Source organism: Lagopus muta, chromosome 13, assembly GCF_023343835.1.
Source record: "Lagopus muta isolate bLagMut1 chromosome 13, bLagMut1 primary, whole genome shotgun sequence".
Classification (NCBI taxonomy): domain Eukaryota; kingdom Metazoa; phylum Chordata; class Aves; order Galliformes; family Phasianidae; genus Lagopus; species Lagopus muta.
In genome coordinates this window covers 4,133,510-4,276,605 of record NC_064445.1, presented here as the reverse complement: position 1 = coordinate 4,276,605, position 143,096 = coordinate 4,133,510, and the positions used below count along the sequence as shown (strand labels likewise).

Below are 143,096 nucleotides of genomic sequence, written 5' to 3'. Positions count from 1 at the left end.
TCTACAGTCGCCTAAGCGTGGAGCCCCGCTGTGCCAGGAGCTACTGGTGTATCCAGTGTGAAACGAAACCCATCCAACAGCACGAACACACCAGGGCGACCAACAGCAAAAGAACAGGAACATAAGCATCTCTATTTTACTGTTCCTAACATCCAACGTGCTGTTTGTGTAGAGGGAATATTGCTGATTCTTGGCATGAAGTCTTACCTATATCCACAAAATATCCATTCGTGAAATGGAAAAAAATCAGGAAATCAGAAGTTGCTGAACAATTTGGTGCATGTCTCAAAGCATAAGGATTTGAATCCCAATTTCACCACAAGTCACAGGTCAAAGTAAAGCAATATTTACTCCTTCAGATCTCACTCCTGCCCCTTGTGAATCACATCAACGACTATTACTGAACATTCTGCTAGATTCTGAAAAGTTATTGCTGAGAAAGCATGAAGAAGTGTTACAAGAAAAAAGATCAGACTTACTCAAGGGCTAGGTATGTCACCAGTGTTATAGCCAAAAAAAGGGAAGAAGCACCACATCCTGTATAGCTTATCAGAGTTAATACACGATCGTTTGTAGCATCTATCTCTGCCCGGGACAAGTCCTAGGTACAAGGTAAAGAGTCACAGTTGTTTGCCAGATGAAGAAAATTGCTTTCCACGTTTACACATCGGTAAGAAAAAGAATTTCTATTTCTATGTGCTTTTTACTATACAACCCTGCAGAATATTCAGGCTAGCGCAGCCGGTTCAGACATTCAGCATTTCAGACATCCAGTACTTCCTTGTGAACCTGGCACTGCTGTACTATGGAAATTCAGCAAGGATCCCAGTATCACACCAAGATTATTCAACTTGCTTTGTAGGAGAAACTCCAGTTTTAATGTTTCAGCAGCAGTTGCCATGCTGGGAACTACTCAAATTTGCTGAATGTCTGGAGTGCACATCCAAAGAGCATCACCTTGAAATGCCATGTGGGAGGCCGGGCCCTGCTTCTCCCAGCTGCTACCAGGAGTGAGGCTGATGGATTTTGGTTGTTTCCTGCCATGTTTTCTCTGTCATTTGGTGAAACACTGAATGTCAAACTAGTCACCTACACCTCTGGCGCACAATGGACTTGGTGATGTCAGCTGCCTGTATCTATTCTTGTATCTAAGTGGAAGCGCAAAAGAGATCTGAAAACGAGACAGAATTCCAACTGCTTGAATAGAAACTTCAGCACAAGTTGTCTACAACCTCTAAGACCTTCCTTCCTTCCTGCCGGAGTCCCATTTTTGCTACCGGAGGGCGCTTTGGTGCCTCTCCTTGAGCAGGGCAATGCTGACCCCTAGGGGACGTTGGGCGAGACCTGGCCGGGGGGGGGGACAGCCCTATCCCTCACTGGTTGAGTTCTACAGGCAACAGACAATTCTGAGTTCAGTTCTTGCCCATCTCTGCGTTTGTTGCCGCCCTTTCTCAGGCAGTCATCTCTGCATTCTCTCTTTTTTTTTAATTTGACATTTGAATTTTCAGGCAGTTTTCTATGTATTAAAACACCGACTGCCTTCTCTGCCATTGATAGTCAATGAAAAAGCCCATATTTATACTCAACTTCCCTTCCTGTTGGAGGGTGGGCAAAGCTATCATATTACTAATTGCCAACTGGCAGGTGATAAATTAAACACTATTTTAGATAGCACATGAATATTGATTAAGTCACTTTGCAAAGAGGTTCAAACTACATCCATAAAATGAATCTATCTTGCGGCAAGGAACATTTAGAGGACTTTATGCCATGGTAATTATTATAATTGCTTTGTTTGTTGCTATTGATTTTGGCAAAATGGCGGATATCTAACAGCTGGGATGGATGTGAATCTTCCATCTTTCCCCAAAACCAAAAAGTGATGATGTTATCTGGTGCCATGGGACTCTTTTGGAGGTGATTCATGGAGTACTTACCAGCAAGACTCCAAAATGGGTAAGATGGCTACAAAAACAGATTGTGTAATTCATATCTGTATATTCCGTTTCACACCCTGTTGTATTCCAACCACCCAGTCCATCTGTGTAATATAGAAAAAGAGATTTTCAAGCAGAGTTAGTCATGCTCAGTCATTTATAGCTCTGCAGCATGCAGGATGTGTGAATGTGAGCTCAAGTTAGTACAGATTGCAGGGTCATTTAGCAGCATACAAATGATATTTCACACAGGAACACATCTCACACAGTTGCCTGAGAACCTCAAAACTTGGACGAAAGCCTTTGGTGGAAGGAAGAAATATTTAAAGTCATTTACATCCCTGCACACAGAGAAAGCAAGAAGGTAAGGAAGAGTCAGCTTGACGAGGTTGCACTGCAGGGCGTGGAAATACAGAAGGAAAGAAATATTACAGGGCAGAGGAAATGTTCAGGCAGCGTGTAGCACTGAACAAGCCAGATCTTCCCTGGTGAGGTTCTATTTATGACCCTATTTATGTGGCATGTATGGCATACTTGGAAGCTAAACTTCACATTTAAAAATAAATAAGTAGACAAACAAGCAAATAAATAAATGAAATCTGAGGTTAATATTAAAGAGGCAATCTCTCCCACGTGGGCTGAATTAAGATTAAGATAACTTGGTTATCTTTCTGTGTCCATTTACTCTCTGAGCCGCATTCAAAGCCTGACCACAGCAAAGTCTCCACTGCCTTCCCTGGGGTGACTTTGAGAAGTCATCTGATGTTCTGTTGTGTTTCTGTTATTTTTCTTTGACTGATTCTTCTTATCCATGTGGATGCACCATTGCACATTGCCAGACATGTATCCCTAGGAATAACGCCAGTCACTGAGATATCAGTGCCAGGGGAAAGCAGCAAAACAGAAGGGGCCAGATGCAAGGAGATGGACTCCAAATTTCAAACAGGAGCCAAAGGCTCTGGTGACAGAGTGAGCACAGCAGCTCTGTAATCACACTTACCGTTCTTCAGAAAGTCCCAAAAGACGCAGTGCACTGCTGCATTACCCTGAAAGCAGAGAAAGAAGAAGAGGCTGTGACATTTATTCAGTACATCTGTGCATTGGCTTGCATATAACTGGGATTCACAGCTATGGCACTTTGATTTAACTCCGCCCGTTCTGGAATGAGGAATGAGGGGAGCCTGGTCTCTGTGCGTGTTGGCATGTTGGTGGTCCCGGGGGTCTGTAGGCTCCTGAAGATGCTTCAGTTCGGCAGCAGCGGCACCGTTGGTCACAGGAAACCATTGGCATAGCGCTGCGCTCATCCATAGCGCCACAGCCAGCAGAGGGCTCCCACCCTGCCTTCTCCATCACCAACTGGTAAAGTCAGTGCTTTTCTCATTTTTCCCGATTTCTGCATCGTTCATTGTCTGTTTGGGCAGAAAAGCTGACAAGTTGTCCAGCTCAGGTTGACCCCTGTGTCTCATCTTGCTGGCTTGGCGTGATATCTGAGGTGTCACAGCGAATTACTGGTGAAATGCCCAAGTTCTGAATAAGACCTACCATAAAAACCCAGATTCCATGTGACATCAACAAAAAAATTAGCAAATCTCACAATAAGAAAACCTTTATTTCAGAATTTCAGTGTTTCTGTTCTCACTCTGAAACAAGGCAGAAAAGAAAGCTAAGAGAAAATAGAGCTTGTGTGTGTGCTGCAAGCAGCTTAAATGAGTATTTAATGCAATGTTTGCTCTTGGGGACACTCGAGTTTATTACTCATAATGCTGCAGCAAACTTTCCCAAGGCACAGATTCATTTTTTTTTATTATTAATAAAGTTTGATAAGGCACAGAGTTTACAGGAAGCACCCTAACAGATAAGCTGTTAAAGACTTGTGAACTGCAGGCTGTCAAATACAATTAGGCAGAGAGCCAAAGCTGTAGGTTAAGATGACAAATCATTTAGTATTTAATTAGGATATTTTCTAAAGGTCGAGGAAAAAATCCAAGAGGTGCCAGATGGCCTCATGGGGTGAAAATGACAGAAGAGAGAAGATATGTGGATGAAATTTCTGGTTATATGTTATTTGCTAGAACTGCATGTAAAGTCCATATTATTGTCAACTGGAACCTTCATCAAATTCAGCTTATTGAATATTTCAGTTCTGCCCTTATTTTGCAATGCGTTTGCGTGCAGAGGGGATCGTAAACTTCTGCAACACAAAGATGTAATGAATTAACCTGGTGAACAGGTCGGAGCCATGCCCACTCAGCAGATAGTTTAAGATTGATTTCAGCTTTGAAACATCGCTTTGAAAGAGGGTGGTGAGGCACTGGAACAGGTTGCCCAAGGAGGCTGTGGATGCCCCATCCCTGGAGGCATTCAAGGCAGGCTGGATGTGGCTCTGGGCAGCCTGGGCTGCTGGTTGGTTATGCTGCACATAGCAGGGGGTTGAAACTAGATGATCATTGTGGTCCTTTTCAACCCAGGCCATTCTATGATTCTATGGAAGAACACAAACCAAAGTGATTTTGAAAATATCTATGCAGTGTTTTTGCATTTCTTGAGATTTACCGCTGTCAGTGACCAAAGCAATTTGCAGAATTAGAAGCAATTACAGATCGATGCTGTCAAAGCCAAGCTGCCATATTTTTTTTAGCAAATAAATCATTTCTTGAGAGAAACTGACCAGATCAAAGCAAGGAAATGAGGGAAATGCACATTGCTTCTAAGCATGGTTTTACACTGAAGACCTGAGCTTTTCTAACCTGCAGGAGTGGACCGAACCACTGTCAGTCCTTTGGCTGATAGATGTTGGAGAGCTCAGTCAGCAAAACGTTCCATAATCATCTGTCCCCTTGTCAGCTTATTTGAAATGGAAGTGAAATCATCTTTATTTCAACACATATCCTACCGTATTTTTGTTGATGTGCTGAAGAGTTATATTCACAGGTTCGTTAAGGTTCTGAATCAGTGAATTTTCAATGCTGGCACTTACGACGTAAGTGTTCAGCCTCTCCTTCTGTAAGCTGTCATCCTGCAGTGGGAAAATGCACACACGCAAATAATTCCGAGTCATTTGAGTTACCAGCAATCCTGCCCCTCGCTACTTCCTCAAATTGTCTTTCTTGGAAGCTGCAATCAGCTAAACATCACGGGATGCCTGATGTAATTTAACTGCTTGCTACTTAATCAGAACATGCAGTTAGCAGCCAATTCAGGGACACTTTCTACATCAGCAGAAGCAGAATAGCCTCAGCTGCATCAGCTGGATTGAGAAATCTGCATAACCATTTCCGTATATGAAAACATCCAGTTGTGTATCATTTAGCTCATTAGACAGCAGACACACTTGTGGATGTTTGTTCTGCATGGAAAGCATTTGCTCAGCACACTGCATGCTCCACTGTACCAAAGGAAACGGCTCTTTGTAAACTACACTTGTGTTCCAGAGTGAAGAAAACACAGCAAATACCAGAACAGTTCCAAATGTGGTGTATTGGTGCTGCTGTTGTTTTAATGGAGAAAGAAATCTTGAAATTATTCTCATGACATCTGACATGTGCTATGGACACCGTTTAAGCAGGAGCTTACTGTCAGAGGAGGATGGGGCACATCCTTTAACTACAGAGCAAAAGCAGTGGATTAACATCAGCTACAGAAAAGGAAGAAAACATCTGCAGTCTCCAGACACCTTGTGGAGCATTATCACTGCTGAGAAGGTTTTGATGCTTGGATGCATTTTCTCTGCACGCGTCTTAATGCCCTGTCAGCCCAATGCTAAATGCACCCAGAGCAGATCACGCTGCTGGGATTTTGGTTTCATGCACATTAAGGACAACTGAAGCGACTGCTACCATGTTCACATTCGTTGGGAATGATAGTTACCACAAAGAGAGAAGTCGTGCCAAAAAAATTAAACTGGATTTTTGAATACATCTCTGGGTCAGCTTGGTTGTCCCCTAAAAACGTCTTCAGTGATTCTGGCAAACGCACCGAGGCCAAGGCATTTTCAAATGGGTTTTCTTGAACACTGATCTGTAGGAAAGAAACGATGTGCTCAGAGCCGCCTTCCCCAGCACACTCACACACAACAGCAGCAGGAATGGCCTGGATTTCTCACCTTGATATCTCTTCCTTGGTCATACGAGGTGACACCAAAGGCCACTCCTGCAAACACGCTGGGATCCGGACGCATCACCAGCAAGGCGAAGGATGTGGTTATGACTGACGTGTTTCTTTCTGTGTGAGCCAGCTTATAGCCTATCTCCTCTGTTGTCTTCAGGATCCTTTATGGATAGCAACAGCAAGAAAAAAAGACACAGCCCTTGAAATGTCCTCCTGGCTTCATAATGTGCAGTCAGGAGCTAATCACTGAATGCCCGTGTTCTGGTTATGATCACAGGGAGCATTCTCTGTAGTGCAATGTATGTAGTACTGTATTTGGGATAGACTATTTTGTTGGGTATAAAGTCAGAGTGGGTTAGCTTAGAGTCCCAGAATCACAGAATCTCCTGGTGTAGGGAACCTGCTTTGGCAGGGGGGTTGGACTCGATGCTCTCTGGAGGTCCCTTCCAACCCCTACAATTCTGTGATTCTGTGATTCTGTGAATCATTAGGCTCCAACCCCAAGCCACCCCCACCGTGCCCATAACCACGACCCTCAGTGCCACATCTCCACAGCTCTGGAACACCTCCAGGGATGGAGACCACCATCTCACTGGGCAGCTGGATGTGCTCCAGCACCTCGATGTCTTTCTCATAGTGAGGGGCTCAGCATCGAGCACAGCACTGAGGTGCGATCTCACCAGAGCTGAGTAAGGAGGGATGACCACATCCTGCTCCTCCTGGTCACACTATTGCTTATACCAGCCAGGATGCCACTGGCCTTCTTGGCCACCTATGCACCCAGCTGGCTCATGTTCAGCCAAAAATTGACCAGCACCCCCAGATCCTAGGCTAGAAAAGACCTTCAAGTCTGAGCACGTTTTGGTCAGCTGAAATTCTGGCAGGGGGACAATACCCTTCTGTGGCTGAGTCAGGCCACTGCCAGACAGAGTTAAATGGATTGGACTAAATCAGCCCTGGAGCATCTGAGGGACAACATGAGGTAGTTCTGGGATGACATCAGGCAAAATTAACTCCCAGACGAATACTACATTTCATCTGAAAGGCAGTAAGTTGAAAAGCAGACTAATCTGATTATTTGCAATTAATTATACTCTCTGGTAACGTATCAGAGACAGAATAATTCAGTCTGCAAGGGATTTCTGGAGCTCTGTAGTCCAGCTACTTCAGAAGTAAGGCTTGTGCAGTGAAGCTCTGACTGTCTCTGAGCGTGGAGATTTCACAGGCTGGCATCCCAGCCTCTTCTCTCAGTTGAGTTTTGTTTCTAAGTAGAGAGAAGAGGCTGGGATCCTTAAGAAACAGCAAATTAGGTTTGTTCAATGCATGTGGGTATTAAAAGAGTAAGACTTCTTGTTTGGCAGCCCATAAGGCTATTCAGCAGTATGCAAGTAAGGATAATAGTCTATTGGAAAAGTGTAAGACAGCTGGCCTTGACAGACTGAAAGAAAACCTTCCTGTGCCTTGGTTCCCAGACACAGCAGGACCCCAATAAGATCTTTTTGTCCCCAGAGCTGCAAAGTCTGAAGTTAAATCATCAAAGTATCCAAGGTCATGAATTGCTACTGAGACCTTACAGAAGCAAAGTCATAGCTCCTGTTGGGATATCATGTTTAGTGCATGCCAGGTATCATCACAGTACTCATTCATATGCCAATATGCTCCTGTAATAATATCTTCATTTTCCTTACAAACTTTACGTTCCAACTCCATCTCCATTGTGGATCAGGAATCCAGAGTATATATTAGCACTGGAATGTCATCCTTGTCCCTAAAAGCTTACATTGTATGGGAAGATAATTGTAAGCAATGGGTATTGCACATGGGAAAAAAACAGAGTGTATTTGCGAAGGCGAAGGCAGCCAGTGAGCAGCCATCACAGCCCCCACTCCACACACTGCAGCACAATAGGAACTGAAGAGAGGTAACACAGCCAAAAGGACTGTGATGCTGCCCAGAGCTTTCTCTCCATCAGGTTTCCTAATCTGCTTGTGGCTGCTGATCCTCTCGGACTTAGGAGTTTGAAAAGGCAATGAGCGCAGAGTTCTCCAGTACAAACAGCTGGGCTGCTGCACTCTGTGCCCCACCTGGAACCTCAGGGGAAATCCTCTCCTGTGCAGCTATGTCACTTACCTATTGGCCATTTTTCTGATGTTCTGATCCTCCATTTCTTGAAGTAAAATATAGTCCAGTATAGTCAATATATCCTCTGCAAGTGTCACACTTAAATCTACAAACTTCACAATATCAGAAATCTTATTTCCAATAACTTCTAGTTCTTCCATATCCAGTGTTGCATCCGGCAAGAGATATAAAATATGCTGTGCAACATCTTGTGCATTCTCTGGGGAAAGTTAAAAAAAAAAAGGGGGAGTCCAGATGATTTATGTGAAATATAGATGATTTACGTAAAACATGGCTTCACATCTAGATATACAGCTACAAGCATGTACATTAAAGCAAGGGATTAGACTGTGCCTCTTCTCTCTTTCTATGTGGGCATAATGCTCCTGATCTATTACGAAGTTATGGCCCCAAAAGAAGTCAATAAGCCCTCAACACGCCAAGAAATCTGGCAAAAACTTCAAAGCAAAATCTGGGTATTTCAGGTTGTATTTTAAAGGAGGAAAACAATGTGGTTTTCATAAGAATATAATCACCTGCTTTTGGCTTATAAAGATTATCTGTAAATACTGTTTAACTTTGATCATTTGTGAGTTCAAAATTAAACAAGCCTCTCCCTCTGCCCAAATGCTGCTTAATTGGCATAGCAGAAAAGCAAATTATGAATGATGTAGTTTGAAAATTTGGTATTTGCCATTCATCATCTCATCGTTCTGCTATAATTTTTTAACAGTAACAGAGCTTTACGACGTGCGAGTCAGAGAGACTGTATGTAACTATGAACATTGAACTATGATACAGTTCAATGAGATCTACAGAACATGAACTCCTTTTACTTGGTGACAGAGTACAGGCAGGCAAAATCTGCCACATTGTTCTCTGGCTACTTACTCAGTTCTACATCTAAGTGTTGGATTTGAGGCAATTCTTTTGAGCAGTAGCCAGAGAAATTGAAGCAATCACAAAATCCATCTACATTAAAAATCTTTTAAGATGACCAAGTGAGCAGGATGCACGTAATACAGTGCTACAGCTTCAGTTTTTCTGCTGTCCAACACAGGCATTACTTAAGTATAACCAATTTACTGCCGTTCGCTGTATCATGGAAGTATCTGGTGGCTTACCTTCTGTTACAGTGATGCTATGAAGGTCCACGATATTACTTGGAAGCTCTTCTAGTAATTTACATTCAGACATATTTGGTTTGCTCCAGAAAGATTGCTCAAGATCAATATTAATTTCACTGAGAAATGAAACAGTGTATTTCGAGTTACACGAAAAAAAAATACATTGATAGATGTTCCCCGCATTCCCATTTAAGTAACTAAAATCATAGAATCATTAAGGTTGAAACCAATAAGGCCACTTAGTCTAACCATTGGCTTACTAGGATAGCAGGTTATCAGGTTGGCTATTAGGAAGCATTTCTTGTGAGAAGGAGTGGTGATGCACTGGCACAGGCTGCCCAGGGAGTGGTGGGTCACTGCTTCTGGAGGTGTTTAAGGACAGGGTGGATGTAGTACTGAGGGACGTGGAATAGTGGGCAGTATTGGTGGTAGGAGGAAGGTGGTAGGTTGGACTGGATGATCTTAGAGGTCTTTTCCAACCTTAATGATTCTGTGATTTTATGATTCAATGCCTGTGAGCACTCTACCACCTCACTCAGAGTGCCATCTATCCTTTTATTGAACACCTCCAGGGATAGTGACTCCACCACCTCCCTGGGCAACCTGTGCCAATACTTCACCAATTAGCCCAATTTTGAAAATTGATTGCAAGTCAGACCTGACTTAGCATTCATTTAGCACAGTGGGAACAGAGTCCAAAAGCCAGAGAGACTTGAAATGCACCTGGAAGGAGTGATATTCTGCCAATGGTGGGCACAGTGCCATGAGTGGATGGCACAAATGCTACAGTGCATCTGTTTCCCCTCCCAGCTCAAGCAGACAGTCAGCTTCTTGCTAGGCTGCCTTGCACTTGCTGCAGATGATGGGAATTACACAGTGCTCCCTTTTCCTGTAGTCTATACTCAGCTAGCCATGTATGCCTCCTGTCCTTCCTGGCATGGCACTGCAGAATCCATTTGGGCTCCATCACACAAAGCCTTGCGCTCCCTCCTCCTCCTTTGCCATTCAAGAACCAAAATGAGATGTTCTGGTCACTCACCACTTCCTCCAAGCAGACTGCAGAGGATTTTTCCTGCAGCTGACCTCTGCTATGGCAGCCGGACTTGTTTGAGGCCAGGAGTAGCTGCCCTTGTATTTGGTCTGTGAAACATTTTCTGGGCAATCCAGTAATACTGAGGATGAAAGGCATAAAAGATCTTTACAAAGATTTGGTAGTCAAAAAGCAGACCTGCTCAGCACAGCTGTTCAGCCCTCAACTTCCATTTCTGCTGGCACTGAGCTGTTGTTTTTACATCTTTTGTGAGCTGTGTGAGAGTGTTTTACAAGATTACTGGCCACAAGAAAGCATTTTCTCCAAATATTTGACCTATTCTGAAACCTTTTTTCTCCTTTTGTTTGACAAGGTCATTCCTCAGGTAAAGTGTTAGCTTCACAGCATCACAAATCGTAATTTAACTGCAATACATCCTGCAGGCTTCCCTCATCTATCTGAAGCTGCTTTCACACTGCCCCTCATTATCCCATCCATGTCTTTTCCTCACAGCTTGAAGTTTTGTACTTGACCTTTTAAGTCATTGATACAAAACGTGTTTTTGAATTTCAGGTACAGTCTGTTACCTCTTATCCCTGGCTTACTTCTGTATTTTAAGGACTGATAAAGGCTGCTACCAAACCAAAACGATCACTTGCAATTTGAGGCTCAATCCAGTCAGCTCCAGCACTAACAGAATGTCTGTGGTAGGTTTGGTTTAATTGCAAGATGTCTTTGCATTGCTCTCTGTAACTTGTGCATCAGAGGGGATCCTGCAGGGATACTTGTAGGGATGCCTTCTAATCCTAACCTCTCCACAGAGCTTCAGTTTGATTAAAAACCTGCAGTTTGGGAACCTCCAGAATGAGGTTTTAATGAAGTATCACCTATTAGCCTGACGGCCACATCTTCGGGTTCCACATCTAATGACAGCAGTCCAACTTGGTAAGTGTCATTCAGCAGCTGTTTTATCTTGAGACTCAGCACTTCTTGTGTTTCATGTGATGTAACCTTCATAATGGCCTTACAAACATAGCTACAGAGACAACATACACAATCAATGCTATGATATTAATAACATTCCGTTATTATACCTGATAATGTTACTGGCTGCAAAAATAGAGAGTGACACACAAAATTACATTGAATTGAATAATTTATGTATGCATTTTATTCACTACAAGTGCGATCCTACAGCAAATGTCACCAAATACCACTTTTTATCTACACGAGCACCTTATCACTTGAAATGCATTATAAAGTACAAATTACTGGGAATGCAGGTACAAGAACCTATTTATAGTTTCATGGAATTGCCTCAAAAGGTTTCCTAATCGTGTTATCTTGGCAAAGGAAAATCTCTGTGAAAGTAAGCATTCTTGAACTGTGTTTTAAAGTCCAGAGTGAGCTGGTCATAAAACAATGAGGTCCTTCAGTACTCTGTGCCCAAACAGAGGCGGCAGACACCAAGGCTCCCTGTAAAGCACAGATTTAACCAACTGCTCTCCACTGGATTCCAGTGTTTTCTCTTCAAAACAACTGTTTGCTGACTCAAGGAGGTTTGGAAAGACCATCTCTTTCTTTTGAGTGGCTTCAGACACAGCAGAAAGAACAAAGGAATGGGATCTTTCAAGTGTTTCCAACCCGCTCCTGTTTCTACACAGTTGTTTCCCACTCAGCATGGCCCTTGGGGTAACCATTTACAACCCTTTGAAGCTGATGGGAACTCAGCTCCCTCTGCTCTCCTGGCCTGAAGTCAGAAGGCAATTAGGATTTCCTGCAGAAGAAGTGCAGGATTCATCCTGGCAGACTTCTTGGGCACGCTCCAGCAATGCCACTCTCTGTTCTGGTTTCGATGAGGGGCATTGCTCACAGCAAACAGCACAGCACAAACCTCCCAGCTTGCCGTGATGGCAAGACCCCCAGGATGTGGGCTATAAGAGGAAAACCTTGGATGCTGATACATTTCTCTGACTTAAGCATTACTGTGATTCTGAATCTACAAGTGTTTTCCTGGTTTATGGAAGTAAAGGTTCCCCACTCGACCCTGAAACTAAAATATCTGATGTGGAGTATTTATGATCAGGCTCATAGCAGGAAGCAGGATTTTCTTATTAAATCAGTAGGAACTAGGAAAATCCAGTTTACAACCACGAGTCTTACCTTTGTGACATCTGCTTTGTCTTCATCTTCTGTTTGGATAGGACACAAAAAGTTAAAAGCTGGTTAGAATCAGCTGGTGCAAGGGTGATTGGAACAGCAGAAACCCCCGGTGTTCATTAAAATAGAGCCTAAATGACTATCTAGAGTGGCCTTTGTTTCAGAGTGCTTCTGGGATGTGTGGAGACAAAGCAGAAGCTCACAGTGCATGGACACTGACTCATGTGGAGAGCAGAGTAGATCCATATCTAGCATTGCTCGGTCACTGTGCTCACCCAGAGGCTCTTCCAAAGCAGACTGATTGCAAGGAGTGCTGGGCATGTCCTGCCTTCATCTTACAGAGAACATTCCAATGTCTACTCAGACACAGTGACTCTGCAGTCCAGCAATTTACATGGAGTACATTATATTTAATGCTTTCTACAGAACACAGTAGGATTTGCATTTAGACGGTGTAACTACAATATCCTCAGTGCAAAGGTAGGAAAAGTTATGTTTTTAAACCAGAAAATAACAAGTTACATACACGGGTCTTCTTGTACACTCTGCTTTGTGGAGAGTTTACCCTGCAAGGGAATAGAATAATTATTTGATAGTAAGCATATAGATATTACTCGTCCCATTCTGCTACTGCCCAAAAAGATCTTGTGACCACAAGCCAGACCTTGCAGAAGAGAAATCATCTGGAAATCAGCATAGGTATGTCTGCATAAATCTCTAAGTGCTGTGGCAGGTATACATTAAGACAGGAAGCTCTGGAGGGATCTGGTTTAAGACCTTGTTTCCTATTCTTTAAGTGTTCTACTTTTCCTCCCATTTTAAAACCATTTTCTCTGTTAATTTCTTGGAGATATTTAAACAACCTCATTTCTATAGGGCAGTGAAGATTCACAGGTAGCTCCATCTTTAGTCTTTATTTCATTTTCTATTCCCCATCTCACAGTTTTCAGAATCAGATTCACCTCATGTAAATAATGCCATGTGTTACTGAATTGCTGCTGTTTGTCAGAGAAGAAAGTAGGAAAACAAAATATGTATAAAATGATAAAACGCAAAGTCTGTGCGAGTGGCACTTTTACGAATCCAGCAGTTGCTAAATCTCCCTCTTAGCTGCTCACAGTTTGGATATAAATACAGCTGGATTGGTTTCAAAGGTACAAAATAGGAGCCTTGGCAAAATAACTGGCTCTGCCCAAGGCGGGGGGTTGGAACTGGATGGTCTTTAAGGTCTCTTCCCACTCAAGCCATCCTGTGACTCTGTCATTCCATGATTCTAACACCACTGTTTATGAGCAGGGTCTTGGAACTGCAAGACCCTTTCATTAGATAGGATATGAACCAGTGTATGCCTGCATATACGATCTAGACAGCCCACACTGGTCTACAGCACAGGTTTCAATTAATGTGGCCAGAGATGCTTCCTCCATTTGTCAGCAGATACTTCCCTTGCATTAGGCAGGGTGTATACTTACGAGTGAAGCGAGCCCAGTAAACAAAACTTGGGTGCTCCAAATGATCAGTTATATGGATTGGGGGACTGGTATACACTGTTGTCACGGGACTGGTCATCAGTGAGATGGGTGCTTGGAATCTGACTGCAATTCCTCTCAAAGGACATAATGTCAAGGTGATACCAGTATACAGCTTACCTGATTTTAAAGTTCGTCACAACTAGTTCTTCACCTGCAAATATGACACTAAACTGGAAAGAAAACAGTAACATTTTTGTTAACTTCATTTATCGATGCTTGTTCTAGAACTGCTTGCAAGTTTAAAATTGTCACTGAAATTCTAAATCCCAATGAAAAGGGCTAAAAATATTTGGAAAGTGTCAACACTTTCTGAATTTAATTTTATCCCTTTAAAAATGCGTTGGATAACATGGTTATGAAACACTGTAATATTGTTACATGGAGACTTATTTCTGTGTTGTCCCCTAAGTTTGCATGCTGTACCAGCTGTCTTCATCATCTGATACCTTCTAGAAATAAATGAGAAGGAGAAAAGAGTGGCACTCACCCAGTTTTCTATAAGCTTCTTTGCATCATAGTAATCAGGAGCTCTCTCAGTTGTGTAGAAGAGTGAAAAGTTCATGTCGATGCTATAGAAGCTGACTGCAGTAAGAGAACAAAGGGAGATGCATCCTCTAGTTGGCACAGATGGGTACCTGCACTCTGTCCTCATCCCTCCCCTTAGCCTTGGGTCTGTTTCCCATTCCCAGTCACTTAGGCTCTATGGGAAATCCCACCTTCCAAATGTCTAAATCCAAATTACTGCACTGCACATCTAAGGGCCCAAAATCACGGCCAAGTAATCTCAGTTTAACGAGCAGAGCACAGTGGTGCACCAACTTTGCTTTTCCCATGTGCTAAGAATGCATAAGAAGAGATAGGATGATCTACTGACAGAAACCTCCTTGCCAAGCACAAACACGTGACCAGGTCTTAAACTGTCGTGTGTACAGTCGGTGACACTGATAATCAGGTCAGCATTTAAAACAGTCTCCTTAGGAAAGGCACTTACGTGCAGGGGGGACATTGGTACTGCTGCTTGCAGACCTCAGCGGCAGCGTGGGTGCTGCTGTTGATGATGCCTCACTTGAACCTGCTGAAAAGCAATTGAAAGGTCTGAGAATCAAACTGCACATTGTTCATAGGAGAGAGACAGTCCCTCAGCAGAGGCCACTGCCGCAAAGAGCTGTTGCTGCCCCACTCAGGACAGACCTCTGCAGAGTGAAGGGAAAATACAGCTCTGTGTGTTCGTTTGTTTTGTTTCTCCATTGCTTATGTTGAAGAGCAATTATCTCTCTGCTCCCTTCTTGTTTGCACAGTCTGTGCCACCCTTCAGGAAAAGCCACTTGTCGAGCACAGGATAGCCTACAGTAATGAATGGTAAACAAACAGGGATGTTCATTGACTTCGATTTAAGATAACCTGGCAGAAGGATTCCCATTATAAACACCATCCGTCCTGCCTGTCATCTGCAAAGCAAAACATTCTGGGAAATTGTTCTCAGCTAATTTTCCTTGAAGTGAATCACCTTGTCAAATCAGGTAGGGCTTTTGCATTTCACATGCAATCTGCCACCCCCTCGGGCAGACAGGGACAGAATGGCAGTGCTTGCTCACATGCACTACAGGAAATGGCAGTGAACCCAATCACTGTATAACATTACAGCTTCGGTGGTGAAAGAAAAGCATGATCACAACGTTTTGCTGTAGACATACAGATATCTTGCTATGCTGATGATCTGTGCTTTTTCTTCACTCACGTGACTATCAGACTTGACAATTCTAGCTGTGACAACAAGAAATAAACTTAACACATGAATATAAAGCTCAATATCTATGAATAAGGAGTGTGCTCAGAAACAGGTAGAATAAAGCCACACTTTGTCAACCACTGGTTTCTCTGCTGTAGTTCAATGTAAGAAGAATCACCCATGATTAAAATAATAACAAGCTCATCTCTGACCCATTTGAATCAATAGCAACACATCCATGGGCAGTAACAGGAACAAGGGCTGTTTAACACTTGAAGAAAGAGTCTCCTATTTTTTTATCCCAAATGGCTTCAGATTGTTTAGAGAGATTTGGATTGGATGTAAAGAAAAATTATTCTATGATAAGGGCGGTGAAGCACTGGCACAGGTTGCCCAGAGAGGTGGTGGTGTTCCATCCCTGCAAACACCCAAGGTTGGGGTGGACAAGCTCTGAGCACTGATGGAGCTGTGGGTGTTCCTGCTCAGTTTAGGGAGTGGGATCAGCTGGCCTTCAAGGGTCCCTTCCAACTCCAAAGATTCCGTGATTCTGTGATTCTATTTCTTGACGTTGAAAGGACACCTGAAGTCAAAGCAGCCCTTCTGAACAGCCACAAGGCACAAGCCAGCTTTTCCCATGATCCTTGATGAATCTTAGATTATAATTTGGACAGCTCTTCTCTTTACTCAGGCCTCTTCCTTCTGGGATGGCACTGCCTGTTGGAAATAGGAGGATTACTCTACCCTGCTTCATTCTTCCACTACAACTCAAGCCATTCCAGGAGCAAGCTGCCACATTGCCATTTCAGCAGCTTGCAGTCGGCCAAGCAGCCGATCTGACACCAGAAACATCTGCTGGTTCTTTGTTTGGAAAGATCCATGGGCTCAACTCATCAAGCTTCAGGACAGCCCGAGGTACTCAGCACACAGCCCTGCCAATGGCCACTAACACTGTTTGACACATGAATGTGCAGAAAGCAAGAAACCAGAAATATGTACTAAAGTAACAGCAAAACCCTGGAGATGAAGGAAAACCAAAATGAAGGAAAGCCCAAGGACATGAAGCTGGAAATATGTGCTTTGCCCTCCAGCCCTCAGAGCACTGCCCTCAGGATTCTCCTCCTGGGGCTGCACAGAGCCTGGTCCTGCAGCATCCCTCATGCCTTTAACCCTGCAGCACCCTCCCCTGCTGGTGGGAGCCTGTGTGCCTTCCTGTGATGTGAAGCTGCAGGCACAGGTTCTCTGGGCCTTGCTGTGACACCATACATAATTAGCGCCTGGTTTTGAGCTGTCAGAAACAGTGGAAGAAAGTGTGTGTTTTGTTACAAGCTTCTGTAAGAATTCCCATTAGAAAGTATGATGAGAATACAGAAGGGCCACTGCTGTGCAGACATGCTTTCCCACTGGAACAAATCACTTTTTCCTTTCCTAATAGGAATATAGACATGATATTAGACTGTGATTAGCCAAGCCATAAGTCAAGCAGTTTGTAAGCCTGGGGCTCAGCCTGTCCTCCCGGTGCTGCAGTGCTGCGGGTTCTTTGCAGATGGGAGTCTGCAGGCAGCCGTGATTACAGGCTCCATTCCCTTCTTGTTATTACAGTGCAATGTTTCAAAACCCGTCGCCTCAGGGGTGATGTATGATATCACCCGGAGTCAGCCAGGATGAATCAGAAAAATCTGCTAGGCAAAAACATAGAGAAATGGCTGAACAAAACCCAAATCCATTCTAATTGGGAGTGCAGTTTCCATCTCCTGGCAAAAAAAAAAAAAACCAAACATAATTACAACTTCACAGCTTCCAATTTCTTTCTTTCTCTCTTTCTCATTATCACCTGAAGAAAAAATCTGTTTATTCTCCCATGTCAGGGACCATTGCCAGCAGGCAAGTGTGGGACCATCCACCTGAATCCTGCAACCTCATTTGTGTTAATTAACGTGCGTGTAATTCCCGTCACAAAATGGGGGTTAAGGAGTGACAACGGAAAGAGATCTCAAGCCAGAAAAATACTGTACCATAACATTTTTAAAGTCCTGGGTCTCAATTTGAGAATTTAATAGATGGTTTATTTGGCATTCTGCAAACATGCTTAATTTCCATTAGAAGAAGCAGCAAAAATTAGATTAACTGCTAAGCAAGCTGTAATAAATGTACCGTTATATTACCAGCAGTCATTTTCATACATTGAATATTCATCTCTCTCCCAGATTATTTAAAATCAAGAAGAGAATTAGAAATCAGTGTGTGGGTGAGGCGGGGGGAGGAGGAGGTGAAGGCTGAGTCAGAGGATGAGAACACACAATTTTACTTCATTGCCTTTAGTGAAAGCCCAGCTGAGCTGGGAAAGCAAAGGATCGTCGTCAAGAACTCCAAGAAAAAAAAGCAAAGGCCAAACAATGACCTTACTCCTCTAACAAGCAAAGCAGCACAATTGCTGAGACAATTATAGAACTCGCACCATTCAGCAAACCATCGTAAGGCTGCTTCCTTCTGCATTCGTATGAGCAGTTCCACTGACTTTGCCTAAACAAGCCCAAAATTAATGTGGGATTTCCAAAAGCAAGCTGGCCACACAACTTCATAAACTATGAACTGCTGAGTTGAACCAAACCCTGCAGACTGAAGCAGTGCCCAGGTGCATAAACATGAGATGCAAACCTTGCAGCTAGCAATTGTCACAGGGCATCAGTAATGATTTGGGTTGTGTCAGTAGCACCAAAATGGCTATTCACCTGGACACCTCATTGCATGGCTACACCTTGGCACAGCTATTTCTTGTACACGTTTCAGATGTTCTGACAAAGATGGAATAGATACGACCCCATATGGACAACAAATAAGAACTGCTGCCCCTGTCTGACAGGACAGGGTCGTGGAATGTGTCTTATCACACTTAGGGACATGGCTCTTAAGGATGTGGTTTAGTGGGCAATGCAGGTGTTAGGTGGATGGTATTAGGTGGACTAGATGATCTTAGAAGACTTTCCAACCTCAATGATTTTACGATCACTCACTGCTGTCCGTACCACTCCCTGTTACTGCTATCTAGTTTATCACCAGTTTGTCCCTGTGCAACAGCCAGCTCATGAATTGCAGTTAAGTAAAGTAAGCAATAGATTTATAGTAGAAGCAAAGGTCTTGCTGAGATCTGACACAGACCAGATACTCACTCATACAAGATTGAATTGTAGGTACACAGGACATCACAATGGTCATCTCAGCAATTGCTGTTGGCAAAAATTCAGATTCCAACAGCCCTTGTCCAGGTGGAAGATCTCTCTGCAGTAGTTCATGGCACCAAGGCAGGACTACTGCAGTGCCTTGTAGCTTAGCTCATCCCTTGTGAGATATGCTGCTCCTCATCAGTGACACACACGAGGACATAGCTTAGAGAAAAGGCAGTGCAGAAACAAAACTGCTGGGATAAAGGCAATGGGGTGATGAGCCAAGAGGCAGATGGGAAGGTTGTGATTTACAGCTGTTATTTGTGCCTCTTTTCTCTGCTTCAGAGCAAAGGGCTGTGTAAGGAGATAGGTGGGAGAAATCCCTCTGAGCAAAGGTCTCAGAAGCAGTGGTTTGTTTCCTCTTAGAATTTCCTTTGCTCTCACTTTGATGAACCTGGAGCAGGAGAAGCAGAAGTGCATGGGGAGCTGAGGGCTGGTCCTCAGGTGCTGCACCTGACTGAGAAGCACTGCTGGATGGGAAGCTCCTTGGGTTCTCAAACTGGGCACCAACATTGAACAATTCCTTCCAACCGTGCCTCTGCCCTCCTGTGAAACCATCTCACAGAGGACAAGGAAACATGCATACAGTGCTATTGTGGAGCACCTATGTATCACCATTAAGTCAGTTATTCAATCATGGCATGCCGTTGACTCAATTAGTCAATCTCAGACTTCTGTTTTAATGCTGTGTATTTTAATACTGTGTAGTCCATGCAGACACTAGGACTGATAATACCAAACACTATGAGAGCTTTTCAGTGAAGCAACATCCATGTAGGATGCAGCCCAGGCTGCATCTTATGGAGAAGTGATTAAATCATCTCACTAATGGCTGATCTCACTCTGAGGACATCAAGCAACCCCACTTGTCCTGAGATGTGGAGGGTTTCCTACTCTGTGTGCATCATGCATCATTGCTTGTGCAGCAATGCACAAGCCCAAAGGAGAGAAAATACCAGAGAGACTCACCACAGCAGAGGTGATGGCCGGCAACAGGAGCAATGCTGCTGAAGTCCCAGTACTCTTCCCTCCAGCTGACAACATTGCCCATGGAGCAGCCCAGCAGCTCCTCCTGGCGCAGCGCACGGTCCCACATTTGGAAGTAGTACAAGCTGCCAATGAAGCTGTTGCTCACTCGTATAATAAAGCCATCCTTTCTTTTATGCAGGTGACCCAGCACCAGGCTTCCGTTGGGCTTCAGGCACTCCGTGCTGTTTATGTCTTTCTTATACACCAGATTACCATTACAGTAGACTTCCAGCAGTTGTTTCCTGGTGTCCCACAAGCAGCACACACTATACCATGTGAAAAGGGCTAAATCAACTTCAATGTTTTGGCTGGTGCCAAAAAGATACACTCTTAACTGCTTGTTTTCTCCAGAGAGTCCAAGCTCTAAGTCTTTTATTTCAGTGGAGTTGTTGTTAGTGTCATAGGAAAACGCTGCCCAAGAGCTAATATTGGTAGTTCGGTTCAGATCGATGCACACTGTGAACTGACACAGCTGAGGGATGCTGTGGTTGACCAGAGACACATACTTATCATTACTTCCCAGTAAATCCAGTATTTCTCCCTGCAGAGAACGTGTTTCTATGAAGAAAAAAATACATATATCAAGTAAAGAGGGAAAATGAAGTGTTTATTTCAAAGAAAAAAAAAAGCAATATGACCTCATCCAGTGACTTTCCTGGAAGACAATAAAAATATTTAAAGTTTATTCTATTTCTGGTTTCTGCTGCCTTTGAAATTAAATTCTGAGGCCACTTACACTACAAGCAAAGAGAAGATGAGTTTAATTCCACAAAGGAAATGCTGAAGTCCTCAAGACATTCCCAGTAGGAACAAATACAGAATTCAGGTTCGGAATCCACCAAGTCCAAGATCTGTGTGGGTGCTCAGGGCAAAGGTTTCAGTTCAGCTCTGCGAAAAGAGCTCTTTGCAGGTTTGGCTCCCAGTTGCAAATCTGACCCCTGATCTTTAGGTTTGGGTTTCTGCTAATAATCCAAGTAATAAGGGCTGTCCTTTGCCAGGATTTGGAGAGTTTGGCAGCTTTTTCCTTTCCACCAGCTCATCCCTATCCCAGCCATGTCCTGCTGTATGGGGTCTGTGTACATTGTCAGGGTGGGGAGAGTTGATCAGACTCCATTTGCAACTCAGACCACTCCTATGCAGGAAATCTGTGTCCTTAGCTTGTCTCTGTGCTCTCGTGTGTACAAATGCTTTACTACTGTAGGATGTACTTCCTCTAGGTAAGAACTGCCATTATAGGGAGACTTTTACAACCCTATCTGGGGATTGTTTTTACAGCATTTTCCTCAAATGAACTTAAGTCATTCCCAAACCTGCCTGCCATGCAAACCAGGTATTGTAAATCCCTCAAATCTAATCTGGTCAATAAATCCCTGTGACTGTTTGTACTTTTCATAAGGGTTAGGCACGTCCTAGGCTGCCAAAGTAGCTGACCCTTCTCCCCATCTATTTCACATGCTTCAAATGGAAAGCAAGTGGGAAATGACCCACACACGGTCTAATCATCTGTAGGTGGTTAGAAGCTGTGCATTGCTGGTGTACCCTTGTGCCCTCAGAGTATAAGGAGGATATTTCTCCTTACACATAATAACACTACTGTCTTTCACGTTTGTCTTACTTCTAAAATCAGCACTCAGCATTCAGATGGAGCACACACCACATCCTGGTCTCACTTCCACCACTGCAATGCTACTAAGCCCTCTTTGTTTGCAACCACGATAATTATTTTCACCTGGAGTGGAATTCTGTAGGATTCAGAAGAGCATTATGTGATATCAGTGTACATGAGCTGGGAATGCAGCTGCTCTTTGCCAGCACACCAGCCCCTGCTTCACTGGGAGAAAACCTTGGCACATGAACTCACAAAGCACATCACCAGTGCTGGGACCATAGGAGCACACCCATGGCAGTGCTTCTGAAGGTGCAGAGAGGTGAGGGAAGCTCCTCAGTTGTAGTTGAAGCACTGAGCGGGCACAAGAAAACACAGCAACAATCTTCAGCTGTACTTTCCAGCAACTGCAGAGCCCCAGACGTTGAGAAGCCAGATCCAATGGGTTTGCCAAAAGGAAGGGAATTGCTTTGTGATGTGAGATGGCAGAGCTGGCACCAACAACTGGCTAGAGGACCATTGCACCTCAGCTGACAAGTCAGCCTTTCAGAGATCAGCCCTGCTACTGTCTGATAGCAGACACAATAGGAGCCTCTACCCAAAGCAGAAAGTGGCAACGTTTGGCAAGCCCTACACATCAATCCAGCCTTTGTATTATGCAGGTTTTACTTGGAAAGCAGTCATTTGTTCTTCGACTGCACTGTGTGCTGGGAGTGACCCAGTGCAACATTTCAGGGCCATGAATTATCTCTGTGCCCTGTATTGCTCTTGAGGAAAAGTCAAAGAAAGAAATACAGAATCCAATATGGAGCTGATTACCATTTTTATCTACGGTGAAGTGAAAGGGCTGAGTGTGCTCACGAGGTACAGCTGACTGTGGTTGACTCAGCAGCTGGGGAAATAAAGCAAAAAAAAAGAAAGGAAAAAACAACCACAATAAAAAGGTATCTCATGTATGCATACTGTGTGTGCACCAGGGCTATGGGATGCGTTCTGCTTGCGCAGTGGTGAGTCCTATGGGAATTACCTGTGAGGAGGAACAGTCCCGCAGCAACCACCAAGATGCAGAGAGCCTTGTCTATGGGGGGCTCTGCAGGTGCACACATGGACCTCTTCATTCTTCAGGCATGTTCTGAAAGACAGATGTGGGCTCTCACTCATGTGCTTGGCTGAGGCATTCAGGCTGCTTTCTGCAAGCTGCTGAGATGGCACTTGCAGCACACGAATCCAGGAGGTCACACCTGCTGTGAGCGAGCTGAATCACCAGAGCACTGCTCTATGCAGACCCTTTCTGAAAGAGATGAGCTGGAAAAGACCCACACGGATCATCGAGTCCAACTCCTGGCTCTGCACAGCACCAACCAAAATCAGACCGTCCACTGGAGTCACCTGGCTTAGAACCAAGCACAGCCCTTGCCTGGGGCTTCCTGCTATGGGTTACACTATGTCTGACCACTGGCAAGATGGAGATTGTTCCTTTGTGTCCAGAGTTGTAAAATAACATCAGAAAAACAAAACCAACAAACCCAAACAAACCAAACCTGAGTTAATAACAACTTTCCGATTTTCCTTTTGAAAGTGCACTTTACAACATTAAAGTTAGGAAATTTCACCCAGCTTTCCACTTACTGCTGTCACAGCAACATTTACAATAACACAAATCACTGAGCTCCCAGCTGGCCGTAACCAAACTGAAGTTCCTACATATTTCTGGTGCTTCATACTTTCTCCTAAAAAACATCACATTCTTTAAAAGATGCTGCTGCAAAACTCACCTCCCCGCGTGGCACTGAAATCCAGGAAGCTTTTGCCAAGGGCTCCAAATGACTTCTTCTGCCAGATGCCAAAACACAGATGAGGAGGAAAATGAAGAGAAAACCAGGTGGGAGGTTGTGATGTTTTCTGCAGGTCAGGCAATGGAAAGTGAGAGATTTCTTTTCCAAAACTGCATTTCTCAGGTACTGGAAAACCTGCTGTGACAACAGATCTTCCCTCCCAACATTCTCCTTTATTACTCCAGCAATGATTTGTTGACTTTTGCAATAACATTTAAGAAACAAATCATTATGCTCCAGTCTGCTGTACGTCATGGGATGTATTAAGTTTTGTCCAGAGCAAAGTCCAGAACGTGTAGCACTATAAAACACAAGTCAGAATGAAGTAGCTGCAGGGCTGCCCTTGTTCCTCATTCTAAAGCAGCTGCAGTGAAGAGCATTAGCTTTTATTTTCCCACAGCAGCTTTCTGGTCCCTATTTGTAGAGGATAATGCTGTGATATAAAGTTAATCCATTCCCATTTTCCCTATTGCAACTGCATTAATCTGGGTTGGCTTAGTTCAACAAATGTGATAAAATACTTGCTGCTGAGGGAGATTGAGTGAGCTGGGACCAAGCAGGGAGAGGCACCAGGACCACTTCGGGTTCAGAAGTGACCTGGGATGCTTTAGAAGTGGACACTTAGGACTCAAAGCAGAAAAACACCCAGATTAAGAAAACAGGGACACAAACAAGCAGAAAGTGGCCACAAACACCAGTTCAGACTCTTTGGGGCTGTTTGGCTAAAAAGGAGTTTTACTTCACTTCGGGTGTGTGAAGATTTTGCCAGAAGGTTGCTATGGTGAATTCCAGTTCTTCCAAACCTCTGCTTACTGCAATTACATTGCAAAGCCTGGAAGCTGGGAATCTTTGATTCTCTGAATGAGGAATGTTGGTGGCTGACTCTTCAGGATGTGTTCAACCAGCCATGTTTACTAACAAGAAAACAAAGATATTCATATTTTTGTACCTTCAGCAGCTGCTTACAGTTGCTGTTAAACCTTCAGGCCACTTCAGCTGCTGTTCTCCTGAGACCTTCTCGAATAATCTTTACCTGAAATGCTGCTCTCCAGACCATCCCATTGTGCACCAGCTGAGGTTGCTTAGAGGATCACAGAATCACAGAATCTCAGGTTGGAAAAGACTTCCAAGATCATCAAAGCCAACGCACCCCACCGTGCCCATCACCACATCCCTCAGTGCCACATCCCCACAGTTCTGGAGCACCTCCAGGGACAGTGACCCCACCATTCCCTGGGCAGCTGTGCCAATGCAGCACCATTCTTTCTGAGAAGAAGTCTTTCCTAATGCCCAACCTGAACCTCCCCTGGAGCAACTTAAAGCCATTACCTCTTGTCCTCCCAACTGGACTGAGCTTTCTTTGCAACACTGGACATTTACATTTAGTCTGTAAACTATAATATGCATAATGACAAAGTATTTTTGTATTTCCTCAGCTTTTGTTGTTTACTTCAGCTGTCATTGGCTGAATGCTGAAAGCACAGAGGCTGTGCAGAAATGTTGAATATTTTTACCATCAACAGACCTCCCCAGTTATCATAGAACCACAGAATCATAGAACCATAGAAACATAGAAGTAGAAAATCATAGAACTATAGAACTAAAGAACCATACAGTCATACAACCATAGAGTCATGGAGTCATAGAACCAAAGAACCATAGAGTCATAGAACCATAGAACCAAAGAACCATGCAGTCACAGAACCATAGAACCAAAGAACCAAAGAACCATAGAACCATAGAACCAAAGAACCAAAGAACCATAGAATCATAGAGTCATAGAACCAAAGAACCATAGAGTCATAGAATCAAAGAACCATGGAGTCATAGAACCATAGAGTCATGGAGTCATAGAGTCGTAGAACCAAAGAACCAAAGAACCATGGAACCATAGAACCAAAGAACCAAAGAACCAAAGAACCATAGAACCAAAGAACCATGGAGTCATAGAACCATAGAGTCATGGAGTCATAGAATCATAGAGTCAAAGAGTCGTAGAACCAAAGAACCAAAGAACCAAAGAACCATAGAGTCATAGAGTCATAGAACCATAGAGTCATAGAACCAAAGAACCATAGAGTCATAGAGTCATAGAACCATAGAACCAAAGAACCAAAGAATCATGGAGTCATAGAGTCATAGAACCAAAGAACCACAGAGTCATAGAGTCATAGAACCATAGAAGCAAAGAACCAAAGAACCATAGAGTCATAGAGTCACAGAGTCATAGAACCACAGAACCAAAGAACTATAGAGACATAGAGTCATAGAACCAAAGAACCATAGAGTCAGAGAGTCATGGAGTCATAGAGTTGTAGAACCATAGAATGAAAGAACTGAAGGACAACAGAATCATAGAACTATAGGACCAGAGAGTCTCAGAACCAGTATCTGGCCTTTGGGCATTGCCCTGTGTGGCACCAGCAGGAACATGGGCTGTACATAACACACTCTTCATAAACCATAATCCTTCACATTTTATTGCAGGAGATTAGATTAGTTCACTAACTGAGGGCAGGAAGGAAAAGATTAGCAACGTGAAAAGATTAGCAATGTGTTTATCTTCTCTTTCAAAACTGTTGAGGGATGTAAATATTGGTTTTAACACAAAAATGATTTTTTTTTCATTTCTTTCTCATTTCAAAGCTCTAAAAAAAAGCTTGTTGACTGTGATTAATGAATCTTGTAGGAGGCATGGCAGAAATCAGGGTAAGATCTCCATGAATTTGTAGGCACTTAAGATGTATGACTGTAGGAACACAACCAAACTTTGGGAGTTATTTGGGCTGATTTTAGAACTGCATACCGTTATGATTCTGTCAAAATACCCCAAGCAGTTATTTTTAAAAAGAAAAATTCAAGTTTTCTAAGTTTGTTCTTAAATTTTTAAAAAACATACGTTCAAAATTCAAACTGGAACAAATATTTTCTGACACAAATAATGTGTTCTGAAGGATGTTTTCCTTTCTCTGCCTCGATTATGTTTCCACCCAAGAAGGAGGAGGATTTTAGCAAAGTGAAAACCCTGCTCCTTCTGGAGCAGCAGCACTTACAGAACCCAGATGTCAGCCAGCATTTTGCACCTCGCTTATTGCATGCTGTGCCATCACCTCACATTGCCTTTCTGCACAGCAGAAGCACGGGACGAGCTTGCAGGACATGACATCCAATAGGACCACTGCCACTTCCAGTCACTGCTGCTGTGACAGCACTGCTGCTTGGGCAGAGTTCCCTGGCTCTTGTCAGTGTGCCTCTGTGCATCCTGCAGTGGGCAACATACACCCCAGGTGATTACCTGCTTGCACACTGCTCATGGCATGCAGTCACTATCATGCTACAAGCACTTACTGACCAGGTGTTACAGCTGAGCACTGGGTGCAGCTGCCCGCGTGGACTTTCCTGTCACCACACGTGAGGATCATTTGTTTGCATGCTTTCAGAGTATTTTGTCTGTCTGACTACAAAAAACACAGCTGTAGGAAGGGTGTCTGGGCATCATTTTGCAGCTCTAAATCCAACACGCTGGGTCTTGCTCCACCTCTGATATGCTCACAGGAGGAGAGGATGGCCGCCACTGTCAGACAGTACTCAGGGCTGCCCCTTTCCCTCCTGCAAGCCTGTTTACAGATATTTGTCCCTGGAGGGTTTCAAGAAAAGGACAGATGTGACATTGAAGGACACAATGTAGTGGGCATGGTGGTGATGGGTTGATGGTTGAACTAGACAATCTTGGTGGCCTTTTCCACCCTTAATGATTCTATGAAGCTCTCAGCAGCACCTAACAGATGTTCCTTGATCCACCCCCTACTGTTAGAACCACAACACATAATCTCTTAATGCTGGGATGGAAAATGTCATGCCCACCTCTGCTCCACTCCCCAACTTAATAGCACTGAAGTGACTGCAGTGTGGAGGCTTACATAAATTACAATGCTAATCTCAGAACTGATTTTATTAGTAGTACCATCCCTTAGTTCTCTGCAGTTATGGATTACAAAAATTGACTTGAAAGTAATTTGACATGACTAGACTTTGGAACAGGACCATTATGGCTTGAGTAGCTCATGCTTTAGATTCACCTTGGGGGATATCTGTGTAATGAAAGGGGAGGAAAGCTGCGGTAGATATGAGAGACTGTGGTGGGAGTGCAAAAGAGAAGGGACCTGTAGCACGAAACGTCACCTGAAATGAAATAAAGATAGTCTAGAAATAACCTGTTTAAACCCATCCTGTCTCCACACTTGGTCTGCTCAGAAAGCAGTAACTCAGATGCCTGGCTCTGCACAAGCTGATTATCCACTTAAAAATCCCCAAACCCAAACTGAATTCAAATCATCCCAAGGCGCTGCAGAACTCTGTGACTTTCTGCTTTGGTTTAAGGAACACAAAGAGTGGGTCCTGAGACGGAGCTCCTGCAGCTCCCAGTCAGTGAGCACAGCAGACAGACAACAAACAGCACTCCAGTCACACACTGTAATGGTATTCAGGAGAGCTACCAACGCACCTTTCCTTTTCGTGCAGGAAATCTTTGGATGAAATTTCACATCTATTTTATTCTGAACAACTTCTTGTCCTTCCTTTGTCACAGCCGCTCTCATGTCACAGCCACGACAAGGCACAAAGATCCGAGTGGCATTGGGCTGTGCTGGCTCTACAAAACCAGCGTCAAACCCCCCATTGGGTCAAAGAGAATCCTGTTCATCACCGCACGGCTGAACGATGCACGCCGTGAGCCGACACGGGGCCGCTGGATGTCACTGTTGCCCCACACAAACTCTGCTGCTCCCGGACGCACAGCAGGTGGCTCCCGCAAGGAAAACGCTGCCATCGAGGTAAGGCGAAAAGCAGCAGAACAAGGAGAAGAAAGCTGCTTAGCTTTCCAAAGCAGCATTCAAAAGGAAAAGTGGGATTGCAAGAAACAGGGAGGGCGTTTTGCCCTCGGTTCATTGCTCCCTGAGAGCGGTGTAAGCTCAGTTCTTCACTTCTGCTGTGCCTGCAGATGGGAACACACCATGCTGCATCCAGACCCCAGGCACATGGACAGCAACAAAACCAATCACCACGAGTAACATCCAAAGGTTAATCATTTCTGCTGCCATTCTTCTTAAGCCAGAAAGTAATGACCTGGCATCACTAGGCTTCAGAAATCTCTTGACATTACCTTTAGAATCATTTGTGTCAGTAGCACGAGACCAGCAAAATGACAAGCCAGAGATCTGGCCCTGTGCCTTTAATATAGCTCAGCTTACTTTGAACCTCCTCTTCCTCAGCTAAGTCTTAGTGCTCTTCATGGACATCTCATGAATCAATGGTTTTCATCTGATCCAAACAGCTCCAGACAGACGGAGCCCAAAAGCAGAGAGACCTCCATGGTTGAGGAGCAAAGGGAACTTCCTTCAAATGACCAAGACCATTATTTTGACTCTTTCATGCCTGGTGCCTATGGTTTCAGTAGAAAGGTCCCCTGCTCTTAATTTTGCATTGGACCATTTCCATTACAAACACATCCTGGACCCACTCACTGGCTGCTCCTTCCCATCTGCAACCAAAATCAGCAGTGATAACAGCCAAAAGCAGTCAGTGGGGGCTGAGAGCAGACACATGGAACAGCAGGAGGAAACCTTGCTCCAGAATGGTCCAGAGGATGGGTGGCTGCAGATGTGAAGGAGAGGAGAGCACATTTCGTGTACTGCTGCACCCAGCGGGAGCGGGGCAGCCAAGCTATGCCAGCTATTCTGTGAGGAAAGAGCAGATGACACAGAAACTCAAATAGATTAGTGCCATAGCCAAGATTTTTTCCACAGCCCAAATTCAATGTGTCACATCACTGCTGCTTTTCTCATTCCCGTGGCTGGGGAATTTCTTAAAGTGATCCTAACACACTCACTAGACGTGAACCCAAACCCTGCAAAAGCTTAGGGATGAAACATACAAGGGTGAGATTCACTCCTGTGATATCAGTCCTCCCTCTGCTTGCACATGGCCAGGATTTAGCCCTGGCTGTGCATTAAGTGCCCAGTAAGAGGACGTGCTACCAGCTGGCAGCACCACGTTGTCCCAGCAGCACTTGATTTTGCCTGGACAGACTGACATGGAAAGGAGCAATGGCCCATAACACTCCTCACAAGCCATGACTTATTACTAGTTTTATGGCCTTTTTTCTTCTATTACTGAGCAGTGCCAGGAGTCTTTTTACTTTGTCTCTTCCTAAAGAGAAATGTGTTTTACCCATTAATTTTGCACACTAAGTATGAGTGGGAGGAGGAGCAATTCTTTTCACTCCATTCTAGCTAGTTATCTGCTTGCAGCTGGTGAGAAGGCAAAACCCTGAGGAGGTAGAACCTGGTGGATGGAAACACAGCTCTGGGGCTGCCTTGAAGGAGCAGCCCTGCTCCCTATGGGCACAGCTGCACTCACATCAGTGCTTGCTGAGGGTAAAGCTGGGTTTGCCCCATGGCTCTGCCTCTGTGTCTGCAGTGACTGTTTTATCACTGCCAGGCAGGCAAACCTCAGGGAGTTTGGCAGTTTTATCCAGACCCATTTATTCTGAGTGCATCCTCGTGCAGAAAACTTTGATTGGGAATTTTGTAAGGCTCCCTTTAACTCTTTTAATTCCTCTGTAAATAAGCAACAGCCTCACTTAGCAACCGCCTGACTCATTTCCTTTCCGAGCAATCCCCCAGGGTTCATTCTGCTTTACTTCCTCTTCACATTTTCTGCATCTTCTGATATTTTTTTCCTTTTTTAGCTGAGGCAGGCAGTTAAAAATAGTGACAGGATTGCAGTGTGTGTTTGCAAAATCAATACCACCCGCCTAGAGATCTTCCCAAGCCCTTTCTTTGATTAATTCCATGTTCTGTTGCGTAATTGCTGTTAAGACTTGGGAAAGGACACATTTTACTAGCCCTAAACATTTTCTTTATGAGCATATTAACTGCTTCGGTACAATTCAGACCTTTGTTCTGAAATGTTTCTGAAATAACATTGCCATTAATGGCCTTTCCAGATAGAAACAGCACACTTGAGAGACGAAAGCTTTTTGCTTTTCTGGTCCTTTCAGCAGATGCCTGAGGGATATATGGATTTTTTGTGCACTCCCTGTGCTATCTAAACCCATCCTAATACTCCTAACACAGAGTTATCTTTTTGCTGTGCAGGGATACTGAATTTCTAACACACAGAACCCCAGACCCCACACAGAAATGAGCCGTGGCCCAAAGCAGTCTCCAGTTCCTGGGCGTATCTCAGCCCAGGTTTGAGTCCTGTAGGATGGATTTATTGTCGCAGAAGCCAAGCCTCCACCCCAGAACATTATGTCTGAGCTGCTCAGGGAGTTTGGGAGCTGCAGAGAGCTTTTAATTGTGCTATCCCAGCTCACTGCTAATTGAACATCGCTTTGGTGTTTGTCCATGAGGAGGAGAATGGAAGGTGAGGGGAAACTGCCTGAATCAGAAGTGTGTGTGTTGAGCTGATGTACAACAGCTGGGAACCAGGGTCTCGCTGTGTTGTTGCCAGCAGGATAAAAAACTCCGTTAGATATTACAGTATCTATTGTAATATACAGTTCTATTTACAATATTGCACAGTCTCATTTCCTTGAGTGCAGCAGAAAAAAACCAAGCACAGTTTCCCCTGTTGGGTGTTTTCAAATCATGGCCATTCACATGGCCTTGTCCCACAGCAGTCTGTCCTGCTGGATTTCATGAGCCCATCGGAGGACTCTGATTCCCACCAACACACAAACCACCTGGCTTCCCTCAAATCCTCCAGCCTTTACATTTGCAGGTACAAGCTTTGGCATGCAAACCACTGCTTTGGCTGGAAAACCAAAGAGAAATACTGTCTCTTAGCTGTCATTACAGAAATAGGTGGTAACTGCTCTTTCTATTCAGCTTCAAAGAGCACAGAGGTAAGTGAACCACCAGTTTTACCACACTTGCAATGGAAGCACCCTCCACCACAAGCAGCATTCCTAATTCCTCATTTATTCTGTTCTGCTACTGCTTGCTGGATATAAATTCCAGATCAGATGCTACAGAGCATCCTTCTGAGCTACATCTGTACTTAGATAACCACATTGTTTCATTTTTTAGCATTAAACCACACAGTGCATTCAAGATGATAGCAGCTTCCCAACATCTATTGCACCAGAGGCTTTGAAAGAAAGTTGTCCCATGAAAGCAGGATGAAATCTGAATGCGGATTACAGCTCTGTGCTTGTACCACTTTTCTCTGGAAATGGGCTGTCAGAAAACCGGTGAGCAGGCATGAGTAATTCTCTCTTTATTTCTGCAGGTGGCACCAAGCATTTAGTTCTGAGACATTTCCTCTTCTAAAGATATTCCGAGTATCTAAAAACTGATCCCTATGCTATTCTCATAACCCTTTCCTGAATACCAGAACCTGAATACTAGAACAATTCATAGCAAAGGCAATAGAGTTTGGTTTGATCCTCATCCTTCATTGCTACTGCCATCAGATGCAACTCACTGAGCAGATGCAATATTTCTTCCACCAGCACCTGAGAGCAATCATAGCATTTCCAGGAATTTCCCCTCCATCCTGACCACAGCTCAAACCCAGGTCCCCCTGGGCTCTATTTCTTCCAGCCAAACTCCCCTCCTCTTTTCCCAGCATGAATCCTCCACTGCTGTATTACTGGAAGCAATAGGAATTTGTGTTTGAAGCTAATGGAAGGAAGACTGAGTTGGATCTCTCTGTTCTGCAGCAAACCCAATGCCTACCTGGAGGAGACTTTTACAACTTCATATTCCTCACTAAATTTCTCAAATTCTTATCTTTTTCTTAGTTTCAAAAGCTCTTCCTAGCCCTTGTTCCTCTTCTCGCTGCTCTCTGGGAGGAGATGTCACCAACCAGTCCACTGTTCCCAGTTCTGTGTCCTACCCATTCCTTGCACCATTCATCCACCTTGCTGGAGCACCCTTCCACCCTTTGCAGGGTCAGATCCTGCTTACTGAGTGCACCTTGCCACCAGGACTGAGTCACCCAAGTGATGGCAGGACAGAAGCAAGCACCTGGCCAAGCAGCTGCTCCTTTCAGCACTACATCCTGCTCCACAGCAGCTCTGTTCAACCTACATGGATCTGGTGAACCACTGAAAGAGCCAGCACTAAAAGAAGGCCCTGCTGAAGAGATGTAAACTAAGCATCTTCATTCCTAACCACTCACAGTCACTGCAAAACCTCCACGCCATGAGAGTCACAACTCTCAAATGTGCAAATTGTCAACTCCTACAGGGTTAGCCTGGGTGCTTTGAGTCTTCAGGGCTCAGCTGAGGATTAGCACCAGTGCCAGTTCCCTTTTGGGTGCTCCTTCACACAGATGGCCTGACTCACTGCATCATGTCAAAGCCAGATTGCATTTCACTGCAGCCTCTTGGAGCCGTTACTCTATCTTCAGCCAAACATATCTGCCATATTCATGTGCAAAGGAGAGAAAGACAGCTCAGGGGCCTGAGCCCCCAAATGTCATGACTTAGTAATGCAACACGTTTAATTCACCACTTTAGCAACACATTTAATTCACCACTGGTTCATGAGCAAAATAAGGAAGTCAGCTTCATCCTTGATTCCTGCATTTCCAAATAAACAAGCCCATACAGTACTGCACTGTCATGCTCAGAGAAACCATGAGCTCCAGGGCTGGAAATAATGGGAAACAAATGATGCTATACCTGTCCTATCCTCTTCCCCACCCTGCTCCACAAAGCACACAAAGCACAAAGACTGGCTGGCAGACTACACCCACCACTGTTCCATTTGGCAGCTAGCTGTGTTATGTGCGATTCTTCATTCAGCTCTCCATGTACCCATGGTACATGGCACACAACCAATTTAGAACTAATGAAGATTATCCCTTATTTCTGTGCATTCTGGGGGACACAACATTATGGATTCTTTCATTCATTCTGGCCTACAGCAGAGCTTGCTGCTTGTCAATACACTTTAGAAACATTATACTCAAAAGACAGATAGTGTCTTACAGTCTGAAACCATGAACTAATTGAAGGTTCATGGCATCACTTTCAAGCAGATAAGGAACTACTACTGAAAAGTATGTAGAAGCCAACACTTATCACACTGAGTAATAATAGAAGTAGTTATTTTTCCAATTATGGGATGGCAAGAGTTTTCTCAGATGTCACTTTGTAGTAATAATGAGTAAATGTCAGTATTCAGATGGAAATTTCAAACTGAAACCTCCCACCCCCACACGTTGTTCCACCCATGTGCCACTGGAACAAAAGTTGCACAGCTCCAGTGCTGTTCATGCAGGGCTTGTCACAGTTTCTTTTCACACAAGCTATGCAGCCTGCAGGAGTCAGGGGGTGCAGGCTGCCTGAAATCCCTGGGATTCCCCTAACAGCAAATGAGGCTGCAGACCTGTAGGGCTGAGTGTGCTGCTGTCATAGCAAGAATAACCCATATTGCAGGTGGATGGAAGCACCACACAGGCACATGCAGAAGCACAAGGCACCTCTTTCATTTCCTGCAGCACAGCAAGCTTCAAAGGACCTCTGTGTGAGCCACCTGCCCTCAACCAGTGCTAAAAAGTATTGAAATTGCATATTTTATGTACCAAGGCAGGTGCTGCATCATGACGCCTTAGAGCAGACTCTTCAGGCCTTTTCTCTCCCTTTTCCGCCTTCACTGGACAAACCATTCAACCTCAACCACAGGCTTGCAGCAGAGTTCATACACATATGGGTATTATCATGCTGTGTTCACAGTAATTTACACCAGACCACTTACCACAGAATTTCAAACCACTTGGGGCTCACTCTTGTTGACTTGAGCCAAACGTAAGCATGTGAAAGCAGAAGTCTTGGCCAACAAGCCAGGAGAAACATTACGAGTGATGCTGTGACCTGTGTTAATCACAATCGTATCAAAAGCCATTCACACCCAAAAAACAGGAGCCACAGAGTTTCAAGTTGTCAGGGAGAGAGTGCTGGAGAGTGCCGGAGCTAGTTTGCTCCAGCTCACTACAGCATGTGTTGGACTGCTATAGGGAAGCTGGCTTTTTTGGATGCTGGGCATCCAGATGGTTGGTGGCTGCTGGGCAAGGGTATGGAAGAGTGATGGTAAATTGGAGTGTGCTGTTTGGATTCATACCATTTGTATGGGCATCTAGCATTGCCATAATACGAACCTAAAGGATTCTCACTCGCTATTCCTATGCCTCATTTATTTCAGAAACATATAAATGCACTGCTGGTTTGGCATTTTCTAGAAGAAAGAAATCTAACTGTTCTTGATAAAGTTGTAAATAAATGCAAAGCTGGACAGAGTGGATTTCTGGGGAGGCTACAATCCTGCATGTTGCTAAATCCATAGCCCACAGCGCCTAGTCCCTGATCATTATGCTCTTACCCAATTCTCCACGCTCACAGAACTGAGCCAGTGTTCATTACACAGCCACACTGGAGGCCTAATTGCAGAGTACATCACTGATTGCATTGAAGGGGGATGTAATAACTGCTTGGCCGTGCATGCAAAATGTAACCAGCATGCTTTCAGTATGTGCATGATTTGTAGCACTTATTTAAAAAAATGAGTTATTGTAAACAGACCTCACACAGGCCACCTTCATACAGTCAAGTCAGGGACATCTTCCTGCCTACCTGTTGAGAACTTATCATTTTATAGCTTCAATTTCTATTTCTATATATACTTTAAGCGCAGCATACTCTTCCTCTGTGTGGAAAGCCTACTTCCATTGCAGCTCACAGCTGTATTTTGAAAATGAATTCTGCTAGGAAAACTCTGCAAGCACAATTCTCAACAACTTCCTGAGGAAGGGATGTGGAGAGGGAAGTGCTGAGTTCTTCTCCCTGCATGGCAACAGCACAGAGCTGCACCATGGTAGGTTCAAACTGGGCACCGGAAAAAATTTCTTCAGCATGAGGTTGGTCAGATCCTGGAATGGGCTTCCTAAAGAGGCAATTGATGTCCCAGGACTGCCAGTGTTCAAGAGGTATCCAGATAATGCCCTCAGTAATACACTTTAATTTCTGGTCAGCACTGAAGAAGTCAGGGAGTTGGACTTCATGATATTTGAAGGTCTCTTCCAAGTATTCTATTCTATACTACTCTGTTCTGCTCTGTTCCAGTCTACTCTACTTTATTTTATTCTATTCCATTACCCTGTGATGTTATTACTGCAAAGCCAAAATGCTTTCTTTAGATTTTATTGTCAAAGACTTCCAAAGTTGAAGTTAAAAAACAGATGTGAGGTCAAAGAGATCATGGAAGGGTTAGATTTTGAATGATGGATGATTAGAAAATCCTCGAGGAGAAGCATAAGAGGCCTTTCTCTTCCTACTCCATGCCACCATTCAAAGCTTTAAATGAAGAGCATTCCAAATGGGAAAGCACGAAGCCTGCTTATGACAGATGATAATGAAATGGCTCCTGTGCAATGCAGTCTGCAGATTCAAGAGTAAATGCCACTGTAGCAGTGAATTGACAAAACAGCCCTACTCTACAAGGAAACCAGCCCCAGACACATTGATGCTTGGGTTTTACAGCTCTCCCCTCCAAATGCAGCCATTTATCACTCCTTGCTGAACGTGAAGTCCTGACTTTCTCAGTAGCACAGAACTTACTGGGTGTCTGTTTACCAAGTGCCATCTGATGGGTCCGAAACTGACTTTCAGGTTACATTCAGGGGAAAAGAAATGTGCAAAAAGAGCATTTTGTTTGTGTCAAATGAGCACAAATCTAACCAGAATCTGATCCTGCATCTCTCGTTATGTGTGCATGGATGTGTGGGTGCGGGGAGGCAGAGGAAATATGTGATACAAGTCATAAAAGCTCCTAGATAATGCCTCTAAAGTATTTCTAAGCCAGTGCACAAGTAACAATATACAGAGACTTAAATTCAGACACAAGGAATCCATTTTACGTGGACAGAAGAATACTCATGTGGAATACGCACACAAAGAAGCTTCTTAGGCAAAACAAACAAACAAACACTGGAGTCATTTATCTCCTTGCCCTCTTTTTGTGCTGGAATACAGGAGCTCCACAGTGTTACAGTGGAAGAGGCCTCCCTCTGTGCCTGCTGGGTTCGGCTGCAGAATCCCACTCCAGCCCATTCAGCTGGGTCAGGGCTGTAGGGCCATTTCATGTGAGGACAAGGTAGGGTCTATGGAAAAGCAGCCCGTGAGACCAGGGTCTTTCAAATCCATGTAAGAAGCCAGTGGGAATTGCCAAAGCAGCAATCTCCAAGCCAAAACAGGAAAGAAAACCATAGATGTCAGTAACAGCTATGCTGCTGCAGTCTCTTCTCTAAATATTTTCCTTACAAAAAGGAACTACCCTCTGTTTCCCAAGTGATATTTCAGAATGAAATTGGCCTTTGAAAGCTGAGGAAAGTAAACAAAGAACTGAAATCTTTCTCAATGCAGTTGAATAGGACCCATAGCTTTTAATCCACACTTAAGTTGGTACGTTTGCATTAATTGAATGGGGAGAGGCTGATTCAGCAGCAGAGTTAACAGATTGCAACTCCCATAAAATAGATGGAACTACAGCTTCTCAACACTGCAAATGCAGCCAGTATCTGCCTGTGCCAGGCACACAGTCTTTAGCCTCTGATAGAGAGGAAAGCAAGTTGCATACAGGCATCCTAAAATATAAATTACTAGGGAGTTGTGGAGGGGTCCCCTTACAACCTGCTTAGAACTGCAGCTAGATGGCACTGGGACAACGGAGGCCATTTCAATGAGGTAAATCCCAAAAAACCCGGGGAAGCTGAATTTTGTTCTCCCTTTTTTCACCAGTTTGAAAGCTGATCTTTCAAAAGAACCCAGTTTTGCAGTAACATAAAAACATCTTGGCAGCACTGAGTTACTGAGAGATACTTTCATAACTGAAAAATTACTTTGCCATCTCAAATTCCCTTTAGTATTTACTTCGAGGTGGGGAACCATCAGGAAGATCTTCAGATCATTGCATAGATTTGAAGAGTCATGTAAAGAGTCTTCAGAAATTGTCCTCTCAGTCACAGTGCACAAATGCATGGTGCACAGCACTATTAGCAATTCTCCACAGTGGTGTTTTATCTCAGCACCCCTTGGAATAACACAATGCTCATAAAAAAAGTCACTGCTGGAATATATTATCTCATCAGCACATGGTGATAAGATTGAATTGTTTGGTATTAGAAGCGATAAGGATTACCATATCAGCGTTCAGCTTGTTGGACTTGTATTACTTAGTGCAATTGACAGTAATCACATAAAAATTCTGGATAATTTAGCAGTGATTCAGTAATAATTGCCAGATTGGGCTGCAAGGCAAATGAAATCAGTGCAGCATTTGTACAACAACTCAGAGCGATGGGATTTCTACCTTAAGAAAACTGATTTCGTGCATTTGTCTTTGGGGGGGGATGGATGACTTCAAATGAGAGCAGGACACAACAGAAGCAAATATAAGAAAACTTCTACCTGAACAGCTTGGCAACCCTACAAATCCTACAACAAATTCTGGCCAAGATTTTGGCTCTGTGAAGCAGCAGCTCACTGAAGGCTCCTGGGCAGGGTAACACACACAGCTGGTGATGACAGCATTAGGTGCTTCCACGTGCAGTGAGCACACGAATGCATCTCAGTTTAGATCAACAGATGCAGCTTTTACTGTGCTTTTTATGCAGTCACTTTAGCAAGTTTAGCCCAAGAATTTGACTTCTGTTATTTACTATCTTGACTACTTTATTTACTATCTTCAGTGCACTCAACCCACCAAACACGCACTCAGTAGCAACCTCGAGAGCTCTGCTTGAAGGAAAGGCAGAGAACAAATAAATCAATGTGTGAATGCCAAAAAGACAAGATGGAAGAATGAGCTTTCATATCCCTATTTTGATTCCAGCAATAACAAAAGGTGGATGTCACGGGGAATACGTATGCTAAGGCAACAGCTGGGTGTTGCCCTGTTAAATGAGACCCGGTGGGCACGCACAGCATCACAAACAGGAAAGGAGTGGTCCTGTTTCCACACGTGTTATAATGCACATATCAGACGCCTGGTGCTTGTTCATTCTCACTTTATTCCTGTTTGTATACATTGGTCTCCTGTCCTTACAGAACCATCATATAGCAAAGAATGATCTAAGATACAGAACTGAAGCATCAGACCATTTCTCCTCGTTACCCAAGGCATCACACTGCCTTCCCTTGAACTCATTTAGCTTTTGCTGAGCTAAGTGGAAGTGATACTGGGTGTCCAAGAGGCTGTGCTTCTGTCCATGCTTGCAGGGAGGACGCTTCCCTTTTCACAACACTGTGACACTGTTGGTTCATGCTTAGCTTGTGACACTCCAGATTGTTTTGGTTTCTTTTGTTCTATTTGCTACTGAGCAAGCTGTCCTCTGTCTCATTCTCCTGCTGCTAATTATTCCTGTCCAAATGTTTCCCTTTGTACTGCTCCCTGTTTTCATTTTTTTTCAGGTATTACATTAATAACTTGCCAGGATCATTCTGAATTCTAAGCTTGCCCTCTAGCATATCAGCAGTGCTTACAAATGTAATAGGAACGCTTCCCATTCTATTGTTCAGATAATTAATAAACACGCTAGGCCAAGAGCAAACTAAGGGCTTGATTCTTGATTATCTCTTATATTAAGGAATATTGTCTGCTAACTTTACACCCAAGGAATAATTTACACACATAAACACAAGTCAATTTGAAGTCAATTTGAGCCCAGGCTGAAAAATGAGGTCCTTAGAGGGCAGATGTATTGGTAACAGAGATGGTTGCAGGTACTTGTCCCAGCAGGACAGCAATAAACAAGAACATGCAGTTAAAGTCCATTTGGAGAGAACGCCCTATAGCTACAGCAGTTTTCATGCCACCAATTTTCTTTCTATCAGCCACAGCAGTTACATTCACCACAGGAAACCTACTATCATCTGTAACAATATATGCCTTACACTTTTGGATTGAGAACATTCTGAAATACTTTTTCCTATTTTTTATATCCCCGTGCACAGACATATGGAAGTATCTAACTTCCCTGCTTTCTTGTTTTAGTCCTTACGCAGTGAGACTCCTACACAAATGAAGCTGAATAACAAGAACATTTTACTATTAGAAACCTCAATGATCAAAGCAGTTGGCATCTGTAGGCTTACAGCAAATGTGGGGGCTGCTTTGAACCAGAACACAAAACCTGTTATACCATCTCTCAAACTGAGATCCAGTCAAGCACAGCACCTAACTGTAACTCCACATACTTGGGGAAAAAGGGGAAGAAGTTGGTAATGGGTGGCTGCTCCTTCTGACACCTTTCCCAGATTTAACAGTGACAAGATTATTTTCTAAGTTGGCATTTTTTAGCACCTGTGTCTGTGCAAGCTGCCACTCCAATAATTTCAGCTGTTATTACTTTGACTAATTTCAGTATTCATCTCTTGAAATGGAGAGTATTAAACCCCTAGAATCCCAAACTGCATAGAGTGCCACAGCTCTATTGATTTTCATCTCATAATGCCAATATGCACCAACCAACAATTTGACCTGAAACATTTTGGAAAGAATCATTATATTAAATTGTTCACTTTTCCACATGGACAGAGGAAAAAAGGACGAGAATAAATCAGCTACCGCAATCAAATCTGCAAATGCTGCAAAACTGAAAGATGAATGCCAGTGCTGCTGAAGCCAATACAAGGTCAAAATATTAATGAAGTTCTCCTAAAAATGCATAAGCAGTAATTGCAAGATTGAACTGAAAACCTGAGAAACGAGGTCAAACAGGAAATTAAGATGGAAGGTATTGTTCTGATTGCTGAAACATTAGCTCAAACGTTTATAAGCTGCTCATCAGAGAAAAAGATATTATAATACGTTTTCCACATTGGGGCAGATTTTCTCAGATGGGTTCCTGTGTGTCTGAAGATGAAAGACATGCATATCATCAGCATGTGTATGAATGGAGATCAGGAAGGAATAATGTCTCACTTCTACCTCAAGAGCTCTTTTATCACTCATGAATTTGAATGTGTTTGGCCTTTTAAACTCACAGCTTCTGTTGTCCCACCACAAACACACTGCAAATCATATAAACTATTGCATCAGGTAGTCTGCCCACTCTTCATGCCGTGTCTGTTGTAGTTTATGCTGTACAGAATCAATCCAAGCTCTTCTGGTGATATTTTAAAATAGCTATTGATGAACAGAATCGAGAAAAAGACGAGGATAAAGAACCAACTTTTATTTGCTGCACTGCTTTGTCCATAACAGGAGACATTCATTTCTGAGACTCAGTTTTCTTACCTGTAAAATGGGGATAACACATCTATGTGTCTCTGAGTAATGGTGAAATTCCATTCAGCATGTGCATAATGCTCATTTTGATTGCCAAATGGCAAGTGCTACATAAATGCAAGGTATTATTGCTATACATTGTAAACACAAACCTGTGAAAATTGACACACTGTGGTTTTTTTTTCCCCCTCTTGAGCTGCCCTTTTGTTTTAAATACAATAATCACTGCCATTCTAAAACACTGAGAGGAAACAACAGACACAGGATTCTCTGTACACACATGCTGAAGTGGGGGAAGCCAATGCAACAAAGGACAGGGCCAGGCTGTAGTCTGAACCTTCACGTTCCCACAGAGCCCTGCAATACATTTTTGTAAGGTTCCTTTTTACTCTCTTCTAACTCCATATACATGATGATCTTACAGCTGCTTTTTCCATGTTCTCCCTGTTTATGGGATAATTCTACAGCGCTCTGGCAGGACAACCTTCCATTTATGATTTCAAAGGGAGCACAAGGCTCAAGGAACTCTTTATAGAGCCACTGATTCATTTATCCTCACCCATAGCAGAGCATAAACACAGAGGCAAAACAAGAAGAAACTGTTCTGAAATTCACTGATAACCAAGTAAGGTAGCAAAATAACAAGAGAAAAATTATCATCAAATGATAATAACTGGGATTCAACAGCTTTTGAGCTTTTTCCTCTGCAGCTTGGGCCCTCATGCCATTGGGTACACGTGGAGCACAGGGCTCCATCCCCAGCCCCGCCGCCAGCCGTGGGTGTAACCCAGCTCATACATTTGTGGCTCCGTACTTCTTTTGAGCTCAGTGAACCTGAATTTCCACAGGACCGATGGATCCCAAGACGTGCTTCTCTGCAGCACGGGACGATCGAGTCTGTGGCATTCAGCCACGACAGCCCCTGCGAGCTCGTCCAGTTGTGTGAGTCTGTGCCGCTCTGAGCCACCTCCAGTTACAGCCAGGTGACTTCGCTCAGCCACCTGCCTGCCATCCATCCACCCAAGCCGATACCACGGCTCGGAGGGCACAGCCTGAAAACCCACTGGTTTCCCTCCGTGGGACAAGCGAGTTCACAGACAAAGCATTTTAACATCTCCTTATCGCGGACATCTGGCCGGACTTCCCTCTTTCAGAACTCGCTCTTCGAGGGCAATCCATCACAGTTAATAGCAGGACCGCGCGGCGCGGCGTCCCCGCTCCCAGCCATCCCGCGGCGGAGGCGAACGGCCATTTCTACCCGCGGCGTTGGGCTCCACCGTCCATTTCCGCGCGCGCTCCCCCATCACTCGAGGCTGCGGGGAAAAGCCCCGCCCGCCGCCACGGTGCCCCGGTGAGCGCGGTCCGCGAGGGGACGGCGCCGAGCAGCCGCCACGGCCCGGCCCACCCCGCCCAGCCCCTCCCCGCCCGGCGCTGCCCACCCCCGCGGCGGCGCTGCCGGGCGGTGCGGAGCGTGCGCACTGCGCTCCCGCGTCCCCCTTCAGCCCGGCCGGCGGAGTTGCGCGTCCCGGCGGCGCTGAAGATGGCGGAGGGTGGCGGAGGCGCGCCCCCCCCCTCCTGCTCTTCCTCCTCTTCCTCCTCCTCCTTGAAGGGGCTGCGGGAGCAGATGGGTGAGAGGGAAAGGAGGGGGTTCGGGGTGGGCTCGGGCGGCCTGAGGGCACGGAGCGGGGCCGCAGCGTGGGCTTTGTGCGGGGCAGAGGCCGGGGAGCCGCTCCCGCCCTACCGGGCCGCGCCGCCCCGGGGCTCCGGCCGTGCGGTGCGTGCACCGCCCGTTGCTCGGACGTCCCTCGGTTTGCAGCTCCTTCAGCGCCTTGGTCCTGGCGGTGCGCCTTGGGACCCCTCCGAAGTGCAGGAGGAGGGGACAGGATGTGGCATTGCTAATCAGAGATGCGATAATACTTTCTGTTGCTTCTTTCTTTCCCCTCCTTTCTTTCCCCTCCTTTGTGTGCTGGCTGAAGGTACCCTGCTCTGCTCTGGTTCTGTCCTCCCGTTTTCACGTGCTTATTTATTTTTAAGACCCCAAATAACTGTACTTTGCAACGTGCTCGATGCATGTGCCAAGCACGGTTCTGTAGCACTGCTGCACGCACAGCTTCGTGTGTGAGCAATTATAAAAGGTGAATAATCCCTCACAGCGATTTTTTAAAAAGGGTATCGTGCATTTTGATGTCTTGGTTTGATCTAAACTAACATGGGCTCTGTGCAAGGACTACTGTGACAGCCTCCCATAGTGTTGGTGCTGTGTCTGTGCAATGACATAAAGAAGAGTGCTGGCAAAAGGTCCCAGGTGCTCTATTCTTCTTCCCCATGTTCTTTGTCAGGAATGTTGCCTAGTTACTCTTTTTATTTCTCTGTTGAAATTAAGACAAGGTAAGCCTGGTGCTTGAGCGAGGTAACAGCCAGACAGAAATGGTGCCCCTCATTGCACAGGCTGTGTCTGCTTCACCTGTATCCTCCCTGCTGGGACTGCAGCATTGTGCTCTCGTGCTGCATTTCTGCACAAGTCCTCAGGAAGAGGACACTCGTTTCTGCTGACAGCTGTCATGGCCAGGTTTAGTCCCAAAGCCAGAGGTGAGATGTTCTTTAACCAGGTTCTTTAGATACACGTGCACACGTTATAATGTGCCCATCATGTTTAAAAAATAAAAAACCCTCACTACATCCTAGAAAGAATAGACTTCGATTTATTTATTTTCTCCCCTGAGGGGAATATAGGAGTCATTGAACCAGAGCCTAAACCTCAGCTTACACAGAATGCATTTGTACCACTTAGTGCTGGAAGATGAAGTCAGTGCTAATGTGAGCCAAAGCAGTGCTGCTGTGAGCATATGCTGCTGCAGTGCTGCCCCTGATTTCTCCCTTGCTATCTAGGGAGAGCAGAATGTTTAGAAATAGTCCTCACAATCCAGTGGCTGGCAATGGAATTTGCAAGATAATTGCCGTTGTGTTTGCTACTCTTTTGCAGGGTTGTGAGCAGCTTACCATAACACTTCCAGCCAGCCTCTGCTGTTCTGTGGGAAGTTGTGTACTTGGCTGTGTCGTCTGGAGAACAATTGTCTGTACAAACAGATGTACCCTCAGACCTTTGCCTGTGAACTTCTGGTTGGGCATTTCATGTCTAAGACCAATAAAGACAAATAGGCAGTGCCTTGCTCAGAATCCGTGGCTCCCAGAGAGGACAAAAAGGATGTATGCTTTGTATGAGTTATCTCTTGAAATTCATGCTAGTATTCACTTAAGGGAAAGGTGTTTCTTCCTGTTAGGGTCTCAGCTGTAATTAAGGTTCTGCAGGCCAAGTCACTCTTGCAGTATCAGTGCTGCAATTCCCCTGCAACAGTTTTCTTCCTCTTTACATCTGTCCAGTCTTACTTCATTTTGGTAGATGACAAAAAACAGAGTTTGCTTCTACAGCTAGAAGCTAGGTAGCATTGCAGCCAGTGATGCATGAGCAGGCAGCTTCCATTAGTATATATAGAATAGTGATTGCATACGATGAAAAAGCAGCCCATAAATGGCACTTTGTTACCCCGTTCTTATGATGCAAGCTATTGTTATCCATCAGGGACAAAGAGGAAGTTTGCTCAGATTCTAACAGCATAAGCACTGAGCTTGTAAAGATTGGAAAAAGGGAGATGGTCAGTTACCTGTGGCTTACCAGGTAGGTGAGGTTTTTGTGAGTGGTGCAGGTCATCATTTAAGCTGATGTAGCCTAGATGTATTTTATTGTTTTATCTTCATTTTCAGTGGAATCCTGAGATCTCTCAGCTTGTCATTTGCAGTATCTGTGATGGGGAAGAAGTGTTTGCTTTCGCCAGAGCTTGGCAGCTCAGCTGCTAGGATGTCACTTGTGTGCTGAGTCACCATAATGCAGGTGGTTCAAAACATACATATTTAGTATATTAAAATGCTCTTTCACTTCCTAGACCTACTCAGTCTCTTGGGAATCCTGTCTCGGGACTTGGAACAAAAACAAAGTGCCTTTCTCCAGTTGTCCTTCCTACAAACCTAAGCAGAGATGTAATTCCCATTGCCTTTGTGGCCAAGCCCAGTTTGGTCATAAGTTGTTTGCTGCAAGAGCAGCTCCAGTCAGTCTGATGGGTTGTTTCTCCCTGCCTGAGTGATTCTATGGCTTTGTCCTTACCTGGAACACAGCTCCTGGTGATTATTATTCTTTTTTTTTTTAATATTAAATACATACATGCAGAATCAGCACTGAGAGAATTTTTAGCGAAAAACAAACAGTGCTAATTACTTCCTCAAGCAAATAGAAAGGAACACACTTAGAGTTGTCTCCAGGTAATAGACAATGTGTCTTCAGTGCACAGAACTCATAGCAACAGCTATGGCAGTACTGGAGGACTCTTTGGCAGAGTTCCACAGCAGGTGTTAGTGAACAGATGACTGGTTGGCACCCAGAGGTACTGCTTTGGGACCCAGCAGCACCCATCAGACGAGTGATGGGCTGATCATCAGAGCTTCATGTTGGAAGAGAGAAAGAATAAGATGTAGATCCTCAAAAGCTTTTATGGAGTAGTTGTGACTTAAAGGTGGTTTTCAAGACTGTAAGGCAAGGAGATAGGTTCCCAATGGCATTGTGATGCTGCAGGGAAAAGCATCTTCAGCATTCGGTTGTTGTCTGTCTTGGTGGAATCTGTACCGATGGCTCAGTCTGTAGTCCAAAACTTTTGAACTATTCAAATGTCTGGAAACATTAAAAACATGAAATCCTCCATTCTGTGAAGTTTAAAAACATAGGCACATACAAAATACTTTGGGAAACAGCATTCCATTCTGTACGTGCTCGGTGCGTTAACGTTGCAAAAGATACATTTGAATTCCATGCTTCCATTTAGATAAAAGTGTTACACAAACAATGACTTGCAAGGATCACAGCTGTAATGGTGAAATAGATGCTGTGGTTTCTGCTGTCCCTGAGTACACAGCCTTAAAATGTGACTAGAATTAAGGACTGCTTTCTCTTTAGGCACATTTGAAATAAGATCGTTTAAATTACTGATACTCCGTTATTAATTTTCAGTTATTAAAAGTGCCTGTAGTCCTGTTGTGAAAGGATGACAAAGAAAGTTCTGAGCATGCAGTTGTAATGACTTTCTGAACATGATGTATCAGCTGACTTGCTGTACTTCAGCAACAAACTCGGGACTTCAAATGCCTGATCTACCACAAATGAATTAGAACTGTTTAGCTCCTAATTATGTCTCTTACAGCCAGGTAGTCCTTAACTCATGATATGCTTTTGATGTGTTCATGTGTGCCTGTCAGATAATTAAAACTGTTGGAGATGCTGGTAGTTAGCTTGGTACCACTGGCAGTGTTCAGAATAGCTCTTCCTTTCCTCATAGTGTTTTTCTGCCTTCGTAATTCACAGGGAACTTCTAAAATATTGCTTTATGAGCAGTATTTTAAAACTTCATGAGCTTTATGAACTGGCTGTTAATTCACTGACACCCTCTGCTGTTTAAATGCACTGACCTGAATCTTTGGAGGGAGCAGGGGTGCTGCAGTGACTGTGAATAGCTTCATCTGCTGTGAGAGTTATATCTGCCTAGCAGAGTTAGGCAGTGGGCAGGCACCAAACAGGAGAGCAGAAGCATTTATCTGCAAGGAAGTGCTTCAAGTGAGCAAAAGCAACCAGGCTGCTCAGGGAAGAGGGAAGTAGAGGATAGGAGAAGTGAAGGCAGTGTGAAGGAAAAAGGAATCATAAAATATATGTAAAAACTTATTTTTCTTCTGTGTTAAACCCATCTCTCATTCTGTCAGGCTTGCATACGCCTATATATAAGCATGTAACTTATTGTGTAACCCTTTCTTTTCACAGTGAATCCACTTGGAACAGTGCAAGGGCTTATTATTATATTACTTCATTTCATTTAGGTGGATTAGAATATTAGGGTATTGGAATTTCCTCTCTGCAATGATAGGTAAATAGGGATTTCTGCTACACTTGTGGAGGCTCACAAGAGATCTCCAGTCATAGCTGATGCCATTAGCATTAAAGCTGTATCTAAAAGCTCTTTAATAGCAATCACTCCAGGTGGATGAAAGCTTTTCTGTTTGTTTAGCAGCTAGCAAGTGGAGTTTGTAGTTGCCCACCCACAGAAGCTTTGAGCTGAAATACTCTTTACATCCAAAATGTGACTGTAATGTGTTCTGCTGGAGAATTTTACTGAGAGCACAAATATTTTAGTGCCCAGCTCTTTCACTGAGAAACATAATGGTCTCTGTGTCTAGACAGCAAGGAACCAACAGCAGTGCATGGCTGCTTGCTGCAAAGTGCAGGTGGGATTGTAATGCTTCTGTGTCCTTTATGTAGGAAGTGTCAGGTCTAAAGAAAGGTCACTGAGCAAATCAGCTTGGTAAGCACAGTGCAATAAACAGATTAATAACTAATGCCAGGTAGAGCAGGGCAGTGATTGAAGTCACGTTAAACCTTGCAGAGAATGGGGATTGTGTGAACTGGAGAAGCATTTCCCAACTGAGAATAGACTGTCTGCCATGACTCAGTTTCACTCCTTTCAAGTGGTGAGCACCAGTGTACCTGGCCAGCAGTGAACCCCAGGCTGCAAAGCCTGGTCTGTTCTCCAGAGCACGTGGTGGACGTGGCTTGTCAGCCCTGTGCAAATCATTTATGTGCATGCACCATCTCACCATGGCTGGAGTTGGTGACATCTCTTCTTCCTCTTTAAGCCTTGTGCGGGCAGGTGCTTTCCTCATTGTTTAGAAGCATTGCTCTGGGCTGAGCACTGTGAGTAAGGCTAGAATAACAACATGAGAGATAGCAGGATTCTCTGTAGGAGGTACATTCAGTGTGTATCAGCAGCATTGGAACAAAGGATGCTGCTCAGCTGGTGCTGTTTTCAGACAATGCTGTAGCACCTCTGACCACAGGAAGCTTTTGTAGGTGGCTGCCAATTGTTGTAACAGCAAATTTTGATTCCTTGTCTTGCGCTTTCATTCGCGTTCAGTTTAGGTTGTGTTTTCTTTTAGGGAAACACATAGAGAGATCAACCCACAAATGCACCAGTAGCCTTGCTGGGGCTGCATGAACATGGGAGTGTGTCCTTGAGATTGCTTCAGCCATACCTTTTAGATTTCCTTATAGGAAATAAGTAGTGTTTTGTTAGATGTGGGGATTTTTGTCATGTTTCCAGCTCATGATCTGAGTATGGATCTTTTAAGGATAAGTAAAAACTTACATTCTTGCAGATGTGTCTCAAACATTTACTTGTTTTCTTTTCGAGCTGCTAACTCACAAGCTGCAAGGCAGTTATGTCAAGCAGTTTTGCAGTGAGATCAGTATTGGTGATGAACCAAAGAAGTCATCCTAAGCTGCCTTGAGCATTGTCAAGAAAACCAGATTGTAGCAGTGAATTAGGTTTAGAAATGGGCTTAAATACTGCAATGACAAATGTGGGGGTAGGCAAGCACACGAAGGTCATAAAATAGATATCCCACGTAGGGAATAAATATAAAAAGAAAGGCTGCAGGTGGAATAAGGGCAGGACATCCAGCAGCTCTCTGCCCTGCTGAGGCTGAGAGACAGCAGTGATGTTTCTGGGAGATCTGTGAGCTTCCTTCCCATCTGCTGGCTGCCCAGACAGGACAGAGGGCCATCTGCCTGCCAGCTGCTGCCGGAGGAGCCGTGTCCCTGCAGCCCCAGGTGGGATGGAATTGGGGACATGAGCTTGGAGAGGGGGCTGCTCTGCCCCTGTTTTACTGAGAGATTGTGTCCCCGTGCTGAAGAGTAAAAGAGTAAAAGAATTGTGTAAAAGCACAACCCAGTTGTGTAAACTGCTCAGTGTGTGGGTTTGTGTCTGTTTGTCTTAACCTGTGTTAATTAATGAGTGGAAATCAGCTTAAAGGGAAATGTACAGAAATCTCAGCCTTGAATCCAAACTTCCTCCTGTGTTCCTGAAAGCGTCTGGGGAAACCATGAGTGGAATTGGGATCTGAGGGGTGGTTCTGAAAAGGATCTCTAGGATGTAGGAAAGGTTGGAACTCGGTGATTTTTAAGGTCCCTGCCAACCTAAGCCATTCTATGGTGAGAGTCCCTACAGGACAGCAGTGGCATCTTGCAGATTGACACGGTCCACTGTAAAATCAGAGATGTTTGCTGAGAAAATCCGCATTCATTCCACTCTGTGCCTTGCTTATTGGCTTCTTGGTGCCTGCTTTAAACTTTTGGATATGTATTTAGACTTATAATGCTGCTTAACTTTGAGGAGATCCGTGTGAATGCAGAGGCAGTGCGGGCACCAGCGAGGTGTGCTAAGAACAGCAGTACCCCGTGTGGCCTTCAGAGCTGCAGCAGCAGCCAGGAGTGTTAACCCGGTGCAAGGACAGAAATAGAAACCAAGCTGTATTTTTAGCAGCGGTCTGCTCAGGACATATTGGAAACCTCATCAGTGAGGGAAGTGGCACCGTGCTGTGAGTGGGGCTGCAGGGTGGGCAGGGGGCTGCACACGTGGCCCTGGGTAACACCAGGTCTGGGCGCTGTGCTTGCTTTCAGTCATACAGGATGCTGCCCTGCATAACAAACACTGTAACTGACACACAGAATGCTTTGGCTGAGTGTTTCTAGGCCTGTCTTTTCCTCTGTGTCCTTTGCAGGCTGTTTCTGCAACCCACTTTCCTGTTCTATAGAATCTCCGGTGATTTCTGCAACCTGAATTATATTTTTAAGATGAACTGATTGCCTTGCAGATATGACACATTTTTAAAAGGTGCCTTCTAATCATAAATACCATCCAAGTGTTTGCGTTTCATTTTGTTAATGAATAAACTTAATCACATCTAAAAATACACAATCCATAATGGCTGCTTTGTTCATCAAGACTTCTGTTAATAAAATACTTCTGCAGATGAAGTAAGATGAATTTTATACCTCCTTAAATTACAACGTGCTTCTTCATGTAGCTTTCATATAGAAATTTGCATGTTTAAAGTTTTGGGGAGTACAATAAAATCCCTGTGTTGGTCGTCACTAGAACTTGGTTGCTAGAAACAGCCTCAGAGATGCATTGGGTGCAATTGAGGAAGACTTTTGTTTGGGGCTGCAATGAAAAATGAATTCAAGACATGGCAACAGCTGCAGGTGACAATTTAGAGTTGCTGAATAAGCATTGTAATCAGCATTTATCGCTGACATCACATGGGATTAAACACTTGGAGGTGATTGTTCTTGGCCGTGACCTTAGGAGGGATTATTACTGTGGCAGAACAAGTTGTCATGGCAATACATGAAGGGAAAGAGGCTCTTCCTTCCTCCCTTCCTGTCTGTATTCCCCTATTAAAGAAGGAAAGCCTGAGATCCTTGGCAAAGGTTTGGGTTTTATTTATTACTAACACCAAATCCTACTATTCATTCTTCATGTTATGGTTTAAATTGTGGTTACTTTCGTGGATTCTGCAATGATGATGGCAACGTGTCACTAGAACTGTAGAATGGCTCATACTGAAAGGGACCTCAGGGATCATCAGGTTCCAATCCCGTGCTATGGGCAGGGCTGCCAGCCTCTAGATGAAGCACTAGATGATGCTGCCCATGGCCACAGCCAACCTGGCCTCAATACCTCCAGGGACAGAGCATCCACAACCTCTCTGGGCAGTCTGTTCCAGCACCTCACCGCCCTCTCAGTGAAAAATTTGCCTCTGACATCTAATCTATATCTTCCTTCTTCTAATTTAAAACCATTCCCCACCATCCTATTGCTATCTACCCTATCACCGTCTACTGTTTTACTGGTATCAGGGCTTTTGCTGCAGCACTTCACCTTCATACCCTGAGCGGGGACAAGATGAAAGCTGGATACTGAAATAAAGCAAATCTGCGAAAAGTGATACAGCAAAAAATCTCCCTGACTTCCGAATGGCTTTTGTTATTTGGTGAAACTGATACAGCTGGCATTTTATTTCTGTGTGATTAACTGGGAGCTGTAGCCCTGCAGTCCTCTGTACACACCTTGGTAACACACAGTAAGGCGAAATTTGGAGTCTAACTTATAATTAAAATTTGTTTTTGAGGACCCAATTTCAGTTGTACACTGTAAGCATTCCCTAATAGCTCACTTTATACCACTGGCCCTCTTTCTGTTTTGCGTCATGAAATAATGAAAGATGCTCAGAAACCTTTCCCTGCTTGGGTCTCATCAGAATATTACTCTACCACTGCCAACAGTCTGCCATATATCTGTTTCAGCCTGCCAATATGTGAGTGATGGGAAAGAATTCTTACTAAGTCGGACTCGTGACTCTACTAAATATTTTTCCCTGATAAAAATTCACTATTAAATAAGTTAGATTTTTCTTGAAACTGTTTTTCCTACACATTCTAAAGCATAAGCTTTTGTCTCTGCTCCTCTTAAAAGTAAAAGCTGCACTACCTCCAAAATCTCTTTGGAAAGGTTAAGAGATCAGCAGTCCCAATTTAGTAATTTAATAAAAGGATCTGCAAACTCAAATAAGATTTGATGCGTTTATTTTATGTATTTAATGAGTCTTGGTTTTAGAGATTGTCTTCAAATGGAATGTTTCTTTCCTGCAGTTGCTGCAGCCCAAGCCATAGCAGATGAAAGAAGAAGCCAAAGTGGTGTCAGCCCTATTGCAGTCCAGACCTCAATAAACATAAGAACAGCGACTAAACCAGGTATAATTATTGGTCCATGTTCTTCATGAAGTATTGGGCTCACAGGGAGAGTTACTGGGGAGGACAGGAACACAAAACTTCCTTTAGGGAAGTCTGATGCCATTTGCTTGGGAGATCAGAGCATAATGTCCCTTGTTAGATGGGTCACAGTCAGTGAAGGTATGGTTCTGGGGACAGCTTTTGGTTTATGGCTTTCAGGGTTCGACTGGTAAAGTTGATTATCGTTCCTGCAGGGTGTCACAATGAAGATGAATCCATTCGCAGCGTTCTGGGATGCTTACCAGTTCACTGCTGGCTCAAATTCAAGTGTTTGTAACTGCAAAGACTGGGGCAGTCTTGGTTCTGCTTAGCCTGCAAAGTGGCTGTCCTGCAGCACTTTGAATTTGGCATGATGCCCAGATAGAATTTTCCTAGATTCCTGTATTTCTTGATAGTAGGAATTAATACGTTCAAGAGTAAGGATCAGAGCTGAATTTGGAATAAGCACATGTCGTCACAGCACGTCTGATGTCTGTTCAGGCCTTCTATTGACTGTACACAGTGGCCTTTTAATCTGCTGCATGCTTTCTGCTGCACTCATTAAAAATATAGGATCGTCTGGAGTAAGGGAATGGAAAGAGGGAAAAGGAGGGTATTCAGCTTCTTTGAATTTTCCATTTGAGCACTGTGATCTCTGTATAAAGCGTGCAGTGCTTTGCTGGTGAGTTTCTCTCTGAGAATGTCCTATAAACCTTTCAGTTGGAAGGGCTCAGAATCTTTAGATTTCAGTGTTCAAAATAACTGACAATTACATGTTTTCAATTTTTCTTTTGACAGTGATAGATGGTTCCACTCTAAGAACAGAAGAAAGGCAAAGACTGGCCAGGGAGCGCAGAGAGGAGAGGGAAAAGCAAAACGGTATTTTCATGTACAACCTTACATATACTTTCTGAAAATCTTTGTGATAACATAATAGCTTGTTCTCTTACTCTTTGTTCAGTCACTTATTTTTCAGCTTGCTGGAGACAGACAACAATCTGCCCATGGTATTGTTTCATTGACCATCAGTGAACCCGAAAGGAGAAGTATTAGAGTTGGGAGGAAAATATTCCAGAGATTTGTAGCTTCTTGAAGCTGTATGTCATTTCTGACATTCAGTTTTCTGGAGACCACCAAGCAAAATTAGCTGCCTTCGTATTCACAGTGTTAACAAAAACACTTCTGAAATAATAACCCTTAGCTTAGAACCACTACCTGAACACTGAGGTTTGGGAAACACTGATTCAGAGAAAACCAAAAAGAATATAGCTAGTGGAATGGCTTGATTGCTTTGAACACTGCTTTTCTTGTTTCCTAGAACACTGAAAAGATTCCTGGATTGAAGTGACAGCAGTATCTGCTTTATCTCAGCTAAGAATTGAGACTTAAAGTATAAAACTTTCACCCAGCTTTATATTGCTTTAGATGTGAATCTCAGTTTATATACATGCAGCAAGAGATAAAGGGTTCCCAGTATGGCCTGCAGTCCTTACTCTTAGTCTCCCAGCTGCTGAAGAGCAGTCTTTTCCTGGCCTGCATTTCTGTGTTGCTTAACATATGTGCAGAGGCACATAGGAGTGGGAACAGAGAGAAAATAGGGGCAGGACATATGTAAATCTAGAAGTAGTTTGGGAGCCTTGTATGTAGATAGTACAAATGCATTGTTAATGTAATTATCTTGTTTCTTGGCTCATTTCATCTGTCTAGCCAAAGCAAATACCTTTGCTGCGTATTCAACTGCTGGCTTTTTGTCCAGGGAGCTGAAGCTTCCTGCTAAACTACTCAGCTGTGGAGAACAGCAATATGATTTTGATCTCAGATGCAGTATATCTGCAGGGTTTTCCTATCTTGTCACTCAGTGCTTTACATCTTTCTGTTACATCTTATTTAAAAAAAAATGGGAGAGAATTGCAAAATACAAAAATTCCACCCTTTGATACTCAGCTGCTTACTAAGATTTCACTATTATGATGGTGAGAAAGGTGTGTGTATAATATAGGTTATATACATATCCTGACTTTCCTGTCTGGACTGTGAAGTGTAATGGCAGAAAGTGTTCAAATTCATTGCCATCCTGTGGACAGAATTAAAGGTATCTCTGTCATCATGTGCAGCGTCATCCAGCACTACTAGCTAATCTTGGTGTATGTTTTAACTATAAGGGGTGATGATTTTGCCTGGTGGTAGATTTACTTGGTAGTCTTTTGCCTGTAATCTATGCTGTCATATCAATGAATAATTAAATTTGATTTCAATTTTTTTCTTTTCAGCTGCCAAAGAGTCACAAATCCTCGAAAAGGAGAGAAAAGCAAAACTCCAGTATGAAAAACAGTTAGAAGAAAGGCAGAGAAAGCTAAAAGAGCAAAAGCAAAAAGACGAACAACGGAGGGCAGCTGTAGAAGAAAAGAGAAAACAAAAAATAGAAGAGGAAAAGGTATTATGCTTTGAAGTTCTTTAGTTATGAAAGGGTCAATTGCCAGAAGCAGTGTGTCAGCAATAAAAGCATAACACACACACAATGCTTTTGTAAGCCAGCTGTGAGAACTTGCACCGGGTCATTGATAAACAGGGTGTAAGCCTGGCTGGGTGTCTTCTGAGAGTCCAGCTGTTGTTACACTGTTGTAGGAATTGGGGTGTGTGTTTGTTTGGGTTTTTTTTACCTTTTTTGTCTGGTGTTTCATTCTCTGTAATCAGCTTCTGGGTGTGTTCAGATTGATATTCCATTTGAACTTCATGGAATAGTTTACATTTTTGAAGAATAAGCAGAAATGTTTGGGGTGGGCCTTGACCACAGCCCAGTGCAGTATTGTCTTTTTAAGCAACTGCTTTAAGCATATAACATGCATTATGCTTCATGAGGTATGCTTTAAGCCTACAGTACGTTTATTCATGACATTTAGAAGATGGTGGGTGTGTTTTAAATAGGCATGGTGATAAGCGATGGCAGGACTAGCTGATGAGTGTTTGTTTGGGTTAACCTTGTCTTGTACTTGGTCCCTGGGAAATGATGGTTATGCACAGTTATACATCTGGCAGGCAAGGAGATAGTGATCTTTACAGTTGATCTGTAAGCCTCTTTTTCAACTAAAAAGTGAAAACAGATCTTGGCATTTGAACTCTGACATTAGAAAATAATTGCTTTTAAAGAAACTGTCTTAAGGCAGTGTTTGTCAGCAAGATCTCATCTACACTTGTAATTCAGAAGATAGAAGGGCATCAGAAAATACAGTCTGCCACATTCTTGTTGGATATTTTAGCCAAGTCTCATTTAGTTAATCACCTTCTTTAGATAATGCAGAGGAAGCACAATCACAGGCACTGGAAAAATAAGTATTCTCTGTCTCAGCCAGATTTGAAGACAATTAGGCATGGCTAGCGTTGAGATACCTGTCTTAAAACAATTACTCAGTTATTCTGTACAGCTGTGCAACTGATTGCATTGATATCTTGAGTTGATAACTGATTTTTTCATAAAGCAAAACTTATGTCTTTTACTGTGACTTTCAGGAATTACTGCATAGCAGATACCTCATGGAAATATCTGCAGGTTACAGAAAGGTTACATAAGGGCTAGGTGGTTTGGCAAGGCAAACCCTTTTACATTTATCTTTTTCTGTGTATGGAGAGTATCCTTCCTTCTAAGCTTGCTTTGCATCACACAGTGACTGTGACAGTCTGTTGTGAAATGACGTTGAAAGAAGGTGAAAGTCTTCTGTCCTCAGGAGGGGGAAGCTTTCTGATAACGAGTCTCCTCGGCATCTTGCTGTAACACATCAGCAGTAAATACGGCCTTAAAAGATCACTTGGGATATGACTATTCCATGCAAAAATCTGTGTTGACACCTGTATAGAAAGCTGGCTGTTAATGGAGAATAAATGGTCCAGCATGGTTCAGTCTGTCTTTATGCACAAGAACTGGAATTCCCACACAAACGCTTACTGTCCTGGAGGCAGGAGAGCTGTGCTTGGTTCTCTGTCCTGTCAGCAGTGATCGCTGTGTGCTGCAGCTGATGGATGTTTTCTGCAGTTTTGCCTTCACATCTTGCTATTTCTGGTTTCACTGTATTTGTATTAATGTCCATATCTGTTAGTACTTGGTCTGTGTTTTGTGTTGTTTTCTGAAAATACAAATAGCCTTATGCTGACACCTGGTATTTTATGCTGGAGAATTTTCAGCGCCTCTTAGAACTAACTGCAGGATGTAAATTTAAAGAACAAGCAATTATTTTTGTTCAGTTTGGACTTCGTCCTTATTTAGAAAGTAAGTAGTGCTGTTTACTGAATAGGAAATCTGGTGGCTATTTTAAGTAAAGAGTAGAATAGATTATCTGTGGTTTAGCTCAGCCTAATTACGTTCACAGTTTTGAAACCATTAATTACCATTGACATTTTTTGTGTGATGGCTTTTGCAACAAAATTTAAATAAATAAACCAGCAACAAGTTGTAAATCTTGCTGTACGTTTTGTCTTCTGGCATACCTGTGCTTTATACTTACATAGCTAGCTTCACAGAGGTGTTGTTTGTTAACAGGAGAGACACGAAGCAGCTCTTCATCGTACCTTGGAACGGAGTCAGCGACTGGAAACACGACAGAAGAGATGGTCATGGGGAGGATCTGTAACTCCAGATTCAGAGAGCAAAACGGGTAAGTAGCACCTTTCCTAGCATAGCTAGTTGCAGAATATTATGGGTGTAAGGCAGGTGTAGTGCTGTTCATAGAGACCTGAGGATCCTTTCCTGTCTTGGATTTTATAACAGGATCCATGAGTTGGTTCCTATTAGTATTGCTGAGATAGAAGCTGGTTTTGACTTTGGAAAATGGAAATTGCATGGCAAATATATACCTGGCAGCATTGCATTGGTAGTTCCCACACGTCAGATAAGGGAATTGTAATACATAATTTAAAAATAATTCTGAAATTCTACAGTAGTTCTTCTGTTGCAATATGTATAATGTTATGCTCAGAGTGGTGATAAACGTGACCCCAAAAAATCATTCTGTAATATTCTATCTAAAACGTTTTGAACACATTAACCATTTTAGAATACCAACTGATTATTTGAATGACCAGTAATGGGCAAGGAGGTACAGTGGGCAGTGTCTGAGCTTCCTGGAGAACAAGCTGTGTCCTAGATTAAGTGATGCATCTTAACAGTTTGTAACTGAAGCTCAGATTGTTGCATGCTTCTCGCAAGTAACTAGTTTTGCTTGTAAATATTCTGAAATCAAAGCAGCTGACCAGGATTGTATTGGGAGGGAGGCTTTTATGTACTGCCTAGCTGAAGGGGAATAAGTAACTTAAAAATCTGTTATTATCCAGGAATAAAATAAAGCCAAAAACTCTTCAGTTCAGCCTACCTTCTGAATTGCTGCAATTGAACCGTGTGTTTCAGCTTTTGTTTTTAGTAGTGTTTTTTTCTGTCAGCTTGAGTGTTGATTTGCAAGTGTTTGTGTATAACATGTTTGAAAGTACTTGTGATAGGAGTTATCGTTATGATCCCCAGCTTCCCCAGTCTTAGTTGCCTTACATTGTTTATTTTTATACCCTGTGACTAAGCTTATGAACCTTCTTCTTCCACAGAGCAACAGACCACAGATGAAGGTGAAACTGGTGGTATTGATTTCCAAAATGTTCTTTTTCTGTTGTCTTACGCTCACTGCTAACCTTTTAAACTTGAGTTCTTGATTCTCTGAAACTAAAGAAAACCGTCTTCGTGTCGAACTTTTCCTGGATCTTGGCCAGCTGTACAAGGAATGTGATCCCTAAGTGGAAAGCAGCCCTCTATGTTTTTAACTGTCCCTCCCAGCTAATTAAACTACAGCTTAAGTCATGGCGTCCTGAGGGAATTTTGAAGGAGAGGATATGAGCATTTGAGTTTTTAAAGATGATGTGGGGAGGAGAAATCCTCAGTGTATTTGACCATAAATTAACTGAGTAGTTTAAGCTTCTCTTTTAAAATGGGAAAATTTCAGTCCTTTCATTGTTTCCTAATTTTAAAAAGTGGGCATTGGTTTAATTTTTGTTTGTGGGATGTCTCTTGTTGGTTTTGTTTGTTTTTAACCAGCAATTGAAGTAACAGTGGTAAAATCAGACCATTTGTTGCTAAAACGCTGTGAAAGGGAATGGATTCTGTGTGAAGTTTCTTTTTCCATGAAGGATTTTGCAAGCCAGATATGTCCTGTTGTCTAACTTAAGTCTGTATATTAAATGTATTTTCTTCATATTTCTACGTTTGCCAGTGTACAGACTGAGCCATTCATAGAAACCCTTTGGAACAGTAATGTATTTGTGAAGTCTGTATGTTTAATATGCAGTTATTTCATGTAGCTAGTTGAAAGCAACAGCTCTCAGCTGAGAGCCAGCCAAATCTGAGTACTGAAAATCTGTGCATGCTCACAGCATTACTAATTCAACACAGCTGTCTCATAATGCTGACAATATGAGGCTTGAAAATGCAATGAAAATCTGAGTATGATTTAACTACCATGGCTTATTCTGGCTGCACAGGAGAAGCATGTGCATTTCATTCTCTCATCCCTTTCTCTGCACAGCATGAATCCTTCATTTTCTCCAAAATTAGCTACTTTCCCTGTATTGGCTTACCTGTTAACCATATGTTCTTTGGGTACACATCTAAATGCAATTACTGTATTTCACACTACCAAACATCATTGAACTTAGAGAGCAGGATATCACATTTGTCTTGCATGTTTAGAAAAGCGCTATTTTTTTTCTCCTGTATTCTTTAATACTAAAACTGAACTAATTTTAAAGCTAAGCTTTTTATCAAGCATAAAATAATGCCCTTTGCTCTCTCCTAATTGATGTGAGGAAACAAGTCCTGTCTGTCCTTTGATCGTAGAGGAAGACTTGGTCCACAGAGCTGCTGTAGCACATCAGAAATAGACAGTGTCTTCCAACAAACTTGCTCCTAATGTGAAGATAAAAACTTAAGCCGTGCCTTAAGCATCGTGAAGTAGAAACAGGAAGAGCACCCATGTTCTGCTATATGAGACAAATTTGAGTAATTTGGCACTGATTTTGAAAAATTTGACTGTGGAGATAAGCAGCACGGTATTTGACCAGGACACTTTCATGCATCCACACTGTTTTAAGCTTTGTTAGTTTTTAGATTGTTTCCAACATACAGCTGTCTTTGCTGGGCTGGAAAATCATGACTGGATTCAATTCTTTTCATATTTATTCCTGTTTTAGGCTTGCCCTTTGCTTCCTAACTTTCTGGGAGCTTGTTGCTTAATGGTTGTTAAAAATCTACACAGAAAAACCCCCATGGGGTAAGATGCATAAATCCAGCCAGATTTGTAAGAAAAATCTTTGTGATCTCTTTCACCTTATATTTGTTTAATTGCTGGAAAGAGAACAATTACTTGTGGATTTGGGGAAGATGACACCATATGAGCTCTGCTGCATTACGTCATTGTGGCTGAGTGATGCACCTGCTCCATCAGCACGGCTGGAGCAGATTTCAGCATGGTATTTTTCCATCATCAGTTGCTGTGGATTTGGGATTAAAGGCTCCATTCCCATTTCTAAAGTTGAAGAACAGCAGGAGGCAGATTTCAAATGTTCTTTATTTCATGTGCTGTGTAAGTCTTTCTTGTCTTTTGAATTGCTGCAGAAAAAAAATAATTTTTTATATATACAAATAAATAAATATATATAATTTTATAGATTTATAGATATAAAATGAGGCGTCCTTCCATGATCCAGCCACGTCAACAGCAATATGCAGGAACGTTGACTGGTAAAGCAGCATTTGTGGTGATAGAGGTGATGTGCTCTGGAAGGTAAAGCCCATGTAATTGAACATTTCACCAGCCATCAGCCTTTCTGTGTTATGTTCAGAATGTGATTCACTCAGGCTGCACCAAATGGCCTGAAATTTAAAAATTGATGAAAGCCCCAGGGTCAAATGCTACGTTAATGACATTGCTGTCAGTGCTGAGATGAAACGTGCTGGGTGTGGGTCTGCCAAGAGAAGTGGCAAGGCTGTGTAATAAAGCATCCTTAATGACAGAGCCCTTATAAGTGAGGGAGGTTTAGTGATGACTGCTGAGCAAAACTCGATGTTTGGGCACACCTGGAGACTTGTGCTATTAGAATAGAAATTAGGCTGCTACGTTCTCTCTTTTCTAAGCAAAGGGATTCCTTATCCTAGTAGAAACTTGAACTAAGAGGCAGAGAATCTGATTTTATGTTGCCTTATTTTATGCACCCCATGAAGGCAATGTCCTTGCTCAGTGAAGCTCTGTGAGGAGGTAGGGCTGAGAGCTGCCCTCTCTCATAGTGATATATTTAAGATACTGCATTTCACAGCTCATTACCAAGTTACTGATTCTTTCTTTGGCTTTGTTGCCACAATTAGTTTTTCCCTTGCATTAAATAATAACAGCTTTTTAGTACCATGTGGAATGATGCTACGTGCTTCTTGCAATTGTAAGTTATAAAGATCTTAGACAATTAATGCAAGATAAACTTTCCTGGAAGGAAAAAAAAAAAGAAATCTCAGTGTGAATAATACACTTTACCAGTTAGATTTTTTTCAGTAAAGTCATGAATTGGGGTATTTTTCTATCTGAATGCTTATCTATACACTATACTTTTTTCTTTTGAGTCTCCTAACAGCAGTTTCATCATTTATCTCTGCTAAACAGCGCTGACCACCTTCAGAAGTTGTGAACTTGCTGAAGTAGAAATACTTGTCTTAGTGTAATTTTTCTCAAGGCAAGATTTAAGCTTCTGGGTCTCAGTAGATCACAGACCAAGGCTCAGGCTTCATGCAAGTTGTGAAGTTCCAATTTAAACTGAGATGTGTGTAAATATCTCCATGATGTTAGGAGGCATTTGACTCCCTCATGCTTAAGTTAAGGTTTGAGCTGTGCTTTTTTTCACCCTCTATTTCCCTTTTTTTGCAGCAGCCACTAGAGGGGAGTGTTTCCCTTCAAAAACACCCAGATGTAAGCATTATGAGTTCCTGGTTTATTGCACATAAAACCTTTCAAGGCTGTTTTAGTTATCAGAGTACTCAGGCTTCATTCACTAAATACCATTTTTGTTGCATTAGGAAAATCTAAGCTCACATCTTAGTTTCTTAACTTGAATGATCAGAGATTCCCCTTTCTCCCTCTTACTTCTTTATTCTCTATCACAAGAGCTTTCAGTCTCTTCAGCTTCAACTTCAGAATGTGGTTTTCCCTTCACGTGGCTCTGTTGCTTTATGAGGGAGCCCCATGGCTTCTGGTGTTTCAGGAAATCTGGGTTGGGTATGTGAACCACAAGTACAAGCAGAGGCAGGGATATCCATGGGGACCCTGTGCTCTTGCTGTAAGGAGCTGCTGTAGCTTGCTAGCCAAAGGGAAAAGAAGCTGCCTCTGGTGAGTAGAGCTGCTTTTTCCTTTGACATTACTTATGCACTAATGAGTTCACATTAATCATCTCTGCAGTTCAGTATGCCAGCAAAATCAATTCTTTCTGTTAGATGTATAGAACTTCTCATGTTTATTGTGCTGCTCCTCATTGCTTTATGTGCAGTACTGTTTTCTATGTAGTGAGTTTCCATAGCAATAGATGCATGCTTTCCCAAGGTTTTCATGCTCTGGATTAATTTGAAATTAAAAAGCAGGTCTTTATCAGGGTAGTGGTGAACCTGAGGTTTTTGCAGTGTGAGATATGATATTATACATGTCTGTGTATGTGTTTGTATGCACAAACAGATTAATGCTTCCCAGTACAATTGTTGGAAGGCTGCTAGGAATAAGGAATGCTTAAGGAATAGCTTTTTCAAAAATCAGGAGATTTTTAAAATGAAGCAGCTCTTAGAAGTAATTGGAAATAAGAACGCTTTCTTGGCTTTCTTCAGGACCTGCTTTCATCCTTCCAGAAGCATTTGTTGTTTCTGTTTTGTTAACTAGTGACTGAATAGCTGGTCTGACGCAACCTGAGTGGGAGTTAGGAAGGGAGAAATCACTTGCTCAGGGTGTGATGTTCCCTTCTCTGTCTTGCAGTCTGGTAGCAGCACCCAGCCTCAGCATTCATCTTTATGTGTTAGGAGCACAGGGCTTAAAGTCTCTTGTTTGCATACATTGCTTAAAACCTTGGCTTTATTCCACTAAAACTAAATTCCTTCTCTGTGCTTGTTACATCTGATGCTAATTGTATCAAGAACCTTCAATGGAAGAAAAAACCAAACACCTCTGTTTCTCGTTAACCAAAAGCTAAAGTACCCTTCGGATGTAATGCTTCCCAAGCTGCCTCAGGAAAGCGTGGAAGGTTCTTCCTTAGGTATGAAGATGAATTCTAAAGTAACCACTTCTTTACACAGCCAGCAAGCGGTCCACCTCCACAGCAAACCTCAAACCAACAGAAGCTGCCATGAATAAACGTTTGTCATCATCTGCAGCACTTTTAAATGCTTCTGATCGAAGTAAGTGTTTGGGTTTCTGTTGGTAGCAGGTGTACTGCTTACCTGCTACCAGGGAGGGGACAGGAGGAGGAATGATGCTCCTCTTCCTCCCTTGCTCTGTAACTCAGTTCCTGTTTTCACCTCAAATGCATTTTATGCAGTTTGTTAATCCAGCCTGACTGTTCAGGGGTTTCACCCAGTTGATGTGATCTCTGTTTAGAGGAGAAGAATGACGGTAAAGATTGCTGTTCTTTGTTGCTTTGTTGTTTTCTTTAATTATTTCTGGAATCACGTGACCAAAGTCCAATCTTGGTGAATGATTGATTCCCAAATCATTTCACTGCTTTTAGAGGGTTGCATGCCTTAAATTACATCCTAAATTTTCAGCAAACTAAAAATAGGACAAAGAATAGTTTGAGTTGTTCTTTCAGACGGTCATTTGATTGCCTGTGTGGAGGGAAAGAATCAAGTTAGTTTTGGGATCTTTGTTTTCTGCAGGTCCTGCACTCCATAAACACGTGCTTTCTTTTTAATCTTAGAATTTTGCTATAACCAAATAGAAAAGAATGCATGAAATGGGATTTTGTTTGGGTGGGAGTAGGTTGGTTTGTTGTGACGTGGAGTTGTAGAGCGGTTATAGCCAGGTAGGTGTACCAATATCAAGGAATAGAAGTGGACAACAAGCACTATTCCTTTGGTTGGTTGGTTGTTTTAATGGATATCTGAGGGTGTTTGTGCTCTAAGAGATCAGCTACAATTTCTGTGGATTCCATTGGAAAACGCTTAGTGTGCATGTGCAAGCTAGCTAGGCTAGAAAAACCCCTATCAAGCATACCAAGGGCACAGCTAGCAGTATTTTTGCAGATTGAGGTTGGAAGGTGATGCAGCAGAAAAAACTTGCATTCGTACACTCTTTGCCTGCTGGGGAAACTGGTGAATTTATATCCATAGTGACACAGCTGCAGGGGCAGTCTCTGAGTCACTGGGGACTGCTTGCAATCTGAAATGATTTTTGTATATAATGCCTGCAGGGTTCAGCTCTGGGTATGAGTCAGAAACTGCCATAGAGTACAAATTAAGCACCTAACAAAGGAAGACAGTAATTATCAATTAAATGGAATTGCTTTTCGAACTTACTGTCTACCTTGAAATCCTCTGTGAATCTTCGTTTGCTTTGGAGAGAAGAAAAATCTCAGGTGGTTTGAAAAGGAAGAAATTTGGATAGAATCTTCTGAGTGCTTGGATCAGCTGGGTGTAGAGGTGATAGACTGACAGATTTAGATCACAGCAGTTCTTTGCTCTTGGTCTGGTGCTCAGGAGGAAATGTTTGCTGAATAATGACTAAATTCAAATGACAGAGGAAAATACAGCTACAAAAATGACCAGATTGCTTCTGCCTTGTGTATGGGAAGGTGGAGGGACAAAATGCTGAAATGAGAGAGGAGCTTCTCCCTGGATCAGTGGGGGATTTCCTCAGTTGTGTTCTCTGTATGTGCTGAGCTGAGCACTTTGTTACACCGAATGTGAGCACTTTTTTTCCAGTTATTTATTCACAGAGGCATATAAGGATGACCTTAATAGGTCAAAACATGAAGTCTGTATGACTGGCATCCTGTCTCTATGATAAGCAATGTACAGGAGTAAAAAAAACAATGCTTATATGGAGTAATTCTTCCCTGATCCAGTTTCTCTGCTTCTGAAGGATCTGTAGTACAGAGTGACTTAATTGTGCTTCTGTATCTTTGGGTGCTGGGGCTGGTGTTGGAGGGGACTTCTCAGCTTTCCCATAAAATTAATCAATGCACTTTCACTTCCAGGTACCGCAAAGCGAAGCGCCTCATTAAACAGGCTGAATAACAAAGTCCCTCTGCACTCTCAGCAGTCAGCAGTCAAAGGTTCACAGGTGGAACAGAAAGGTGCTAGAAACGACTCGGTCTGGAGAGTTGGGAGGCATAGACGGGATATTTGAAGTTGACTTTAAGCCATGCCCCAGTTTCACTATACCTGTTTTTACCCATGCTTTCATTGCTGCAATGCACTGAGGCAAAACAATAGTTATGAGCATTCCAGTGCCAGATATTGGGTAACCTCCTACAAATCATGATTTCTCCTAAAAGGGGAAGGGTGGGGGGAGAATAGACAAATGGTAGCCAAGCCATTTAGCCTATGAGAAGCTACTTCTTCATAATGATAGATCAGTGTTTGTAGTACATTTCTTGGCAAAAGCAAAGCATGGGAATGGCAGCTTAGAAAATTACATATGTAAGTGTCGTGTTGAAGTAACATTCCTTACGCTTGGTCTCTAGGAGGAGCAGAAAAGAAGAGGAGCACATCTTTGAATAGAATGAGTAGTAAACCCCATTCTTCTGAACTAGAAAAAGTGAAAAAGGAAGAAAAAACAGGTGGTTTGTTTCATAAAACTGAATACTTCTTTTAAAACCCATTCCCAGTAAAGTTTGGATAGGACTGCTTCCACTGGTTTCCTTTGGTTCTGAAACCTTCAGGACTTTTTAATGGCTTTTTAGTTACCTAGTGGTAAAGATAAAATAGTAAAAATAGAATTTCTTCCTTTGGACAAAAAAAAATCCTGTAAGAAGGACATAATTTTGTTGGATTGGGCTCTAAACAGACTGTAAGTTGTCCCTCTGCTAAGAGGAGAGATGTGTGATTGGAAGCTGGCAGGACTCAGCTATAGTAAATGTCAGTGATGTGTTCACTTCTTGGTTAAACCTTACTTCAGTATTTTTTTGAGCTCCCTTTCATGGTTCAGTTTAACAGCATCTTCTCTGGTCCTGCTGCTGGTCTAAACTCTGCATGTGAATGGTGGAGGAAGCCAGTTACCACTTCACTCTCTTTTGTTCTCTATTCTCACTGTTAAAATTTCTCTTTTCTAGCACCTCATCCTAATGCAGAAGACTAGAAACTTCTCTAACACTCTTTTTCCTTTTGAGTTAACAGTTCTGAAACTTTCCTTTTTAGCAGCTGTTGCCAGCAGTGGAAACTTTATTCTGTTTCAGAATCTTTCCTGTATGGGAAAATGCTGGGTGCCATGTGAATCTGTGTGAGTGTTGCCCGGTGATAATCATTGGCTTTGCTTTGCAAACCTTTGTATCACATCAGAACACCTTTCCTGAAGAGCTGGTAAAAAAAACTTCATGTTTTAACCGACTTCAGCACTCATTTCTTTTATATGCATGTCATTCTACTCATTAATTTAATTGGTATCAAGCAAACCAAGGACAAGTGCAGCATAAGAGATTTGCAGCATTTAACCTTTCTGAGCTTTTAGTTTTGGTTTCCATCTCCATGACTTTGGTGTTTTTCTTCCAAAACTGTTACGATTTGCAATGATGCTTACAAACCTCCTTTGCTTTGTACTGCTTGTCTTTTTCATTACATGATTTCATGTTGGATCCTTTTTGGTTTGTTCCCATCGTTTAGCTCGTCGTTCCCAGGTCAGTCCTCTGGACAGTAGCGTAATCAGTCGCCTCCTCGCCCCCACTCAGGCCTCCTTAGCTAGGAGTAAAAGTGCTGCTACATTGTCGGCTGATGGACAGGATCCCTCAGGTAACAGGAAGGCAGCAAGCCTGAAAGGTTTTTGCAATTGTTCTGCAAACAAGAACATAACAGTAACTAACTGTGCTACCCATCAGTGTGAATCAGATACCTGATATATGGTTATGTATAATATTACTTATCCAATGTTTTCTTGGGTCAGTAACAACCAATTCGTATGCTGTGTTGCATGTTTGCTTTGCAAAACCAGAGAATAATACTGGCTTTTAAACTATGGTGCCAGTTTGTTTGTTTGTGGTTTTGTTGTTCTTAACTGACTGAGAGATCTACATTGGAGTGTACGCTCAAATGAATCTGAGACAGACTGGTCAGAAAACAGTACCAGGAAATTAAACAAAAGGGGGGAAAAAACAACGAATCATCTCAAAGGAGGCTGAAAGAATAAGTGCAAGGTCTGGATTTCTTTAGTGGGAGAAACATACAAACGTGGGGAAGGAATGGCCTTACCATAAGGGCTGGGAGCCCTGAGCTGCTTCACTCGGGCTGACTGTAGGCATAGAGGCACACCAGCAGCAGCACATACTGGCTGGCTCATGCAATTTTACACTGGTCCAAATGGAGCTGGTAAGCTCACACAGTGGCTCAGCTCAATAGTAGCACAGGAATTTCTACATCATCTCAGCTGCAAGCCCTGGCTGCATCCCACATGCCTTGTAATCGTTACTGGTGTTGAGCATACCCCAGTAAATACATATGTGGAACCAATGCAGAGTCCTTTCTCCTCTCTTACCCTATAACTTGTGTTCCCAGTTCTGCTTATTTCCTCTTTAGTAGATTCCTCCATCTTTGTTTTTGATCTTATGCCACTTAACTTGATCCTTGTTGGTAACGGTAACATTTCTGCACTGCTCCCCTTGTATGAAACTCAGGTTTTTGGTTTGTAGTGGTCACATTTTTGCACACCTATCTATATGCCACTTTTATTTTACCATGAATATTTCAGTTTGTGTCGTGGGGAAATGCCATCTTTTTCACTGTTGCTGGCAGCATGTGACTTACTCACTATTGCTGAATTAAAGATAACTTACTGTCTTATCAGTTTACTTAAAAGTACTTTAGCACAAACTAAGCACAAACAGAATGCAGTTCTCCTTACACAAATGCTTTAAATATAAAAATAAAATGTATTTTCCATAAAGTGACAAAACTAATTGCTGGCATCTGTCAGAATTTTTTCATACTACAGATAAATCACATCTAGTTTCAGATTTTTACATATATGTATGCTTTTCCATCTATAATTATTTTAGTGAAGAAAGTAATTAGACAATACAATGTTGAAAGAAATTGTATTACTTGTGAAGCGATTGACAGTTACCACATGAAAGCTATTGTGGTTTCACAGTTGACCCTTTTCTCTTGATATGGTTCTTTTTCTCAGCATAGTTTGACTTGGTAATGTGGATAAAGGGCACAAATATATTGTAATATAGGGGTCAGAGAGGCAAAGTAGAATAAAATAATGTTGCATAAAAGCTTATTTCACAAGATAGGTTTGTAAAGTAGTGCTCAGATTCCTCATGTAATGCTGCTGTGAAACTCTTACAAAAGAAGGAAGATTTCCCCATGAGCATGGGGGGGAACGCGCTTAAAATTTGAACCAGTCATGAAGAACTGGTAAAGAATTATGATAAGCCTTTAACACTGTTGTGAAGCATTTGTGATAAGATGCAGCTTGACTGGAATCAAAGTAACACTACCATATTGCTTATTTCAGCATTGTTTGGAAAAGCATTTTATTTTTATCTCCGTCAGATTGCTGCTTTCAGAGTGGTTTTGTTCTTAGTGCTGCTGCTTCCAAAGTACTAATCGTGTGGTGGTGGTGTCTGTGTCCATGACCCATTGCAATGTGCACTTCCTGTGGTGTTTCTCTGTGCGGTTTCTAACACACAATCTTTCTTTTTCTCTCTCTCCCTCTTCCTTTTCTCCTATTCTTATGCTGTGCACTTGGTTCTTGTTTTGTCTTGTCAAATTCCTAACTTTTATAGAATCTCACCTCTGTCCTCGTTCAGCTTCAGCCAGTTCCATCAATTCCCCAGTCCCAACTCCTAAAGTGCCCGTGCGCAGTCGTAGCATCGACAGATTGAAGTCCTCTGTATCTTCATCTGATGCAAGTTCACCAGATCCAACCCAGGTTTGTTGAAATTCCAGAGGAATTAGGTTTGTATTAATTCGGGGTTTGGAAGCGCTCAGGATGGGATCGTGATTCAGCAGATGTCCTGTATCACTTCATATATGCTTCAGAAATACAGTATTGAAACTGCATTGCAGTTTTACAGTCCTTGATCATTCCGGTATTATAAATGCAAGCAGTCGGCTGCTTGTGGCTCCTGAAGGATAATTTAGATAACATACTGACTGGGTCTGTGTTTTGGAACACAGAAGTACACACTGCTGAAAATTTGTGTGCTTATGGCAGCAGCTACCCTGACTTTAACGTATCCTGTAGTGAGCGTTTTATTTTTGTCTATCTTCTTAGAAATCAGAGACTGAGAAACCATCCCCAGGTTCTGGGTTGCGTCGCCCTTCCTCTCCATCGGTGTCTGCCCGTAGAAGATCCCCTTCTCCTGCCAATTTGGTGAAGCGTCCTCCATCACCATCTGCAGTTAGGTGTGTGTCCTGGCTGGATCTCTCAGCTCCGCAGTGTACGTGAGATTTTCAGTGTTATCCCTGAAAAATGTTCTTTACTCCTGCAGACAGAGGACTCGCCCGCCTTCGCCTGGCATAGCAAAACAGAGGCCGCCATCTCCTACTCCGATCCATAAACCAGCACCCATCCAACGCCCACCTCTCACACCAGGTGTTATCAACATTACCAAAAAGAAAACTGAAGCAGAGAGCAAACCAAAGGAGAAGAGCACAGAAGCAACAGGACATGAGCAAGGTGCCCCATCAGCCTTGGACAGGGATGCGGGAGCGGCTAGCACAAAGACCAAAGAAGGTGAGTGCCTTTCTGTGGCTGAGGCTCTTATTCCACACACATGCAGTGTGTGCTAGATTTGGTGGCTGCCCTCTGTCTGTCTGGAATCTTTTCCCTGGGGCTGTAAGAATTCTTATGCACATAATACAAGCCTGATTCAGCTGCTGAGTGTGCTTGGTGAAATTAGGCTTTGTAGCTGCAGGTAGCAATTATGTGGCTGTGGGACATAAGCTGTTTTTTGGTATTAAAGTGCCTAATGATGGCATTGTGTTTTGAATGTATTGTCTTTAGATCAGAAGGAAAAAATAACTGATGTCACGTTTGTTAAAATGACCTCAGCTGGAAGGCTTTATAAAAATTAAGCAGAATGTATGTGCTAATGTGTGAAATATTAAAAAAGAAAGGCATTCCTCACCAATATTATCTTGCTTTTGCTCTGCTGACACCGAGAGCTAATTCTGTGAATGTGTAGATGAGCTATTGTCATGGAAAAGTAATATTTATAGAGTGGGAATAACTGATAGCCATCAGAGTTCTTTAAATATTTATTGAGTGTAACTGGCTGACAAGATTTGTTTGTGTTTTTTTTTTAATGTTAATTTATAATAGTATCTCTGAGATTCAGACATGGTAACACCATGCAGGGCATGAGCAGCCATAAATGGCAGGCTATATAAAAACCTGTTAACCTGGTAGCTGGAACCATTCTCATCTCCATGTAAATTGGAAAATGATTTGTTGCTAACACATGATATTACTGAAGTAATTAGTGTGAGCCTTCAAGGCCAGGTAAAATGATGATACTCTATAAATACAAAGGCATTAATGTTATGAAAGAAGGCAGATTTTAGAATTAATATTTCCTCTTCATAATCATGAACGTGCATTCTATTTTATTTGAAGAAAATTTAATGTATTTCCTGAAGCAATTTTTTTCCACTTTTCTTTAGATACATCTAATTGTTCTGGAATGAGTCTGTCTTTTAGGAATATGTTATAAAGTACTGTGGTAATTGGAGAGTATCATTAACCATATTGTCTGCAGCATGACTGGAACAGTATGATTGAAATGAATTATTTCAGCATCATTGGGCACCCCTTCAGAATCACCCTTTGGATCATGTGGGTCTCTGCATGCAGAGATGCTTGCTGCTGAGTGATGGGGGCTGATCTAAATGTTAGTGGCAAAAAAGAATTGTCATCATATGGTGATAACATCTTTCTTAAAATTAAGTTACATGGGCTTTTAAACAGCAGTTTCTTTTCCACTTAGCAGAGTCAGGTAGCAAAGCAGCAGCAGGGACCACCACAGCTGAAGAAGCTGCTAAAATCTTGGCAGAAAAGCGGCGTTTAGCACGGGAGCAGAGAGAGAGAGAAGACCAGGAGAGAATTCAGAGACAGGAAGAGGAAAGGTAACTGGGAGAAGGGAGTGATGCTTCCTGCTGTTGGTGTGGTTGGTGTGGACATTTCAGCTGTACGTTTCCCTAAGCATTGAGTTTGAGATAGGACAAGTTGCTTGTCTATTGTTAGTCTGTACCTCAGTATGCATGTGATGCATGGTCACAGTGCAGATCACTGCTTTCTTTTCCAGACAGTCACCCTTGCTAATTCTGTTTCAAATCTAGAATGTGCTTTTTACACTCTTTGCTTTGTTGTCTTGAAATATTCAGCCTCTCTGTCAAGAACTGTCAAGAACTTCTTTACAGTGAGGGTGACGGAGCACTGGAACAGGCTGCCCAGGGAGGTGGTGGAGTCTCCTTCTCTGGAGATGTTCAAGATCTGCCTGGATGCCTACCTGTGTGACCTACTGTAGGGAACCTGCTTTGGCAGGGGGGTTGGACTCGATGATCTCTGGAGGTCCCTTCCAACCCCTACAATTCTGTGATTCTGTGATTCTGTACAAAACTTTCCTCTGAACTCAGGCAGTGAGTACGTGAAATCTTGTTCTACTGGTCCAACATCTGGATCAGAAATGTTGCAGCCAAATAATTCAAAGCAACAAATCAGAATACCCTTGTTTACCAGATAGAAGTTGTTAAAAATTACAGCTTTGTGCTGACTTTACTCCAGACTGGGGGTTACCTGTGTGTGCTTTTCTGAACATTACAGTATCAGATTTTGTATGTTTTCTACTCACAGGTATAAAGCTGGCCTAAACTTAAATGCAGTCTGATATCGATGTTTTATCAGAAACATGTCATGCCCATATTGGATCAGATTGGATGTGTGTGACCGTGTGACACCTCCAGTATACCACTGGAACTAAGGCTGTAAAAGGAAGTTGTTTCTAAAATCTGACTAGATTTGTTAAGACACTGAAAGTTGCATTCCTATGAGGGATGCAGCGACTGTTATTAAGGTGTTGTCTCATAATACATGTCTCAGTGGAACATTCCATTATTGAAACAACTGGTCTTGGACTTGTCTTAATCAGCAAAGAACATCAAGGTGCACATAGTTTCCTCCAAGTGTTTATGCATTTCCTTGGACTGGTCTGACTGGTGACATCTGTGAATCTACAACAGAAACTGTCCTTATGAAGTCACTCTGTGATTGACTGAAGTAGAAATCCTTGCTTTCCTAGTCTGTCTCACATGCATGCTTACAAATGCATATTTATATTTTGACAACACTAGAGTCAGAGAAGAAGAAATGGCCAAGAGAGCAGTTGAAGAAAGAGCACGACGGGAAGAGGAGCTCCGCAAGCAGGAGGAAGAAAAGAGACTCGTTTATGAGGAACAGCAAAGACAAGCTGAAGAGGAGAGAATCCGCCGAGAACAGGAAGAACAGGAAAAGCTTGCAGAGCTTCAGCACCAGGTTTGCTTTCAGCTGAGATTGGTTGGAGAATGTTGTGAAGTCCTTGCCTTGCCTTAGCCTGTGTGATTTCTGTTAGCTTTTGATAGGTTCAAGTATGGGACAAAAGCACACATTTTGGAGTTGTTTGGGTTTTTTTAGCCATCTGGGATGTTATTTTGCACACACAAATGTATTGTATTAAGACTGTTTTACCAACATACTGCTGTGAGGTACAAGAATATGGTCGGTCTGCCTGGAAAGTCATCTGATGTCCTCTGTTCCCACACGAGTAAAAAGTCTGCTTTTCTAACTGAGAAATAGCCTTCCACAGCTAATACCTTTGTGCCTTTCTATAAAGGCATCTTTCCAAGTGAAACAAACTCTGTTTTGAAGAAAGTGGACTTTCTTTAAATTAGATTGATTTAGAAAATCAAAGCAGCTTTACAGATGAGAGCTTGTAGTGTGATGGTTTGTGTTTAGAGAGCTGTATCTTATGGATAGCATTGATATGTGAGCATTTCTTTAAAAGCTTGCTTAAATTTATAACAGTTACGTAGTGTTGACTGTACTTTTATTTTCTTTCCAGTTGTAATGAAAAAGATTTTCTAGTGAAGAAGGAGCAGAAGATGCTCAGCACAGAGTTCCTTTTAACAACAGTGCCTGACTGGCAAAATTTTTGAATTAAGCTTGTGACATACAGAACTCAATTGCTGTTCTGCTACTTCATAAATTGTTCTTAGAAAAACTTCATCATGAAGTATGAAGCCTAGGCAGCCCAACAGCATCCATTTTCATCATCCAAAGCATTTGCATAATGATAATATAGCCATGCATACTGTTTTTCTTTCCAAGTCAGGTTTTGAATGTCATACTAGTATAAATTTCACATTGGTAGCTGTATAGTTGGCATTTAGCTGCAATGTGTGCTCCTATTAAATAGTGATTGTCTGCAGTTCCTGTCTGTGTTACACCAGAATCTCTGTAACTGGTCTGCTTTGAATTCTTGGAGATGAGTTTTTCACTGAATGCTTTTCTTTCTGTTCTCTTTATTTTCAGAGGGAAGAAGCTGAAGCAAAAGCTCAAGAAGAGGCTGAAAGACAGCGGCTGGAAAGAGAGAGAATTATGCAGCAAAATATGCAGGAAAGGCTTGAAAGAAAAAAGGTATGCTGTTTCAAGAGCAGAGAAGTCTCTTACCCTTAGAACAGGGGTTAAGTGTTAGCACTAAAATAAACTGAGCAGGCAGCCTGTCTCAGATTCATTCAAGCAGAAGCAGTAGTAGTTGTTTTAAGTCAGCTGTGGCTTGTGAGCTTTAAAAGCAGTGAGTGAAGCAGTAAGTGTATGAAATAAGAAAATATATGATAATTGATGAAAATTTAAACCAGAGTGCTGAAATAAAACTCTATCATTGTAAATATTTTCCACTTTTTAACAGAGAATTGAAGAAATAATGAAAAGAACACGAAAATCGGATCAAAACGAATCCAAGGTATTTATTTGCTTAGATTTGTGTAAAGGCCCTTCTGAAGCCTTGTGTAAAGCCTTTGTCTTTGTCTTGTAACCTTTGTTCTTCTGTTACCCTCAAACCAGCTTGCATGTGAAGGTCCAAGTGCTAATGTACCAGAATAATTTTCAGTAACTTGCATACATTGTGCACATCCTTCTGCATTGCTGTTTCAGAAGTCTTTGTCTGATGCATTTTTGTTCAACGCATACAGAAACACTGTGATCTGGCATTACCACTTTCTGATCAGGTACACAAAGCACTGGTTAGTAGTGGATTTTATTTTTTTAAACAGTCATCCTTCTCCTACTGTTCAAAATGCCGTCCTGTTTTGATACCATGTGGCTGAAAACCAATAAATATTTATTGCACACCTTGGAAAGGGAACTCAGGAGTATTTCCTAGGCAGGGGATGGAAGCGAGTCTCCCACATGTTTACATGCTCTGGCTCAGCAGATCTGCTTGTTGCTGAGTGACCTGAAAAGTCAAGTCAGCTCCAGCAGCCCTCTTAGTTGACTCCCTGTCCCCAGCCATGGTTGCAGGTTGTCTGTCAGCCTTTGGAGCAGTGTGGCCTTACTGCTTGGTGCAGAACAGCCCTGCGTGGGAGCCGTGCTTGAACCTTTTTTGAAAAGCTTCTTGGTAGTGAGCTGTTGTGAGTAACACTGTGGGAATTCAGTTGCAGAATGAAGGAAAGTCTGCCTGTGAGGTCATGGAGGGAGAGGATATAGAAGAGGAGGAAGAGCTGGGACTTGAGAAGGCTGATCAACCCGGTAAGGAAATGTGATAAGTCAGATCTAAGTTGCTGTCAGTGTCGCAGTGACATTTCAGGTGTGTTAAAAATGTCAGATCAGTTAATGGCGTCAGCTGTGATTACCTGGGACACAAGTCCTAGAAGTACCACAGAGTCTTTTTACTTGAGATCTTTCTTCTTAAACCCAATTCCATCCCACAGAAGAAATCCAAAATGATGAAATGTAAAACGATTTGTGTGAGAAAAATACACTCCTCACAAGTGTATTTTTAAAGATGGAAAACAAATACATCATTATAGGCAGCTTGTCTATAGATTGGTTTCTGCATTGAAACAATGTCTCAGATTTTTGGCAGAGGAGGGTCAATTTGACTCTTGCATTTTATTCATTTAGAATAGCAGCACTGTTCCTGAAGCTGTGTTGTGTTGTTTTTCTTTCCCCGACGCTTTCAGGAAAGCTGAATGGCATTGACTTACCCCAGGAAGTCAAAGGGGAGACAGAGGGTTGTGTACAGACTGCACGGAGCTTGATCTCCACAGAGCCTGAGCAACACACTGTGACAGAGCTGAAGGCCAGTGAAGTATTTATGAATGGCAGCGATTTGAAAAGTGATGAGGGGTCTCTACTTTTTACTGAATTGAAGGATTCCAGGTGAGTCTGCACTGTCGAGCAGTTCTCTGTCACTCAAGAAATCCCTTTCTTTTTTTCCTTTTTTAATTAGTTTTAGTACTGCATTTAGCATTGGGTCAGATTTTGCACCCCACTAGTTTGCTGGTATTTTTCTGTATGTGCTGTGTGACTGCTGTCAGTATACTGGCTTGTGGAGAGGCAGTTATGGAGAATTGTCTGCTCAGATGACACATGTTGACATTACTGGCTTTGCCAGCAACACAGCAGTGTTACTTATAAAGAAAGATATTGGCTTGAAGTCTTTTCCCTTCAAGTGACTTCTCATTAACAAAACATTAAACAAGGAGGAGGGGGACAAAAAAAAATAACCTGTAGAAAGCTGTAGAACAATCTCAGTGGTGCTGAAACACCAGATAGAACACAAAAGCCTCCTTTTATCAATATTGTTGTTTTCCAAAATTTATCTTCTTAAACATAAAATATTTGCATCTACTGCTGGAAAATTTGTCTTCTGATGCTAGTTCCATTTGCTTATCTAAACACTAATGATTTAGAAATGGCATTGTGAACTCTTTGCAAAGTGATAAAAAATGAATTCCACTAGTGGTGAATTATGAAGACATTTTCATTATTTTCTCAAAAATGAATGAAAATTCATCACTCTGAGTTTGAATCTCTTTAAAGATACGCAGTATTCTGAGGATCAGTTCTGTATTTAAAAAGTCAAACTGGAGGGGAAACAAAAGGAGAAATGCATATTACTGAAATAGAATTTTAAGGGTAAGTCTTTAAATCTACTGGTTCCTACTGTCAGTTCTGGAGCCAGACCTTACCTGAGAAGTCTTAGTGTAGTTAAAAAGCAGTTACATGGTGGCGAGTCATTCCTCTGCACTGGTTCTTGGAAGCGAGATCCCACGTGGCAGCTGCAGGACCTTGTCTAGGATTGCCTTTCAGGATATGCAGTGCTTTGCAAGGTATGCAGACTAATTGGCTGGCCTGTAATGAATCTAGAGGTTAAAAATCCACAAATTGTAATACAAATGATCTGTTTGCTTTTTGTAGCCATCCTGCAAAAGAAATGGTTGTCGATGACTCAGTGAAGTTGGGTGTTAATGAAGCTGATCACACAAGTGGACTTATTCAGAATCTTAATGGAAAATCTGATCTGTGGACTTGCGAGGAATTCACTGACATTGGAGTACATTCCAAGTCAACCAAACTGAGTTCAGACAGCATCTCTGCTGGTAACTGTAATCAAAACTTGAATGATGCTGCTACAATACCTTCTAGTCCCAAATTGACTTATGAGGAAGATGGTGCAGTGAATTCATTGACCAAACCTATAGATTCTTCATCAGGTAATTCAAGCTGATTTCCCCATCTGTCTCCTCCTCTGGCTAGATAATTAACTTTGCTGTATTTTTACTCTCCTTGCCTTAACTTCAGCTTCTTATTTTCAAGGCACTTTCTCCAGTGTGTAGACTGGAGGGAAAGCTCTTTCTTTAGTGCTTGCAACTTGCATTCTGTCAAAAGAAGCCACCAGTTGATGCCTTGTTAGCGATTTGCTCTATGCAGCACCTAAGGCCTGACAAGAAGGCTCTTCCAAAGACAAAGCCAAGCTCCTGTTTAGCTCTGCATCCCCTGTCAGCACTCAAGCCCGTCTGTTGTGTTCTTCTATTCTGATTTCTTCTAAGATGTCTTAAATGGAACGTGTTACTTTTGAAGATACTAACAGTTTAATAGGTGTCTGATGTAACTCTACAGACAAGACCCGGCTACTTTCCCCTTTCCACTCCTAGGCATGTTCTGTAACTCCTTGATGCTGACCTGCATGGTCTTTAAGAGGTCTCTTCAGGCTCTGGCAAGGTACCTGTCCTCTATACTTACTGTAGAATAGGCTTTTGCTTCACTGAAGGAGAGTAACACCAACTTTTAATTCCACAAACGGTTGTGTTACGTCTTAGGAGGAGTAATAAAGCTACACACATAATAATCAGAATTTTCTGGAAGAAATCAGGCTGCATCTGAAGCCCACGTACTTGAGAACCCAGACCGTGATGCAGCGTAGTGTCAGAGAGGCCTTGGTGTGCTGGTTTTCTTAAGATTAAACTGCTCAGTTGTTGGAGCTAAACCCCATGTGAACGCACTCACAGCAGAAATCTCTGTCCATGAGATAAAGACTGCGTGAACAGATGAAGTAAATGACAGTGGGAAGAAACAAGACTTGGTATCCACAGTTTCTTTCAGTGATGTGTAGCACTTTTTTTTTAATTAAAGTGTAGCACTTTTCTAGACTGAACTGTTTCCTGAGTCTCCTCTGTCACTCTGCGTCTTGTGAGTTGTGGTCTGGTGGACATAGAGACACGCTGAGACTTCCTTTGGGCCTCTGCTGAGTAGTCTGAGACCAGAGTGATTTCATGTGATTCTGCTGATCGCGTTTTCTTATGCTCAAAATCATTCATTTCTTAGTGAAGAAAGTGTTGCCTTTTAATTCTGAACTTGAATGTGTTTGGAGATAATGTGCTTTAAGAGTTACATGCACAGCTCTGGAAATGAATACTCATATGTTTTGTTTTTGAAAGAAAAGCGACTATGCTGATGTTGCACTGTAAGAGGTGGTTCTGCGCTTACCTTCCTGGATGAACAGCACTCTGACAGTGAGCACAGATTTATGTAGAATACACACAGTATGATGGTTACACTTTCTTTTCTTTGCTCTTTGGACAGAACTGTGAACACTTGAGACCTGGAAATAATCTGATTGCACTTCAGTAATCCAGTGCTCTATCAAGTACCGAAGGCCTTGTTTTGAAAAGCTGCTTGTTTACCTTCATCCATCTTCAAGTTTGCATAAAATAAGTAACACCAGAGAGGGCTGACAAACTTCTAGATTTGCACCTTGAAACATTTCAGGGAGACTATTGTGCTGATGTTCCTTTTCCATTCGTTTAGTTTAGTTGTTAGAGAGGATGTCCTTGTGCAAGTAACGCTCGTTTCCCTTTTACAGACTTTACACTAACCTGTTTGAGTCTTTTTGTTTTCCTATCAGTGTAACGCACAGCAATGTGCCCCTGGGGACTTCCCAGTTAGCTACTGGCTGGATTTTGCATATTCCTAAAATGGCATTTGAAGACTTCCTCAATGTGTGTTAAAGCTGAACACCAGTGACAATGTTCTGGCAAAATGTCTTATTTTCTAACATAAAAATATGGGCGGTTTCAAAATGCAGTGTTGTGTCATCACTAATATGTTTTAATCTATTGGAAAACATCAAAACGTTTTACAGCCTGTGCACTAATTTACTGCAATACTGTTGAATATCTGGATACGTTTGTCATAGTGCAGTTTAACGTGTCATGCTTTTAAAAGTGTTTTCCTTTTGAATTATTTATCTACACTCGTGTAAGTATTATTTTATTGTGTACATAACAGTATTAGACCGTTGAAGTCATATTTTGTTCATGTTAATTACTCCAAGTATTCCTGTTCTAGCTTTATAATAGTGACTGCAAGCTTCATATATATTTCCCTTCCCCTAAAGCCTGCATTAAGTAATCTATTTAACCTGAATCTTGCCTGCTTTTGCAGCATGAAGAGATTAACCAAGCATCTTCCAAAAGCTGCTGCTAGAAGTAATAATGCAGTCTTGCTCTTACGTCTCCTGTAACAGAGATACTGAACAACGAAGCGATTAATTTAAAGAATAGCTGTCTCCAATCCTGCTATAAACACTTGGCTGATACTTCCATTCGGATGAATCATCCCAATGGCAGCTGCATTTTCAGCGGTTGATGAAAATGGTTTTGCTGGAACTAAAAGTGTTCTTTCCCCAACGACTGCAATAGGAAACCCTCAGCCTTCTTCCTGCGTTTGCTGCGCAGCACATGGTAGTACTTTTTAGACTTTAGAGCAGTGCCTTAGGTGAAAAGAAAGATGTATTTTTGTACGATAAGCTGTTTCATTCTGGCAGAGACAATCATCCCAACAGAAGATGCGGATATTTTTTCTGTGCTGATATACTCTTTGTCCAACGGTCTGTTACAGCTCTCTGTAAATATGTGCGCTCTGTTAAATAAACTTTGCAGTTGAACAACGCTTTATTTCTCTAATGCTAAACATTACCTTACTAGGAGGCTCCAGCCCCTTGCCATGCTGACCTGCCTTGAGATGCCCTCTGGTGCTGCTCTAACTGCTCCTCCCTGCAGAGTCCCAAACCAGGTGCCCCTGTGGCAGTAGCATTTGTGCAGTTGGAAAGGGATTTGTACTGACAAACACCTTGCTGTGTTTGTGTGCACCTATGAGAGTCTCATAACTGTTGAATTCTTTAACTTGCTTTTCACTGCAAGCCTTCGCCTCGTTCTTGTAGGACCAGCACCTTGTTGTTGTAAGGGTAAGTGCAAGGGTAAGTCCTGCAGTGCTCCATGGCCATTGTGGAGCTGTGACCATCATGGAAACAGCAAGATGCTGCCCTTTGTTGGGGTATTTCTGTTTCTGGTAGGTTCTTGTGTATGAAGGGAAATGACTGAAGCAGCATCCGGTTCATAAATATTGCTATGTGTATCAGCTACTGTGATGGGGGGGGAACAAAAGCATGAAAACCCTTCAAACCAGCCCATAGGTCACTAAAAGGTAATAGAGGTGTACAGACAGTGGCTGATTGTTTTCCAGAAGGTTTTTTTCACATAGGCTGGTTTTGGCAGATGGTCTGCTGTCAATTATGTGTTTTTCTAATTGGTTTATGTACATTGTTGCTCTAGTCCTCATGTATCTAAGGACACTGGCAGGAGAGCTCTTTCCTGTATCAAGATATCAGACTCAATCTCAGTAGCTCAGCTCATGAGAGATGTCTATCATATAAGATAGCAAAATGAAAAAACAACAGTTTTCCAGATTGTAGGAGTCCAGGCAGGCACTAGTCTCATTTTTATTAAATCATAAAACATACACTGACATGATAGGAGAGCTGTGCTCATCCGAGCTATTGTTAAGGCACTTCTAAATGAACGTGCACTCTGCAGTAGTTGAAAGAGTTTCTTATTAGTAAATTAATAATTGGATGTAGACAACCTTATTAAACATGATGTAAAAAAAGCTGGTGAGCAAAACTTTAGGGCAAACCATGCAGAAATCAAAAACAAAACAAGTTTATGGAAACTTAGAACTAACACTAAATTGTACTGCCAAAATGTTGTTATATGTATGTAAGATAAAGCCACTCCGTATGCTTGTTGCAATTTGGCACGGTAAATAAGCAGAGGTACTTAGTATGGAGCTGCTGTTCATGGTGTGATACATGTAATGTTCCTGTACTTGCAAGAAGACAAAATGGATCTCTCTGATCTTGGGTGCAACGTCTGCATCTCCCTTTCTGAGGTGCATGCCTTGTCGAAACCACTTAGTGCAAGCACCAAGCTTAAGCCTATACTAAGCAAGTTTACAACTAGCTTTGTTTTAGTTTAAACCACACACAGATTATGGTAGTATTTGGATTTTCTAATGCTAAAGTCTAAATGTTCAAGCCTTTGAGCTAATAGTTACTTGAAGGCAAGGTTAGCTTTTGCAGCAGTACATGCTTTCTTGCTGCAGGAGCTTCAAAACTCATACCCAGTCTATTCAAGCTATTTTAGTTGTTTTTATACTAAAACTGAAAAAGGTAGAACTCTTAACATGCAAAACCTGCACCTTTACCAGGACTATTTTGAAAAGCGGGCCTTTAAAATCCTTTTTAAATCAGTTGCTGTCTGTTCCTTACAGTCGTTTGGGACACTCAGCACAGTAAATTTTTCCATTATGGCAAACAAAGCGCTTGTTGGCCAGACCACGGGCACACTTTGTGCATTTGAAACAGTAATCATGCCAGGATTCATCTTCGTAGTTAACCACGCTGGTTCCTCTTCCAAATCCTGCTAGGAGAGAACACAATTATAGGACGGCGATAGTAGCTTTCCCCGTGGCTGGGTTAGCCCACCATGCAGCAGATCCCATTCTTACTGCCTCTCATGCTTCTGTAGTCTCGCACACCGTAGTTGCAGTGTCTAAAATACTAGCCCAAAGTGCAACTGAACCGTGTTGTTTGCTTCTATGTGAGAATGCAATCCAGGCAGCTTAGCAAAGGCTTGTCTGCAGTAAGCCTCGTCCCTTGGATTCCTTCTCCAGGGAACAATCCATGTGAAGGACATGGATCGAGACACTGATCACAGAGGTTGGGCAGAACAGCCTACCTCGTTCTTATAGGCTCAAAATCTATGCTCTGAAATGCAAGATCTGTGGGAATGACAGGATAGCACCCCTCATTGGCTGAGCTTTGTGGGGTTTTCATAGCCAGTAACTAACGGGGACATGTGAAATAGATGAGAAGTACAGCAAATGTCACTCGGGGCAATAAAAAAATTACTTTTTTTAGACTTGCAGTTCTCAGACTAATATTGATGTGTGAATAGTTCCAGCTGGGGCAATTTTGGAGGAGGTAAAAGGTAAAAGAAGCACGAGGAGTACAAAAGGTAAAGAAGCATGTGAGTTATAGTTAGATCACATGTAAATTGCTGGGGTAAGGCTTGGGATATTACAGCTGCTTGTGGTGTCAGTGGCCTCTGAGCTGCACATCTTTGGGGATCAGAGTTCTGACCTTAAGCACCCCACGGTCTCAAGCTGCATAAAATCCAACATACCTGTAATAGGATTCTTGCAGCCAGCACACTTCTTGGCAACACATTCCTTGTAGCAGTCAACGCAGTAAAACTGATCCTCTACAGCTGTAAAGCGCTTCCCACCCAATTGCTTCTTGCAGTTGGAGCAAATGAAACACTCAGAATGCCAAGGCTGTTCCTGGTAAGTGAGACCTCCAGAAGTGATGGGCTAAGAGGAAAAGAGCAGGAAAGATGTTTCAGAAGAGAGGTGAAGCAGGCATGAGGTGTTGTGAAGGAGAGCTTGGTCATGGTGAAGGTCACTCGAACGTTTTCATTAAAATGAAATTGTGCAACAGTTGAACTCCTCATCCTTGAACACTTGAAGCCCGGAATTTTGCATGTCTGGAGCTTTCATAATAGTTTATCTTATTTGCAATTACTCTGCAATTCTGTTTTAATCAATTGTAAGATTATACAGCAGCTGTTTTACAAAAGATTGTTTTATGGTTTGAATACACAAACTAGAGAACATTGCTAGAGAACTTTAAACCACTTTAGCCTTGCCATCCCTAAAGCAAATACAAGGCTGTGCCAGCCTTGTAACATTTGGTTTCAACAGATTAGCTCCTAGCAAACCCTGCAGGCCCTGCTCAAGTACAAATGTGCCATAGCCTCTAGCTCTCTCGCACTCTTACACTGCTAGCTGCAGCACCAGTATCTCCAGAAAGAAATGCTAGCAATAGTACAATGAGAAGATGATCTGTCTACTGGCTTACTCTCCTAGCTTCTGACACAGATGCTACAGGCAGTTCTGGCAGCTGCAGTGGCAAAGGGGAAGGACTTACATTCTTGCATTTGGCACAGGTCTTGGCAAATTTATGCTCGTGGCAGGAGACGCAGTAGAATTCATCACCCTTTGGGAAGAAGCTCCCAGATCCAATCACTTGCTTGCACTGGCTGCAAGTGAAGCAGTCCTTGTGCCAGACCATCTTCTTGTATTCAACATTTTGGTCTCCTACAACAGAAAGAAAACACTGCAGGTCGGATTTCAGGCCTGTGACAAGCATGCAGTAACCTCATGCAGCGTAATGGCTGCAAGATCTGTCCATACAGGACTTCAACAGCTCTTCACAACTTATTTCTACATCCAATTTTAGTAAGGATCTTCCAGATTTTCTTAGATTCACGTTTGCCAAGTGTTGTGCCTTTTGAGAGGAGGATCTTGTTTCACATAGCAGAGCTTTTAACAGAAATTGTTTAACAATGACTACTAAAATCCACTGTCCGTGTGAGGTTTCAGAGGCTGCCATGCAGTTAACCCTTGTCTAGAATGGACAGGTAAGAGCAGCAGTAAAAACCTGCACCCCTTTGTTACTCCCCAGACTTGCACTACGATGCCATACTCCTAACTGCTGCTTAGTTAGCCTCGGGTTTTGCCCTAGAGCAGCACTCAGTAATCACATCCATGCTGCTAGCACTGGTACCTGCGATGATAGGCTTGAAGCAGCCCTTACACCTGGGTGCATCCTCAGTGGCAGTGCAGTTGCTACACCAGACCTTGTTGTTCTCCCTCAGCATGAAGGGCTCATTGACCAAGGACGTGTAGCACTTGACGCAGCGGAAGCAGCTGTCATGCCAGTAACGGTTCTTGAAATGCAGCTCCTGGAATGATCAGAAACAGTGAGCAATAAGCCCTCCTTCTGCTGAGCACCACTAGAACCAAGTTACTGTTCCAGTGCTATTATCATCACATACGAAAAGCTACATCTAGGAAGAGCCTAAGTGCACTTTGGGATTTTGGGGTAGCAGAATGTGCTTTAAAGCTAGCAACCTTGAGATGTGGGGTTCTGCAAGCAAGGGCTACTTTGGTCATCCTGTTCCTTCTAGTTGAGGTGTATGTTATCATTGCCATAAACATTTACAAACTGATTTTAAAAAAATAATAACTATTATATCCTATGTTCCAGAGTGCTTCGCCCAGAAGATGAGTTTTCTGGGAGACCTACAAAAGCTGGATTAACTGCCAGTTGGGACAAGTTGGCATTTGCAGCAGTTCATATGGCCGAATCGAGATCCTGAAACCAGATCCCATGCAAAGGCAGCCTGAGCAGTGCCCCACAGCCTCTGGCTCTTTGCCCAAGCAGCTCCTCCAGGCATAGCCCAACAGCCAGGGTATTTGAAAGAAAACTCCACACAGAAGCTTGCAAGAAAGGGAAACAAATTGGGGGTCGGGGGGTGGGGAAACAAGCGTCTGCCTGTCTTGCTCTCATCACCTGTGCAAGCACTAAGCAGTTACCTTGGAGTCAGCACCAATGGGTTTCTTGCACTCGATGCAGGTGTTGGCACAGATCTTGTCAAAGCACTTGACGCAGCAGTGGCGGCCCTCCTTCTGCACATACTTCTTGCCTTGCAGGTTGTCGCGGCAGTAATAGCAGTCAAAGCGCTCCGACATGGTGCCCACGCTGTAACTGCTGGGCCCTGCGGGAGGGAAGGGGGTAAACTTAGAATGCGGAAGCATTGGTAACTGCTCCAGCATCACAGGAAGTGATGAAAAAATGGCTCAGCCATGAGCGTGTGGTGGTGTCACGTGCCTGAAGGGTTTGTTGCTAGAGAAAGCAGGTTCTGGAACAGCAAAAGCTACCTCAACGGTTCTATCAGCTCGGTGGTTTATAAAGCAAGCCAGCTTTGCTACCTGCACTAGCACTAGAGCTTTCCAGGTGCCTCCAGGATAACCTCACACACCAGTGGGCTCAGGGTCTGGCTGCAGTACACAGCCTGGGTTTGGTCACAGCAATCAGGAACACATTCCTTGGTACACAGGGAGAGAAGTACCATGAATTGAAGAGAAAGCAGGCCATAGGGTGAGGCTATGCGGGCTGACTCCTGGCCAGTGCCGCCCAGCCTCCTGGAAGCACTGTGCTTGCAATTAGCATAAGCAGTGTTTTAGTAACACAAATATTTTCCGTGCCCTTAATAGCCATCCAAGATATGAGTGCTAAATTTCTGCCTATAAAGAGGCAGGATGGGCTCTGGCCAAATACAAAAATGCAGCTCTTTGCCTCCTGGAGAATGAACCGCTGTGCTTGCAGCACTGCAGAGCTTGCTTGCTCCATGGCTCAGGGAAGAGCAGGGCCACACGACAGCCTGTCCCTGTCACCTTCTTCAGAGGAAGAACACCAGCCTTTTATTTACATCATTCATGTCAAGCAGGGATAGTGGTACCTAATCACTCACTCAGAGTGACTCTGGTCATTATGGCAGACCTGCTGCAGGCATGGCGAGATCCTGGCTGAGGCACCGCCTAATTTGTGTGCAGAAATCGCCGCCAACCAAGAGCGGAGCAGAATAGTTTCCATGTTTCCAGCCCAAGCCTGCAGCCAGCTGTAGCTCTCTGAGGCCTTTTGTGCCAGATACTTGTGCAGCTTCCAGCTGTCTCTATCACTGGGCTTTCATATACAAAGTCACAAGGAACAAGAAAACAAGATCTCCCTACACTTAAAGAAATGCAGCGGCTCCGTGCCTTTCCCCATTGCCCTTCCTCAGAGGAAGCCCAGGCCAGGCTCCATACCCAGACGGAGCCACAGCAGCATTCTGGCAACAATACACCAAGAGGAAGTTCAATAATTCTTTTGCTGATAGAGCTGAAGCACCAGCATGCACTGCAGGAAGGAAGCGGTCAGGCTTTTGGGGAAGCTGTCATCCTGGGAACAGCCGCCCAATGCCCATCACTTGCCTGCTGGGTGCTGCGTGGGCAGCTCTGCCACATTATGGCACGAGGACCTGCTTACACAACAGCTTCTTGGGCAGCTGCCCACCCCAGTAATTCAAGAATTATCCATCAACCGCGTAGCCCAGCCTGCCAGCCACGGAATCACTGCTAAGCTCCTGCTTATTAAATGCGAGTGCGCATCAAACTGAGCAAGCCCTGACCCGGGCACAACCACACCAACACCAGCCTGAGCTGCAGATTGAGCTGGAGCATTTCTACTCCAGAAATCAGGGCAGATGATCCCAGGGAGGCTGCAGCAGAGGTGGGGGCTGGGTTCACTCCCTTTCCCTTCCGTTGAACTAAGTGAAGTGGGCCAGAGGCCAAGCTGGCCAGCATTGCGCTCTGTGGGGGCCGGGGCTGGAACTGCCGCTTGGCCAAGGTCAGGAGACGGCCACGTCCTGCTGACAGCCACGCCAAGGGCTGTGTTTGTACTGCTTCAAGGAAATGAAACAAACAAACAGCTGGGAAACATGGAAACTATGCGAGCCACCTCCAGCCCTGTAGAGCTTCATCAAGCAAGCGGGTTTTATTTAGAAGAAACACAGTTGGAGAGTCCAGGGCAAATGGTATCTTAACGTTCCTGATCTCAGGTTTAGGGTTGCCTTCAAGCAGAACACGTAATTGTGAACATATGGCTCAAGGAGTAACACAACCCTGTGTTCCTGTGTAACACGCCATGTGCCAAATGGGACACATTTATCACAGCAGCTCGGAGCCCCACGGACAAATAACACAGGGTCTGGCAGCCCAGGGAGTTTCTGCCCACCTTGAGCCATCTCACAGGCCAAAAGCTTGACTCAAAAACCAGGCAATGGTGATTTGGGAAATGGAGGAAAAGTACGGACAGACTTGAACAGTTCTCCAGCCTGGGATGATGTCTCAGGCAGAGGATGCTCTGCTGGAGAGGAGCAGTAAGACAACAGCGCAAGTGTCTGGGGAAAGGCTAAGTGCAGTACAAGCCTATCCTCACACAGCCTGCAGGACTCGCAATAAAGGGCTCAAGGAAAATCCTGCAGTACTCGAATCCTCTTCCTGTTCTTACCCTAGAGCTCAGACTTTCCAGATAGAAGCACCACCAATTTCCCAAAAGCTACTCCAGAAACTCCCTCTGCTTCCAGCAAGGTGCCCCTCTCCAACCAGCTCTGGGAGCCTGCTGTCTAAATGCAGCTCCCTGATGAATTTGGCTACAGCTAAAGGGCGGATAGCCAGAGCAGTGGCCTTCTCAAATATCAGGGTATTTGGCACAAAGACCCACTGGAATATCCAACATTAACATTCACCTGAACACAGAGGTACAAAATCAGCTGCTTGTCCCAAAAGAGCATCTACTATTTTTCAAAAGCAGCCCCTCAGCCCTTGGACAGCCCTTCATCTTTCAATAGTCTCCAGCATGTGGGCCCTGGGGTTGCCTACAGCCAGTGGTCAGGGCTTTGCCTATACAGCGTCAAGGCAGGCTTTGGGACTGGAAATGATGCAGATCTAACAAGTGAAGCAATTGCATTAACACCAACCCTACCTGTCCCTTCAGTTCCCATGGTCCCTGTGCTGGTTTCTCCTCATCCAGTCAAGCTTTATACCACCATTGAGCCGTACACCATGACACGGCATGGGGGTGGTTTGTGGAACAAATTAAATCACAGCACTCTGCTAACGATCTGAAGCATAGCTGATAAGCAAAGCACTTAGCACAGGATGTGTGATAATGTCTCCTGGGAATGTGTTTCAATGTGATAAGCCACCAAGGAAGAACTTGAAGTGTGGTCTCTAAAACCAACTAGGGAAACCGTACTCAAACCTTACGGACTTGCTGCATTTCCCCTTTCTCCAGTGGCATGCAGGAAGGAAGAGGCCAAGGCTGTTGACCCTCTGCTGGGGTATGGATACACTGGGAAAGAGCAGTTGCCTTTTGGCTCTCCATCAGCTCTGTTTTCCTCATAGACAGCCCCTGTGCCACCGGGTGGTGACAACAACCGCCTGTCTGGGCTCAGGACCTGGCACTTGGTGGTGTGTCACCTGAGTGACTGTGCTCAGCATTCTTCCAGGCAGTGTTGTGTATTTTGCTATAAGAACCAGGGAACAGCTTTAAAAGAAGGGAACTGTTAATCAGAAAGGAAAAGAGGTGCTCAGGTCTGCATCTCAAGGTCACTGGCACAGTGCCTGCACATTTATTCCTTTCCATTGGCTTTACATATCTCTTGCAGGTCGTTTTTGCTGGGAGGACTGACAGTAAAGAGCAAAGATCTGTGCTCTCCCGCTGCCAGGCTGGGGCACGTGCAAGTCTCATACTCTATAATTCAAAAATTACACTGCTGATAGAAGAGAATCTTCTTTATTTAGAACAAGAACAGCTCCAAGTTCCTCAGGCCATTGCCAAAATCATCCCCTACGGTCCTATTGCCACCATGTCTGAGCACATCCCTATCATTATTAAATCTTGTCAGTTTCCCAGGGGAGTAGGGACGTGCTATTTAAAAAACACACACTTCTACACTTAATACAGAGCTCAGCTAAGGCTAACAAAGCTCCTGGCATACACAGCACCACTGCCCAGGGCAGGGCTGAGCACTTTAGGCAGCCTAAGTCTAAGCCTTTCAAAATGACCTAAGTCAGTTAAAGCAAAAAAAAAATTGGCACCTGACTGCGGCTGTCTTCTAGTTTATGTTCCCAGCTACACTCCATGCCTATGTGCCCAGGAGCAAGGTCTTCTCATTCTCTTATGTTCACAAGGTCTTCTCCCACTGCATGGTTCATGCTCCTTGCAGGCATGGCAGCACCCCATGGGGGATGCCCTAGGGAACGGGGCTCCCTGCTGGTCTGGGAACAGACACTGTCTTAAAACCCAGTGGTGTCAGCACTCCAAACACAGCACGTGCTCAGCACTAGCATTTTGTGTCACAGCTTGTGCTGGCAGGTAGACCCTGCCCTTGGTTCGGGAGATGCTGCTGCATCCACCTACTTGGCAAGATGGGCAGCAGGGCTGGACAGAGGTCCCTTGCTCAGCCCTGAGGGCTGGGGTGTTTCTGCACCCTCTGATAAGAGCACAAGGCTTCAGGTATCACAGATGTTCATTGTTTCATCTGCACAGCTTATCCCATTTTGGATGCTGGCTACTCCAGCTTGTACTGATTGTCAAGGAGCTAGAGCATGCAGAGCTTTTGTGAGCAACCCTGGTTATTTGTCCAGTGAGTTTGGTAAAATAGGAACTGGAACTCATCTCTCTCTCATCTCAGTGTAGTGCCTGAACCACCTCCAACCAACAAGAAGCACATGCGTAATAAAAATAACGTTAATGCTGAGTGTGTGTGTTAATTGTGATTAGTGCTTGTAGCACTTGGACTAGAACCACTCCAATGCCAAACCGAGCCTGGTCCCTGCACCAGAGAACATCCACACCGAGGAAGATGACAAAGACACCTGGAAGTATTATAAAGTGATGCTCTAATACCAAATGATGCTTCAGCCCTGCACCCCAGGGCATGTCCACCCCCTGGGCTGCATCTCATTTGAGAGATGTAATAGCACTGCAATTGCATGTTGCAATTCAGGAATGTGAGTACATGCTGGACACACAGGAACTTAGCTTCTAAGAACCAGATAAGCTTTTCAAAACTCCAAAGACCTTAAGATGCTCAGTATTTGGAGAGCTAAAGGGGAACAGGCACCAGTAGGAAGACACAACATATCAGCATGCAAAGGGGACGTGCAAAATACCCTCCTCAACATTTCTGTATGTTAACAGGAAGGAAAAATTAGGTTTGCATATTACTGGTCATCTAAAAGATAAACACAGAGAAAGGAGAGCAACCAAAAACCTCCCACTAGAGCAGTGCAAACCAGGTGGGTTTACCTGCTGGGCTTCTGCTGGGAGTTCCCCTGCTCAGGGCAGCAATGCCACAACAAACTCACTGCACAGTGAAGTGCCATCCTCCATTCTCACAGTTTCCCCTCAAACAGCAGCTGAGCCCAGCCCTCCCACAGCAGCAGACACAAAGCACATCCAATGCACGTTGCAGATCAATGAAGCCACTGCCACCTGTGCTCCTCACTGCCCTGTTCCCAGCGCTGCTCCCACATACTGCCACCATTAGTCCCATTCACCACCATTAGTCAAAGCTGCTGATTACAGAGACTGAACACCAGATTCAAAAGAATTATTTCTCTAGAGTTGGACACCCTTAGCAAAATTTTCCTCCCCATTTACCACACACGTGCAGATAGCAGCATGTCCACGTTACCTGCGTGCCTGTGGAAAGCCATGATTACCAGCCCAAAGTCACAGGCAAGAGAGTGCACAGACTCTTGGCTGATCAGAAGCTGCCCCGTTTGATAACATACATTTAAACGAAGGCTATTAATACGGACAGGACTCCTACCAGATGTCCACTCCCCTCCCCAGAGATCACAACCTTAATCCCCCTTGAAAATTCTTACCATTTTAGGTGATCTGAGGGAGAAGAATAGGATCCAGAGACCTCTGTAGGCAACATGTAAATACCTGCCCCACTACTCAGCACCCAAATTAGTCCCAAAGGCAGAGAGTGTCTCAGGAACTTGACCCCATGCTAGTACTATTTGGCCTTGGCTTTAGAGCTAGATTGTGTCTCATATCAGTCCTGAGCTAAATAACAGACCCGCATTAATTCCGACCGCTGTTGCCCAAGGGAAGAGAAGAATCACAGCCCACAGGGTCAGCAGGGCTGCGGTGTAAGGAATCAGCCCCAGACCACACATAGGGGCTGTCCCCTGGCTGTAGGGCCCAGAGCAGCCACAGGTTGTACCTCTGGGGACATAGCTGAGAGTCTGGGAAGCACCAAAAGGTACAAAAGGAGCTGGGCTTGTCTTCAAGGCAAGGGGCATGCTGAGGTCTTACTGCCTAAACCACCAAAAACCACCATGCCTGGACCTCCTCCAGCCTTTAAAGCAGTTCAAGGCATTAATCATCCAAAGCAAACAAATCCTTGAAGAGCAGCACTTAAAAAGCCAGGTTTCACGATCATGGAGCTTCTCTAGCACCTATCAGCACGGCTGGGCTCTCCCTGCTGTGGGATTACAGAGCCCAGGCTTGTGCCTCTGCTCTCTTTGCTCACACGCCCCCGAAACTCTGTACATAATTTGAATCCACACAACCTACTTCCACCTGAGCTGCGGCAGGGAGCACAGGGAGCCGTGCTGCAGGGCTCTCCTGCACGGAGGTATTTGGGCTGAGGCAGCAGAGGCAGCTCCACGGCCCTGTGCTCCGGGTCACGCAGCCAGCAGCAGTGTTTGCACTCGGGGCTGCGGCCAGGGCCGCCCAGCTGCTAATCCTGCTTCGACACTGACTCAGTGCACGGCCGTGGGAAAGGCAGTTAACCTCCTGACAGCCAGTGTTTATTGTTCACAGGCCAACTCAATGCCGTCTGGCCTCTGAGCAGCCAAGCACCAGCACATCTCTGCTCCCCACCAAAGATGCCGCAAGCTCCTTACCACGGGGCTGCCCGTGCTGCACCAGGCTGTACGGGTATCACGCAGTACACATGCAAGGTCAGCGTCATCCCAGCATCCTCAAGTTTTCAACATTGCCTGGAAAAATCACACTTGCCAGCATGCTGTCCCTGAACGGCCCAGCACGACCCATTCATGTAGCAGTTTGAGGCTGGAAAATGTGCTAAAAGACAAGCAAACCAAAATCCCTTGGCTAGGAAAAGCCTTACATTACTCCAGCTCACCTATAAACTCTTGCAAATTGTTTGCATAATTCAGATGGTAACAGGAACTGTAACAACTGGTATTTTCCTGTGCTAATCTTGCAGTGCATGGTGTAATATTTACAGACATTAGTTCATTTTTTGGCAATACATGTCAAGTTAGCACCATTAACCACTCTCACACCTAGAGTTCCCTACAAAAGAGCTGACACATTCCCACATGGCTATCATTTTCTCCTTCCCCAGGACACCCTCTGTTTTCAATCACAAACAGCAATCTTTGCTCCCCATCCTGAACTGCAGCACTGCCTCGTCCCACCCAGAGATGGCTGCAGTCCAGCTGTGCTGTGGCAGCATCTCAGACATTTGGCCATCAAAACGCTTCACGTGCACAAATGCATGTGTGTTTGCAGCAACAACAGGCATGGGTTGGAAGAGGTGGCAGGGAGGAAGCTTGACCAAACAACAGGAGCAGGATACAGAGGATACTGCTACCCATGAAGTTTCACCATGAATCTCCCTGCAGCAACGTTTTACTGCACAGCTCGGCCTGGCAATTCCCCAAAAGCAGTCTGTAATAACAAGGCCATCTTTGCTTGAATTTGTGGCCTCCTGGGCCAGTACAGCAAGGACAGGCTGGGAATAAGCCTTGCTGAGAAGACAGGGCTGCTCTTGTATTTTCTTTGGTCTCATTTTAGCCATATGACCTTGAGCAATTCCCATCTTCCCCCCACAGGTCTAATTCATCCCTGCAAGCCCAGCTCCTTCTGAATGCAATTAAACACATCAGTGGTGCAAGGTACAGCGCAAGCACCGAGGAGGGATGTTGTCACCCCATGGATTACGGCATGGAGCTGAAGCTACCAGGAAAGACAGCATGCTCCAAAGAAAGGAGGGCAGTCCCGACAGACAGCACATCCCACTGCCAGACATAACACACAGCCTTGTGCAGCATCACCACGATGCCTCTGCTCCCATCCAATCCACGCCACCACTCTCTACCAGAGCTGGGCAGAGAGGAAGGAGTGCTGTAAGCACACAGCAGGGCACACAGGCTTGGGTTTTGAGGGCTTTAGCATTAAGTATGTCCTGTGGGTTTTCAGCACAGCAAGATCTGGACACAGTGATCCCACCGCACAGGTCTGACTGCAGAGCAGCGTGGCTGGCACATAGTGTCATCTGCTCGGATAGACAAATGATTCACATTGTACTTTCCAGAGTATTTTCTTGTCCTAACAATCCTGCCAGAAAAGGTCTGGGCGTCTCAGCTTGCCCACACATCCTACTGTCACTCAACAGGCTGTGAGTCCTAAATAAAGCCAGTGGAACCCAGGCATTGATAAACTATTAGTCACTATCATCAAAGAAAGAAGCAGGCAGCAGTAAATACGAGCAGGAAGGGGGCACCTGTCCACTTCTTAGGGCAACACTTCACCTCCTGCTTCTATCAGCTCTGCCTTGGATGCACAGTGAACCTGCAAAGAAAAGCACAGCAGCGATTCAGCTGCTCCATGGGAAAGCAAAGCAAGAGCCCAGGTTGTTCTCAGCCTTCCCATGGGACCAGCAGGCTGAGACTGCTGCAATAGCACTGCAATGGCACGGCCCCTTTGCACACACATTTCCTTCTTTTCAAGTAACAGCTGATTCAGGGTTGCTTCATTTCTTCAAATCCACACATAGCTGGTGCGCAGCGTGCATTCTCCTGCAGCAGGGAGCCCTCCTTCTGTCCAAACTATTGCAGATCTTAAACTCCCCTTGGCTCTTCTGAGGCAGAAACTGAACAAAGTAATTCTACTAACAGAGCTCACTCTTTTCCCCCCTCTCCCCCCACCTCATCTTTTTCTCCTTTACCTTTCGCTAAAGACAAAGTTTGCAGGAAGCCAGCAATCAAGGAGTTGGACTCACTGACACAAGCATCAGCAGGGTTAGGGCAGAGGACAGATCCCTAGGGCTGATGCAGCTCTCCAAGTGCTTGGCTCTCCGAGTGCCTTGACTTCATGTGCTTCCTGCTCCCAGCACCAGTTCTGTGCTGGAGGAAGGGCCACAGGGTGGTGTTTGCACTCGGAGGGCTGTAAGCAGACAGTCCCACAAAGAGGGAACCAGGATGATTTCCTTCCTACTGTGCTGACCTCCAGCCCAGAGACTGAGATCTGGGTTCTTCCAGCCAAGGGAAGCTTTCAGGATCAGCAATGGAGATATGGCACAGTGGAAGTGGGAATAAGCTGATAAGAAGGCACACACAGGTTAGCCCTACATGAACTCAGATATAGCACAAGTAGAAACAAAGGGGGAAAAAGAAGGAAGGATAAGAAAAGAGAAAAAAAAATAAGACGTAGTAACAGACAGGAAGGAATGGCACAGTGATAATGGAGCTGGAAACAGAGGGATCTGAAAAACAGCAAAACTGGGAAGAAATAAGCTGGGTTTTTCCCATCTGCCTCCATCCACAGGCTGGAGCAGTTCCAGGACCATTCCCATGGCAGCTCCAAGTTTATTTCCCTGCTCCCATCTGTTCTGCAGCTCCCCTCCACATACGCTCTGACTGGCACTTGTTCCCATCACCTGTTGCTGACATGGCAGCCCTTCAGTGGCTGCTGAAAGCCAAGTGACACCACAGCTCGAGGAGAGCATCTGTGTATAAATCAAGAGCTGCTTTGTAGAGACAAGCTCTCTCTCTCTGCACTGGGGATGGAGAACAGAACAGCAGAGACGTGCAGCAAAGGCACAGAGCACCCAGCCAGGCAGCTTGACGGCCTATTCCAGAAGAAACAAGCTCTGATGTGCACTCACAGCAATATAACCTTATTGTACCCATAAAACAACCACTTGTGTTGGGGCTTCACCAAGCTTTTAGTGAGGCGTCACTGAAATAATATTTCACAACCTCCAGTATGCTCTCTGCACTGCTAATTGCCTCTCATAGGCATGGCAGCTGGCTGAGCAATGCTGTCCCCCCAGTGAAGTCAAACAGCTCACTGTAATGAGCACAGAGGTTCAACTATTAGTTTGCATCACTGCCTGAACTCTGGGTCATTCACCTTCCTTGGAAATCTACACGTTATGGATCAGAAATGTTTCCCAGCATACACTATGTGAGCATCCTGCGTTCGTTCAACACTTGTAATGAGGATAAACAGCTTCAGTTGAGGTGGTCAAGAAGTGTCTGAACGATGCTTTTGGTCATACAGTCTGATTTTGGGTGGTCCTGCCTGGAGCCAGGAGTTGGACTCTATAATCCTCCTGAGTCCCTCCAACTCGGGATATTCTGATTCTGTGAGATGGGCTAAGCAGATTCTTCTCAGAAAGAGGCCATGCAGAAGCACGCTGCCCAGCTATGGGTGAAGACACACCATTTTGATGAGAAGGACATGTCCTTCCTAGCACTAGCATACCAGTTGGGAAGACTCCCTGGCATCCAGCACACCATCAAAGCACTGCCCGAACTTGGCACAGGTGCCAAGGCCATGTCCCAAGCTCTGATTTCAAGCTGGCAGGATCCAGCCCTGGCATATAGGTTTATCAGAGCAGTCAGCCCATCTCCACAAGCATGGGACAGTCACCTCCAGCAAGATTAGCATTCTGCTATCTGCACTTTCACTTGTTAGATGGCGCTGGTGGCTGAAAGGACCAAACCACCCTTGTTACGTGGTCATCTTTAAAAATAACCTTTCCCAAAGCCCCACAGTGCATAACCCTGCGTCCATCTCAGCCAGAGGAGATCAGCTTGCAGGGCTGAAGGGGTATTTTTGGGCACTCTGACTAATTGTCAGGACATATGCTGTGCATTCTTTACAAGGAAAAACAAAGCTGCAAAGTGCCCTCCGGTAAGGCCTATGGAGTTGGGTGAGTCACAGAAGTTATTCTCAGCAACCTGGGCTTTGAGAGGGTTTGGTTCCATGTCTGGCTCCAGACAAGCGTGTATGAAAATGGAAGAAGGGTCCACTTCCTTGCATTCTGACACCAACAACAAAGGCTGAGCCAGACTGAGCCATACCACATCACAAGGGCAGAAATGAAAACCTTTTACACTTTGGAGTGGCTCCAAAGCCACAGCTGCTTTTTTTGGCACCACCTCACATGGACGCTCACTGGATGTGCCAGGGGATGCGCCCCAGAGCAAGCAGAGGAGAGGTTGCTCACTTGAGGAGGCCCACAACACCCACACAACAGTGAGAGCCTCCTGAGACCTCAGTAGCTCTTCACCTTGAAGCCTATTTAAGCCAGCACTCACCCAGCTCCATTTCTCTGAGCACACCTTCAGACCAGATGCTGTTTCAATGTTCTGACCCCACTGGCATCTCAATCCTGTTTGCTGGCCCACACTCTTTTCCTTTCCCCTTCTCTTGCTCTTTTTGTTCAGCAGAAGCACTGCACCAAAAGCACACGCACCTCAAGTGACCAGAGCTCTGGTCTCCACTAGTGCCTCCTGCATATCTTTCCCTTAAGCTGCAGAGCAGTTTCCACTGAGAAAAAGTGTTGTCAATTCAATTTCTAATAGTGACATTAAAATGTATGAGCCATTTCTCTGGAGCCAGGGATAATATTTTCAAAGTGCCTGTGTGATACAGGAACGTAAATCTCATTTTTCATAAAGCAGTAAGGATCTCAGGTCTCCCTGGAAATCATGTCAGATGAGAGCTGGGCAAGGACTACGCTGAAAAGTATTCTCCATGGGTTGGTTAAAAAACACTGATTCAAATTAAAATTAAAAAAAGATAAAAGGAACTAATACCCTTACATCTTTCATTGGGGTTAGAACTCAGCTTCAGCCAAAACCAGAGGGACACAGCCCTTGGCCATGGCATGCATTGTCCCAGCTGAGCACCCTACCTGCAGGATGGAATTACGCTGCCGAATTAAGTTTGTTCCCCATTTCCCAGAGCTGCAAATGCCTTCATCCCCACCTCCCTGAGGACAGGCTGGAGCAGCTGGACATCCCCTCTCCTCTCCCATGCTCCCTCCACAGGTCTCACAGCAGCATGGCACAGCATTACTATCCCTACTTGCTCTCAGACCGCAGGCTCTGTGGGCTGCTACATTTCTCAGGCAGAAAGCTTAGGATAAGAAAAATAAGATACTTAGAAGCGTGCTTGAATTTAAACACAGAAATTAAGTGGAGTTGGTACAACCACTTAAGTGCTTCATTAAGCCATCCTCTGCTCTGCAGCTGGATCTGGGCCCAAAAATGGTTTTGTTTTCTTTCTCAAGTAGGAGTGAGACAATAAATCGAGGCACAATGAGTAACACAGTCTGCAAAGGGAAGCAGCCCTTCTCGGTACAATTGCTGCTTGGCTGTCAAACCACGGTCCAAATCAAACCAATAGAGGGTGGGCCCTACATGACTAATTGTGTTAATTGCACACAAGTGCCAGAGAAAACCATCAAAAAGCTAAAGCAGATGTGAAATAGTGGCTTGTTTCTTTTAAAACCAACTTGTGCAGCAGCACTGCATGAGGCCTCACAAGCGCCCTTATCCTGCAGTGACCAGAACAGGGCAATGGGGAAAACATGAGGTTTCCCAATCCTTGAGGATTCATTCATCAATAACAAGGCATGGGATGGGACTCCAGCATCACCTTGCTATTGGGCAAAGTTCTCTTCCCAGCTGTGCAAGCCCAAATTTCACTTGATTACAGCTGATCACGTTAAAATTGCCTTCTTTCAAATGCCAACCTGCTCCAAACGCTGGAGTTCCCTGATGCCCTTTGCTGGCACTGCTCACAGTGCCAAGAGACTCAGCTGTGTCCCCAGCACATTTCTCATGTGGCTCCAGAGAGCAGCTAACAAAATCCACCCCCAGGCCTGGAAGGGACTTGAAAGAACACAGAGACCTGACACTCAGCGCCTATAAAATTATAATAAAAGGCTTCCAGAACATAAAAATACCCCCACTGAAACCAACGTGCTTTTTATAGACACAGCCTTTGTCCCTTGCTCCAGAATGCATTTGGATAAGCAATGCCATTAATCCAAGAACAGATTGTGTTTTTGTATCATGTGAGTACGTTCAAGGATTGAGTTTCAGTTGCTCAGTTTCTGCCTGTATTGGTGCTGTTAATAACTGTAATCTGCTTTTTATCACCAGTACCTGTGCCTTAAAGACACGGTGAACTGGGTCTCTGGGAGGCAGTTTGTGCATGGCTTCAAGCCTCCCTCTATCCCTGAGCCCAGGCCTTGCGTCCACCCTGGGGCTCATTGCTGAGGGCACGAGAAGAACAGGGGCTCAAGGTGCTGCAGGCAGCCCTGTGGGTGCCACCAGAAAGAGGAAAGTGGTGCTGTGTGGGGCACTGCAGGGATGGGCAGATGCAGAAAGCTGCCGTAATGAAATAACATGGAATCATATAATGGCTTGGGTTGGAAGGGACCCCAGGGGACATCATGTTCCAAGCCCCCTGCCACAGGTATGGCCACCAACCTCCAGATGTGGCTCTAGACCAGGCTGCCCATGGCCCCATCCAACCTGGTTTTGAGCACTTCCAGTGACAGAGCATCCTCAATCTCTCTGGGCAGCCTGTGCCAGTACTCACCACTCACTCAAGACATCCAGTCTAAACCTTCCCTCCTTGATCTTACGATAACACGCTGCCACCAATCTCAAACAAGTCCTGGTCTTTGCTCTGTTATGGTTACTTAACCTGGGAACACTTCAGGGTGCAATAATGGCAGAATCCACAGTTTCAAGCCCTTATCCATGGTGTGCTGCAGAAAGTAGGTCAGATTTTACCAACACAAGATAGAGGATACAGGGAGGAAGCAGCAGCCACCCCCTCGGGGCTCTCTGACCCACAGTCCCACCAGGAAAACCACTGCTGCATTTCCAGGAATTGCAAGGGCCTGTGCTCAGCCACAGCCCCATGCACCATCCCCTGCACAAGCTCATTCGCAAGGCAAAAGCAGTCTGGCAAAGCAGCACACACAGCTTCCAAATGTCGGCTGAGCAGACAGCGTTCCTGGCGCTGGCTCCCCTTCCATCCGGCTGCTCCAGCTCAGGCACCGGCATTGCTCAGAGGATGAGCTCATCGCTATTTCAGGTTGCATTTGCACTTGGCAATCTCCCTGGTAACCAAAACAAGTTACTCATTGGTTTATAGCAGATTTATTGGTTGTTTGTTTCAGCCTTGAGTGAAGTACACAGAGAGTGTCACTACACCATGTCCAAAAGCGCGTAGGACGGTATTTACAGCCATTGCTATGGAGATGGGCTGTGTTAGCACGGGAGGTCAGGGGGAAAGCTGACCGTGAGCCTGGCCCAGTGAAATGAAATGGCAAAAAGCAGGTTTGTGGCATGGTGTGAGCTCAGGTGCTGCTGCACAGCAGCCTCGGGCTGTCCCAGACGGTGGGCAGGTGTCAGTCACCTCTGGAACAGCAAAACAAGCCAGAAAGAGGCTGCTCACAATCCTCCTCAGGCAGAAATCAAGAAATCCCTCCCAAAACAGGTATCTGACCCTCTCAATTCCAATAACACCAGCTCTCCTCAGCTCCATTTCACAAGTCAGGACCATGAGGACACAAGCCTGTTATAGGATCCACTGCCTGCTTATGCTCTTGGGCAAGAATTTTCCCCCTATTCATCATCACAAGCACCAGCACAAAGGACAGGGAGAAGCCAGGGAAGCAGGACTACTTCAGAGTACTCAAAAGAAATTGGCGATGCCCATTTCTCTGTTGCACCCAAACCCAATCCATGATACAGCTCAGAAATTGCACAAATTGCACAATCATACATTTCATGAGGGGTTTTGGGGCTTCTGTTCATTTTACTGAATGTGTTTTTGCAAGAAAGACCCTACCCGGATGGGCTCAGTCCTGCAAGACAAAACATTTGGAAGCCCTGCAAGTAGGCAACCTGCAGCTGAGCTCCCAGCCCCATTTTCCCAAACAGAAGCACACAGGCTGTGTCCCCTTCCTGGGAAAGACACATCCCACAGCACAGGCAGATCCAGAGTCAAGGTTTGTCACCATGGTGGTTTTTGGCTACAGGTGGGATCATACAAAGGAGAAGGGAAGATTTCAGCAGGAGGTAAGTGACATGCTCATGAAAATTAGGACAAAATAGGAGACTTCAATCCCTGCCAAGCAACTTTGTGCCTCCATGGGGTGAGCATGGGCTGCATTCTGGTCCTGCTCCCATGCTACTTCCAGAGGCAGCACTGACATGCTTTGTCCATCAAGCAGCATTTACCTGGCAGGCTGTTCCAGGGTGGAAGCGTGACTGGCTTTCAGTCAGCAGAGCAGGGGTAGACAGGAAACAGCATTTGCATGTGTTGAGTGAGATATATAGCTCTGTGTATTTTTAAAGTGAGATGAGACCAGAGAGAGCGGGAGGGATTCTTGCACCCTCAGCTGCTCATTACTGCCTTGCCTGTGGAACTGTTGGAAGCACGGTCAGGTCAAGACAACGCCTAGAGCTCATCAGGGAATTCTGAAGCGGAAGCAAATCAGTAGGAATTGCTCATACATCTACATCAGGACTGGATTAGAACCACAGAGCCCTGTGCTTCCGGAGGTGCTGCCTGCATTGCATTCCCTCAAACCACCAGTAGCACTGTGGTAAATGTGTACAGAAGAGCAGGATGTAGTGCCAAGCCCCTGGGATGCTATCAGGATCCTAACAGAGCCCCTGCAGGTCATTCGTCTGAGTGGACATCACCCAGATGGCTCGTGTGGCACATCACCAGATTGGGTAAGTAGCACTGAATAACACAGGGCCCAGCAGGACTGCACACAGCTGTACCATGGCTGCCTGTCTTGTGGGGTGTCCTTGGTTTGGCACAGATGGGATGTTTAAAAAAAGCTCTCTGATATGCAGACAGGAGCAAGCTAAGGGGTGCAGAGTGGAGTGGAAAAGGCTCAAAGGTCCAGAAACAAGATGGTAAGACAGAAGCTGGAAAGGCAGGCAGTGCCTCAGAAGTGACTAATTCCATGCTTTTGCTCCAGTGTTTATTATAGAAAAGAAGAGATAGGAAAGGCAGCTAGTGGTAACAACTGCCAGAGGCAGCCAATCCCAAGCTAAACAAATAGCAAATGCCATGCAGCCTGCCAATTCAAAATGGTTCCCACAGCTGGGGGCATTAATTTATAACAAATACATTACCCTTCAGTCACCCACCTCAGGACGCTATCAGGGATGGAGAAGCTGTGTTTTGACTGGTTTCATAGCTACTCTTGGGGGGATGGTGGCCAGAGACAGCTGGAAGTCTATGAAAACTGAATATACCCCACTGAAGGCATTAAGGAAGAGCTGGGAGCCAAATCCCAGCACAAAAGGCAACTAGGAGCCACAGTGGGCCAGAGCAGCTGTGGGTTTAGTGTGCTGACCATTATTTTTCTTAGCAAGGGAAGAAAAGCACATCCAGCACGCTAGTTCATAATACAGCCTTGGAGAATTGAGTGTTTGTTGGTGGTTTATTTTTTTGCTGCCTCTGTCCAAACAAAACAATGGAAAGCAATTCTTGCTCTGCCAGAAGCTCTGAATTCTTTGCTGCTTGGACACGGGTGTCACATAGGAGAGCTTGCATACTGGTGCAACTGCATTGTCACTACAACCAGCTTGCAAGAACCTAAAGCAAAATAAGTGGATTGTCCATCTCTGCACCAAGTGCTTCCCAAAAGGAGTCCTTAGCACATCCAGCACACACAAGTGCTTGCCACCACTTCAGGACACAGATGCCATTGGAGTCAACCATCATCCAAAGCTGCCCCATCCCAAAGCATCAGGGTCTCCAATGTCTTGAACACAAGTGGAAGGATTTTCCAGAAGGAAAAGCATTTTTCAGCTGTTTCTCCTGTTCTTCCTCCCATATACATCACAAATGTACAGATAGATGTCAGAACAAACTCGTTTTACTGTGGTTCTACAGCTCAGCAAGAAGTAAACCGGCTCCAGAACACTTTACTTGCAATCGTTAAACCCTAAGACAAACCTGTCAGGCAGCCTCCTGTGAGGCAGATGTCAGTCTCCTCTCTTCCACGAGTGGAAGGATATTAGAAACAAGGATGTGGAAAAGCTGCCCTGCAGTGCCTATTCTAGCAGGAATGGTCTTTTCCTGTTCTTCACTGGAGGTCTGGATGACAACACGCAATCCTAGCAGAACATAAATGCACCCACCACTTTAATCCCTCTGAGTTAGCAGCTGCTTGCTGAGCACTTGTGTGCCAAGCAGGCAGCTCTGCCAGGCAGGAGACAGCAGAGGTTTCCATCTCCAGCTCTTTCCCACCACACAGGAGAAAGCCACCCCAAAGTGCACCAAGCACAAGGCTCAGCTCAAAGCAGGCACACCCCCAAAACGAGTGGATCTTCTGAAAATGCCATTCTTGTCCAAGCAATCTGAAGTTAAGAGGTTTTAAATTTCATATTTGCAAAAACAATGCAGTTCTGCAATACCGTTCCAACCAAAATTGTAACTTTGCCTTAAAGTTTCCAGTCAGGCGCGCAGCTAAATACCACTGCATCCATCCTGGCCTGCAGCTCCCACACTGACGGGAACCCTGTGCAGCCTCACGCAGGATACATTGCATCTCACTCCAGCACGCCTATGGTGCAAGCCTCGCCCTGCTTTTGAATAGCTCCTAAGCCCTAAAAGACTTTCTAGCCTTGTCCTGCCATAGGATGTGATGTGCCTGGGGCTGACTCCTTGCTGCTGGCCTCCAACAGCAGCAGGGCACGCAGGTCAGAGCTGAAGCATGCTGGGCTGTATCCATGTCTGACCTCAAGGGATACCCCAGTGCCTTTGCTCCTACAAACTGCCAAGTGCTGCAGACAGGGTTTCGCCAGAGCCTCGGGATTTAAGAACTGAAGCCAGAAAATACGGCACAGTTCTCCTAAAACTACGCTGCAGAAGTGGAAACAAAGCATTTATCTAAATAGCATTTAATCCTTTAGAGTCCTCTTGTCTCAAGAGCCATCTGGTTAAAATTCCTCTCCAAATCAGGGTATCTAAATGAAACATGAGGTCTCTTTCTTCCTCCCACACTCCCTCTGCCAAAGTCAGACATGAAATATCTGATCTCAGACACTTTAACTTTGTTATCTTCCCTGTCTGAGTTTTCCGTAATAGACAAATGAAGGAAAAAAAAAGTCACAATGAATGAAGCTGAAGCATTTTGACTGTACAACTTACAGCGTGTTTTTTAATAAAAAAGGGACAGGTCGGGTCTGGAAACATTTGTTTTATAGACATTATTTCCATTACCTTCTCAAGCAAAAGTAATTCTACGTAACTGAAGTTAGAGAACTATATCTGAAATCTCAGCATTGCTATCTAAATTACCCAGTGCTGTCCCCAAAGTGGGACTGAGCTCAAAAGTGCATCACTCACGTAGGTCACTGCTGTGGAGGTGACAGTATTCCTGGCTCACATCATCATTATCACAGCCTCACTGTGCTAGGAGCTGCGTGCTCACAGCACTGGCAGCAAGTACAAGTTTCCAAGACAGAGATAGAGAGGGCAATCGCTCAGCCATGGTACCCAGGAACCATGGAATGTTTTCACGAGGTATTACACAAAAAGGAATATTTTTCTTCTCTGCGACAAGGAACAGAGTTTTTTAAAGCCTGTGTTATATGCTGGTGCAACAGACAGACTGTACTACAATGTATTTGGAGAATATGAGCCTAGCACACATGCAGCACCATCCTTCCCCCTTCATGAGCACAGACCCAACAGAGCTCCGCCAGCCGCCCCGTGCCACACATCTCCATTTTCCATTCATGGTGCAGTTCGATGGAGAGGCAGCTTCCGAAATAGAGGCCAGCCAAGATGGGCTGGAGAGTGTTTATATTCAAGCGTTCGAGTACCATAAACACTGCCTCCTTTTGAACAGCTGCCTTTATTTACATCCAGGCAGAGAACTATACCAGCGTAGGTGGAGGCCAGCCATCATTCACAGCAGGGAATAACTTCTGTTAGAAACACTCCAAGAGCCCAAAATCCAACAGATCTCTCCTGGCCAAAACTCCCCAAAAGCAGTTCAACTCAGACAGAAGCTGTAAGTCCCAGCTCTGACAGGGTCCCTCCAAGCTCCAGTTCCAGACCTGAAGCAGTTGGATTTCTGCTGCCCTGAGCTCTTGGTTTTAGCACCTGCACCTTCATTGTTCCAGCAGGTATCACTCAGTAAGGAATTTGTCTGTGCTGGGCTCCTTAAGGAGAAATTAGGAGCTGGTTTGCATTCAGGAATAGGGGAAAAAATACAGAGGGTGTTGTCACTGCAATGAAGCATGTGGGTGCTTTTATCATTAACATTTCAACTTCCCTTTTTAAAGCCATATTTGGTTACTTGATCAGCTATTTCCTTCATACATCATAGCTTAAGAATTGAAACAGTTTCCTTTGTGAAGTTTTTTTTTAAACAAAAAGCACTTCCTCTCAAAACAAGGTAAAACTAATTAAGAGATGGATTGCTCTAATCTTTTTTTTCCCCTTTCGTGTGCTATTTACAAAGCAACCCCATTCATATCTAAGCCACAGACCAGCGCCTGCTTACGCAGTGCGAGCTGAACCAGAATCTCATGCATTAACTTATCTTGTGGGCAGCTGCTAAAGAAAAGATTGATGACAGAAACACCCATCTTGCAAACACACCAGTGAATAGTTTCACTCATCCAAGTGATTCCACAAATACAGATAGAGAAGAGGGCGCAGTGTTTGGGTAAAGATAAAGGCGTTTGCTTTCAGATGGGAGCAGCTGTGAGTGCCACTTGTTAGAAAATCTGCAATTGTTGATACTTCACAATATAGAAAGAAAGCAGTGACAGTTACTAGCTGAAAGCTGGCATTTCCACATTTTCCATTGTCCCATGCAGCATTCTCCCTCAGGGCAGTGGGGTATAACTCCTATCTTTGCAAGAACATCGCATCACCTGAGCTGCCGACAGAACAGCGGCTGGTTTGCTGATTTCCTCCCCAGCTGTTTTTAACCACTTCAAAACAGGCACAGCTGATCCCCTGCCTTGGAGAGCCCTGCTGACAGCTCACACACAGCTCTGCCCACTGCAAGCACTCCCAAACAACACTCGGCTGGGAAGCAGAGAAAAGCTCTATTTATACGTAGTGGTTGCCTGCGCTCTCAAAGCCATCACCTTATGGGGGGGAGGAATAGACACATCAGAGAAAGAAGATGCAAGAGAAATCAGAAGCAAGGATTTAGATAAATCCCCCAACCAAAACATCCCTGAAGCAGAGGCAGTTTCCCATGAGGAAACTTTTCTAAAAGAGTGCTTTAGAAGTACATTCTGCACTCGCAGACTTCCCGTTTCCCCCAGCCTTTCCCAGCCAATTCCCCAGCCAAGCAGCCCCAAGGCAGAGAAAAGAACCAGCACAAGCCTTGAAATCCAAAGACCTGTGGAACGCAGGATGCTGAAATGCTCCCTGCTCAGCGAGGATGCTCGAGAAGAGTGAGACAGAGGCATGTGCTTACTGGCAGCTGGAGAGCCTGGAGCTGGGAAGGGATGGAGCACACTCCCCTTGCAGCTGTGCTGTGGGCAGGACGTGGGAGAGCTTCGGTCCAGGGCTGAGCCTCCAGCCCCTGGCTGGACAGCTGCTGCTTCGACACTTATAGCAGGGAGGCGCGTTGCAAAAAATTAATCCAGCCAATAGCACCGGTCCTGCCCAGGGAGCAGCTGGAGGTGGGGGGAACAGCCTGCTCCTCCCAGGGCCTCTGCACCAGCACTTTTTGGGGAAAAACCCAACCAGCAATGGCATTTTGCCAGCATCGCTCCCCTGCAGCAGCAAAGCTGCTGGGACCGTGGGATTCACCAGGCTGGGCAAAGTACTATTACCCCACAGTGATTCCAGAGCTCTTCATGCACAAAAAATGCAGCTCCAAATCTTTGTATGGGGGGAGATTTGTTTTCAGACTCTCATTCTGTCCAAGCAACCCCCTCCCATATCTAAAAACATCTCCTGCCATGCCTTGTGTCACCACTGGGTACATAGATAGAGATTCAGGACAGAAAACAAACAGGAGGGATGTGCATCAAGGCAGCAGCCTGCAGGGAGGGGAGGAACACAGCCAGAAGAGCACAGCTCAAGTGATGCCAGAAGATGAGTATTTTCTTCAAAGACATGAGAAAAAGAACTATCAGGTAGCAAATCATTCTTGCATTTAAACACATTCGCCTGTTGAACCTGCACCAAAGTAGGCAAATCTGACAGCATTCATCCTATGTCTATCGCCTAATGGAGTAGCAGCTAAACAACCAAACAACATGTCAGCATTTGCAGGATCAGACCTTAAATCTGAAGATTTAAAGCAACTGGTATACCTGACACAGACGGACTTAAAGCACTCTTAATCTCATATGCATCAAAATAGCAGCTTAATTCTGCTTGGAATTAAACAGAAGATAATCTAGAGAGCATAGACAGCATATGACTAAAGTCAAGGAAGAAGCACTCCAGTTAGAATTGCAGATGATACAATACAGCGCTATAAAAGCCTCTGCCAAAGCTCTGTCCTGAGCAAGAATGCACTGCAAAAATGACACAATTCATTTCACAGAGTTGAGACAGCTCTGAGTGCTATCACCACTGCTTGGTGAGGAACATCGCTGGTTATTGGGCGCATTGATTTTAGGCAAACACAATAAAACTTAAAAAGAAAAAAAAGGAATCCAATGTATCCCTGACCAGCTATCCAAACAAAATGAACTATGAAGCACTTCAAACTGAGTCGGCTGAATTACTCACCCAAAAGCTAACTGCTGGGAAACTTTATTTGGAAATAGCGGAGCTCATAAAGCTGCTGCAGGGCAGAGCAGCGCTGAAAGGAGCCCCAGGGAGCAGCAGGCTGCCCCAAGGCCACAGCAAAGGGCTTACCTGAGAGCAGGGAGCTCGTCTGCACCGGGAAGGAATGGATGGTGTAGATCTCAGACACTGTAGATCTCCAGCCTGCTTTAATTCAATCTCTCAGCAGCTGCAGAGTGAGGAATCTTCTATGTAATCAGGTCCTTTTTTGCACACCAAAAGAAACATTTTGAGGCGCATCCGTGCAGAATGAGGGTCCTGCGCCCCTTGGGTGGGCTTGGCTATCCTCCTGATTTTCACTTGTCATGGCATCCCAAGGCCAGAGCTAACATCAGCACCAACAACAGCCACTCCATCTGTGGGGACAGGGCCATCACCGACACCTGTCCTCTACCAAACTGAGCCAGAACAGCTCTCCAGGCCAGCACAGACATCCTGTCCTTGCAGCATGCAAAAACCCAGCAGCCATAGCCCAGGCAGCATCCAGCCATCTCCTGCCTCCTCCCTTCCTTCCCCTCACAGCTGCTCACTCCAGGTGGGGCAATTATCAGTTCCCCTCACTGACTCTCCCCAGGCAAACACCCTTTCTCAGAAGCAGCATTATTCTTTCCTTCAAAATATCCTGGAAAAGCCCTTTTTCCCTTGCAACACTGCAGCCTGAGGGAGGGCAGCCAGATGGGGGCTTGGTGCAAACACAGCCCCCTTGTGCCACCAGTGCCTGAGAGCAGGAAACATTCCTCTGGTGGAAAAAGAGAAGGAACAAAGCAGGGGAGAAGGCACAGCAGTCTCCATGCCTGCCACTGGGGACAACTCTGGCCAAGCTGGACCCACAACAGCTGAGCCTCACCTGCAGGCAGGCCTCAGCAACACATCGCCAGGCAGGAGAAGTAATGGAAAAGCTGAAGTATTTCAGAGTCATTCCTCTCAGGGAGTAAGGAAGGGTGGGGCTTTGGGGATTTTGTAACGGTGTGGTTAAAGCGTCAGTGATGTAAACCCTTTTTCCATGGAGTTTAATGTGGAGACTGCTGGGCTGTCAGGCTCTGTGCCAGGTGCACCTCTGCAAAGCACAGGCGTTGGTCAAGCAGAAAGCAGAGCCTGAGGAGCAGCGTTCAGCCCTCCTTGCAGCCAGCAAACATCAACAGGAGGCGAGGGCTGTACATTTCCACCTCTCTGGGGTGGACCAGCAGCCCAGCAAAGGCCCATTCATGTGCTCATCTTCAAAAAAAACATTACTTGACCACAGCCTTGCTAGCTGGAGATGCTAAAGCAGTGCACTGCAGGCAGCAAACCCATCCAGGTGCAGCTTTGGGTTTGTTTGATTTTTCTCAGCAGGTGATAAACTGCTAAGCAGAAGGCCCCACTTTTTCTGCAGTAAAACCCATCTTTGCATACAGTGTAATTCTTCCTGTTGCTGTGGTCTGGGCATTGTACATATGCACACACTACAGAGAGGGGTTACATTGCTGCCAATGGGCATCAATGGACCCTTTTTCATCAGCAGCTGTGCCGCCAGCCAAGGATGTAGGAGGTTCTGAGTGCGGCAGGCAGGCAGTAAGACAAGATGAGGGCTGTGGCTGCTGCCACCCTACTCCACTTGCCACCCTTTAATGTCAAAATACGTCTGTAGCACAGCCCTACAATGCCACCAGCAAACCTGGATCAAAAAAGAGTTTCAAAAGCTAGAAAATCACCTGCTGAAGGGCCGGTGCCAAAGAAGCCTGTGAGCAGTTACAGTGACCGTGTTATTCGAGGCATCACCGCCACTCAGATTTTTCTGAGTGACATCAGAACCTGCACTTTGAGAGAGGATCTCACTAAGGATTGTTCCCACCTTCAAAAAGCAGCTGTGGGGAGGGTTCAGCTGTCAGGTGAAGAGGGGTGGCTGTGTCAGCCTGCACGCTGGCCTTTGGCAGGGGCCAACGCTTCTCCCGGTACATGGAAAATAGCAAAGGTGACTCCCATTTATAAAGGATGATGCACCAGGGCCCTGCAGAAATGGACCCATCTGTTGGCTCCCCAGCTGCATTCTGAAAAGGCAATGCTGACAAAGGTTTCCACCTCTCTTTCCAGCAACAATATAAGTTTTCAAGGAATGCTGGCAGCATAGGCGGGCATTTATCTGCAGCCTGCGGGGGGCTGTTAAACACATCAGATTCTCTGCCAAGGGCAGGGCTGGAGGCTTTGTGCTGCGTTGTCATTTGGAGCTCAGTGTTTCCAGCCACATTCACGTGCTGTGCTTTGTTTGCTTTGCTGCTGGATGTGGAAGCCAAGGGGCAGCAGCACGTGGGTGTGCACCTATGGGGCACGCTACCCCTGTGAATGGGCACACAACTGCTCTCCCCTCCCCATGCTGAGGTCTCCTTCGGTCTCAGGGCTTGTGTAAACCTTTCCTGACCCTTGCAGTCTGCAGCACGGGGAATAGTCTGGGCAAACAACTTTCCTCGAGCAGAACTACTGCTGTGACTGAAATTTTTCAGCCATCCTCCACTGAAGTCAAATCAGTTTCCATTGACTTCCACAGCTGCTGGGTCACCGTTTGCTTAAATGTTTCCAGACTTTGGCCCTGCAGCGAACATCTTCAGCTGATATCCCTCAAATATTTTAGTATTTGCATAAGCAAACCAGATAACATCTGTGACAAGGTGTGGTTCTTCTTCGTCGTTATCAGTTATTGCTATTGAGTGGATATATATCCACCCATATATCAAAGTTACCCTGTCCTTATCAAACAAAGGGTGCTGCAGCAATGAGGCAAACTGATAGCAGTACAAGGTTTTACTTTTAACGGAGCAATGGGGTTTGCAGACGTATCTCTTATTGCCACCTCAAACATCCTTAGTTTCATCCTGCTGTCCATAATTCCCCTAACTGTGTTCTTTTTGTATGTTGTCAGTCCCAGTGTGACATTCATGTTCTGAAAAATGGCTTCTGGATATCAGATCAAAATTAAGTCCTTTTATTAATTTTAGCTTTTGATCTTAGTCTCATATAGTAATAATAATAATAATAATAATAATGATATTTCAAGGAACCCACAGGCTAACGTCAGCAAAGTAAGTGTTAAAGTGGCAGAGGGTTTTTTCAAAGTACAACAAATTTGGTTTTGCTTGAGTCTGCAGCTATCAATCAATCAAATCAATTAGCAAGCTGAGGATCATGAAAACACACACACAGCTCGGTTAGATCACTGAGATGCCCATGAGAAATGATAGGTACAGCATGGGCTGGGGTTTACAGCTCAGGGAACTCAAACAGAATTCCTCATCCTGCTACAAGTGCCCCATTCCATCTTGGCTGTCACGAACCCTCTGTCCCCTGGGCACTACCTGCCTGGCTCTGGTACAGGCAGACCCACTCATGCCCAATGCATGCAGTCCCTGCTTTGTGGCTGCCTTCACCCTGTCTGCACGAGCTTTTTTACCTTCTCTCTCAGTTCAATTTCCCCTTTTCTGAAGAAGCTTTGATTAAAGCTATAAGGCTATTTATTGAAGGTTTAATCCCTAATAATAAGGTTTCTGGGGTCTTCATTCCCTGTCTCACAATTGGACAGCGTTCCCATAAACTGTGTGCTTCATGTTTGCTTCATAGGAAAAAGTCAATCTCTGAGCACTTTACAAAGGCTTTGTTTTGCGAGCAACAACAACAAAAAAAGAAATAGTCATGGGAAAATTACAAACTCCTTGGCACTAAGGAAATTATGAATGCAATTTCCTGAGCCTCATGTGCTGGAGGAGCTGCAGCAGATAGCGATCAGGCAGCTTTCTCTACCAAAAGGTTTCAGCCACAACACCAGGTTGGGATCTGCCTGTGCTGGACTTCTGCTTTCCTTCCATTTCAGCAGGGATTTGCAGTGATTTAGATCACAAAGGGAGCATGGGTGTGTTTTCTGTGGTTTTAAACCAAGTTTTGTGGGAATCAGCTTTTATGCCAAAATGAGAGCTCTCTTCTTAGCTCAATTCTGCTGAAGAAAAGTGATTCAGAGATGGTTTGAAATCAAAGCTGAAAGAAACCCAAGAGAAAGAGCTCGTATATGTGCATGGATATAGAGAAACTGTCTTCCTGCCACTTTCATACTGAAATAAATACCTTCAGTAAAAACAGATTGAGATTTTTCCTTTCGGCAGCTCAAGCAAGGGAACAGAAGAATGAACTGAACCAACAGTGGGGAAAAATATTTGGCAGTAGGCACAGTGGATCTGAGGAAGAACGTGAGAGGTATGCTGAGGCCGTTTAGATTTTGTCAGATGAGCAGCACCCTGCAGCAAGGAGCCATCTGCACACGGCAGAGGCTGGAGCAGACACTGACCTCATAATACGCTGCACAGAAATCCTTTCTCCCCACACACAGAGGGTCTGGGGGGAAAAATGCTGCTAGAACAACATTTAGGGACTCATCAGTACCTCATGTCACCCTTCCCAAGGCTTCTGGTGCTTGGTGAATGCAGGGCTGATGCTGGGATGTTGCCCTGCAGCTTGAGCCAGCCTTTGCCCTGTGCTCTGCTGCCTGGGAGCAGCTCTGCAGCAATGCCCCTGGCTCCTGCAAAGAGGTCTGTGCCCTTTGAGCAAGGCTGTGAGTGTCCCTGGCAACTCAGAGCCACAAACACGGAGTGGTCAGAGCCAAGAGGGACCAGCCAAACTTGAAACCTGGTAACTGTGGTGTAAATATTTACACGCTGCGCCTTGGCTTGACTCATTGTGCTACATCAGGAGCATGGCCAGCCACAGAAGTCCAGGTATTAACTGTCCCATTTGTTGTGGTCCAGGACTTCCAGCCAGACTGTGATCCCACCGCCTTGATGTCTCATGTCAGCCCCGGAAAGCCACAGGTGCTCCTCACACTCCTCTTCCCAACCCAAGGTTGCTCCAGTCTTAGCAGATCTACACCATTTGATTTGTCCCACTGCTCCCCACGCGATCCGATCTTGCAGCCCAGCCTGCTCTGTGCTGCTGCTAACACAGCTACTCCAATGCGTTTGGAAGAACTGCTGGCTAGAGAAGCTCTGGGATGATCATCTTTTTCCAGGGAATGTTTTACTCAACCCCTACACCCTTGTCACGAGTGCCATCAGTCTATTATCAGCTCTGTCATCGCAGCACAGGCTGATTCCAGCTGAAGCTACGCACTGCTGGTGGGAGCTGAGTTTAGGCATGCGACTGTGCCAAACGGTGCTGGCATCTCTCTAGTGGGACAATAGCACTGAGCATTTTAAGGCAGTTGGCCCAGAGCTAAGGCATTTTATTGACAGCAAATATCTCTGCAGCAAAGCTCCAGCTGGCAAACCAGTTCAGGAAAAGCAGGAACCAAGTCACAGGGGAATTCATTTGCCTTCTGTAACAACTGGGACATTCTCATGTGAGCAGCAGGCACAACCATGAGATCCCACGGTGGAAAATGTGACCTTGTGCATTTGCAGTTTTGTATCTCTTTACCTGATGCTCACACCTGCTCATCCAGAGTCATCCAGGCTCCAGCACTGCCTTGGTGTTGCACCTTGAAAACAAACAGCAACGCACACAGTGACCTCAGACCACTCAACCTTAGCTAAATGGCTCCAAAGCTAAAAAACATAGCAAGTCTGTTGTTCCCCTTGTAGCTCTGGGAGCTTGGAAAGCAGATTTAGCTATCCATCATCACAGAGCAGCACTTCAGAATGCTGAAGGAACTCGGCTATCCTTCAGGTTATGCCTATAGAGCTACTAAGCAGAAAGGACTCATTCTGAGATGTCCCCTCCACACTGGAGGGGCAAGGAAGGTGCAGCAGATGCATTCCAGGTGAAGAACATGCCTACAATTGGGGAGGTGTGGCTGTCCTCTAATTGTCTCTAATTAGCCCATCCTAAATCAGAGACATTAGCTGGGTACCTGCAGCCATGTTTCAGGTGTACTCAGAGGAGAGAGAAGGTGAGGGCAAGTATTCCTACTGCAGTCTCAGACTGAGTACATTTACGTTGTGAAGTGCTTTGATGTTCAGTGGTTGGTATCCTCCTGCTCACAAAGTGTCCTTTGCACCACGGTGCACAGCTCTGCTGGAGGGTGCTAACCTTGCTGCTGCTGGGAGAAGAGCAGGCACCATGCAGAGAGCCGATGGCTGTAGTTTGTGCACTTTTTATCTTTGTCTGCATTCTTGGCAGCTTATGCATACAGGAAAGGGAGTGACGTTCACACATACCCTTAGAAGTATCTATGACTGCACTATTCAGCTGAACACATGGGGTTAGGGATCACAGCCTTATACGGGCTCCTCAGGGCCAGAGAACTGCTGGCGCCTCTGGTGGGAGGACAGATGGTGGAACTGCCTGTGAAAGGACAATTAAGAGAGATCAAATCCTTTTGTGTTTATGTATGTCTAAATATTTGACAATAAATCCAAAGCTCTGCTACATGGGAGTCCTAAACCTCAGAGAGTTTTCTACGGAGCTGACTGTCAGCAAGGAGCTGCTTCTCCATTTCCTCACCACTTGCCTTTTCTTCAACCACAGATGGCTGAGGATGCTTGGAGCTCAGTACTGGAGGAACAGACAGCATAGGTCTGTGAGCCTTATGACCAGCAGCACGCTGGAGATGGACAGCTGCTGCCCTTTGCAATATTGCCATCTAGAGGGCCCAGCGAGGACAGGAGATCCTTGCATGCCACCATGAGGTAAGGAAAGAAATTCCAAAGTTTATTCTTTTTTTTTTTGGTAGTTTTGCCTTACACGAAGGCTTTCTCAGCATGGCATGGAGGTGGAGAGCCCAGCACACAGCACTCAGGCATGAGAATACAGCACTGCTCTGAACACAGGCCTGTGGTTTGTTTGAGGCTGTAGATACAGTGTTGGCCAATTCCCAGTGCTTGATTGATCCCATGTGAGTATTGCGGCTTGGCTCAGAGCTGCCCATGACCTCTCCAATTAATTTAACTAATAGAACAGGGGCTGCTCAGCAGTTCTGTGCACCTATCTGCAGTGCAAGTCTATGCTGGGATCTGTCTCTCCCTTCCTCCATAGCAGCACCTGTGCAGTGCTGCCCCTTTTACAGACACTCAGCCCCAATGCCTGTGCTGCAAAACAGCTCCAATGAATGCAGCCATGCGCACTGGGAAGCGCTGGTGTGCTGGAGAGAGCATTCAGCAACGGTGAGCCCAATCGTTCCCTATTTCAACACAGCTGTTTAATTGTAAGGGGTGTGCTGCACTTCTCTGGAGGGTTTGTGAGGATAAGGAGATGCCAAAAGGCATTTGTTTGATCGCTAAACTGTGTCCTTGCACAGAAAGTTCCCTGTTCTGCTGGCACAACTGAGTAGCCTTGCTATCTTTTACATGACCCAGAATGGATTGACATAGGCTTGGAGCAGCAAGTCCTGTACATCCACAAAGAGGTCCAAGAAGGTAAAGCAGCACCTCTTCTCCTTGCTACAGGTTTATTTCTGTGTGAATTAAGGAAACAATACGCACAATTCCAGAAAAAAAAGGTATTTTATAGGCCCAGAATCCTTCTTTCACAGTACAACGCAACAGTAAAGGATTTAGTCAGTGTAAACAGAAGGTCCAATAGTGATCATCAGCTATCACAGATCAGCTGCACAAACACCACAGCTACAGGGTTAATGCCATTACCACACAAGTTGACAGTACTTGTACAAACCATAACTTCACCTACAGTGCTTTTTCCTGTGCAAAAACCATGACAATTCAATTCACAGAAGGAGGTCACCTCCCCTAAATTTTTGTGTGAGATGTAAACTTCCTCCTTGGAGTTGTCCTATTTGGCAAAGGGCCTTGGGGCTCAGGATACCTCCTCCCAGCCCCTGCAGCACACAGAGCAGTACAGCTCCACGTCCCAACCCAGCACTCATGAGCTCCATGCTGCAGACCAGAGAAGGGAATCAGGTGAGGATTAGATGAGTCATTTATTGCATCACCCCCAAACTGCAGCATACATCCATTCTTTCAATAAGTTTTGGTGAAATAGTCCTGGTTATATGATGTACGGATAACAGCAGTTCATAGGTACCCCATACAATCATCAATCATTTGTTATTATTATTAATTTTTTATATGTACTAATCGAGCTGTGACTGCCATCAAAAGCTGAGGCTTACAGTAATCTGTTGGCAAGTTTGAAGAAAGTGGATAAATGATTCAAGTGGGAGAGTGAGAGGAAGAGAAGGATGCCACCAAGGCTGTGGCATGGGCTGCAGCTCTGCACCTCAGCCAGGATGACAGGAGGGAGCCCTGCAGCACCCACAGGCTTCTGCTGCACGGAGCCCAGCGCCCGCACCACCGGTTGAATTCATAGTCCGACCACACAGGAAAAAGCAAGAGGTGGTTATTTATCACACCTCTTCAAAAAGGCAAAACGAACAAAAAGGATGGAGGAGTGATGTAGTAAACCTAAAGCCAACACGTACCCACTTTATTTTGTTTTATTTTAATCATTTGTTTTTTCCAAACACACGGAGTTAAGTTACAGATGCCATATAAAATGCACACTTTATGGAATTCCTGCATAGCAGGAAACAAAGAGCCTAGCGCTAATCCAACAGCTACATTAACAGCAGGACTGCCACTTACTGGTGCAAGGAAGATTCCCTACCTAAATAGAAACAGAGCACACCCCCCTTCTAGAGGAGTCCTATGGCAACACATATACACCTTGTTCAGAAGGAAAAAGAAAGCATTTTCTTGGAGATAAACTGCCAAAATAATTGGTTTCGCATCCATAAATTTAAGGCAATGTTACTTAGACCTGAGAAAATGAAAAGAAATATATATTTGAATTTATTTACTCACCCATAAATACTCAGAATTTCAGTGTCTCCTGTCTCCTCCAACTCTCAGGTGCCACTGAGGAAAACAGCCATAGGGAAACTGCTCTGAGGTCTCAGGATCGGATCCTATGAGATGCAGAGTTCATTCCAAGGAAAGCAGCTGGGAGGGCACACCCTCCCCTGGCGCCATCAAATACTCTCTTTTTAAACACCTCTGTCTGAGACCTCTGGAGTGGGTAAACTCCAGAACAGGCCACAGTGCACTGATAACCCTGAAAGGTTTGTATAGCAAAACTGCAGCTAAAGCAGACAATAAAACATTGAATTTCCGTGCTTTCCTCCATTGAAGAAGGAAAAGAAGGATGTCAGGGTTAATAATTTCACTGCACCTTTATAGCCTTTCCTGTAACTACAGCTCAAATCCTGTAACACTAGTGTGAAATCACAAACTGTTCTGCACTCTTCCTTGGGAAAAAAAATAATAATAATAATAAGAAGAAGAAAATCAACTGGCAAACATTGCTCATTAAATGGTAAAAGACGTGAGAGAGATCAGGTGGGGATTACAGACACACAGCATGCTAATGCTAAGGAGTTATTAAACAAAGTGCAATGATTTCGACCATACAGGAGGACGGACAGATGGACAACTCCCTTCAGTACCACTCAGGTGCTGAGTGCCCCTGGGGAAGCACGGAGGCACTGTGTCAGCCTGCAGCCATCAGGACTGGCCACACTCTGGTCCAGCACATCCACGGCTTCAGCAGAGATTTGCTTGCACAAAGACACAGTCGCTTCCCAAATGTGAAATCTGGTCACCAATTCAGGGTTTGTTGGCTGCTTCTAGAAAGCTGCTGAAAGGCAGAGTCGGCCCTATAACCTGTGCACACCCTGTGTAGCTTCTGCAGGACCAGCTCATTCTCCAGCACAACTCACCCCTCCATCAAGCTGTTAGTCTGGGGGGGTCTGCCATCAGCTCTGGACAGAGCTGTAGGGTCACTAAAAGCAGAAAATCTCCAGCTCCCTGCTCAGGTTCCCAGACAGCCAATGAGAGCCTGCAGTCTGTTGTTCTGCTGCCATATCAAGCACAACTACCCAAAGATCAGAGGCAAAAACTAACCCTCATCTGAGCAGAAAGCAACTCCTGCTGCTGGCCAGCACCTCCCGCGTTCAGAGGAGGGGCAGGGAGTCAGCTCCTTTACTTACCTAGCTGGGAACAAAACCCTTCATCAAATCACACATTACAGAAGCTCGCTGTGTGCAATAGGCTCAATGCTAAAACAGTTCCACCCTACACAGTGCAGTCAACACAGTTTTTAACTTAAAATTGCAGCTTGTTCTTTACAAGTGCTTGGCAGAGAATATTTATATTCTTCTGACACCATATAAATAATATTTATACAGCTTAAACATTTTGAGACATGCATTAGACTTTAGGTAGTACACATTTCTTGATCATATATGCAAATATTACTGTCAATTAAACCAAGCAGCCTTACGCTGGGCCGTGCCTCGCGCTATCCAGGATGCTTGATGGCGGCTCCGAATCGTCCATGGGAAGGACCAGGCGTGTTCCCCGGATCACAAGTTCATGGTCCCCAAAAGCCAGCTCTCGATCAAGAGCATCCTCAGAGCTGTTCCCCACGAAGCGCCGTGGCACGCTGCTGGACGTGACCGAGTCGGTGTTGACGGTGGAATCCCCGTAGGTCAGACTGATGTCCCCATCGTTCAAAATGAGGTCGGAGTCATCGTCCTTCAGCTGCTCCTGGTTCTGGGCAACGAAAAGAGGCAAAGTGCTGTTTAATGTTTCCCAAACAGCTGTTGTAGAATACCCCAAGTTGGAAGGGATGCATAAAGATCGTTGAGTCCAACTCCAACAGGATCATCCAAAATTCACGCTGCTGAATGAAGCACAGGTGCTGCACCGCAGCCTTTCCTACACTGTGGAAAAAACTGAACTTCCCTGCTGATAAAACCTGAGAAAGGACACCCAAGCTTCATGCAGCCATGAACTCCCACCCACACATCACGCGACCCTCCATGGCCGAACAGTCAGCTGAAAGAGCAACACGCTCATGGGACTCAGCCCACGTATCTGACTTCCTCCTTGGCACCCAAAGGCTGCAGAGGAACACAAGCACATCAAACCCCACTGACACCACCAAAGAGGGGGCACCACCGGACTCACCTCGTAGGCCTGAGGGCTCGTCAGGCAGCGGGCTATGGGCCCACAGCAGCCTGGCAGTGTGGTGGTGAGGGGAGGGCCGCTGTGTGTCAGCAGAGGCTTCAAGTAGCTGCAGGGAGGGGTAAGGAAGAACAAGGAACACGAGAGGAGCACAGCAGTGTCAAGGAGTCAGGAGTGGATGAAGCAGCGGGGCTTGGTGTCTGGGGGAAATCAGAGGAAGGAAAGAAACACAAATCCCTGAAACCATAAAACAGAAAGGGATAAGCAACCTGAGTGCAACCAACAAAAGGGATACGAGTGGATCAGGGCACTGCAAGAGGATTTGCAGCATCCCTTGTCCCACCATCCTGCACCTCTCAGCCTAGCATATGTTAGCTCATGGCAAAGCATTTGAGAGAGAGGAGAGACACTGATCCAGCAGGAGGGCTATGAAAGGGTATGTCCCTTGCCTCCCTGCCCTCCTGCCCTGGGGAACAGGCACCAGAGACCTTTGGAGACCTTCTGGGTTTCCAGGCTGGGAATACAGCTTTGGACTGAGCCAGCACTGTGCTAAATGGCCATGGGACAGGGAAGTGAGTGCTGGCTCATCTGCAAAGCTGGCATGGGGGATTTGGCACAGCCTCAAATTCAACTCAAGGATACTTGTGATCAAAGTTGTACCACATGCGGAACAGCCAGGCGCTTTCTGCCTTCGTGCTCCTCCTCTCACTCTCTGGGACGCCCTGTGAGAGAGCAAAACGTTATCAGTAGAAGAGCAAAATGCTGATTCTGTGGAATGCAGGAGAACACCTTCCTAGCAGAGAGCTTAGGGTGCAGTGAGCACGTGGACATCACTCACAGCCTCAGGGAGATTTTCTGCTGGGGCTTTCCAGCTTCTGCCCCTAAAGATTAGTGCCCCACAGCCAGCAATGTGCCCAGCCATCACACTTAATGGCAGCTGACAGGGCCAGCCTCTTTCCAATCTCCCTTGAGGTTTAATATGCAAATAATCATGTACCACGGGCACTCAGTGCTTCCTTTTAGTTGGAGAAAAACACAAAACTGTTCGGAAGGGTCTATGAATACAATTACACATTTCACAGCAATTTGGCTTTCAGATTCCAGCTGCCTTTTTCTTTAGGAGATGAGCAACCCAGCCAGAGGCACTGAATGAAACAAGCCCCCAGGGTGCAGAGCCCACCCTGAAATCAGCCAGAGGCACAGCCACAGCATGGCCAGGCTGCAGCACTCATCTCACTGCCACCAGTGGTCCCTGCTCAGCCACGTGGCTGCTCCCAGCACACAGAGGCACGGCAAGCCTGGAGATGCTACATGAAATGGGGCAATGAATGGCACTTCTGTCCTGCATGGGATGCTGGGATGGCAGAGAGCCTGTGTGTCATGCAGATTTTGATATTAACTTCAAAGAGAGAGACAAAATGTCTTGCAGCAATAACACGGACTGTCTAAACACTGCAACGAAACACTTCTGAGGCTTTCTTTCAAACTGAACAAAAAGAAAGCCCCATTACAACTCCAGAGGGCACAGAAAAGCAATGACTCCTACTGACTGCAAACTGCTGAAAATCCTCCCACAGCAAGAAGGGAGCAGAGCAAAGAGGAGCATTCCCAGGCTCCCAGGCACAATTCCTGCACCAAGGAGTGCAGTGCAAAGACCAAAAGCTGCACTCACCACGTTCTCCTGGTCCGCGTCCACACCGACCCTGAGGAGGAGAAAGCAAGCACAGGGTGAGCACAGGCAATGCCTGTGGGTGTGTGCTGCCTGCCATGGGGAAGGACGGGAGCTCTGCAGCTCACATGCCCACACTGGTGGCCGTACTCACCGGACATTCAGGCAGGACAGCATGGCTGTGGTGCCCCCACCAAAAACCCAGACGGTAAAGAAAACGATGAGCAGCGTGGTGCTGAACATCATCTGCCTGGCATAGGTGGCCGTGTCACGGATGGCAAGGGCAAATGCCATGGCTCCTCGCAGCCCTGTGAGAGGAAGGGACAGTGGAGTAGCTATCAAGGACAGGGCTCCATCTCTACTGCAACGTAGTCCAACATTCCACTGCCCAGACCCCCCTGCTCCACCTGGTGAGTCCCACAGAGCCCTGGCCTGCCCAGCCCTGAGAGGTGGCTCGGGGGGGAAACAATGTGCAACGTGTTTGGAGAAAAGGATGCAACAACGTACCAGCAAACATCATCATATGCTGCAGATTTGTTCCAATCTTATTTCTCCTCCCCAAATTCAGTAAAAATGACAGTGGGTAAATATTGGCAGCTCTTCCTAGGAAGATAGCAAGCTGTGTTTGTACTTGTTAAGGAAACTGTTCTTCCTGTGTCTCCCATCGTATCCCACCTCTGCACACAGAGCCAATTCCTGGTGCCAAGCAGCAACACGAGGAGCTCTGTAAACACCAGTCCTTGAGATGCAAAGACAACAACCCAGCTCAGTGTGGGAAAAGCATGCTATGCATACCAAAGTGAAGCACACACAGCATATCAGGAATATCACACAGAGACAAACAAAAATAAACAAGGGAAATGATGAGAGGGCAGGTTTGACAAGAGAGAAGAGGAAAAACACCACTTCTCACTGCACGTTCTCCTGTGCTGTGCTCCTTTTCCACCACAAGGACTACTTGTCCTTTGCAAAGCTCAGGTTTTCACAGCTTCCACAACCCCTGCCATTCCTCAGCACACCACACAGCTCGGCTTGAAGCTATAAGCAAAGCCTCATTCCCAAAGATTATTCAGCAAAATGAAAGCAGCAGCAGCTGAGAAGGAAAAAAAAATACCCTAATGCTCTGTTTCCATAGCCTGTAAGATACAAAGAACAGCCCCTTCATACTGCTTTTCTCTTTGAAGCCGTGTGTTTTAATACCAATGCCCAGATGGCAAAACTAATCTTGCAGCCACCAGAATTCAGTGCAGCCTCAAATAATATGTAAAATGCTCCCAGCTTTTATGTTCTTTCCTGAACACCATGAATTTGCATCAGAGATGTATTCTGTATTCTCTCACACGAATGAGCCACTTCAACACTGAGCCAGTTCCTACTAAGAGACAGAGCACATAATTTCAATCTGAGCACCCAAATGAATCTATGTTCTTCACTCCCTTTACCCCAAAACAACTTTGCAACAGCTAAGTGGGGGGGAAATTCAGCAAATCCCACTGGAAACTCACAGGTCAGCACTGGTGAAGATAACATTTATTCATCTGTATAAACGTGCTTCAGTGCAGGCAAAGAGTGAAAATAATTCTGCACATCTGCAATGGCTTCCCTGTGATATGAACAAAATTCCTTTTGATTCTCACTTTTCTGAGACATAGCAGGGCTGGTTGTGTGTCCCCACTACCATCAGCCAGTAGAAGGGAAAATCCTTTCTCACTGCATCACTCAGAAGCATCTCCTATAGTTTCACTATGCTATTTTGACAAAAAGGTGCTTTTTTCAGGGTTAACCAAAGAGAATAGCACAGAACAAAGGAAACAAACTGCTGCATCAGGAGGTGACTATCTGCAACGCCACTCCTGTGCCATGCTGCCACTCCTGTGCCATATGATGATGAGGCATCATATTCACATCCAGCCCTGAGCCCCTGCAGCAACCAATGAATGGCCCTTAGAAGCAGGCAAGACAGTAAAAAACAAGCTGGGAAAACACTGTCATAAAATAACCAGCAGCAGCAGCATTACACAGGAGAAACCCTCTTTTAAAAATAAAGCCAGGCTGAGTGGGGGGGAAAAAAATGCATCTGTATGAAAAACCACAAACTAGGAATGAGGAACCTCTCCTTTTTTTTTCTTATTCATTAAAAAAAAAAAAAAGACAGCAAAGGATACAAAAGCCCCCACCACAAAGGTAGGGTTAAAGATGTGGTTCTGGAAGGTGAACAGTGCAAGTCCCATGTAGGAGAAGATGAAGTTTTCTGCCAAGAAATTCAGAAGTTCAAACAACTGCAAGAAAAAAAATAAAAATTGAAAGGGAGTTAAACATAGATTTAACAAGAAGAATCTTAGCCCATCCATCACAGAACAAACACTTCTGCAGAAGCAACCCTAGCAAAACACAGCTGCAAACTGGCAGATGCCCTTCACTCTGGCTAGAGAGAAGCAGAGAATACTGAACTGCAGATTCAGAGGATGAAGGGGGCTCGGGGGCTCTCACCTGCTTAGTTCTGTGCTGGGACTCTGTAGATAAGTTGTTATAGGTGTAATGGGCTTGCGTGATCCCGCAGAAGAGTACAGCCACCACACCTGGGGAGCACAGCATTGCGTTAGACTCCTGGCCACGAAAAGGGAGCTAAGCTGCACCCCAGCAGCATGGGGTTCAATGCAATAATGCTAAAACCCAGAGCAATTAAACCTGTGGAAGCAGAGGAGAGCCCTCTGCAAGAAGCAAAACCCAGTGGCATCCCTACAGATTTCTACCCCAGGTGGAGCTGGAGCTTACCTGTAAAGCCACATGCTTCAGCCAGCAGGAAGGTGCTCCAGGACATCAAGAAGAACAGGCCAGTCTCCAGCAGTGGGAACTCCCGCAGCTTGGTGAACTTGGTGACGTTGCAGATGGTTAAGGACAACTCAGAGAGCAACTGTAGGTGAAAGGGTGTGCAATCTGTGTGTCACAGCAGCACTGCATTGCCTGCCCCCACAAAGGCCATGGTGCTGCCTTTCATTCATAGGCAATCACGAAACACCGAGTCTGGGCGAAACGCAGCACAGCAAAAGAGGAAGCTGTTATGAAAAAGCTTGGGGGGAAGAAAAAGAACACAAAGAAAAGGATATTAAAGCTGTCACAACTCCAGTAGCTGCTCCCATTGCAAAGGATCCACTGAATATCCCCAGGAAGATCCCAATGGACTTGAACATTGCCATGACATCAAACGTGTGGCTGTTGTCACCCGCCGGCTGGTAAGCAACAATTGAGCTGAAAGAGGGGAGAGAAGCACACACAAGAACAAAACACTCCTTAGTCTGCTTATCAAAATGCTATGACTGCTGCAAACTGTGAGCGTGAGAAAACAGAGCAGCGGGGAGGGAGCAAACTGCCCCTGGCAGTTCTGGGCCCTTCACTCCCAGCCCTACTCCTGCAGCCCAGCTGCCCCAGGAAGGCTCTGCATTTGCTCCTTCCGGAGCATCAGAGCAAAGCCCATCTCTTGCACATCTGCAAATGCATTTGCTAGGCAACAGTTCATTATTTACAATGGCAATGTGGGGGCCTGGCATCAGCTCCCCATAAAGCCAGACCCTCTGGGAACACAGAGCATTTAAGTGGGAAGCCAGCACTTCTCTGCCGACACCGCAGAAGCAGCTGATGCAAATATCCCATGGAGAACTGCAAGTTCCTCAGTTTCAGTGCATTTAACATGCACTGTGTTTATGCTGCACTGCTCTGGGTGCTGAAGTGCAATCTCACAGGGCAGCAGGGTGAATGGGGCTGGTTCACAACCAGCTTTCTTTCAGGTCCATGTGTTGAGAACATTAACTCCTGGTTAGCCGTCCCTTGGCTGCCTCTTGGACACGACCTTTGGGCAGTTGCTGTTTAACCTCCTGAGTTATGCTGGAATGGAAAGTTACTGTCACCCACACTTCCTCCAGCTTTCCCCCAAATAACAGACCAACATTTTTCTGCAACACAAAGGATAAACCAACACTTTCCAACTTGTAATGGGTCCCTTCCCTTGCTAAATTTCCCTGCTTTTCATAAATTTTAATTCTTCTGCATCATCTTTTATAGCGTAAGCCACAGGTTTCATTTCTTTCATCCACCTTCTACTTCCCACTCACCACCATGGCCTCATTCTGTGGCTTCATTGTTTTGTGTGGGTTTTTTTTTTTAAATCCCAGTTGGTTTCCCCCTGTTTGGATGTAGGTTGGGCACTTGACCCTTTTGCAGCCTTCCTCCTGGTTTTGTTTTTGGCACCACTAATAAAACACCATTGCCCACGCCTTTTGGAAGCCGTGCTTCAGCCACTGTGAAATCCCCTTTTGGAGAAGCAAACTGCAGCCCAGCCCCACACTGCACACCATTTTTCAGTTCTGGGTTCAGTTCCCTTTTACAGCCAGGTTCCCTGCCACCAACTCTGCCACAATGCACCTCTTTGCAGGGCAGGAGTGATGCAAACAGTTCCAGAAATGCTTGATTTAGTAAATGCAAACCAGTATGGAGCTCACAGTGCTGCCTCCACGTCAGTAAAACCCACGCAAGCAGCGTGACAAATATTCCAGAAATGTTTTCTGCATTAGTCGTAGCTATAAGTTAACCTGTCACAACTGCAGACACGATGTATTTCCAGATAGGCTCCCATGATGACAACACAAAGGCAATGCGGATAAAATATGTCCCACATGCAGAGGACATAAAATATTAAAGAATATTATAAAACACGCTTTAGAAAGGCAGCCACTTTCTGGTGCAGGTGCTCAGCACAGGATCCAGCAATGCCCTCTTCTTGAGGCACACGCAGTGGGCAGAGAAAGCAGACAGCTGCTTTAGCATCTATTCCCACCCAAACCAACACAGCATTTGTGAGTGGGGGGCAGGCAGGAGCAGACATTGAGCAAAGGGCTTCAGTGGGATCCTGTAGCTGGCATAGAGATGCAGTGCTTTTGGCACGTCAGAGAGGCTGGGTCAGCAGGCCATCAGAGAGCACAACATCATGCAGCAAGACACTGTAACTCCAACCCACACTCCCCAGTAGTGTCTTCAAGGAGGAGAGTGATCAGAAGGTCACTACAGCTTCTAGGGACACTCAATAGGAAATTCTGGACTGGGCAGCACTGATGCTCCTGTTTTACAGGAGTGAGGCCTGGTGGCTCCCCACAGTGCCCAACATGTAAGGTACAAAACAATTAAAAGTAAAAACAGACAAACTTACGAAGACAGCACTATGGCAACGGCATCATTGAGGACGCTTTCGCCAAAGAGAAGGGCATACAGCTCAACATCAACCTGGAGTTCATGGAATATGGCAAGAACAGTCACTGACAAATAGAAAAATAGAGAGACATTCAAAAAGGTGCCGTCAGTTTGGTGTCAAAGACAAAAGGTTCCTTTTAGAAAGCTGCCTTCTGTACTTCCAGAGGCACCAGCTGCCCCCCTGTGCTCTTCCTGTCTTCCTTCTGTTCTTTATGACACAGATTTGTCTTATGATTGACCTTCCCATCCTTTTAGGAAGATGCATCCTGGGCATCAGGTCTGCATTCTGAAGCAGAGAGCAGAGTCTGCTGCCAAGGGCTGCTAACTCTAGCCAGCTTCTTGGGGTCACCTTTCCAACAATGGATGTGGCTCTGGGCAGCCTGGTCTGGTGGTTGGCAACCCTGCACACAGCAGGGGGATTGAAACTAGATGATCATTGTGGTCCTTTTCAACACAGGCCATTCTATGATTCTATGATATACCAGTAAGATAAATACATTAGAATTGAGAATATTCAGAGACTCCCTCTTGCACACTGATGGGGATTTAACCCCTATGCTCTTTTTTCACCCATGAAATCTTGCTTCTGCTTACAAGCTTGAAGAAGGGACGTCTCACCAACAGCTCTGCATCATCTCTAAGCATTACCTAAAGAGGCTGCCCATCTGCCATAGGGATTCCCCACACACCCAGAGGGTGCTCTCCCCATTGCAGGCACTCCAGTTCCCCAGGAACAGAGGAGGCTCAGCTTCAGGGAGACATGCTTGGAGAAGCTGGGAAATCACATCAGCTAGATTTTTTAATAAAACTATCAGGAGTAATAGTCACATACACATATACACACACTCCTTAATTTGTCTTCAAAAATGGAAATGACTGATGAGATAAGCAGGTAACAGCCAAGTTCATCAGAAACGACAGCCACTAGCACCTGTTTCAGAAGGGCAGAAGATTTGGCTTACCCAGGCCTGCAGCCCTTCCCTCTCATGTAAAACTGACCAGTATCTGCATTTAGAGCTCCCAGAGCTACTGTGACTCCACTACACCTTTCCCAAATGCAGCAGCCAGGCTGACTCCAGAACTGGTCAACAAAGGGCAGGAGAAAGGAGAGGCCCTTCCATGGCCCTGCTTTTTTAGAGGAAACTGGAATGTGCAAACAAACAGCTACCATGTAAAAGCAACCATCAGTCACGTGAGGTTCAGCTGGACAAGGTGTGGTTTTCTTAGTTTTCATTTACAAATTGCTTCAGCAGGCCAAGTTGTCACTACTACCCTCAGTACTGCTCATGAAGATCAATTTTCTGTTAGATTAGCCACTTCCAAAATCCCATCCAAACGGAGGCTGAAGGCATTTGGTTTTATTAAGGTTGAACTAAAACCTCCTACACAGTATTGTTCTGCATTCACCAATTGTACAGGATGTCAGAAGCAGACAGCAGAAGCAGACACCTGTCCCAATGGACCCAGAAAAGGTGAAAGAGAGACTGGGCTTCACAGCAGACCAAGACTAAGAAAAGCAGAATTTTGGAAAGTATATTACACACAACTGGAAGGAAACAAAAGGGAAGAAATCTGACCGCTGAGAGCGCTGCAAATAAACCTTCAAAATTCAGAAAATGGGAAACTGCACAGGTTTCAGATCTCTCCTTTCTTCCCCTCTTCCCCAAACACAGGCAAAACAAGGGAAAAAGAGCACCTAACATACCTGGGTCAGTAGCTGATACAATGGCCCCGAAGAGGAGGCAGTCGGTGAAGTAGAAGTCTCCCCCGAGCTGCCCGGTGACCTTCATCAGCGCGACACAGCCATACAGGACCGAGCTGCGGGAGCACAAGAGGCCACTGCTCAGATCTGCAGAGCAAAGAGTTCCCCAGAATCTGCCAAAGTAACTCCCCAAAGTCGTCCAAGGATAGGAACACTGAAGAGCTGTGTTGCATGAACTCAGTCTGATGCAACACCGGGGTCCCAAAGCAGAGTGCAGAACTGGAATCCAAAGCACCGGCAGCACAGCACCAAAGTAACAGCACTGGGAGGAGATGGCACTGAAACTCCCCTGCTGACAACATGGCCACAAAGAGCAGCAGGCAGGGAAATTGGATGGGCCATGGCAACACCTCTGGGACTGCTTCACAGACTTCACACCAACACATTTCAGTGGGACAGCCTTGGCCTCACTATAAAACATCCCAAACTTCCAGCTAGGAAGAGATAATGCAGGTGCTGAGCTTGGCTGAATCCCCTGGATCTCCAGTGGAAAACACCGTACATCCACGTATTGCTATTCAGAACAGGAATTATCTAGCTCCCTCTGTGCACATAGACAAATAGAAACACAATCTGTGTTTGCCAGGCATCTGTCTCCAGCAAGTAAGGGCAGGACACACATTTATGATTCTGCTCTCCACTCGTGTGTCTCATGCTTGCTAGGACTGCACTTTCAATAATTTCAAGTTAGCACCTGTTTTTTCACCTGCTGGCTGCATGTATGGATGTTCTGTATGAGGTGCAAAGGAAGCACTGCGTACAAAGAAGCCTGCCTGACCTCCCAGCCCCAGTCCACACACAGCTCACAGCCTCCCCAGCACCGCCCGGCCTCAGCTGCTCACCCAATCACCAGGCAGGAAATCGCAGTGCCAAGAAAAGCGTATGCCAGAATCGATCCCAAGTTCCTGAAGAAGTGCCTCTAGAAGGAAAAAAATGAAAGAAAATGAATGACACCTCACTAACAATTTATTTCAAGCTGTGCCAATGGAGAGATACCCACTGCAGCCTGTGTCCGCTGCAAATACCACGAGCTGCATGGTGTGCAGCCAGAGCAGCACAGCTGGTGCAGCATTAATAAACATGAGGATATTTTCCTGTACCAATGTATTTAATAAGGTGCTGCTCCAAGCCTTGGGAACTGATTTCCTAATGCAGCATGAGTTCTCCTTCCTTCTCCCGCAAGCTAAACAGGATCGTTTTCCTCTCCCTCTCCATTTCAGAGCTTTCTAAAACCTTCCTTCCTCCAAAGTGTTTCAGAAGTTGGGATGGCTGGAATGGCCCAGCTCACATCCAAACCCCTGCACAAATCCGTGCTGCCAACAGCTGAAGTCACCAACTCTTCCTGGGGCAAGAACGAGACCCACAACCCTGCATCCCACCATCCTATGTGCACTGGGAACACTGCACTCAATTCCACAGCTGTGGCTGCTAAGCAAGCTTCAAAGTATTCTCAAGTATGAAAAATGCTCTGGTGGCAGAGGAACTGAAACGTGGGCATTGTAAAGGCACATACCCTTTTTAAGCTGTAGCCTGCATAAAATATAATTGGAGGAAGCAAAATGTTGAAAAACACCTCAGGATCAAAAGTCACCTGTAAAACAAACACACACAAAAGAACAGTAGAATGGTTTGTTAAGCTTTTGCAAGACAAAAAAGAAGGAACAATGAGGTATGAGATACCCTGTGCTCCCACAAGATGGGCATAGAGGTGTCAGGGATCTTTCAGACCCACAGCCCAAAGCAGCTCAAGTTAAGATCAGCTGCAACCACAGCTTCATTACATTGCACGTTAGCTAACAATGCATGGAACCAAAGCAAATACTGATTAAAACAATCACTTGATCCAGTGGACACAGGGTTTCTGTATTTGCACAAACCCACTGGAACTGGTGAGGAGCACCCCATCCCTTCACCAGCACCCTTACCTTCCTCAGCATCTCATTGTCCTGGACATTGTTGAGCTCGTGGGCGCTGATTTCCCCCTTCAGAGTGTACTCATAGAACTTCCCACTGACGTTCACCAGCAGTGTGGCAGGGCTGGTCTGCACCTGGCAGCTCAGAGTCACGTTGTTGACATCACTGGGGACATGGATGCCGTAGCGCAGGACCACACCAACCAGGACACCTGGGGAGAGATGCACAAAGGGCCGGGGATGGATGCTGTGAGCATTTGAAGCTGAAGACCTGATAGGACATGTAACACCAGCAGAGAAATACAATTGGCAGGGGATTTAAAAAGACACCAGGAGCTGTTGTGAATGCTTTGAGGACAGTAAGCATCTTTCTGTCCCAGGCCAGAGTGAAGGGGTGCTCACAGACACTGGCCAGAACAGCACGGATGGTTTGGGGTCACTTTTTGTGCCATCAATTCCTTCACTCCAAACCAGCAGTCATTCTATGAACTTCTACACTCCTCCTTCCACAAAACAATGAGAATAGCTCCCTTCTTCCCCACACAGCAAGACCGTACCCACCAGGCAGTGGAGCCACGCCGCCACCTCCTGCACCAGGGAGCTTCCCAGCAGCAATCCCTGCTGCAGTAACTCAGGTAACATTTGGGGCCAATCACTGTGCTCTGCTCAGTGCCCTGCAAGCTTTGTCTCCACACCATCAGCATCAACCTAAGGGTGAGCCAACGCTGCCTGCTGGGGTCCAGTGGGGTGGATTTACAAGTCAGCAGTTCATACGGCACTCCTCGTTTGCAGCACAGCTCGTTAGCTGCACGCCGAGGTCTTGCATCCAGATTGATGGCATTTACCAGCATGAGCTCCTCCAGCTCCCCCTCTCAGGCACAGTGCATGAACACTCTCCCAGCAGTGCCTCCTGACAGCCACAGGCTGTGAGCACGGGATGTCCCATGGACTCTTCCCACTTGGCCTTCTGCACAAAAAAGTTTGGAAACTCCTTGATTCAGGCAGCGCAGCCAGAAACTCCTGTGGCAGCTGTCTGTCTCCTCAGCTGGAATCTCACCCAGGGACACCAGGACTCGTGGCTTTGAAATGAGATGCCCTGCTCAGGGGAAGGAGGGAGAGGTTTTGGTGGTGGCTGGGAATTCAGGAAGGATCCTGACCCACGCACCTCTCGCCTCTTAATCCCTGTCCCAAAGAGGGGCTACATCTGATAGCGGTGCTCATCCTCACCAGCTCACTTACTCACGCAGCTGTTCCCAGCCCCACATGCCAGCCAAATCCCAGCTCTGGCCAGCAACAGGAGAAGGAAGGGAATGGGAATGCTCTGGAGCCAACCTTCCCTGCTCACCTCCCATGTAAGGGAGCTGCCCAAAGGCTCCTGGCACAAATCTGACCCAGACGGCCCAACTTGTCAGACACCAGCACCAGCCCTGGGCTAAGCAGACCAAGCCCAGCATGTCCTCTTCTTTCTGATGGTCTCTTAGGAAATACCTTAAAATCCTCTGGCATTTGAAGGGCTGTCCTAGCAGCAATCTGTGAGCCACCCACCGGTATCAACATGGGACAAAAGTGAGAACCTGACACCAGGAAGCTGCGAGCAGCGAGGAGCTACAGGCAAGGCCAGAGAATTCATGGAGCTCTTCTATGCAAAGTACGACTTCATTTTCATTGCATTTATCCCAACTTCATTAAAAAGAAGAAAAGCCCACGGGCTTTTTTTTTTTTTTTTTTTTTTTTTTTTTTTTTTTTCAGGTGCTGTTGAATATATCTCAGTTAAGATTTAAAATACAGGCTAACAGATTATGGCAGCAGCACCAGGAAGCCAACGGCACACATTAATCTGGGCACTAAAAGGAAAGAAAAATGCAGTGAGCACCCAAAAGCACCATACCAACACCCAGCTGGGATGAATCCAGGGGCCAAGAGGGAACCAGAACAAGGAAACTGAACTTCTGGAGAAGCTTCGGCACATCCCCGCCAGCCCCCGAGCCGAAATAAAACGAGACTGCTCATTTAATTGGCCTAAATGCTGAGTACCTGGGGTGTGGGAACCTAATTTTAAACACTGAAATGAAGCCTAGGGGCTGCTGAGCACCTACTGTCTATCCCAGTGAAATAACTCCAGCTCCTGAACACCAGCCCTGAGCCAACAGTGTAATTTGTAAGGTATAAATCCACCCGAAGCAACAGCTTACAACTCAGGGTGAGAACACAGACACCAGGGAGTTGTGAAGTAAGTCAGCATGAAAGATGCATGCAAAAGTTCTGTTCTTGGGCTTTTTTTTTTTCCAACTAGAAAAAGACAAGCTTTTACAAACTGCTCCTCTGCCCAGATGTGAGGGACTGTTGTGCAGCCCTCCTGCTGCAGCACTTCCACATCTTCTACTGATCTCCCCTGGGCTGAAAGCATCACAGGAGCCGGGTATGGCCAAGCTGAAGCTGCTGATTTTGTTCCCAGCAGCTTTTAGGTTGTTGCTGCAGAACAGCAGGTTCCCACCAAAACCACATCCCTGTTCTGACCCGAGGTACAGAGCACAAAAAGCAGTGAGAAGTTGGGATTTTCTGCCTGGCCAGACAGGAGATGTTACTTTTTTTTGCCAACACCTCCCTAAGTGCAGCCTGTGAAAGAGCCGATGGAAAAGATGTGTTTTAGAAACCGAGATGATGAGGTTTATCCTCTGAGAGCACAGTGCAACCAGGAGGTGACAACCAGGGCCTGTGGGGATGGATGAGCAGGGATGGGTGAGCGCAGGCACCGCGTGCCTCCCCACAGCTTTCTGAAGGATGCTTGCAGCTGAACCGTGGGGCAGCAGGAGGCGAGGAACACAGCGGGCCACCACCCTCACAGCAGGGCTTCCTTCCACGGGCAGCTCAGCCACGACCAAGCGTGGCTGCACAACACCCGGGGTGGGCGGCACGAAGGGAAGTGGATTCCAACACCCACCAGAAGAAGACGCCTTTCCTATGCTACGCTCATCGCTCCTGCCTGGATAAGGCTCCGTGCCCGCGTTAATCATTCCCCCGGCACAGCGCCCAGCCAAGGGCTGCTCGGCCTTCAAACCACACCGCATGACCCCGGTACACCCGGGTTTCCACCTGCACACCCGAGGCACGAGGAGGACCAACTGCGGCAGCAGCCCGTGCCCGGGGCTCCAGCACAGCCCATAGCTGGGCACGGTGCGGGCCACGCCGCGCCCCCCGGCCCGCGCCCCCCGCAGGCTCCGCCCGCACCCCGCCGCCACCGGGATGAAGGCGAGAAGGCGCGGATCGGGGCGCCGCCCCCAGGGGTGCGCGGGGTGCCGGCGGGAGGGGACGGCCGTGCCCGCGCCCCTCACCGTAGATCATGGCGAGCCCGGTCTCGTGGAGGAAGCGGGCGCGGCGGTGCTTGAAGAGCCAGATGGTGAGGATGGTGAGGGTGAGCAGGAGGATGAAGACCAGCAGGTTGGCGCTGTCCTGCCGGTGGCTTTCCTCCGCCGCTTTCTCCGACACGATCTCCTCCTCCAGAGCCCCGGGTCGTCCCGCCGCCGCCGCCGCCCTGAGCCATAGCCCCGCCGCCAGCACCGGACCCGAGCCCGGCCACCGCCGCGGCCCCGCCATCGCCCCGGCACGGCGCGGCCCGGCCCCGCCGCCAGCAGGAAGCGGCGCTGGGCGCAGGCGCGGGGCGGGGACGGCGGTGCCGGGAGCCCGGATAGGGGCGGAGACCGCGGGGCCGAAGTTTGGAGCCGGGGTGGGGATGAGGATGCGGTGCTGCGCGGCCGGGGCCGCAAAGCGACCGTTTGCGAGGTGGGCGAGAGGAGAAAAAGCCCTCAAAGCGAGTGAGGAGCAGCGAGCGGGGCTGCGGCGCGGGGAGGGGTGCGGGACCGCCCCGCCCACAACCCTTCAGGCCACGCCCACTACCATACATACCGCTCCCCACAAACCAGCAGGCCACGCCCACCAGCCTCCCGTCCAGACCCCTCGTGGCCCCGCCCACCCGTGACGCCATCACCCCGCGCCCGGTAGGGGCGCCCCTGGCGGCGGCGCGGCGGGCAGGATGGCGGCCGCCTCGCTGTGGAAGGGGCTGGTGGGACTCGGCCTCTTCGCTTTGGCCCACGCGGCCTTCTCGGCGGCGCAGCGTGAGTGTGCCGGGCGTCAGCGCTGCGGAGGGCTGGAGGGGGGGTCGGCGGGGCGCGGTCGGCACGCCGGGGAACTCGGGGCCGGGCTGCGGCCCTGCAGGGCGGGGGGGACGCGGGGCTCGGAGCTGCACTGGGCCGGGATGGCCGGCCGTGTCCGTGCGCGGCGGTCGGCGCGGGGTGGAGGTGCCGCGTCCGCGGAGGTCGGGCCGGGCTCCGTGTTGGACGCCCCGCGCGTTTGTGTGTTGCAGATCGCTCCTACATGCGGCTGACAGAGAAGGAGGACGAGACGCTTCCCATAGATGTAAGTCGGGGTCGTGCGGGTGGTTGGGAAGCGCGGTGCCGTGCTGGTAGCTGGGTCTCTCTTGTGTTGATTTGGTAGGCAGGAATCCGCGGCGGAGCAGCTTTTAGGTTACCCGTCAATTCAGGTTTCTTCTGTTGAAAAGAACGCGATTTCTCCATCCCCACATCCTGTAGCTGTGTCTGTCAGGGCACAACGGCCCGGCCCTCTGCTCTCCCCCTGTCCTGATGCCTCTCAGCCAGGCAGTCCCTGAGCGCAGCCTGAGCTCCAGACAGCTGCTGCCCTTGTCTCCTGCTCTGCAGCATAAACACCATCCTCCCTCTGGCTCTTGTTGGCTGACATTTGTTTATCTAGCATGGCTCTGTGCCCGTCTGATGCCAGCACAACCTGCTTCCAAAGGGCCTTCTGTATTTTATTTTTTTCTTTTTTTAAATTCCACTCCAGTTCTCTGTTCTGGTTTTGTGTAACCTCAAAGGTGAGGAGATGCTCACCCCCTACAAACAGCACCCCTCCCCTTTGTGCAGCTACCATTGGGCACTGGTACACTTCTCTGGAAGAACATTAGATCCTTAAGTGCACGAGAACAGCGTGTTGTTGTGCAGATCTCCCTGTGGAGCTGTGCGAATCAGTGCAGTTCATGCAGTACAGACAGGTTGTCAGGTGCTGTGAGCTTTTCTCATCTCTGTTGCTGAATAATCCCGTGCCTCAGTTTCCCTGCTGTTGAACTGAAAAGCACTTTCTGTCACTGGGTGAAAAGTACAGGAGACACAGTTTGAAAGATGAGATTTTTTTTTGTTACCATGAAGAATATTTAGTAATCAGTGTGTTGCATTGTTCCCCTCTCTTACAGATAGTTCTTCAGACTCTGTTAGCCTTTGCAGTTACCTGCTATGGGATTGTACATATCGCAGGAGAGTTTAAAGACATGGATGCCACTTCAGAACTAAAAAATAAGTATGTTTTATTTCTTCTCATAAACACATCCGTTACGCTCTGTGCAAATGGGGCACGTCTGTAAAGTGGCAGCATCAGGCTTGGCCTCTCCTTAGCTCAGCTCCTTCACACACACAGCTGTGGCACACAGAATCAGTCATATTTGGGGAAGCCAATAACATGTGGAACTGAAGGCAGAGAGTTAGAAAACTGAAACTAAATATGTTTTCCCTTTACTTCTTCTGTTCCAAAATCCTGCTGTGCAGAATTGTTTGCCTGGGGAGTAAGAGCTCAGCAGTCACAGAGCACTGTTGTGAGGCAGTCTCACGTATCACAGGGCCGTGTGCCTGTCACACCCCCCGTTGCTTATGGCTTCTTCACAGCAAAAGCCTGTGTTGTTTGAATCTCACAGTGAAATATTCCAGGCAGAATGACAGATTTCTGCAGATTTCAAGAAAATAATGAACTTTGAATTGAGATTTTGAAAAGGATGTGAAGTTAGGATGGCAGGGGTGGCCTTTTTGTCCGCTCCTGTAAGCCTAGGAGAATATGGAAACTAAACAAGTTGACATTGCCATAGCATTGCTTCATAGCACTTAAAACCCTGATGTTCAGACATAGAAAGGAATGGGAAACTGACAGTGTTACAAGTCATGAGGCTGTCACGTGTGGTATACATGCAAATAGCCATCCACAGCTCTGCCCTTGAGCTCAGGGAAGGAAAGTGAAGTTTGACAGCAGTATGGGCAGCCTCTGCAAACTGAACACACAGAATTTGTCAGGCTTTGTATTTCATGGAATGCCTTTGGAGGGGACCTTGAAGATCATTACCTCCAAGCCATGGGCTGGGTGCCCCCATCAGTTCAGGCTGCCCAGGGCCCCATCCCAGCCAGCCTTGAACACCTGCAGGGGTGGAGCACAGCTCTCTGGGCAGCAGTGCAGGGCCTCACTGCCCTCCAATCAAGAGCTGACATCCAACCTAAATGTCCCCTTTTAGTTTAAAGCCATTCCCCCTTGTCTTATTTTCTCTTAGTTTAGAAAACACGTGAGGTGAGCATGGCCTTCCTGAGGTTTCCTTTCAAAACCTGCATTGCTTTGTAAAAGCTGGAATACCCCAGCCTGACTCTTCTAAAAGTCCTGCTCTAAAACAGTATTAACGCTGACTATCTGCCTTTGTTTTGAAGGACGTTTGAGACGTTAAGGAACCATCCATCTTTTTATGTATTTAATCATCGTGGTAGAGTATTGTTCCAGTCCCCAGACACAGTGAATTCTTCAAATCAAGATGCTTTGTCATCCAGCTCGTCACTGAAATTTCGAAAACTTGAACCTCTGCGCCGCTAAGACTTTTACAGATCCTAATGATAACCCAGGACACAGAGATGTAAATTGAAGTCGGGGATGTAAACACTTTTTTTTTAATTTCTGGAGCAGTATTTATATTGATCTTCCAGACTTTATAAAGTATATATATAAAAACTAAGGACCTTCTTTGTATGCTGTTGATGAAAACGAATTGGCAATGCGGTGTAAATTATTCTACAGTTATGCTGTGAAGCACATCTTCAAAATTTCACATACTAACAAAGTTGCAGGTAACCTAACTTCAGCTAAAATGAAAGACAAGCTAGATTTTACCACGATTACTGTTCTTTGCTAGGAGGGAATGTTTGAGTGCTATTTATTTTCTCAGTTTGCTTGCACTACAGTTTATAGAAACTCCTTCAGAAATACTGTGTGCACTGCATCACTTATCAGCAGAAGAAGGGCAGTGTTTCCTGTTCCTACAGAGCCACAGAGACCTGTGTGGTGGAGGTACAGGAAGTCAGAATGGTTGCATTTGTTTTTATTTTTTTACAATACTGGAAAGTGGTTTTGTGAAGGGTTTTGTTTTGGTTGTTTTTTTTCCCCTCCTTAATTCTTCATTATCAAATGATTTCCTTGTTGCCCTCCTTTCTTTAAAAGCAAACTGTCCTACGTTGCCCTGTTTGCCAGGGATGTGGCTGTACAGTTGGTGCCTGCGTGGGGGAGGCAGCTCACTGCTGATCACATCAATGATCTACTATGCTCAGTTCCTTCACCCACTGCATTTTTGTTCTTTGATTGTGAATACAGATGACTGAATGGTGCAGAAGTACCTCTGAATGGTAGCAGATACTAGTTCCCATTTTCTGTGAGAGGTATTTAAGTATCAGTAAGCGGTGTCCCTTCTGTAAAGGTTACAAGAGCAAGGTCCAGCAGCTGTGTCTGCTTGCTGGCATTAATACAGTACAGGTATTCAGCTAATTATAGTACAGTTTCCCCCTTTCTGCCTACAGAGCCATTAAAATTGATTTCTTTTTCTAGCTGAGCCTGGCGGTGATTTAAAATGACTGTCTTGATTGTGTTTATTAGGACAGATGATGCGGTCCTTAACTACTGACTTCTAAATTCTCATCCCCTCTTAGGGGCTGAATCAATGCTCACGTTTTCCTTGGTCTGGCATTTCAGTCCAGCAGTGGAACGCTCTTCTCCCACCTACCTGCCACAGCAAAGAGGGGGCAGTGCGAGATACTGATGGGGCCAACTAGAATTGATGATGTCTCACTGCCTCTGTGCAAAATCAACCTTTTGTTCTAGCACCTGTTTTTTAAACAGCTAAGAACCGTCAAAGGCAAAAAGCTTAGCAAAACTACTGTGTAAACTGAAGCCTCTCTTTCTAGCTCTGCCCATCCTATGGATTGGGTGCCCCAATGCTAGAGCAATACCCGTAGCTGCTGCTCTACAATCACTCTTAAACATCTGGGTTTGGTTGGAAAGGGTTACTCTGCCAATTAAAACCTTAAGTGTTCTGGTTCCCCCCTAGCTGGTGTCAGGGAGGGAAAGTGAGGCCAAAGGTCTGTAATCATTGTACCAGACTGATCCTGCAACTGTGGTTGACAGTGAGCCATTGGGAGAGGGTATCTTAGAGCAAGGCTGCTCACCTTATTTGTCTAAGAAGCCCCATTTGTGCTATGGTAAGGCTACACAGGCCTGTCCACGGTGGGTGGTGCTACCATCTGACAGTTGTAAGTCATTCTTGGAGAAACATTGGTTCCTCAGATGTGAGTCATGCTGGGAGCACCCTGTTGGCTGCACCAGGTCTCTGTGATGTGACAAGTAGCCTTACTCTTCAGCAGCAATGGTGTACAAAGCTGTACAAATTATTTTTTCTTATTGATCTTGCAATGTCCAATAAAAACTGATATCTTAAGGAGTGTTTGGGAGTGGCCTTTATTTCTCACCTGGAGCCTGCTGCAGGAAATCCCCAGTGAGAGCATATGGAAGTGACTCTATCAACAGTAAGTGATCCTGCCTTAATGATGGCAGCTCTGTGTGACAGTGTGTGTCTGGCCTGGTGTTCATTTCTGGGAGATAAGATCAGCGCATGGAATGAAAATAACGTGCTGCAAGGAGCTAAAGAAGACGCTTTGGATGAAAATGTTACAGGCCGGTGGTTTTCTGCCTTGGCAACCCTCAGCCAACATGTTTTCTGCCTTCCGTTTAACCATAGCAAAGGCTTTCCTAGCCCTGCCTGCCCACAAGGACAGGCTCCAGCAAGGGCAGCTATTGCAACAGCTGCTGGGGGAACAGGCAGACTGCTTCCAGGCTGGAGGTAGTTCCAATCGCAGACTTGAGCAAGATCTCTTTGCACTGCCTGTTCTGCTTTTCTTAGGGGAAGGTTGGAAAGATATCAAAATAGAGGAGCTTGCTTAACTACAGAGTGAAGAAAGCAGCAGGCTCACCCTTCATCTGCTTCCTGTGCTGTCACAGCTGTCTGCATCTGGCACTGAATACAAGGGTGCAAAAGCCAGCAACTGGTGTCTTAAAGCAGCTTAACCCGCTCCCAAGGATGCAGTGTGCTTACCCTGCATGGCAGTTCCTCACAGATAAGCCAGCCTTCTTGAAAAGCAAACATAAGTTGTGCCAACAGCCCCTTGGATGAAACCAAATAGGAAGAGCTTCAGCCTCACCCAACACTCTTCTACCGCCTTCAACTGATTTGGCTGCAGGAGGCGACGTTTCTACTACATGAAATTCTAAATAAAAAAAGGAGCTGATAATTTGCATTCATTGTGTCACAGATCGTTCCCTGCCAGGGGCTGGGAGATCTCTGGTGGAGAGCTCTGTGCTCCAAGAGGGGTCAGTAAGGGCAGAACTGCAGCACCTCTTCTGAAAATGACTTCAATGGCAACGCGTTTGTTCCAGGTCTGGTGTCGCAAAGGTCTGTCTCTCTTCTCTCCCCTCTCCCCCCCCATAGGAGCTGGATCCCGCAGATCCCCATGCAATTCCTGCTGCCCCAAGGCCTGGCAGGCAGCCAGCATCCTGGGGAAGGGCACAGAAAAGCTGTTCTGAATGTTAAACAAGCAAAAAACATTGGTACCAGCTTTCCTTGGCCACAACCAGCAGCGAAGGCAAACCTCCTCCTGGCTGCTCGGCCTTGAGGGTCACCTTGGAACCTTCACCACCTGGGGGAGAAGTGCAGTACGAATAGATGGGGCACCCCAGCAGGTGAAGGCCTGTTAATCAGTCCGACATTTGTCTCAGTGACACAACGTCATTTCAAAACACTTCAGACGCAACAAAAGCTATATCCTTAAAATGGCAGCTAATTAATTCTCCTGTCTTGCTCATTTAATCCGTTTTCCAGCCACGAAAGGCAAACTGGAGTTCACGAAGCAGAGAGGCAGCCCAGACAGAGCCTGGCAGAAGCAGGAAGGCTGTCAGGAGCACAGAATGCAGGAGCACTGAACACAGGAGCATAGAACACAGCATCAGTGAACATGAGCACCCCTTCAGCAGGGGTGCAGGCAATGCAGTGTCTCACTTAATCAGTCACTTTTAAAAGAAGGAAGGGGAAAAAAGGGTGAAAATGGGATTATCCAACCAATGGCCCATCCTACACCAGTGGTCCACGGGAACACACAGAGCCCAGTGCAATCATGGCAGCCAGGCAGTGCCCTCCTGCCCTTGCTGGTGCTGCTGAACCTGTTCCCTAGGTTCAGCCGCAGGCACTCCAGATTTAAAACAGAAAAATCACCCCCTCCTCCCCCAAGAATTTTCAGCTGTGTGGTTTAAGGAAGTTCAGGGCCAGCGATGCAAGGCCAGAGCTGATGTGCACAGAGCCCCAGGGCCCTGAGAGGGCTCTGCTGCAGCGAGTGCTGAGGCAGGGATCTACACCTTGTGATGGGTGCACCAGTGCAGAGAACAGACACTACAAGTGGTTGGCAGCCCTCTGTCACATACAGAACTGTGCCCAGGGACTTCCGTGCAACCAGTGGGATTTCAGCCACAGCTCCACCACCATCACCACTTGGAAGCAGTTCTGCTTGTGTTGCTGCTGCAATACCTACCTGAATAGCACAGCCCCAAAAGGATCGCAATGGAAAACCTGCAGCAGAGTGAGACCTGCACTCTTCTTCCATTGGACAGACCCACATATCCTCTAGGGTAGAACAGGGCTGGTTAATAAACCCAAACATAGTGCAGGCACAGCAATGCTGCTGCTTGGGTTTGGCCAGAGCTAACAGCAGAGGACAACCTCTGGAAGAGACAGGGCGAGATCTCCTCTTACCCTGCACAGCATGAACAGTGCTCATTTCTTGTGGTTTGGGGAGGGCTGCAAGGCTTTCTCCTTTCTGCCCTTGCTTCTCGCACCAAGAGGGAGCCACACAGCTCAGAAGAACTCAAACCTGCAACGTTCCCAGCAGCTGGGACACTCAGCAGGGATCAGCCAGCACACAAGTTGGGACAGAAGCCCTGGAAGAAGCAAGGTGAGTCACTGCAGATGGGGTTCCAGAGGAGCAGCAGGGCACAGATGCCCATCAGCCCAAAACCACAATCCTGGCTGGCAATGGGAACAAGCACACAGCCTCCCAAAGACAGGCACAGCTGAGGTTTGCACCTATCTCAGGAGAGACATCTCTGGGCACTGATGTCTAAGGATGGACAGAGCAGAGCTTTAACTGGCATTTTCAAACTCCTACAGGCTTCCTACTGTGACATGAGCAGTCCCCTTCACGTCCTTGCTCACTCAGCCCTGTCCTGCCTCAACGTGGTGAGCACACCAAGTCCTGAGGTGCAATGCAGGCCCTAGGAAGGAAAGCGCTCTCTGGTTACATCTGTGTGAACGCAGCATTTTGCAGCTGGAACCCAGGCAGCTTTCAGTTGCCCTGTGAAGTCAGAGCCTCCTTGGGGCTGTGTTGCACTCACTTATGGAAAAAGCCAGCACCCAACCTACCCAGCAGCAGCTTCCTTTCTCAGCCCGGGCTGTGACTCACCACAGACCGCCTTCCCCCTGGGGAACATGCTGCCAGCTGCCAGGAAGGAGCAGAGTCTCCTGCCCTCACCTCACCTCACCTGCACCAGGTGAGCTCCCTGCCCAGGGCAGCACTGAGCCCCTGCACGCCCTGCCCACACCCAGCCCTGGGCGAGGGAATGGTGCTGCCACAGCATTTCAAGTACACTGAGTTTGTACTCCTGCTCTCTGCCCGTACTCCTGCAGAAGGATGTGCTGAATGCAATGTATTTCAAACGGCCTTTTCTAGAGCTTGCCAGTCCCCCACCATCTCCTCTCCCACTAATGACTACTTTGGATTGTGGCTTCTACGCTCTGCCCACTGCTTGTTGGCAGAAGAGAGAGCACTGAATCCAGGGATGCCAGAGGAATTTAAAACACGCTTTTGTAACGGCTGAGAAAGACAAGGTGCTGGAGCAGCTCAGGTCAGAAACCAGAACTCGAGTTTTAAGAGGAGACAGCAGCCTACGGCCTTTGGCCACATCTCTGCAGCCCTCCTCCCCCCCGCTGTCCCAGCCCCTTCTCTCCAGCTCTCCTCAGCCCACTGACAGCACAGGCCCAGCAGCCTGCATGCTGCTGTAGGGTGGGATTTCCAACACCAGGGAAAGAATTCAGCGTACAAGACCAAATTAGGGCATGCATTTTATAATCTTTGCTAGTGACATGCTATACGACCTTGGGTAAGTCCCTCCATCCTTCTTTAAAGATGCTCTCGGAGGAGTGCCGTGACACCCTAATTAGCAGCCCAAGAAGCACTTGAGATAGTTTGTCTCCCTTCCAAAATACCCAACCGCAGATGAACTGGGACAATCTTAGCTTTGAATTCTGCAAGCAACTGGGATCCAAGCTGCTCTCAGATCAGCCACTTAAACAACACAATCAAAGTTAAATGTGCCAGCTGTGCACAAAGGATTGTAATATGCTGCACAGACTGGAAAATAGCTTCAAGAACTGATGTTATTTTTCCATGGCTGGGATGCCACTGTCGAGCAGCTGCATTATAATAGTCTGCAATCAGCAAAAATTTTAGCACTTTTTAGTCCTGGGGAGGAAGGCTCACTGTTATTTCTGTCCAACTTACAAAAGCAGCCTTGATTCCTGAGGCACCCCTTACCAAGAACCGCTGCAGCAAGAGAAACTGACAAAAAGCCTTCAATGTCCCGAGCTCAGAGCTCAATTACACCAGCCATTTCCTAAGTGAAACAAGTTGTGCACGCAGTACCTGCTCACACCACTACCACCACTTCAAGAAATAGCATCTGCCTTTCCACACTCCTGCTGCCCACTGCCAAACACCCAGCATGCTGTCAGTGCACCCAACCACTGCGCCCATCCAGGCCCATGCAGTGGCATGGCTGCAGGGCACGGTTCTTCCTCTGCACAGCAGCAAGAGGGAAAGCCTGCCGACTGCATCGCTCCTAAAGGATGGAAGGTCTCTCATATGTTCTACAAATCAAATACTGACAAATAGAATGTAAAATTAAAATACGCACTCTGAGAAAATGACAAAAACCAGGCAGGCCGTGCAGAACAAGCTTTGCCCTTTTGGCTACAGAAACACTCTGAGCCTCTCCTGCTCCTCGCTGTCCTGCAAGCATTTTACAAACAGGCACAGCACACAGATGCATCGCCAATGGCTTTGTCCTGCTCAGCATGGCCAGGGCAGCACAGGTACCCAGAAACTTGCCAGAGGTGCACAGTATTTTCAGGGACATCACACAGTGCTGCCTGCATCAGAGGAGTGGCAGTGACTGAGATGACAGCAAAAATGCCAGGGGTTTGGCTACTTCCACTGCAGCTGGAGCTGATCCTAGAATCAAAAATAACTGTGAAACTCCCATTGCAGATGATAAAAGAGATAAAACTTCCCCTGGCTCTCAGAAAACAGATCTGCAGCAAAAATCTGACTGGGGGGTTTCCATTCTGCTGTGTTTCCCAGACCAAGCTGTTCTTCTCAGCTCAACCAGAAACTGTACGCAAGCTTTGGTCCAAGTTCAAAAACAAAGACGCCGGCTTCTTCAGCAGCTCCCCAATTCATGTTAAAGGCTCCTTTTCTTGACACGGTATCAGCAGTCTCCATTCCAGGAAAACCCACGTGGCTGCCAGTCCAGGGCAGCCATAGGCAGTGATGTTGTTTCACCACATCTGAAACACTGAGCCGACTGCAAGGTTGTACAACAGTTTAACCTCTTCCTCAGCATTTCTTCCCCCTTTTTCTGAACTCTCAACTATCGGCTGCTGAAGTCTCCACATCTGCACCCCCAGCCCTGAGAACAGTCTCATAGGCTCCTTAAATAAGGTTCTGAAGCAGAAAACAGATGAAACGAAACTGGCTTTTACAGCATCCAAGAGGCAGCTGCCGTTCCCACCAACTCTCTCAAACCCTGCACTCGCACTCCCTGATGGACAACAGGGTTCCTGCAGAACTCCACGCTGCGTCAGCCACTACCAAGAGCCAGTTGCAAGCACTATCAACACAGCAGAGAAGAAAAGCACCAACACTGAAGCCAAGCCAGCAGGCCGCTTCCAGGGATGAAGTAATGTGCTCATTTGCAGCTGGACTGGGATGGCCCAGTAAATCAGACACTCGGTGGCTTTAGTTTAGTCTTCCCCACCTGAAATGCCACTGTAAGGAAGGCACTCAAAAAGCTGATCACAGGATTGACAACTTAACCATTCCTGCAGGCCACAAGCTTTTGCTAAATCCCAAAGCATTCTCCTTCTCCCGTTTCTTCCTTTTCCACTTGACAGACTTCAGAGCTTGTTTTTGCAGACCTGAAAGTTGTAGCTCCATTTAAACCCAGTGACTAACATCCTTCCTTCAGATCTCTGCCAAATGCTGTTTTTGCCAGATTTGAGGTGTCTTTGGCCTCATTTTCAGCTTAACTAGGTTGCATATTCTTCAGGACAAGTGCTACAGAGCCCATTTGCTAAAGGTGTGATATTGCCATGCTGGCTGTTATGAAACACTCCAGCTTTACAAACTGTTTGTTTCCATTAGGCAATCCATTTTCACTCTTATTTTTTCCATCAGAAGCTTCTTAGCAGATATTAAAGAAACAAAACTTAATGCACTACATCACTGCCATTTCAGCCAGCCAGCTCAGAGGCAGGACCCAGAGAAAACTACAGAACAAAAATGGTACGGGAAAATTACTTTTTCCTGTAAAGGGAGACATGAAACCTCTTAACCATTGCAAAGCCAAGCATAGCTGAGCAACAGCCTCTCCAGCTGTTATTTCAGAAGATGACAGTCGCTTTCTGGTGTTGGCTAGGCCTGGGGAAGAATACATCCCTGCACATCATAAATGTACAGCACGCAAACTGGAAACAGGAGCACCAAAGAGACATCAGCAAGTGGGCCTGAGAGCAGTAAGGCTGCAGGCTCACTTCAGGAAAGAGAAAAGCTTCTTGTTTGTAAGAGAATGAAGACAATAAGCACTGAGGATGCCCAATCAGGGTCAACAGAAAAAGCAGAACACATACAGATATCTGGACACCAGGGCACCATACTTTTCCACCTTTAGCAGGAAGATACACTGTCAATTTAGACTGTTAAACGATGCTCCTTATGGAGAACACAGCAAGCTACAGTTGGGTTTTTTTCCCCCTAACATTTCACTTTAGATGTGCTGCATTATTCCAATCTTGTACAAGGGCTCAACAAACTCAAGTACAAACAAAGCACACGCAGCTTTCCAAATTCCATCCACAGACACATTTCCACTGCCCAGCCTGTGCCCGTTTCCTCATCCCATGGAACACTCTTGCTGCTCAGAAGCTGACCAGAAACACTCAGTAGCACTGCTGCAGGGGTCCCGGTCTCCACGCACAAGAAGGAAGGTCTGACACCAGCACAACCCTTCCTGGCTGTCCTGGTTGCACATCAAAGTGAATTGAGCTATTTGAAAGCCATGGCTGTATTTTTTTCAATGCATTTGCCACCCACGTCAAATGAGGTTGTTTGTTTTACAAAGGATTCTGTTAATATTCTCCTTAACACAAGTCTGAGAACATCCACTGGCTTCCTAAGCAAACAATGTTCATTATGTGCTCCACTTGGGATGTAGGACCGTGTGCATCCAGACTTTTCTTCATCTTCTCATTGAACAATCTGAAGATGGTATGTCTTCTTTCTTTCTTATGAAGATTCATGTCCAGTTCAGTGTAAAGCTGCTTCTCCTCTTGATGTTCTTACCCAAATTCATTTTATTCCTGTGCATTTTCTGATATACAGGTTTCCACACAAGGTCACCATCTCCCTATACCTGATTTGGCAGCCAACTGTATCACATCAAAAGATTATGTTCAGATACGACACAAACAAGGTCACTAGCTAAAAACTCAGCCTCTGCACAGGCACACCGTGATCAAGTAGCTCTCCTGGAATCAGTAAAGAAAATTAAGTAAGAATTGACTGGAAGAAGCCCATCTCCTCTTACCACCTACTATTAAAAAACAGCGTAATCACAAGCAATTCGACGCACTATGCATTTTAAAACCATGTACAGGCAGTACATGTGACCTACTGTCAATCAATTCCATCTCAAGAACCCAACATTTGGCATGCAAGGTCCATTCTGGTGACATACGACTTCCACATAACGATTCTGAAGAGCCGAATCCCAATCTGTATCACTTATCTCCGAGGTAGGACTGTATCTTTTAAAAATATGTTCAACTGTACAGATAAGTAACAGCTAAGAGTTTACAGTCACTTCTTTCCCTGTATCACTTCATCCATATAACACTGTAACAGAGAGTTGCTGCTGCTGCAATTTATTTAGTTTCTGAATTTCACTGGTGTAATTCCAACAGTCAAACTACCACCTCCAGAAGGTGCTTCAGAGAACAAGGAAAATACATCTCACAGGCTGGCTAGTCCTGAAAACACCAGAAGGAACAGAAGTCCACGTCACCAACTCTGATCAGTTTCCCTGCCTCTTGCGCTGGCTGGTCAAACAGAATCCTTAGGATGTTCACAGTACTTCATAAAGAGCTCATTCACATGAGCACAACTTCATCCTGTCGTTTAAAACAAAGCTGTTAAAGGATCAGAGG

At 45.5% G+C, this 143,096-nt stretch overlaps 4 protein-coding genes across 10 annotated transcripts; 2 read left to right on the top strand and 2 right to left on the bottom strand.

Annotated features, from left to right (window-relative positions):
• The first annotated feature begins 42,190 nt into the window (after positions 1 to 42,190).
• Positions 42,191 to 78,129, top strand: MAP7D3 (MAP7 domain containing 3). The gene is made up of 20 exons (XM_048960059.1): positions 42,191 to 42,359; positions 51,314 to 51,415; positions 52,232 to 52,312; positions 53,704 to 53,867; positions 55,965 to 56,079; positions 57,017 to 57,049; positions 61,779 to 61,880; positions 63,677 to 63,775; positions 64,166 to 64,261; positions 65,301 to 65,426; positions 67,424 to 67,569; positions 67,915 to 68,045; positions 68,132 to 68,376; positions 69,632 to 69,767; positions 70,992 to 71,172; positions 72,208 to 72,312; positions 72,584 to 72,637; positions 73,329 to 73,422; positions 73,857 to 74,055; positions 75,097 to 78,129. The coding sequence occupies exons 1-20, from the start codon at positions 42,272 to 42,274 to the stop codon at positions 75,404 to 75,406; spliced, it is 2,607 nt and encodes an 868-aa protein (XP_048816016.1). The 5' UTR covers positions 42,191 to 42,271; the 3' UTR covers positions 75,407 to 78,129.
• Positions 78,130 to 78,934: 805 nt separating this feature from the next.
• On the bottom strand, positions 78,935 to 104,952 carry FHL1 (four and a half LIM domains 1). Of its 7 annotated transcripts, none has more exons than XM_048960066.1 (6): positions 104,930 to 104,952; positions 82,957 to 83,138; positions 82,145 to 82,322; positions 81,506 to 81,675; positions 80,703 to 80,889; positions 78,935 to 79,940 (listed from the first exon to the last, which is right to left on the bottom strand). In XM_048960066.1, exons 2-6 carry the CDS (start codon positions 83,110 to 83,112, stop codon positions 79,783 to 79,785), a joined length of 849 nt encoding a protein of 282 aa, XP_048816023.1. In that variant the 5' UTR covers positions 83,113 to 83,138; positions 104,930 to 104,952; the 3' UTR covers positions 78,935 to 79,782. The 7 variants fall into 7 exon arrangements, with proteins under 7 accessions (XP_048816023.1, XP_048816019.1, XP_048816021.1 ...); XM_048960062.1 differs by lacking the exon at positions 104,930 to 104,952 and adding an exon at positions 103,530 to 103,659; XM_048960064.1 differs by lacking the exon at positions 104,930 to 104,952 and adding an exon at positions 92,019 to 92,141.
• A 7,340-nt stretch (positions 104,953 to 112,292) lies between these two features.
• Positions 112,293 to 130,358, bottom strand: SLC9A6 (solute carrier family 9 member A6). The gene is given in 18 exon segments (XM_048959969.1): positions 112,293 to 115,377; positions 115,795 to 115,900; positions 116,434 to 116,513; positions 117,464 to 117,494; positions 117,615 to 117,768; positions 117,968 to 118,079; positions 119,626 to 119,739; positions 119,951 to 120,039; positions 120,236 to 120,341; positions 120,568 to 120,709; positions 122,661 to 122,766; positions 124,407 to 124,519; positions 125,306 to 125,382; positions 125,977 to 126,054; positions 126,389 to 126,588; positions 129,709 to 130,125; positions 130,128 to 130,266; positions 130,347 to 130,358. Coding segments are annotated over 18 exon segments (2,352 nt in total). The 3' UTR covers positions 112,293 to 115,101.
• On the top strand, positions 130,352 to 134,952 carry MMGT1 (membrane magnesium transporter 1). The gene is made up of 4 exons (XM_048960067.1): positions 130,352 to 130,488; positions 130,737 to 130,789; positions 131,637 to 131,740; positions 132,904 to 134,952. Exons 1-4 carry the CDS (start codon positions 130,407 to 130,409, stop codon positions 133,061 to 133,063), a joined length of 399 nt encoding a protein of 132 aa, XP_048816024.1. The 5' UTR covers positions 130,352 to 130,406; the 3' UTR covers positions 133,064 to 134,952.
• The last annotated feature ends 8,144 nt before the right edge of the window (positions 134,953 to 143,096 follow it).

What these genes read in the sequence shown, in the direction of transcription:
- MAP7D3 (XM_048960059.1), top strand. Translation starts at nt 42,272, where the DNA reads ATGGCGGAGGGTGGCGGAGGCGCGCCCCCCCCCTCCTGCTCTTCCTCC. An exon ending in GGGGCTGCGGGAGCAGATGG is followed by an intron (nt 42,360 to 51,313) that starts GTGAGAGGGAAA and finishes TCTTTCCTGCAG; the next exon opens with TTGCTGCAGCCCAAGCCATA. An exon ending in CCATCACCATCTGCAGTTAG is followed by an intron (nt 68,046 to 68,131) that starts GTGTGTGTCCTG and finishes TTACTCCTGCAG; the next exon opens with ACAGAGGACTCGCCCGCCTT.
- FHL1 (XM_048960060.1), bottom strand. Translation starts at nt 88,686, where the DNA reads ATGGCTTTCCACAGGCACGCAG. An exon ending in CCATTGGTGCTGACTCCAAG is followed by an intron (nt 82,323 to 82,956) that starts GTAACTGCTTAG and finishes TGATCATTCCAG; the next exon opens with GAGCTGCATTTCAAGAACCG. An exon ending in CTTCAAGCCTATCATCGCAG is followed by an intron (nt 81,676 to 82,144) that starts GTACCAGTGCTA and finishes TTTCTGTTGTAG; the next exon opens with GAGACCAAAATGTTGAATAC.
- MMGT1 (XM_048960067.1), top strand. Translation starts at nt 130,407, where the DNA reads ATGGCGGCCGCCTCGCTGTGGAAGGGGCTGGTGGGACTCGGCCTCTTC. An exon ending in GGCCTTCTCGGCGGCGCAGC is followed by an intron (nt 130,489 to 130,736) that starts GTGAGTGTGCCG and finishes TGTGTGTTGCAG; the next exon opens with ATCGCTCCTACATGCGGCTG. An exon ending in ACGAGACGCTTCCCATAGAT is followed by an intron (nt 130,790 to 131,636) that starts GTAAGTCGGGGT and finishes CCTCTCTTACAG; the next exon opens with ATAGTTCTTCAGACTCTGTT.